Source organism: Tympanuchus pallidicinctus, unplaced genomic scaffold (genome assembly GCF_026119805.1).
Source record: "Tympanuchus pallidicinctus isolate F22 unplaced genomic scaffold, pur_lepc_1.0 scaffold22, whole genome shotgun sequence".
In the NCBI taxonomy this organism is placed as follows: Eukaryota; Metazoa; Chordata; class Aves; order Galliformes; family Phasianidae; genus Tympanuchus; species Tympanuchus pallidicinctus.
The window spans coordinates 3,686,667-3,822,033 of NW_026294739.1; the positions used below are offsets into that span (position 1 = coordinate 3,686,667).

Here is a 135,367-nt window from a genome sequence, read left to right on the forward strand (position 1 = left end):
GTCCAATCCCAACCCATCCCACCATGCCCACAAACCGTGTCTCTCAGAGCCACATCTCCACCATTCTTCAGTGTTCTTCAAGGCTCTGTTTTTATTTAAAATTCCTATTTTAACAAAAACTTTGAGGTAGGAGTCCTATTAGACCAACAGATACTCTGTTTTCACCTACCAACCTCACTACTGTAAGTATAAAGTCACCATTAGTGTATTCCACTTCTACAGTGAGCAGTAAGTTTATTTCCATCTCGCAGGCCTTCAGATAAGACTTGTGTCCTTTTAGCTCCATTCAAGTTCTGCTGAAAGCTGGACAACGTTCTCAGTCAAATTTTCACAATCTCTAAATTTTACTTGAATTCTGCCTCAGAACCAACTCCACGTTTGTAAATCTTACACAGAAAAAAAAAACGTTCTAAATGTTTTTTCCTCAGGTATTAAAACCAATGTTTCATTTTGCCCTTAAGCCTTGAAACTCTGCTCATGGTTTTCATGCAATGTAATTGAAAAGTGCTAACACAGTAACAATTTTTCCATCACCAGAAATCTCAGTGGTCTTCCTTCTTGAATTAGCTCCCAGCTCCAGAGCAGCCCATGCAATCACGCCTGCTTGCCAAAGACTCTTCATTTCAAGGGTCATCATGCATTTTAGTCTAGGAGTTCATCTCCTTGACACACAATGGGCCAGCTCGCACGTTTTGCTCATTCAGAAAGAAAGAATTCAGCAATTCAGGTTATGAAAAGAGCCGTTTTCCCAAAAGAATACCCCATATGACATCATGCTCTGTTGTGACCATCTCATCAACTGTAAGATAAAATATTTAAATTCCAAATCCAGGGCTTTCTTGATGTGATAATTCCTGATGTGATTTCAGCACTATACTTACACTCACAGTGCCTACAATAAGAACTGATGGTCTGAACTCATCTGGCTAAGCACCTGGGGGTGCCCAGTTCCCCATCAATGTCCCAACCTGAACAAGTATTTACATTTGTTCAAAGATTTAGGCAGAATTGTACTCATTAGTTGCCCTTCCTGAGTGCTTGGAGGACCACTGGGCAGTGACACAGTGCCCACCATCCTGCACCAGGCCTCCTGGCAGGACGTGGAGATCACCACCACCACTATAGATGGGCACTGGGGAGATGAGGGAAGCTCCTGGGGACACCTGTATGGAGGAAGGAGTAACTGGAGAGAGGTGCTTTTGAGATAAAGCTACCTTCTTTCTTGCTACCATCGGGCTACCATTTACCTCATCCTCAAGCCATCACAAACCAAGACCAAATGCAGCTTCTGGGACATATCTACAGTATAAATATTAAGCAGTGATCAAGGAATCATAAAACACATTGAGTTGGAGCGGACGTGTAAGGATTGTTGAGTCCATCTCCTGGCTCCACACAGCACCACCCAAAAATCGGACCCTGTTTCTGAAAGCAGTGTCCAGATGTTTCCTGAAAATGATAACAAATCCCACCCAACTTTAATAAATCCTGCCAAAATGCAAATCCTTGCTACCCTCAGAGCTAACGTTATTACCGGGAGGGCTGGCGTGCAGCAAGTTTCAGTAGAAATAAATAAAAGCAGCAGGACACTACTGGTCTGCCAGACTTTTCCTTTCTTTTCAATTTCTGCTGAAAGCAGCCGTCACGCTTCTAATTCTTATGACTTTTTTCCTGAATTTTCTGAACCTTAAACCTTTAAAAAAGTCACAAATGGCTTATACTTGGGGATGCCTCCAAGAATATCTCAACTCAGGAGATGCTTTGGTCTTCCACAAACCCCCCACTTCTGCCCAAACGCTATTAGGATTTGGTGCCTCTCATAACTCTCCTGGAGTTCTCTTCTTCACCTGTCATTTCTTCTCAGTCTGAAGCACAAACCTCAAAGCCCTCCAGCTTAGCTTTCTCATTTTCTAGTCTGCAAGACTATGGGAACAGTTACTCAAGACTTAACGCTGCTCCCAATTGGGATGTTCATGGTACGGCTGGAATACTTTATTTCTCAAATACATCTATCTGCTCTGACTTCCTTTGGCCATCATTGAAAACAAACGTGGACTCTCTAACTTGTCCAACAAAGTTTAAAAGACCTTCCAGAAACGTTATTTTCTTTTCAGTCAGCGCGACACAAAGATCATACAGACAGAAAGAAAAATGCTGCCAAATATGTTCAGGATATGCAGACATAGAATGAGAATTTGCCTTAAAATCAGCGGGATAACACACCCAAACATGCAGGAAGCACACAGTGCATTTCAGATACTTAAACAGGAGCCAAACAGCTGTAGGAATTGAGTAATATTGCAAGCAAAGAGTCGTTTGGGGATTACGCATTAGGAGCATGTGCTGCTCCTGAACCAAGGCAGGAATGCAGCTATTCAAGGAATGTTGAAGAGACTTGAGAACACTGGATTATAAGCACTTTTTTTTTTCTTCAACATACTTTCAGGCATGCTTAATTAGATCATGTATAAAAGTCAGCCAAGCCTTGAAGTTACATCCTGCAACAAAGGTTGGGGTTTTGCAAGTGTTTTGCAAATGAGTGTATACAGTGTTCCTTGGATCCCACCACAAAGGATTACTTTGGTTTTAATACTGTTGTTGTCAACTGAGAATCTGTCATTTGCTGGCTGTGTCCTTTCACCATCTATAGAACACGATGCATACAATAAACCCAGGTATACAGGTGGCCATTCAAATGCAAAAGTAATTAGTACTGACAACCTCAATAGCTCATTTCAAGGAAGGTGGTGACTGAGGATGGAGGAATAAGCACAAAGCTTCCCAAGAGGTGACCCGGGAGCCAGCATTTCCATTGGTAAGGATGAGGAAGATAGGATAAGCTATCTGGAAGATAGCTTAATAAGAGAGTCATGTAAGCTCACTGCACAGAGAGGCTGGAGACAGGCAGCCAGGCTCAGCAAGAGGAAGAAAAATGAAGAATCACTGCTGTTGGCTTTCACATCGCAAATGTGAGCTGTAAACTTGGAGCAAGGCAGATGATTGCAGAATCATAGAATCATCCAGGTTGGAAAAGACCACTAAGGTCATCATGTCCAACCCCAGCCCACCCCATAATGCCCATTGACCACGTCCTTCAGTGCCACATCTCCACACTTCCTGACACAGTGACTCCACCACCTCCTTGGGCAGCCTGTTCTTTCAACCAGCTCTTCCCTGTTACAGCCAAAACTCAATGTGAGAGGTGAACCATTTGGTGAGGTTAAGCAGGAGTGAGCTGAATGTTGCTAGTAAAACACACTGCTGTCCTACCTGCTCCTAACAGCCCTTTCTGAAGAGGTTCAAAACAGGTTGGATATGCGCTGCTTGGAGGTTGGATCTGCCCAAAGAAGTCACAGCATGCATCCATGCCTAATTTTGCCGATATGGCCCCAATGCCTATATGTGTCACACCACTATTCAGCTGTCCCATCAAATAATTTGCTTGCATCTTTTTTGCAAAGCAAACACCGCTGACAAAACCACACTGCCTACAGCTCATGGCTATAAGATTCACCAGCCATGCCTTTGACCCTTGCACTCCAGGCGTTCTCTATCTGCCCTACAAGGGACACCTAATATTTTGGGAAGGTGCCCAAGCTGACAATTGCACTTCGAATAACAGCATCAGCTTGGCATTTCTAGGAGCGGTTTAATTTCTCAGAGGCTTTCCTGGAAGTCTGCCTCTGAGAAAACAAGTTTTTTTCAATACCTTTCTAGATATGCTTGCCACAATCCTCACTTTTCCCCTCTCTGAGGACACCAGGGCCTTACAGACTCTCGTAGCCCATGCTGAAGCCAACTGGTTCTTTGCTCTACTTGCCATTACCCTTCTTGATGCAACTCCTTTCCAATTTCTTTTACTGTCTTCTTCCATATGGAAGGATTTTGGACATGGAGGCCTGCCAAGCTCTGAGCAGGGCAACAGTGTAGAAACCTCCAGAAGATCCTTCAGACATGAATTATAGAATCGTTTGAGTTGGAAGGGACCTTCAAAGGTCATTGGGTGCAAATCTCATGCAATGAATAGGGACATCTACAGACGGTCGTTATAAAACATCACTCTCAATCACCAACTTGCACCATCCAGTGAGGAAAAACTAGAGAAGGCCCCTCTGTGAAGCCTCTGTTGTCTCTTCCAGATTGTTCCAGCTGCACGCTGGGAGCACTGAAGGCACAGGGAAAGCATCCCCTAATGAGAATACACTTGGCAAGGATTCCCCACATCTGAGCTAGCTGCAAGCCAGCACCACAGCTTAGCCCTGTCCAGGGTTTTATGCAGAGCCTTTGTGTTGCATACAGCCTGCTCTGAGCCTCCAGAGGTCTTCAGAGCAAACACTCAGAGCACACCCAGGCTGGGCTGGGCTTTCACGCACTACCAGCTTTCACCCCCCATGAAAGAGTTAATTGAGATCACCGGGATACAGCATGCATGCAAACACACACAAAAACTCACTGCAAGGATAGTGTGGCATCTTCTCCTTATTTTTCTCCCTCCGTTTCTGTTGCCTCCATCTTCCTCCACCTCTAAAACATTCATTTTCTTTCCTCGTTGACGGAACAACCAGCTCAAGCAGAGAAAGGGATAAAATAAACTCAAGTAAAAAAAAAAAAAATAAAAGAAAATAAAAATAAATCCATAACAAACCCCTTTCAAATACTCACCCTTCAAAAGGATAAAATGATTTCAATTTTGGTCTGTCTCATTCTCTTCCTTCCCCCCTCCCTTCCTGAGGTGTATATACATATCTGTATATTTGGAGAGTGGGGTTTTTTTTAGCATTATTTAGTTAATATGAATTACAGGCCTCAAGCTGCCTCCCCTCTAAACCCAAAATGAAGCAGCTCTCTTTTTTTCTCTCTTTTTTTTTTTTCCCCTCTTCTTTCCCCCTCACCAACACGATTTACATTCTCAATGTAATGTATTAAAAAGTTGACAGGGCCGAAAGGATTCACATGATGTCGGCTAAGAAACCCAATTTCCATGATGAATTGCCCGGAGCCCCTGAATCACAAACCATTTTTTCCGCTGCTCAGAAGTTGATTTTTTTTTTTTTTAAATCTTCTTAAAGCTTCTCTCCTAATCTTCGGCTAGAAGAGATGGGTGAAAGGATTTTTTTTTCTAAACTAAGGAAAGTATTAGCATCTTGGTTGTTGTGCATCAAATTTGAAAATGCAAGGTTAGTAATATTTCAAATCGGCTACGGTCCAAGCCACTTGATAAGTATGCTTGCTGTCTCCCTCTCCCCCCTCTCTCCAAGTTTCTGCTGGCAGGAGCACAGTGCTATTGCAGTGGCTGTGTGTGCACACATGTGTGCAGGTGGGGTGGTGGGAAGGGACCTTCAGGAGCCCCCACTGCTGCTCTTCCTCCCCTCTTTCCATAGTGTGCTCCATTTCCAGTGGAGCACACCCAGCTGTCCCCATTCATGATGGGAGCTGGGCATCACGTTGGATGTCACAGCATGCGATATGAGCTTGGGCAAATGAAGCAACACCCAAATGCAAACGAATGTTTCCCATCTAAGTGCTGGGATAGGAGCTCTCTAGGCTCAGAGACGTGTACATTAGCTTATAAATGAACTCTGTTCCTTCACAGAGTTCTTGGACAAAGACATTTTGCCTTCTCTAAGGTGACACCCAACCATGAGAAGGTCTTTCACAAGATTCCCTCCCTGCTGCCCTCCTTTCCCAGTGCATGAAGACCAGAAGGTGATCAGGAGCTCTGTACATTGAGGAACAGCGGCTGGATTGAGGAAGGGCTGTTTCTTCCCCTCAGAGATGCCACTTCCAAGCTGTCGCATTCCCATCTCCATCATGTGTCGATTGCTCCTACCACCTACCCATAAAGGAGGAGTATGCTAGCAGCTGTGTGCTAATGAGCTGCCCCAAACACCTGAGGCTTTCAGGAAATGCCTCATGCCATGTGTGCCAGATGCAAATAGCAGGAAGATGAAGGAACACAGATGTGAAGGACTCAGGTTGGATATTAGGAGACATTCTCAGAAAGAGCAGGGAGGCACTGCACAACTGCACAGGGAGGTGGTTGGGTCACTGTGCCTGGAGGTGCTCAGAGCTGTGGGGATGTGGCACTGGGCAGTGGGCACTGTGGGGTGGGCTGGGGTTGGACCTGGGGATCTGAGGGGTCTTTTCCAATCTAAATGATTCATGATTCCCAACAGCAAGTTCTGCATACAAATAGTAGGCTCTGAGACAGGGTTAGGATAGCAAGGCATTTCCAGGCAATGCACTGCATTTTTCCCTCTTTACTCAAGATAACAGATCTAGAGCAGACACATGGTTAGGCACAGCACCATCAACCCATGCCATGGCTGTTTATCACTAGGATTGACTAAGGATAAGAGCTTCCAGTGGTAGCCCCCCTGTGATCGCTCATTGAAGAAGGGAAGCAACCCAGCAACCCACAAATGCCACAGAGAATGACAATCCTCAGGGCTGGTAAGAAATCACCAGGACAGACGCAGCAACAGCATATCCAGGACAGTCACCCAGCACCGAAATATACACTGTGCAAAGAAACACATCCCTTTCTCCATTTTAAACATCTCCTTACCAGTGTCATCTCTTGTCCTTACTTCTCATACAGGCGGAGACACAAGACTTCTGGGAATGCAAAGTTGTTGTAAATCAGTGATGTGTCTCGCTCTAGCCAACAACAGATCTCCACGTTTGCCTTCCTTAGTGTTCTCCATCTCTTTCAGCTATTTCCTAGATTCCTAAAGGCAGGGTGACAATTGTATTCATCATACTGCATTCAAATTTCTCCTACTGATGGGGAAAAAAGCTCTGCTTTGTAGCCAGGAGAAGTTGCCACAAAAGCCAGTTTTTTCTTACTGGGAGTGGTTCTGCCCTGGGATACTGCCTGAGATGCTGGAAGGAGTGAGTTTCTCATGACCTTGGCAGAGCTCCTGCATGAGTCTCTGCTACCTTCCCACATCCTGACCACTCTTTCTCAGTCTCTCTCTGGTTGCCTCCAAGTCAGGCAGCATTTCAACTCTTCTCTCCCATACCCTAAAAAATCGCTTTTTGGAGGTTTTTCCTGAAGCATGCCGTCAAACTGTGGCATAACACATCCAAACATCGTGTCAAAGCCCCATTTGGTTTGCTGGAGACATGTCTGTTAGCCCCATCTCATGGAAAGCTGTAGGATCAGTCTGTTGTCTAAACCACCTTCCTTAATACTAACATTACTTCAGTGCAGGGGCAACGCTGGTAATTACAGCCCACAGCTAAGCTTGATGCTGTCTTTCAGTACAAGTTTTAACATACAACTAACTGCCCAGGTGATGCGTCTTAAATTCAGGACCACCTTGAGCAATTCCAGCCCTTGCAAGTTGAGGAAAAACACAGTACTCCAGCTTAGGAGCTGATCAAGCTGAGCTCTGCTCCTGCAGTCACATCGCCAGCCTTCCCTTCCCTGGATTTAGCACCAGGAAAGTGTGCATGAAGCAGCAGCAGGAGGGGATGACCCAGTAAGCACTGCCAGGAGCTAATCCATTCTCCTCAGGCTGATGAAGGCCCCCTCCTGTGTCCTGAGCCCTCAATCCCTGCGTGGTGCTGCCTTGCAGAGGGGCTGGGGGAGCTCCAAAGATCTCACTGCCTCCCTCCTCCTTCCCTGCTGCTGTTGGTCAAGAGAGATGTGGCAGTGAGGGACATGGTCAGTGGGTATGGTGGGATGGGTTGGGGTCGGACAGGGGGATCTTAGAGGTCTTTTCCAACCTTAATGATTCTAGAAGGTAAGAAATATTGTCTGCGGCTGTTGAAACCTTCTCAGATCCCATCCCGTGAAGACATTTGGATGCAAGACATGGACTTTGTGTAATTTAAGGGGTTTTCCCATGTATCCCCAGGGCTTGATCAAGTTATAACAAACAAAAGCCCAGGGAACCCAAGTTATAACTCTTGGAGAATTACAGAAGTGCTTTCCTTAGACTTAGCATGCACTGGTATCTTTCAGTGGGATTGTCCATTCTGGCCCAGTTGGAAAAGCATTAGCTCTACAGTCAAACAGAGAAGAGCAAGTTATCAGCACCTTTACAAGCTATATATTCTTTCCATGCTCTTTTGTGTCCCTGTGTCTGAAACAGTTGTTAGCTGGTATTTATGATTTTCCTGCTCTGCACTCACTGCATCCATTGAAACTCTTGAAAACCCACACATCATTCCCTTCTTACTTCTCCAGACAGCAGCAGGGAACTCAGATGACTTGCATTTCCCATGGGCACATTTTTCCAATTACGGTGGAATGACAGCCACCAAGCCTCACTACATCTTTGGTCATTGTCAAGCTTTTAGGAAAACACTTTACAGAGCAGTCTGATCTCCCAAACAAGGCAGGTTTAAGGCAGGAGGCCAGGGAGGTGCCACCAGAACCATCGGCTCTTCCATGAGGCATGCACAGAAAGCAGCTGGAACACAGAAGCATGAATGAACTTATTTCCTTTGCTGTAGGGTAACCAGCACTCTCCCTGTTGGACGTCAAACTTGGAGCTCACTTCACACCTAAGTTTTAAATCAAGTGTGGTATTCAGAGTAGACCTTATCTAGATTATGTTCCTTGCCAAGGAACATCAAAGTGATGAGAAGAACAAGTAGAGGGAGTTGAGGATGAGGGAAGACGGATGTTGGCTCATCACCAAGATCCTCAGCAACTTGTGTTGCTGCAGCCAGGCTGTGTTTAGTGCTGCACATCGGGCAGCAAGATGCTTTACAAGGCAGGGTGAGCCAGGAGCCAAGGCAGTGCTTTCACCTGTCAAGGCATGATCCCACAGCTCCTGAACAGAGCACCCAGCAGCGCCCACCAAACAGTGAGGATGAACCAAATCCAAAATCCACCTATGAGATCCCGTCAGGAAACGGGGCCAGAAATAAGCTACAAAATCCTAAACTCGCCCAAGAGAGAGACCAGAAGAAAGACCAAAGACAAGCATGCATACAGCCTGATCCAAGCCTAAGGGCTTAAATGGAGCTCCTGGACCTGTGGGAAGCCATTGGTGGATGGGAGCCCCCAGTGAACCTGCTCTGAGCCTGGTAGTGCTCTGACTCTGACATCACATCAGGGATGTCTCTAATCCTATGACCAGGAGCTTTTTTATGATCTTCTATCCAGCAAGGAGGATGCTTCCTGCCCCATGAGCTGCTGGAAGAGGCCCAAGCAGCCTCCATTGCCCTCGTGTCTGCACCAGACAGAACTCAAGGTAGGTGCTCAGGGCCTGCAGGCAGCTTCCAGTGACTGCAAAGACAGCAGCAGCCTCCAGCGGCCAGCTGGCAAACGACAGCAGTGTAGTTATGCATCTTGTGCACCACGGTGAACGACGGTGTGGCCACACGCCCAACATCCCATGGTGAAGACCAGCATGGTCTCACATCCAACATCTCATGGTGAACTGTGGTGCAGCCTTGTGTCCAATGTTCACTGATGGCATGAAGCATGGCTTCACATTCATGTGGCTTCACATGACACAGTGAAGACCAGTCTGGTCTTACGTCCAGTGTCACACAGTGAAGATCAGCGTGGCCTCATGACAAGCATCACACAGTGAACACAGGTGTGGACTCAGCTCTGATATCACACAGCAAACACCAGCCTGGCTTTATGTCCACGTTCCATAGCAAACACAAGTATGACTTTGTACCCAGCATCCTCACACGGCATGGCAAAACTACCTTCTCTATCAGATGGGGTGTCACAGAGGGCCTGTAGCCAGCGTGGCTCTAGTTAGGGCTGTAGGACCTTGAGGTGTCCTTGGTGAATGCTTCATCCCATGCATTTCCTGCATGCCTTCCATGAGCTGTTGTTCCCCAGAGAACACCCTGTGGAGGAAAAGCCCACCCAGGTGCCTGTAAAAGCTGCAAAATAGGAGTGGGTGAGCCTGTTTTCCTGTTGTCTCCTTTTTTTCAGCCCTTTGAAATAATCACAGTCATAGCAATTATTGCAAAGATAAAATAGCAAGGATTATGAAATCCTCACAGGCAAAGCTCTCCATCAATTAGCTAAATCAATCCTTGCTTCAAAATATAATCCACAACAAGAAGCCACAGCAAGAGACAATTAAAAAAAAAACCAAAAACAAGCACAAGAACAACAAATAAATATCTTTGTGGAAGAGAAGGGCGGGGAGGGGAGAGATTTTTATCAGAAAGCAGAATTATTTCAGGCAGTTGCCTGAATATCTCAGCACACTAAGGTCGTAGCTGAGCGTAGCTGAGAGACTCCAGGGATGTCATGATTTGGAGCACACACCAAACAAATGCTTGGGTTGACATTTTGTAAAGCACTACGTAAAACTGTGTTCCTATGCCCACATTTAGAGACATGCAACTAGAAGAGCTCTGCAGGACCTCAAAGCCCATCCCTCCCAGCACAGACGGTGCTGGTGTCATCACTCACCGACATCAGCATGCCACCAGCACTCCAGGCAGGGTGCTGGCTCCTTGCTCTGCCGTGGGAAGATGGTGGGTTTTTCTCCTCTCAGCCCAATTTCTTCCTGCAGCAATGTCCCCTACTGACTGAACTAGCTGCCTTCTGCTCTGTTTTGAGAGCAGAGCAAGCAGTTTGCTTCTTGGAGCCCTGAGTCTCCTGTAGTAACCACAGAGGAGGCTGAGTGCTTGATGGATGTATTACTATTTAAATTAAAGTAATACCCAGCGACTGCACGTTGGGATCAAACCTCACCATCACACATAGCTTTGGTGATCCTGGTCCCCTGCCCTGAATGCCCACTGCCCACACTGTCCCAAACTCTCCAGCAACACAGAGATCAGGGCTTGAATTCCAGAATTGCCCCTGTGAATCCCACAGCACCCCACACAAGGTGGGCAACCTCCTCCCATGGCAGTATGCCCAACAGATGGGAATGAAGCCCATGTGAAGTCACTGGTCCCACTGGGCCACCCCAAACCACCGTGAGCAGGAAGGGCATGGCTCCATAAGCACCATACAAGGCCATGGAGATGCATCCCCCGGAAGCTGTAGGTTCCCCATGACACTCAGTTTTGACACTGTGAGATGGAAGCAACTTGATGACAACTTGCTGTAGAGCTTTAGCACTGGGCTGGTGCCTTGAATAAGGATCTACACCCAATGTTCGACCAAGCAGAGTTGCATTTATGGCCCAAATTTCCTTTTATTCACCACTTCTCTGCCACATGAGACATGCGTGCTCCCTCTGCATGCCCACATCCAGCACCTGGCACAGAATCCACCGTGCTGAAGGAGCAGGGAGAGCCCTTGGCTTGCAAGGCAGCCGGAGCCGCATCCACAGCCTCTCCCTCCAGCAGCTTTGTCTTCCCTCTGGAACTCAGAGCTCTTCTGCCGTGACAGAGAGAAACCATAAGGGACAATCAGAGAGGTTAATAAAAAGTTGAACACGTTCTTTAATGACAGCTCGAGCTGGAAATGTGAGTCTTCTGTTTGTGTTTCTTTGTCGCTCGGCTTGAATATCCCTGCTAATTTTTTGAATATTGCTGTAGTGTACAGAAGAATTGCTGATGACACATTTTCCTAACGCGCGCATTACACAAAAGGAGATTATATTTTAGCCTCTTTTAGAGACTATAAAATCAGATTCATCCTAATGAAACAGCAAATAAAAAGGGTTTTCCCTTTTCTTTCTCAATCTCTTGGCATTTTTTCCTCCTGTGGTTTTATTCTTCTCCACCCTCCTCCTCTTTCTTACATTATCTGTGTTTCCTGCTCATTTCAACTTGATGACATGTTGCTGGGACAACTAAGTCTCGTAACCTTCTTAACTTTGCCATTGTCACTGCCTGGAGTGTATTTAGGAGGAGTGTTTTAATTTCTTTTCCAACGCACAGCGCCTGCCCCGTAGAAAGATATTAGAAATGGAGGGGGGTGGGGGGAAGAAGGCTTTTCTTCTATAAATGTATGCTATTCAAATCATCTCTTTTTTTATTTCCTTTAAACCCATCATTTGTATGCTGTAGGTCGCTACTTTAAAACCCGGCTCGCTGTCGCTGAAAGGATCACCCGTATAATGATGTCATCCATATTCAGCTGAAAGCTCAGCTCCACTGGAGCCCGGCGCTTCCCCCGCATCCCCAGCCCCATCCTCACCCCTATTGCCATCCCCAGCCCAGCCTCAGGCTCCCAAGTGGTCCCTGCTCACCCAAAATCTCCCTCTGGGAAGAGCAGCCGAGGCTGATGGATAAAGGGGCGGACAGGCATCAGGGGTGTTTGTATGGGGAGCATCACTTGCATCGCCCACCACACATCAAGATGAGTTTGGAAGAAGGGACTGGCTCCTTCCCACGGGTTATCCCACGGAAGAGAAGTGATGATTCACACTGAGCCCCAAGGATTCACCATGCCAAGACTCACTGAATCCAACTGTCCCAGCACCCTTATAGCATGGGGAGCCTGGGTTCTGCAGAAGGGGTTGTAGGGCTCAGCACAAAGTGCCCCAACAACACCAGATACCCAACTGTACCCCTGCTGTTCACGCGATCTCCTCGACACCAGTTAGTTGTCGCCCTGACACAATTATTGTACCTGGATCAATGCTCTTTTAACAACTAATTGATCTTTTATTAGCATATAATAACTTACTTATTAAATCTAAATTAAAGACTTAATTGAGACACTTAATCTAGAGTGGCTCAGTGTATCACTCTCATAAGCATAATGTGTAATTTAATTAATTGACGGCGCTGATAATGGCGTGTCATCTGTCACATATTCCTCCTGACCTGGGAGCCAGAGGGGTGTGCAGCAGCAACAGGAGCACAACACCAGGCTCAATCCACTGCCAAACCAATTCACCTCCCCACTGAAACACTCCCAGATAGGCTGCCTGGGATGAGAGATCGATACTAACATGTTATCTGTGCAGAAGGAGAGAGCGGGTGGACGCGTGCCATGAGCTGACAGCAACAGCAAGGGCACCGTGCTCTGCCTCAACCTCCCTCCCGGTGGGGATTAGGGTTAGGATTTCAGTTCCAATTCCCACTGTTGCACCCAGAGCAGCAGAAGGGTTTCCAGCAATGCCTTTGAGCTCTTCACCCCATGCATCTGCTTTGAAAATAGGGCTGGGGAGAAGAAAAACACGGCAGGGGCCGCGGGTCCCTTCCTTCTGCTGCAGCTCAAATCTGGGTCTGCACATCGTTTTCCACTTCTTCCTCCTTCGCCCCACCGCCGTTCTCCCCGTGATGGAGAATTTCATCTTTCAAAACTCTATGAGATTTAATTTAAAAAAAAAAAAATAAAGTAAAATAAAAAAAATACACAAAATGGCAAAGGGAGGGTTTCTGAAATAAAAAAATAAAGGTAAAGAGATGATGGTTGGAACAAAATGTTCCGGAAGAAAGCTGTTCCCTTGGGGTTTCTTTTCTTTAAGCTTTGCATATTACAATTTGAAATTTTTGTAAAGAGATCCCCATTTTATATTCACACTGGTAGCCTGAATTTAAATATCTCTCTCACCTGAGATTAATACAGGCTTCACCCTGAATTACTTCCCAGCTCTGAAGTACAGCTCTAGAGAGCTCAACTCTCCACAAATTCACTTCTCTTTTAGAGGCATAAAAGCTTAGGAAATATATGAAATATTAAAAGAGCGTGTGTGCCGGGGCAGAGAGGGGGAGAGGGAAGGCTTGGTCATGGGGGGGCCCCTTTGATATGAAAACCCACTTTCCCTCAAATGAAAGCACAGATGTGCTGGCACAGGACTCTAAAGACAAAGATTTGAGCCCAAAGACGACGCCTCCTTGTTGTATTTTGTGATTGTGAAGCCCTGCACAAGGAGCAGGATGCAAGCTATGTCACGCACAAAAGACATCAGCATTTCCATCGGCAATAGAAAATATCAAGTTTCTCCAGAGCAAAACAACAAATGAGGTTATAAACAAACTTGAAAGCACAGCTCCCTATAGCGCCAACTCGGTATTAACCAAATGCACGTGATGGGGGGAAAGCACCTTGCACGTGCTCAGGGCCCATTAGCTAATTGCTGTAGAAATCTGACATTCTATATCATGATTTAACCCTCAGGCCCCTGGGTCATTGCTCCACCTGGGCTCTCTGCATTTCTTCTGCTATCACAGCCATGGTTTCTCCACCCAAGGAGATTGGTGCAAACTGAAACCTTCCATTCTCCGCATCTATGAAGCAAAGGGATGTAAAGTTTTCCCTTGGAAGACAATCCCAGAATGGCTGGGGTCAGAAATGACAGCAGCAGGTCCGTCTGGTCCACCCAAGGACTACACAGAGCATGGTGCTGTGAGCCATCAGCAGAAGATACAGCACACAGCCTAGGAGCTGCAGCCACCAGCACCACCTCCGGGCACTCTGCATGCCCAGCTGTGATGGCTCCTCCAAGCACTGCTGGTTCCTGACCCACACCATAGCTCTTGCCTCCATCCCTCCTGTCCCAGACTATAATTCCTGCTCCAATGGTCAGGTTTTCGTTTCATCCACCTCCTTTTAGATTCTACCTGAGCTTTGCTTGTGGGCACTTAATGCCATGGGCACAGCATGCACTGTGATGCTTCACAGCCATCAGAGAGTTTGGGCTGCACTCATGACCACCACAGCAACCTTCCCTTGAACATATGGTGCTCAAGAGACATCAGTGCAAGGAATACCACCTCTTCTTGCTCCCTGCAGTCTCCAAGGTGTGCAGGACACCCTGCACCATGATTACCCCAAAAACCACTAGGTTCACAAGCCAAACTCAAAGACAAAACCAAACCCAACAGGGATGCAGTGAGTATGAACACCAACACTAACCAAGCCCAGCTCCACTTTGGGATGTCCCAGCTGGATGTTCTCCATGCAATTATCACCACCAGCTCTACAGCCCAATGCCTCACAAGCAGCAGCTTGCCATGGCTGCCAGACTCAAGCTGTGATGTGTCAGCGATGGCACAAGGCTTGGCTTTGCTGCTTTGCCCCCTGAAGCTGCATTCCCTGTGCACGTGGGTGTGCATGCATGCATGGTTCTGTTTGAGAGGGGCCGGCTGCTGCAGCAGAAGGACTTCTGTGCAGCTCTCCCTTCTGTCAGCTGCAATAAATTTCTTCGCTAGTGCTTCTCCTCTGAATCGAATATAGTTTATTTCATTTTAAAAGTCCTTTTTTTTTCTTTTTTTTTTTTTTTCATTTCAGGAAAATGAATGTTAGAGCCAGATAAGAAACTATAGTCTGCTTTCAAGAAGGTTACAAGAAAACTGCATCTTGCATTACTAATCCTTTATCTTTCATGTTAACAAAAAGATTACTGACATATTTTTGAATGAAAGAAAATAAAATAGCAAATGCATCTAAAGAACTGTGTAACTTTCATGCAACACACAAATCGGTTGTTAAACGTGGAGAAAAAAAAGGAGGGGAATGAAGGGAAGATTCATAATACATTTCCCTTTGTAAAGTGAGCAAACCAACTTTCTATAATAAGGGAAACTACTGGAGGATTGGAGGAGGCTCCTTTCATACACGGAGAACAATGTTGCTTTTAACTGGAGGCTGGATTTGGGGGGTGGAGGGGGAAACCTCCCCTGCTGGGGTCTCCAGAGGGGGTTTGGGAGGTGCTATGGGATGGGCTGCATGGACCCAAGTCCCCCAGCCCCATCCATAAGTTTTGGCCTGGAGGAGCCATTGGTATGGCAAAAATCAGGTATGGGATGAGAAATATCAGGTATGGGGTGACGAAAATCAGCTATGGGGTCACACCACGTGGAACACCTCCAGCTGCCCTGGGGACGTGTGCAGTGGCCCCACAGAAGGAGCAGTGCCCTGATCTCAGCCCTGATCTCCCCTGCCTTGGCACACTGCGCTTCATTAGAAAACCCGTAACTGAATTACCTGACCATTCAGTTCTAAAACCCTTTTGATTGAGAATTAGTTAATTACATTGAGCCCAGTATATTCCTTGTTAGAAATTTTGCCCATGTTCCCGAGATATGCAACGGTGGGCTCCGCTTGCACTGTGTCCTTTGAAATGCATTTAGGACCTCTGAATCTCTCTCCTCTTAACGACGCATTGTTCGTTAATAAGTGGCCATAACACCTCCCCATTAGGAAATAGCTGTCTGCCATTTGCTTAGGCTGGAACAGGTAATAATCCCAATGAACTGGATCATGTTGTAGAATGAAAGGGGATATTTACGAGATGGGCACATTGGTGTCATTCTAATGAGATGATTTCCTAACCCCAAAAATGCCAGGTCTGGGAACCCAGGCAGGAACACTGCCCTCATTATCTTCTCCTCTCAAAGATCTCCTTCTCCCTCCAAACCTAAAGCAATCGTTTGCACTCAGATTTCAGTCCTACCAATGGAGAACCAATGGGACGTGGTTAGTGGGGATGGTGGGAATGGGTTTGTGGTAGGACCTGATCATCTTAGAACTCTTTTCCAACCTTAAAGATTCTATGATTCTATGAAAATACTCCTCAATTGCTCTGTTTTGCTTTGATTGCTTTCTCAAGCCCCACCTCCCCAAGCATTGCTTCACTTGCACATCTCGTTTGCATTGTTCCCCCTGTGCATTGCTCCATTTGCACCTTGCCCTCACTCGTACATTGCTTCCATTGCATTGAGAACTATTGGTGATCAGAGGATGGTTGGACCGAGTGATCCTGTAGGTCTTTCCTAGCCTTGGTGATTTTATGATTCTATAACTCATTAGCCTCATTTGCACACGGCTCTGTTTGCATAAACCTGTGCTTGCACCTACCCCTACTTGCACATCATTCCACTTGCACGTGGTTGGGCTTGCACATCACACTGCTTGCACATTATTCTACTTGCACATGGCTCTGCTTGCACATCATCCTGCCTGCATGTCCCTGGCTTGCAAACTACTCCTCTTGCACATCACTTGCAAAGTCTTGCCTCTTGCATTTGCTTCTATTGCCCTCTGCTGGGGACTGTCAAAGGGACAGCTGATCCCTCAAGCGCTGTGCCTTTCCGTCTCCATCTCCCTCTGCGATTGTAGGGGAACTCCAAGCTGGGGTGTTTAACACAGGGCATGGAGCAGCTTGGCTCTGCCTCTGAATCTACTTTGCATGGCTTGAAAGCACGCTGTCAAGCCTGCCTAGCTATGGTCCCAGGACAGTAACGTAGGGGATGGTACATAGCAGCAGGACAGACAGACAGGGGACAGACAGACAGGACAGAGGAGGGGACAGATGCCCACCCTGCAGCTTCTGCTGTGAGAAGTCCTGGCGTGCCTGCTGGATTAGGGATGATAGAGGAGAGGAGCGCCTTATAGAAATTAATTCCCAAAGTGTAATTAACATCTGGGCCAGCTCGGCGCGCTCCCCAGCTGCTAATGAACCATGGCACCGCTTTAATTCCAGCGCCACCACACCATCTTCTTATTAAATCCAGGAGCAGGTTCCAGCACATTTCCCTTCGAGGGAAAAAGGAGAAAGAAACGGAGCAGGATTTGTCTCAATGAAATATGATAGATTAGAGTTGGCCGGATAAAGAAAGTGGGGGGGGGGGAAGGGGGAGAAATTTCCCATCTTGTGCACGCATATCACTGTATTCTCTTTCGCAATGACCTCCTTCTGCCCCATCCATCAGCCTGGGGTTGGCTTATTCTAACGAGCGGAGCCTTTTCTCATACGGAACAGGCCCATCAGACTCAATCTGCATGCCAATTACCGGAGCAGACCCCCTGATACTGAAAAATGGAAATTAGCCGTCAAGCGGGCTGGGCTGGATGGCCTGCGCTCCCGCTGCTCCCAGACACCCGCAACGAGGGAGCCCCCAGTGGAAAAAGTAATCAGGAATAATAATAAAATAAAATAAAACCCACACAACTAGCATATTTTACTGTTGTTTGCCTTGCTTGCCAGCATTCGGGGTACAATGTGGAATTTACCAGAGGGCAGGAGGATGGGGAGGGGAAGAGCTGGGATAATTGCGTTTAGGTGATGCACAGGAAGGATGCAGGGAGGTAATGTGACTGCAGGGGCGAAGCAGAGCTTGGTGCCCCAACGTGGGGGGGCAGCAGGAATCGCAGTGCCCAAACTCACCAGCTGCTATCCCACCTGCAGGGATCTTCCATGTAGAAATGGGAAAGGCAACAAAACCCAACATGCATGCCACGCTCAAGCTGGTGCCCTTTAGATCTCCCAGGGAGGGTCCCAGAGAGCTTTGCTGGAAGCTGATCAAGGTGCTGGGGGATGGCTCGTGCACCGACCCCAATTGCTAAGAGCTGGGTAATGCTGGAGTGTCTGAGGAGACAGAATTAAACCTCAGAGGAAAGGAGAGACGTGGCAGAGAGCAAAGGGGGGACTGGGGGAGGATGGGGACACACATCGCCCTTTGCAGGGAGCTGTGCTCCCGGGGGCTGCAGGTTGACAAACATCACTTTGCCTGCCTCCCTGCTCTGTAATAACCTCATACATCAACCAAGGAGACTGGGGAGCGTGGCTGCAAGGGCTCTGCTTCCACTGCCATCATTAGCCTGGGGTCCCTCTGCTCCACATGCAAACAGGCTGGAGTCCCCACGAGGAGGGACTTGCATCACTGCTTCCTGCATGGGCACAACCAGCCTGACATCTAGTGGCACAGGGCAAAGCAGATGTTCCAAACTGTGGGACGACTGGGAGCCCGGTGGCCCCTTCTGCTCAGTGCATGTCTCCAGGGCCTGGGGACTCACTGCTTCCTATCCTCTGCTGCTCTTTGGGAACATCCAAGCAGCAATCTCAGAACTCAGTTTTGAGAGGTGTTCATTATCTCTGTCCACGTCCAACCTCTTTATCCTCTTCTAACTTCCCTATTTTAGTGGTCCTAATACAGTCAGGATGCCCAGCAACCCCCATTCTCCAGAGTCTCTGCCCATTGCAGAGCTGGAGACCAGAGTTGGAGGCAGTGGGAGCTGGTGGAGACTGTTCTGCCCAAAGAAAGCACCTGGCTAACAGGTTCACACATGGGGTAAAAGCAGGACAGAGCTTCTGAGTGACTCAAGTGCTTTATTGGGGGCCCAGCTCCCCACCATTCACTCAGCAATGCTGCGGAAGGACTGGACGGCAGGGGTCACTGCTCCCCATTCCACTGGCTGCCGGTACTCGCCCTTGGGCAGCAGGTACTGCCTGCCCCGGTAGTTGGGGTGCTCATAAAACACCCAGATGCCCTCCAGCACCCGGCAGGCGTGGACCTCACGAAAGTGGCACTCCTCCAGGATGGAAGGGCAGTCTTCAGTGGCTTCAAACATCTGCCCACCGAAATCCCCCTTCTCAAACACCTGGATGTGGCCCTGGGCTCCACTTGGCTGGAAGGAAGAAGGGAGAGAATTGCAGGGGGTTTGGGATGCGTCTGGGGTAGAAGCAGAGGCAAGGCACAGCCAAGCTCAGGTCAAGCACCAACACACCAACACACCAGCATGGTTCTGAATAGCTCACATCAGCCCCTAAACACAGTGTGGGGTAATTCTTGACCAAGCATCATATGCAAAGAGCACTTTCAGCCTAAACCCCCACCACAGCCCAAGTTCCAGATGGGTGTGGAGAGAGATGAGCACGTGCTGGGCTCTATCCTATGCAGGCAGCCTGCTCAAAGCCTGTAGCCACTCAGTGCGAGCATCAGGAGGGATGCACCCCTCTGCTCCCCGCTCCTCTGGGCAATGAGGAGTTTAATGAGCTGCTGACCCCAGCTGGGTTGTATTACAGGCGAACGCAGCACGGGTATTTTCCACTGTGATTTCAAGCGCTGTGTTGCCTGAAGGCACCGTGGTGGTTTTAATCTGTGGCTGTCTGGACACAGTCTCCCCCCACCTCCCCTCCGCCTGTTCTCACTACCAGCCCCAGCCAAACTCTGCAGGGTCTCACAGCTCTGTGTCACTGCTCCAGGGGCTCTGAACCAACATCTACGATCAGTCGGTCCCCATGCCACCTCCCCAAGTATGGGAGGGGAAGCCAAGCACAGGGGACATGCAGCATCACCTCTGCTCTTCACGGTGGCGGAGGACGCTTTGCTGCTCTTACACCTCCCACGTGCTCTTGCTCCATCCCTTGTAGTAGTTCAGAGCTCTGAAGTGGCTGACAACTATTCCTAGGCTAAGGGGTTTACTCACACCTCAAACCCACAACAGACGAAAGCAAAAACCTCTTGCAGCTTTAAGACCTGCTCCATTCAATGGCAAATCATGGTAGTGCTACCCATGTCAGTAATGCACAGATCAGAATCATTAAGGTTGGAAAAGACCATTAAGATCAGCTAGTCCAATTATTGACCCATCAACACTGTGCCCACCAGGCATCAGCTATGCTGCTGGTACTGACACCAGGGCAGTAACACTCAGCTCTAACACCATACTCCCACCCTGCCAGATTGGAGGCTGCTTCCCCCTAAAGTCATTACCCCAGCTGTGGCACTTGGTGCCACACACCTATTGCTGTCCTCTTCATAGGGACCCCAGGAAGATGGGGGCTACCAGCAAGCACCATCCCTAGAGGTGCTCAAAGCCAGGATGAATGGGATGCTTTGGGCAACTTAATCTGAGGGGAGGTAACCCCACACGTGATGGGGGCTGAAAGCGGATGGTCTTTGAGGTTTCTTCCAACCCAAGCCCATCTATGACACGACAAAGCAACTGAAGTGGCAGGTTGGTGAACTAAGACACCCCTAGGGAAGCATCACACTTACTATGTGGACAGCTTTGCAGGAGCCGAGGCGGTCATTGAGGCCCATCCAGTGGTGGTAGTCAGGATACTCCCCCCGCCTCAGCACATACATGTTCCCCGAATAGTTGGGCCTCTCATAGGCCACCCAGGTGCCTCCCTCCACCCGGATGGAGTTGCAGCGGTTCAGGTAGGTGTGGAAATCAGGGCAGTCGGCGTTGCACTCGTAGCGACGACCCAGGAAATTCTTGTCTTCATAGAAGGTGACCTGAAAGACCAGCAGGAGAGAGAAGCAGGGGGTTCCGCCTCCCTCCAGGAGCAGCATTGGTGTTGCCACTGGAAGGGCATCGCTTCAAAGCACACAGCCATAACCTGAGCCCATCTGTAAGCCCTGCTGCCTCCAACATGGAGAGAGATAGGAAAAAAAAAAAAGGCAAAAAAATGAATTCCCGAACTCAACTGTTCCAGAGAAAGGACAACTGATGTGCAAGTCAGTTGATTCGACATCGTGCAGACTCAGGCAGCATTTGCCCTTTTCAAGCTTCCTTAGAAGGGCATCAGCCCCATGCATGCTGCCTGGGTCGTTTGGCAACATTGGAAATTGCCTCAGCCAATTCCCACAGCTACTCTGGACAGAATTTTCCCTGCCCCGGTGATTTAAACATCTAACACACAGGACTGTAATCCATTTTTCCATGCACACCAGCCTGACTTCTTCACCCTCTGTCCCCAAAGGAGACTTAGCTAGTGCTAGGGCAAAGCAAAACACCAGCAGTCTCAGTATCCCCTGGTCATAGCTTTCCCAGTCATAGCAAACATCAACCAGCTGATTCCTTGTTTATTCCATAGTGCATTAAGATACACAATCACCTCTTGATCCCAGCTAGCTGTACTTCACCTACAGCACCTTGGCTTCTTGTATTGATTTAATATCACTGTGATAAATACAGTCCAAGGCTGCCATCTCAGCCTTGGAACTAGACTCAAATCTAGAACCTCACTATATTTTTTTATACATTCACTTTCTGTAAAAAATAAGTTAGCCACTGTTACTGCTGGTCAATCAGTGTGCCTACCAGCACACTGACCAGGGTTCACGTGCCCTATCACAGCAACATATTTGCCTATTAAGTTGGCCAAGGTGGCCTACTGTTTTGTAATAGAGAGCTCAACTGAGGTCCCCTTCCCACCCTGAGGAGCACAAGTATCTTTCAATTCAACACTACTTTCTGTTCCTTGGGAGATATTCTCCCTGTATTTATAAAGCCACAGAAAAGTATGCTATAGCCACTAAGCAGTGACCAACTGGAGGTGTGGTTTGCTGCTTTCTTTCTAAAGCACATAGAGGCTGAAGGAGACGGCTCCTGCCCGCCTGTGTTGCCCTTCACACACCCCCAGTTCACTCCAGTCCCTCACTCAGCACTTCTCAACTTCCCTGTGATGCTACAGACACAGAGGAGGCAGACGGTTTCCACCCACAGGACGATGACAGGTGAACTGCAGATTTCAATTCCAGATCCGTCAGTTCCTTTCAGTCACACGTTACTCCGATGCAAATCGCCTCCCGTCAGTAAAGCCATTCAGTTGCTCTGCTCACAGTGATATCCCCTTAGCTGCTCACTGTCCAAACTTTTCTTTGGGGCTTACCTGGCAGATAACAGATTTGCCCCAGCAGATCTTCCTTACATGACTGCAAAACTCATACTGCATCGGCCACCTAACAGCAATTACCACATTTCTTCCTACAGCAGCTGTGTTAGAAGGAAACTCATAAGCAGCAACTGTAAGCAATACTTAGCAGTACCTAATAAAGCAGCACAGGGGCAGTGACCTCTTTCTAGGGCACATCACTTGCTTAGGTTGTGGGAAATACCGTTTCATGGGCTCCTTTGCCTTTTCTTTCCCTCTCTGCAACATGAGCGTGGCACAGAGAAAAGATGAGATTTGCACTCATTCACTGATTTAACTGATCCCAGACATTTTGCTGCACATAGTGAATCAGGCTCGTGTATATATTGTGTATAGGCTGCAAACAAGCTTACCTTTGGTCCAGCCCTGGACATTTTCTGTTCCAGCCAAACTTCCCAGTGCTGGAGGCGAGTCAGGACCTGTTATAAAACAGGCAGGACCCAGGCACCCTTTTTATAATGGGCTTGTTTGAAACCAGACAGCCGCTTTGTCATGAGAATAGGATCCAAAAATTGAGTCAGTGATTCTGAGGCTATAGCCCGTTTCCAGAAAAGCAAACAGGATTATGGAATAAAGGAACGCTTCGCCGTCCTCCCTTTGTCATCATCTGCTGAGTCAGAACACCAAAACTCTGCCAAACGCACTCAAAACACACAGCCCCCTGCCAAGTCCTGGAAAACAGGGGTGTAGGGGGCTATTTTGGCTGCTCTCCTCCTTGTAAGCATGTCAAACAAGAATTGTTCCCAGTCAGCTCTAAAGAGGCCTATCCCCATCTGTAAGGAAGAAACTCAAGTACTTATTGGAGAACTGTTCCCTCACAATGAAGGGAGGGAGCCAGGAAAGGGTGGACAAATGCACAGGGAAGAGCACAGGGTTGCAAGGAACAGATTCTGCTTAAAGGGCCTACTTCAAAAGCACACAATGGAAACATCTGCACAGCAGAGATGCTGTGCATTTTTATAGTATATCCTCAGCTGAGTTGACAAAATTTACCAGTGATAAATTCCACTCAAAAAATCTTACCCCACTGCTTGCAATTCAAGCAAGGGATCATTTCTTCTGCCCTCCTCTGGCCCACTGAGCAGGGAGGGAGAGGAATACTGGCTTCTGTCTATCCACACCTCTCCCCAAGCCACTGCATTATAACAAACACCTCTGCAGCTATTCACTGCAGCATCCCAAAGGCTTAGCAAGACAAAGGGGCACGAAGCTGGCACAGCCGTGCCTGAAACACACAGACCTTATTTCTCTGCTGTCCCACACACACTGCTGCAGCTTTGCTGCACCTTGTAGGAAGTTACACTCGCATGTAACCGTCAGTGACAGAGGCACAGCACTACCTCATCCTCTCCCTATTTTAGGTGTTCTGATTCATCTAGCACTGCTGTTCAGAGCTCTCAGTGCTAGCAAGCAGTGGAGACATCCACAGATGTTTCAGAGTCCAACCAGAACCGAGTTCCTACTAGAAGGCAATCCAGCAAGTTCAGCAGGACATCTCCAAGCTCCACTGCACTGATGCTGACTAAATATGAAAAACTCCCCTCGTATTGCCTAATGCCTTAGAATTAAATCTTACAGTTTTACTAAGTACTAAAAACAGAAGTGGAACTAGAGCTGCCATCAGTGCCAAAGAACAAAAGCTGCAGATGAATATAACTCTGCTTTCATTAAGAACTGACCCAGAGCTCAGGTGTTGACAGAAAGCAAGGTCTGGTCCTCAAGTGACACTGAGCAGCCAAGGTGACAGAGGACAGGTGCTGAAGGTTTGGAGGAAGACTCACCCTCAGATACTGAAAAGCTCAGCTTTACAAATGCTTTCCTATGGCACAACTTCTGAAGATGCCAAATCTTCAGCTGGTAACGATGAGCACACGTTTACCAGACCCCAAATCAGTACCTGATGCCAGCTCCAATTCCTGATTCAAATGGACTGCCTCCCCAGGAATCCAGAGAGACCTTCTGTAACTAGCAGCCTGACTGCCATGAGCCCCAGGGCACTGAATTCCATTGCCTCCATCCACCCTCAGTGTGGATAACTCCTAACAAATCACACAGCTGCTGCATTCAGCCATCCATGCAATCAGTGCCTCTGCATACTCTGCCTAGCTCACTCAGGGGCTCAGCTATGAGCACACCTCCCCAAGAGAGGGTCCACCAACACAGCGTGAGAGTGGGACTCACTCAAGTTGATAGTCTGCTAAGAAATAACAAATGTAGGAGATTGTGTTTGTGTCAAAATACTGCACTAAGACAGCCTGCAAAGACTTCGGCTCCACTGCTATTAAGAAATCAGTGCTTTTCTCTCAGCTGACCAGTATACAGTTCATTGAAGCAGTGAAGATGCTGTGTTCCCCTAACAATAATTGTATAGGTAAAACTCATTCCCTAGAGCTTGTGTCAGGCTTACCTTGAGTTTTATTGACATCTGTCAAACACGTCAAATATACAAGAAAGGTAATTCCACCCAAATCACACTGCTTAAGTGCTGTCTTCATATTAAAAAAAAAAAACTATAGCATTTCATTCATAAACGATCAAACATTTGTTTTTCACATTTATAAAAGCAGGGCAGCTGGCCTGTACAATAAAGACACGTGTGACAGCCAGCTGTACATCAGGAAAGGCTCCTTTGCTGGACACACACACAGACACCACAGATGGTAACCATGACACCAGCCTCCTTGCAGCAAGGGGCACATGTACTTCCTCATCATCCTCCAGCAGCACGCACCTTCCTTCTCATTTACCAACACAACAGTTACAGTACATTCCTGGGAAAGCAGCAGCTATTCCAAATCCTAAACCAGAGAGATGTCCAAATCCTAAACCAGAGAGATGTCCAAATCCACACACAGGCTGGCCATCAGATCCACATCGAGCGCGTGCAGTCAGAACAGCCGCAAAGTCTTTATGGGAAACGTTTTCAGGACAGCGCTGTCTGTTCCCACAACTCTACAACAAAGCAGAGGTGCAGATTTTATGCCCAACACTTATCGAAGACAAAGAAAAATGGGAAAAAATAAAGGAAATAAAAACATTTCCTATGGTTTGAAACATGCAATAGAAGAGAGTCATGAGAGCTTGCCTCCAGCTCCTAAACCACTTCTGCTTGGGAAAAGAAAGACTGCAAAGTAACAATTATCTGAAGCCTCACCCAATTCTCTTAAACAAAAGGTGAGACAGGTAAGCACAGATATTAATACACATCTTTCAAAAGATGGCTGCTCAAGTCTTTATTTCAAGTCACATAGAACATGCCTATCTGCCTTTACAGATCCCAACAAAGCACCTGCAGAGAACAAAGGAGGTGCCGAGCACACACATAACAAACTCAACTAATAAGAGGTTCTGACTGCAAAATAAATAAAACCAAACACAAGGCTCTTGGGAGAATCTCCACTGAACAGCTCCCAGCCTCTTCCACCTAGGCTGTGCACACCAACATGGGACAATTCCTCTAGGAATAGAAGAATCAAGAGACGCCTTCCACTCACCCTTCCTTTCCTTCTGGTGCAGAGGAACATGATGCTATCCTGCAGCCTGCTTGGAGCCCACAGCAGGAGGGACGAGGCTATCCAGCTGCTGACGGTTCCCTGTCTGAATCAGCCATTCGTAGAACTTGCTTTCCACCAGCATCTGGAACTGCTTCCTTTGATCCCTGCAACAAAAAGATGATCAGAAAAGAAGCATGCGGAAGTAACACTTTTCTGTGCTTATGAACTTCACTTCCAAAACAAGCCTCTACAAATCCCAGCTAAGAGCTGCGCTTGGTTCAAGAACCGTGCCCAGAAAAGAAAGCTTCTACCAAGTGAATATAACTAAAATTAACCCCAAAGGCAGAACTCAGTTAGGCATGCAAGCTTCCCCACTTCACTAGCAGCCACTCTGCTCCATAAGGCCTCCTCTGCTTTACTCTCAGTGCACAGATCAGCAGCGAGTGCTCAAGCACCGAAGACATAAAATTTTGTACTGACAGCATTTGAAGAGAGAGGATGGAGATCAGGAAAACTGTGTGTATATAAACAGCACTCCTCAAATAATTTCCATTGCAGGGAAATAACTGCTGTGTTTTTGCTAAGAGCAGCAACAACAGGGTGCATCACTTAGTTCAGGCACTCTATCAGCAGTCACATGTCCAAGAGCAGCACAGGCTCATGGCAGTATTCCTCCAGAGTAGCATCCCAGCCATCTGAGATCAGCTCAGCTCCTGAATTTCTACTCTTGAATAGCTCCTGACAGATATTCTTTTTTTTTCCCCCCTGTGAGCTTACACAATTCATTTCTGAACCTACATAAAACACGAATGTTTCCAATATCCTGTGGAGATTGCATGGTTTTGTTTTGACCCCGTTCCTAATTTGTTTTGATGCTTCTATCATGCACTGGGAAAAAACAGCAAACCATTCCCATACATTTCTGTGTCACTCAGCTTCAGAGGGGCCTCGTATACCCTTTTTTCAAGTTAAAGATTCTTCTTTGCACTGTCACTTCCATTGGAAACGTTCACTGACAGATCCCCCAGAAAGCAGGTTTCTAAGCTGGAAACTAACCTAAATTCCTCCCCAGTGAATATGAACACAAAGGCAGTCACTTCTTTCTTCTCTTAGAGTTTATCTTCTCCAAGTGCTTATTATATACCTCCATCTGCTACAGACCCTTAAAGGCTTTCTCTCTGATGTGCTCAGAAAATGAGCAAGCAGGATTTTACGCTTTTACAAGTTGTTCTTCAAGCTCTCTTTCAGGTCCTGTCTTACGGGGCTTTTACCTTTAGCCTGGCAGGATTTACATTCTTTTTTTCCCCCACTCTCCTTCTTCAGACAGCTTCAACTTCTCGAAAGACATCTTCTTACTCTTTCACCTCCCTGTTCAAACACCAGCAGCTTTTCTTCTTTCTACAAGTCTGACAATCTGCTTGCTCTGGGTTGTCTCTCTAGCTGTCTCCTTGCCCACAGAGCACAGAGGCACTTTACACTGCCAGCTGCCCAGCTTCTTTCCAGCAAGGTTCTAATTCTGGCACATTTTTCCCCCTTTCATGAAATAAGCCACTCCAGTACCAAGCTGTCACCTCCTCTGACTGCTGCAGAGGCTGCTAAATCTTAGTGCATCGTCTATATAATTTAATATTTCTTTAATTGTTAGATTTTGGTAGGTAAAACACATTCATAAAAACAGGGTGAGAAGCAGCAGCCTTGGTTTCTATTGCATGTTTCCAATGGGTGAAGTAGGAGGAGCACTGTAGATGAGACCAACAGACACAATGCTCCAGCACAAAAGCTGAAGTTAAAACTTTCTGCTGCTCTTCAAGATACAATGCTGAGGTTTGAAGGTTTTTACATCTCTGTCACCACTACTGGATCACTACTGCTCAGCCATCCTCTGCTTGTAGCAAAATCCTCCCTAAGGATCCTTTCTCCTTCCCACTGCGGAGCTCTTTCAAATGCAGGCTCCTCTGCACAAAGGCAGCTGGTGTTCAGAAAGGAGCAGGGAAAGCTCAGGAGGCTGCTCTAAAAACAACCAAACAGACTACAGCTCTGCAGCTTGGTGTGACAGGAAGTGCTGACTGTTTGACTCAACAGGTTTTCATGTTCTGTGCATCCCACAAACTAAACTTCTCTAAGATCACTGCTTCTCTGCACCCAGTTACGTGTCCACTGTAACTCATGGACTGAGCACACGGAACAAGAAGAAAATGGAGAGCTCAAATACGGCTTTTTGAGGGATCAAAAGTTGTTTTCACCTCTTCAAGACTTTTAAACCAAGTATCTGGATTTCTACCTCCATTCTGTATTTGCAAAGGAAGATCCTCAGATTGCTGCATCAAAGTAGTTCACAAAAGATAAAGCAGCAAAACTGAAGCTGACAGATTTTTACACCTGACAGCCCAACAAAGCACGCTGACAAAGAAAACAAGGTGGACTCTTTCAGAGCTCAGCAACAGGCGTTGAGAGAACAAACAGATGCATATCAGCACAGGAGACCAGTGAGGAGAGGCCCAGCTAGTACAGTAGAAGCTGGGCAGAGGATTTTAAAGGGAACTTTAAAAGCTACTGTCCGTGAGGTGATGTATTCTAAAATCCACATGCACATGCTTAGCTCACCTCAACAACAGGTGGGACAGTAATTTAAAGCTTCACTGTAAAGGTTGGGTTTAAGAATGATCACCAATCAGCTGCAGGCCAACAATTGGTGGAGCTGTTGTTCAGGGTACTGGCCCAGATCTCACCCATGTCAGCATGCAGCACTGGAAGCAGAACAGAGACAGCAAGGAGACAATACCCTCATGAGGGAAGCCATAAGCTCATGCCACCAGGACACCTCAACTTGGCCCTCAGCAGCATCTAGGCATGTTTTCCTTCAGCTTTGCAGGTTAGGAAAATGCAGTCACAACAAAGCATTTTTTCAGTTGTAAACATGATTCCCCTCACTATAATGCCAAAGACCAGGATCTCAAGATTGCCGACTTGCTTTAGAAGTGGCAAGATGTAGCCCACACAAACCAACCCAGTACTAAAGCATTTTTCTGAACCACACTGAATGATGTACAACTGTGCTGAGCTTCAGATGCCTTTCAGGATACAGCACTCACTTGGTCAGGCACGCCTCCTTCACCATTTTCTGCCAGATCTGCACCTTCTGCTCTCGCTGATTCAGTGCCTTCTGATAGGCATGGGGAAGCCCCCCTGGTGTCTCTGTGGTGTCTCCTTCCATCTCAAAAGGAATCACAAAGGTGTAGAAGTCCAAGGGCGGCAGGAGGCGGAAGACGCTGGCATCACTGCCCTCCTTGCACACCAGCATGGGGCTGTCCCAGTAGTTGGGCACAGTGGCCAGCCCCACTTGAGCCATGTGGTCTTCCAGCATGGGGTAATGGGTGTGGAAAGGGGCAAAGCTGATTGCTTGGTTTCCCGCAAGGATAAGGGGCTGGGTAGGAGTCAGAATGTGAAAAGTACAGCCAGTGGTGGAGGAAAGAGACAAGCAATGGCAAACGGTGATGACTTTGATATTGTCACAGCTGTGGACGTGAACAGATGCCTCCACAGGGCCGAGCACAAACGTGCTATTCTGGCACTTCTCAATGGTCACAGAGCTGCAAAACAACAAAGATACAGTGAGCAGGGAAGACTGCAACTAGAGCTTAACAAGAGCTTAGCACTTGAGCAAGTGCTGAAAGGACATTTGGCTGTGCCTCAAGAGAACAAAACCTCACCAAAGAGGAGAGAGGAGATAAATGAAGGACTCGTTGCAGCGATGAATTCTGACATGAGCACCCACCAAGGTGTCCGAGCTCTTGGCCAGTGTCTGTTTGTAAACCTGGCTCATTATCACCATAGGGGACACCTCAGGCACCACACGAGTGTTACAGGCAATCTTTGCTCTCCTGGTTGTTCCTTCAACTGCAAAACAGAGTTAATCAACGCATTTAAATTAAAAAAGAAAAAAAAAAGAAAAAAATAAATAAAGGATATACATGTCTGCCAGAGAGAAACAGACATGATGGTTCACTGTCCACATCACTCAGCAATCTCTCAAGGAAATAATCAGCCCCAAACTTCACAGCAGTGCAGTGACACTGTGTCACCACACACAAGTCCTGCTATCCATCCTTTTAAGGGGTAGGGTGCCCTTGCAGGTGAAGAGCTGTGATTCAAGGCATGAGAACCTTGATCAGTTCTCAGCTTTGCCACAAACACATCACATTATCTCTTTTCCATGTCTGGCTGTTCCTAAACAATGACCAATGATGGTAGTGATAAATGACCTCACTCAGAGGGGCCTTTGAAAGCAAAGTCATTCATGTTTGCTCACAAAGTAACCCGAGGACCAGAAACTACACACAGGCATCACACAGCACCCTCTACTCTCCCAGGCTCACCCCTAAGCTATCACTTTCCCTATATTTACTAACAGCAGAAGGAAACAGGCAGTCACAATGCCACTGCCAGATGCCTGGTCACCAAGAAGAACTGAGACTGGAAGTTTGCCTCTAAGAATAAAGGTAAGACCTGCAGATACCTTGCTGTGCCCACGCAAGCTTCTTCCCAGACCGTAGGCAGGCAGTCATTCCAAAAGGATTTATTATCAGGCAGGAGCGCAGCCAGTTCTCTAGTTTGGGGAAGGAGAAGGTTTTGGAGATCTTAGAGTAGCCGTTCTGCCCATGGCAGGGCTGCCAGAGGGCAAGCTCATGCAGAGGATGGATGGTCCTCGAGTTGTTCACAGTGCCTTCGATGAGGAAGCTGAGGGCACAGACGGCTTCGTAGGACACCAAGCTGTTGTGGGTGGCGTGCGAGGAGGCACCGAGCTGCTCTGGCTCCAGCAGCAGCTCCAGCATGTCTGAGAGGTGTGTGAGCACAAAGGCAAGGTGGTCCTGGTCATTCCAGTTCTTAGGGGCAGAAAAATAAGAACAAGGTGAATTCTCACATAGCTGACAAGCTCCACCAACTCTGTACAACACGTCTTTGCTTATACTTGTAAAAGAAGGAAAGCAAGCCAAACTCGGTCCTGCTGCTCTACTTTTTCCACACATAGAAAGGAAGTTGGATTCACCATCAAGCACACCAAAAAAAGAAACATGGTGTCATTCTAACTCTAAGTATCAAATATTTCATTTTAGAAAGCAGAAGCAGATTCTCCTACAATCCTTCCCGCACAAATTCAGCCATCTGCTGCTAGTATTGAAGGGAGGAAACAAATCAGTAACTGACAGCCAAGGTCTTGCTATGTGTCTGTTGGAAAGATCGCTGCATCTGCTCCAGACCTTCAGCTGAGATTGAGTGCTTCTGATGCGGAGCCAGAGATAATAAAAAAAGCAGAGGGTCATTCCTTCACAAGCAAGCAGACCAATAAACCAACCAGGCTCTGAAAGAAGCATTAGTTCAAATTTTAAAGGGCTCCATTCGAAGAAAAGTGGGAGATTGGAGCTGTGGCTGGCACCAATAAAGACAAGCTTTGCTGGCCGCCAAGGTGCAGAATTAATACTCAGCTATGATCACACCTTGTCCTCACTGTGCTGGGGGCAGGAATAACACACCTACAACAGCAGCTGGAGATCGTAGCACTGTGACAAAGATCCTCTGGAACACAGGAACAGCTCTTGTTCCTGTTCAGAATTACATTCTATAGCTGCCCCTGAAGCACAGCTGGAAGAAAACATCGACTTTTCAATTCCATTGGATGCTCCAGTGCTACCTCACCCACAGCCATTTATCAGTTTCTCTCATTTTTCTCTTTGTTTTTTAAATCCTCTAGTATAAGATCACGCAGCCCATTTTTAATGGTTTCAGCTTGTTCCAATCTACATTCCCAGGCCTGTGCAGCTCATAACAGCCCCAACAGAAATCAGCTGAGGCATGCAGACAGCCTTTATGACAATGCTGTCAATTTCACTGACAAATACAGACCTTCCCACAACCTGCACCCAATACATCCACCTTACTTTGCTTCTTTCAGAATGCTTTACAGGATGCATTCACAATTTCACGCTCTTGATCCATAGGTGACCAAATGTACTCAGCCCCTCAGAAACACAACTTCGTGTAGCTTTGCTAAGGGGCATCTTGGAACCTCTTTATTCTACAACAAACCATAGGGCAGCAGTTTCCAGTACAGGATAAGCTTCCTGTTTGGCTATAAAGAACTGCAACGGCTGCAGCTTCTTAAAAGGAGAACACAAAGGCTAAGAGAGCAGCTTCACAACAACCGAGCCCACCCCACCATGCCCACAGTGCCATATTTCCACAGCTCTGAACACCTTCAGGCACGGTGACCACCCTACCTCCCTGTGCAGCTGTGCTCTTTCTGAGAAGAAACACCCACATCTAACCCTCCCTAGTGAAACTTGAGGCCATCACCTGTCACCTGTGAGAATAAACCTAAAGTTGCTATGCTCTCCTTTCTGTGAGTTACAGAGAGCAATGAGGCCTCCCCCTGAGGCTCCTTCTCCAGGCTACACATGGGTATATACGGCTACATGGATATAACCACTGACACCTTATTAGCAACAATTACAGGGAACGCATCAAATCTGCTTGCTATGAAGGGCGGCAGCTCGCCCTGCCCAGGAAGGCCCAACAAGGCAGCCTCCCCTCCCCACAGCCTCACTACCTTGCTGTGCCCCGCGGCCCTGCCCGGCAGCCCGGCAGCCCTGGCCCTGGGGCTGGGCCACTCCTCGCCGATGAGGGACGTTCGCAGGGAGGCTTTGTTCAGCTGCTGCACGTAGAGGAAGAGCAGGAAGCGCAGCGTGTCCACGGAGAGCTGCCGAGAGGGGAGAGGCCGTTAGGTGTCGCCGGCCGCCCCGCGCCCGCCCCGGCCCCGCGCCCTGCCTTGCCGCGCTCCCGCTCCAGCTCCTCGGCGCTGCCACACGCCGCCTCAGCCTCGGCGCGCTGCAGTCGGCGGGGCGGATCGGGCGGCGGGAGGAGGTCGTGGAAGCGCTCGAAGTAGAGCCAGGCCAGGTCTCGGCCCAGCTGCAGCTTGCCGCAGGCGATGTGCCGCCATCGCGGCCAGCTCAACCGCGGGTAACAGCCCTCGGCCGCCCGCGCCCGCGCGTACGCCGCCATCTTGCGCAGGTAGTGGGGGCCCAAGCGGGCTGGCGGCGGCACGGGCAGCGCGCCCAACAGCAGCGGCTCCGTTCGCGGCCACAGCGCCGCGGCCGCCGCCATGACGGCCGCGCGAACCAACGAGAGGACGCTTCCCGCCCGCCCCTCGGGAGCCGCTCGCCATTGGCTACGGGAGCCGGCGCGGAGGCGGGAAGAAGCGACGCGCCTCGCGGTTGGTCGGCGTCCTCTCCTTCCGACTCTCTGCGACGCGATTGGGCCGCGCCCGCGAGGCGGTGGTGAAGTGTGCGCGGGCGATTGGCCGTCAGCTCGAGCCGCGCGGGGCCGGGCCGCTCCCCAATGGCCGATGACTACGGCTGGGTCGCTCTCTCATTGGCTGGCGACGGCGGCCGGGCGCCGGCTTCGTGTGTGAGGGACGGGGTGCGGGCGGCGGCCTCCTCTCGGCCCGGCTATGGCCCTCGGCTGGCTCGGCCGCGTCTGTCTCCTCCTGCTCTGCCTCTGCGGGGAGGCCGCCGCCGGGTGAGCGCTCCCCTGGGGGCTGCCCTTCCCTCATCCCCTTCCCTTCGTCCCCTCCCTTCATCCCGTAGGCCCGCGGCTCTCCGGCGCCCGGCCCGCTGACGGGGCCTTCCCGCTCTCTCTCTCTCCCCCCTCAGGAGGGATTTCTATAAGATCCTAGGGGTGTCCCGCGGCGCTTCCGTGAAGGACATCAAGAAGGCGTACCGCAAACTGGCGCTGCAGCTGCATCCCGACAGGAACCCCGACGACCCGCGGGCCCAGGAGAAGTTCCAGGACTTAGGAGCTGCCTACGAGGTGGGGGAGGAGGGCTGGGGGTGGCACTGAGGGCAGCGTGGTACAGTGCTGTGAGTGAGGCTGGGCCTGGCTGGGAGGCACCCAGCCTGTGACTGTCAGGGCAATGCTCAGCTCCAGAACGGCTGGGATGAGTTCTAGCAAACAGAAATGACTCTCTGTAGGGCACTGTTGTCATCCTTCCTCACCTGTTGAATCTGTATTGAATTTGAGGTGTGGTAGCTAGTAACGAAGCAAAGAGAGGCTGCCAAGCTGACCTGGGATATCTCTTTGTTTGAGAGCAATAAAGGGCAGCAGTTCACCTACCTGAGGGAGCATGGAGTTTGAGCTGTTTGATCTTATTAATAGCTCTTTGAGTGTGAAACGGGCATGCATCAGCTGGAGTGTTGGCACAGGAACCTGTCTGTGTGTATGTGTAGAGAGTGGCTGTAAGTTCTGGCTGGTAGGAAATGAAAGGCTGTTGGCTTGCCTTCTAGTAAATGTGGTAAGGGATGAAAAATCGTTGCTGGAGTCCTGTATGCATAAAGAATGAGGTGCTGGAACAGCTGCCCAGAGAGGCTGTGGATGCCCCATCCCTGGAGGTGTTCAAGGCCAGGTTGGATGGGGCCCTTGGCAGCCTGGTCCAGTATTAAATGGGAAGGTTGGTGGCCCTGCATGTGGCAGGGGGGCTGGAGATTCATGTTGCTTGAGGTCCCTTCCAACCCTGGCCATTATGAATTCTGTTATATCTTTGCTGAGGCATAGCATCTAAGTAATAACTTATACTTCTAGCATTATATGCTACGTAAATCACATATAAATTACCCAACACTTAAATCAGAGTCTGTTTTTCCTCTTCTGTGGATGGTGGGCTGTGTTTCCTTCATGTTCTCTGTCCTTTTGCCTTCCATCTCAGAATCAAAGGGGTTGGAAGCGACCTCTGGATGCCATTTAGTCCAACACACATACTAAAGCAGGTTCCCTACAGTAGGTTGCACAGGAAGGCATCCAGGTGGGTTTTGTACATCTCCAGAGGAGGAAGGGGACTCCACAACCAATCTGAGCAGCTTGTTCCAGTGCTCTGTCACCCTCAACAGTATAGGGATTATTCCTTGTGATTGTATGGAACTTCCTGTGTTCCAGTTTTTGCTCGATGCCCCTTGTCCAGTCACTGCACACCACAGAAAAGAGCCTGGCCCCTTCTGTTGCTGCTGCTTTCTTTCTGCTTCCCCTCATGGAGCAGAGGAAGGCTCCAGAGGAAGAGAGTTTTGACCCAACAGAAATGCACAGGAGCAGCTCCACCAGGACCCTGCCCAGGCTGGCCCTTTAGGTAGGAGGTTTGTGCTGGCTTTGAGGAGCCAGGCCATAGGACAATCTGGATCCCAGTGTTATCTTCAGGAGGAAAGGAGGTTTCTTCCTGCCCAGTCTGATGCTGTGGTTGAATCTGTGGCTCTGGCAGGGCTCCTGCTGTCCCTGATGCTGCTTTCTGATATGTAAATCTAAAATGAATGAGGAAGTGAGGTGAGAAGCAGCTTGAATGTATTCCTCCTTGCTCAGAAGAACATTTTTTGTGTGTGTGTCTTATAGCTAGAACTCCTTTTAGTTCTGACTTCTAGTCTTAAAAAGTTGGCTTAGCTCTCACAGCAAAGTTGGTGAGTGTAAAGAATTCTTTGGTGGGAGATCTAGCATTTACCATCTCTGACTTGAAGGCTGATGCATTCTGCGTGCTTCAGCTGTGGGCTGAGTAGTTTATGTGAGCTGGGGGCTTGTCACACTTGGCAGTGCTTAATGCACGGGGAACATTTCTCTGTGTGTCCAGAGTCCCAGTTTATGTCTTAGCCACAGTAGCAGTTGAAAGGATCTTTCCTACAGAGAAATGCTGGGGAAGAAACAGCTGTAGAATCACAAAGCAGTAGAGGACGCAGTGGCACGGGCAGCAAAAGCTCTTTTGAGTGGTGACAGTCTACCTTCCTTTCCCTTACCAAAGTGCTACTGAAATACAGAGCCCGACTTGTTCAGCATAAAATGTGGAGTTCTGTTGCTAACACAGACAAAACAAATACAACATGCCTTCCCCTGAACTACTGTTGTTTTTACCATAAAGTCTCAGGCTCCATGCTGCTACTCAAGATTAGTCTTGCTGACTGTCTAGAGAAAAGTCTTTGGGGGAGGGTGAGGGGGGGTAAAACAAGTGAGGGGGAGAGTAAATTAAACTACTCAGTGTCCTTCACTTAAACAGCCTGATTTGAACCCCTCAGCTTAACAGATGTTTCAGTTTCAGAGGCTCCTTTATATAGCAGCAGTTAATCTCAGGGTGATTTTCACCTTCCAGGGGCTGGAATCTTGTTTTTGGTTTTCAGTTTATCTGCTGAATTGCATTGCTTTTGAAGCAACCTAAAATAAACAAGAACTCTCTTTACAGAATTTAGAGTGCTGTGTTCTTAAACCTCCTGAAGCCTGCTAAGGAAGCAAAGTGAATGGAAAAGCAAATATTTTGTACTCTTTATTCCTTTCTTTCTTGTAATATTGTTAGTAGTCTACTAATGGATTGTGGAACTTATCCCAGTTTTCTCAGATGGGTGTTGTATTGCAAATCCCAGGTGGCAAAGGGAGAACTGAGCTCTTACATTTAGTCCTGGGAAGGTGAAGCTGGTAGTTAGAGTCACTGTTGTGTTTTTCTTCTACCTTTCTTGCTGCTGCCATTTATCATTACCTACAATTTGAGGCTGGCTTTCATCATTAAGCCATCCTCTCCAGCTCTTTCCACTCCTCTCTGAAAGCTAACATGGCATCTTGAGCCTTCCAAAAAATAACCAACAGCAAAGGGAAGGAAGGCAAAATCTGACTGGAAATCTGTGGAGTGGTGACCAAAAGCAAAAATAATACCTAGGAATTAAAACTGAAGCTTTATGATCTTGTATGCTGTCTAGTGGGATGTGTTGCTCTGCCTCAGTACTGAGATTGCTCCTGAATTTTGCTGCCCTTAGGAACTGAGTCAGTGATGAAGTTGCTGTGGAATTATTGTACCCAGCAGGTTCATCCTGGGAGGCAAACTTGCCATCATAGCTAATAGTTGTGAAGTATTTGTCAGATAAATGCTTTCCACATGCTTTAAGAGCAGAGGAACCAGGGCCCTGTTTTGTGTTATGTGCTTTTTGTCTTCTCATGGAGGAGCAGTTCCTGCTTTGTAAGAAATGATTTTGAGTTGTTATTCCTTTCTGAGTCTCTCTCAACTCACTCAGAGTAAACTCAATATTTTTTATATCCTCTGTGTTGCATCTGTTGTTTTAATAAATTAATTCTATCTTTTATGAACTTAACCAACGCGTGTTTAACTTCCCAGCACAGCAGGCGAGTTCCAGCCAATGCTTTTGCACTGTAAAGCACTGCTACTTGTCCCCCAGCTAAGAGCTCTGGCAAAGCTTCTCTTGGAGCTTTGTGTAAGTATCCAGGTGCCCCTTGGGTGAACACCCTGTTCTTTTGTGTCCCTTTGCCAGGTGCTGTCAGATGAGGAGAAGAGGAAACAGTATGATGCGTATGGTGAGGAGGGGTTGAAGGATGGGCACCAGAGTTCCCATGGAGACATCTTCTCACAGTAAGGAGGTTTTGCCACTTTGAGTTATTCCACAGAGCTTTAATTCTGTGATCCTTGGGCATGCATTTGATGTGGGATATTCCACGTGTTGTTCCAGCAGTTTGTCTGGTGTCTGTTGGTCCTTTCTCCAAGAGCAGCAAATGGAAACCAGTGTTGTCTTCTCATATAGCTTGATTTTCTTAAGCAAAGAAATCTCTTCCAGGCACCCATTGCTCCTGCCTTGGGTAGCTGTCTTCTTGGTCAGAATTCCCTTCCTGAACTAACTGTGTGCTTCTCTCCAGCTTTTTTGGGGACTTTGGGTTCATGTTTGGAGGTAACCCTCGCCAACAGGACAGGAACATCCCTCGGGGCAGCGACATCATCGTGGACCTGGAGGTTACACTGGAGGAGGTGTATTCAGGAAACTTTGTAGAAGTACGTTTGCTGGCCTATTGGTCTCTGCAGTGCTACCAAGTTTCAGATAACTGGCCTTGCTGCTGCTTGTTTGAATCTTCAAAAGAATAGAACTAGAATAGATGCTTGTTTACATGGTATCTGGTAGCTGAGGATGTCATGAAGCTATTTGTTAGTAGTTAACTGAAGGAACAATGTGTTTATTTCTTTGCTATCTGGCAAATTGCCTTAACAATGTTTCTTGTGATATTAACTTACTGGCTGTCAGTGCCTAGCTAAGAAAATTCTGTTTCCTTTAGCTCTCGGTGGTGTTTGAGGCCCATTCATAGACTGAAACACACAGCTTAATTTTCCTATTTTCAGCCATTCTTGGAACACCACGCTGTGCATTTTTCACTGCTTCTTTATGGCCAAACGAGTCACTGAATCTCTGGATTACATGCTTAAACATATGGTGGCCTTTTAATTTTCTTTAAGCAAGCTGTGTTTCTGGTGCTGACAATCTTTGCTAACTCCAATACTATGCATTAGAGTTTATGTTGCTTGAGTCTGCGTTACACATGTCTGGATAAATGAGGAACTCAATGTGTATATAACAGTATGTATGTGGTACAGAGAAGTTATCATAAAAGGTGTCAGTTAAAGAGATGTACATGGATAGAGAAGGTGGCAAAAGGGATTTTCTGGTAACTGGGCATTTCTTGTGTGATTAGCAAGAGGTGTAAGGTGAAAACAGTGCAGAGTGTGTTTTGTTTTGGTTTTTTGTGCACGTGATCTTGAAAGAAAAAAACAAATTGCATTCAGATTGAGTGATCAAGAGCTGGGGTGCTGGCCTGTGTGCTGGTGTCAGCTTCTTCCTCTTTGCTGCAGGTTGTCAGAAACAAGCCAGTGGCAAGACAGGCACCTGGCAAACGGAAATGCAATTGCCGGCAGGAGATGAGGACCACACAGCTGGGCCCCGGGCGTTTCCAGATGACTCAAGAAGTTGTTTGTGATGAATGTCCCAATGTCAAGTGAGTTGTGCTCTTCAGTGCTATATGCTGTTAGTTCAAAAACCTGCCACCAGAGGGAGAAGAGCGTCTGTACGAGTGGGAAGATGGGGGGAATTTCAGAGCGCTTAACGCAGGCTTCTCATTTCTGAGGAGACAGACTTAATAATTAAAGTGGAAATGGGCAGATCTGTTAGATGAGGAACTTACTCAATTTGTAAATGAGTGAGAAAGGCAGCACTTGGCCTGCAGCTCTAGGTGTAAGCAAGGAGTGTGTGATTTGTGGGGGTGTTCTCATTCTCCAGTAGCAAAGCAGGTGCTACCACCTAATGCTGAAAACTGTGCTTGCGTATTCCCCTTTGCAGGCTTGTGAATGAAGAGCGAACACTAGAAGTGGAGATAGAGCCAGGTGTGAGGGATGGTATGGAATATCCCTTCATTGGTGAGGGTATGTATATGGGCAGTGCCCAGCTTGTGGCTTGCTTCTTTGCTTTAATACAAGGCTGGTCTTCATGGCAGTGTGAAAGGGGCTCTGCTCTGCTCTAGGTAAATGATCAGGACACGTTATGTGAAGTTGGTTTTTTTTTTTTCCAGAGTGTGCTGCTCAAATCCAGTACCACAGTCTTTGCAAGTCTGGGTAACACTCCTGAGATCCTTTCCCTTTCTTGCTACAGAATACACAAAAAAAAAAAAAAAGAAAAGAAATGAAAAAGCCCTAAATCTTATATTTCAGATGATAACTTGAACAAGAACATTTGTTTCAGACTTCAGTATGTGAAAGAATCCCTCCTGTAGAAGGAGTTTATGTCCTTTAATAAGTAATGGATGGTTATCATTGCTGTATGGGCAGGTCTTCAGAACAGCAGAGAGGGGTGAATTGGAGGGAATGCTGGAAATCCTAAACTGTTTAGCAAAAGAAATACGTGTAAGCAGGGTTTTAGTCACATGAGAAACAAGCAGTTGTTTTTCTCCCTTTGACACATGAGCTGCAAATCCCTATTGTGTTTAATATGCTGCTTGCTTCTTTAGCTGTTTCTGACTGGATAAACAGCTCTTCTTCCTCCACAGGGGAGCCCCACGTGGATGGGGAGCCGGGTGATTTGCGTTTCCGAATAAAAGTTCTCAAGTAAGTGCCTGGCCTTGTTGGACCACTCTTTCAGGTTACTATCAAGGAAGCCTGCAAACAGCTTTCTGGCTAGTGTTGCTTGGCTTGTGTCTAGTTTATTCTTCAGTGCTGGTACAGCCAGGGCTCGGGTATTCAGGGCAGTTCAGGATGCTCAACCCTGAGGATGCTAGAGAATTCCCTGCTGTTAGGATGATGCAATGATATTCCACTTGTGTTTCCCTTGAATTCTGGCATAGGTTAGCTGCTGCCTGAATCACAGGGGATATCTCCTTTTTCCGTAAACATACTATCTCCCTATTGTCAGAAAATGTGCTGGTAAGAAAGGCTGGGTGAGTCACAACTTGACACTCCTTGCCACTCACTGCTCTAGAAATAGAAAGGCTATTAGTAGCACTCTTGCACACAGGAAAACAAAGCTAAATTTCATTCGTTCTTGACTTCCTGTCTGATTTCTGTGAAGTTCTCCCAACTCTTTTCACAAATGGATGGGAGAAAGCTGGAGGAAAACTACAATCTCATTTCTGCAGGCACCCAGTCTTTGAAAGAAGAGGAGATGACTTGTATACAAACGTGACAATCTCGCTGGTCGAGGCACTTACAGGCTTTGAAATGGATATAACCCACTTGGATGGGCACAAGGTGAGGAAAAGATTTGCTTTCCTGCTCTATGTAAATAAAATTTAGCTGCTGGCCTTTTGTGGCTGCCTTTGTTAGAGGCCTCCAGAGCAATTTATTCAGAATCAAAGCAGGCCTTGCACAAGAGGTGCAAGGTGAGGATCAAGGTTCCAGCCCTTCAGAGTAGCATGTCTTGTCTTCAGTATCCTGGCAGTAATGCTGCCTGGTTCCTTTGGATATCATTGACTTTGGTGGGGAATCAATATCAGCTGGAGCTTTCCAGTGGGCTGCAGAGGACATCTGAGGGACTGAGATGCATGCACAGAACAAAAGCAGCATTCTCAAATTTCTTTTGTCTCTAGGTTCATGTTGCTCGGGATAAAATTACTAAGCCTGGGGCCAAACTGTGGAAGAAAGGAGAAGGTCTTCCAAACTTTGATAACAATAATATCAAAGGCTCACTAATAATAACGTTTGATGTGGAGTTCCCCAAAGAGCAGTTGACAAGCGAACAGCGAGAAGGTGGGTGTTCTAAAGCTCTGTTATGGCTTAGGGCTGCACAGATATCTCACAGGAGCTGCTAAGAAGTTGGTGTAACTGTAGTGACCAGGAAAGACTTTCATTCCCATTTACCCCTTAAACAGCATAAGATGGTCGACCAAGTGCCCTGTGAATAACTTCCATTTTCTTTTGAAGCCTGCAAGCTTGGCTGCTGCATTTGTAGGGAATAGGATTAGGTTAGGATGTGCCACTACTGGGATGTTGCACTTGACACTACTAGCAGTGCTGTGTTCTGTAGCTGGCCATCTGCCTGAACAAAGGGACTAACTGGGCTGAGCCCCTGTCTGATTGACCTTTCCTGGAATAAGACCACAGGCTGTTTCCTACTTTCTTGGAGTCTGTGAAAACTCTTCTACAGTCAAGGGTGAGCAGTGCTGTACAGCACTGGGTAGGGTTTGTGCATCCCTGCATCTCCCTCTACCATACATGCTTTGTGCATGTGTAGGAAAGAAGTGTGCAGTGAAGACACATACACCTGTTTTGTAGTAGAGATCAGCATCAGTGCCAAAATGGAAGCTCTTGAGTGAAGTGTGTGGAAATCCTAATGCTGTCAGGAGGATAAATACTATGCTCCTAGCTGGAAATTGATCTCTGCTTTGTCAGCTTTTGCAGTGGGTTCTGCTTCTCTGCTCAAGGCATCAGAGTAGGTCAAGGAGCCCCATCCTCTGCTGTGGGGCAAAGAAGTTCCTGCACATAGCAGTGCAGCTCTCCTTCAGAAAATCCTGCTTCCCAGCTTCTTTCTGCTGGTCAGAAGAAGGTACGATCACCCTGAATGTGCTGTCTTAGTTGATTCTGGCAGCTGTCCTGCTAGAGGGAAGCAAACATGTAGCTTTCCTGAGCTCCTCAAATGTAGAGGGCAGCCAAGCCTTGGGTGGTCTCTTCTCAGCACTTCCTGCTGTGTTGCCGCTGCTGTGTGAGCTACTAATTGGAGATAGAGCTCCAGGGTGACCAGTCATCTGCAAGCTTATTCTCTTGCAGCCTTTCTACAGCTATCCAGGCTGGAATGTCTTTGTATTAGTTCAAGGTCTTTTGCTTCCGCACTGCGCTGCTCTTCTCAAAGCTGCATATGGCAGTAGCACCTCTCAGATGGAACTGAGATTTTCCAATCTGCTGCTCTCGGCAGTTTGAGAAAAAATTGTGGGCTAGAAGCAATGGCAGAGTCCTGTGTGATTGTCAGAACTGCTGGCTAGCCTGCCCAGGAGGGTGGTACACACATGAGCATGTTCAAGCACAGGGCCTTTGGGTGTTTTTAGCTTCTGCAGAAGCAATGCCATCCTTCCTGGGGAAAGGTGACTGGGTAAGCAGTCAGATGCATTCTTGTGTGCTAGAATATCTCCAAACACGTAGGGATTTAAGGAGTTTTATGAGGGAATAGCTCTGTTCGTGCTGTGTGGCTGCACAGTGCGTGCACAAGAGGAAGACTGCAGGCCTTGGCATTCAAAACATCCCTTTCTCTTATTGTTGGCACTGTTCCTAATTTCTTATCTCATAGCCATATGGATGGCTCCTGGTACAGTTGGAAGACACTGAGAACACAACCCTGATGCTCTAGAGTCAGAGAAACATCAGGCTCTTCTCTATCTGGGTGGTATCAGGGAATTTATTGCTTGGTGATCAGTAGTGACCTCTCTTGTCTGTAATCCATCGCTGCTGGGGTTTGTTTGTTCTCCATGTTTTAGTGCTCAGCAAGCAGGAGCAGGCAGTAAAGTGCCCAGGTTGTGTTGTGACCTGTCACCAGCTCGTGGTGTCAGGAGGAACTTCAAGCTGGCTCCAGTAAATGCCTGAGAGCACATTAGAACCAAATACCAGGATTCCTGGCTGTGAATACCAAGCCCCCAACGCTGGGCATAAATGCTAAAATTTCCTGTGAGCTAATGAGGTTATCCTTCAGGCCAGCACGCAGCTGCTTAAGGGCTAGCCAGCAGGAAACAAGGTACAACAGTGGTAGTAATGCCATGCTGTTCAGGGTTATTGGAGCTCACCTTTCTTCAGTGACGTCCTTCCTTTTGAAAGGCTGCATTGCCAAAAGACACATCTACTGACACAACAGCCAGGAAGTGGCTGTGAACTGGAAGTAGGAGGCTCTTTCCAGGACTGTTTTCCAGTATTTTGGTGGGGCTAAAGGCACAGTAGTTCCTGTAGACAGAACTGTGTAAGAGTAGACATGCAGGGCAAAGGTTGCAGGGAGGCACATCATCTCTTAGGCTAGTTTTTGTGAATGACTTGCATGTTAGGGGTTCTCTTCTATATGAGTGAGTTGATTTTAATAACTGGTTGTGCTTCTCCCTGCGTACGTGCCTTGCTTAAAGCTGATAACCACTGAGGTGTTTTTCTAGGCAGCCTAATCTGATCTGTTGTACAAATGTCAGCATCCAGCCCAGGACTTTTCACCAGGACTCTGGCCTCAATCCAGCAGGCTGATCTGAGGCAGGACAAATCCTGTCTTCTGTCATGTTGAGCTGCAAGCCAGCTGCCGGTTCTTGCTGTTGTGAAGCTGATACTGTTTTGGGGATATCCACTGGCAGAATTTGGTTGGGTTTAAAGCAACTTAGTGGGGTTCTATTGTTGCTGGGTTGTTTTGTGGTTTGTTTGTTTGTTTTTGCTGTTCTTTAAATTTGGAAGTTACCCATGATGTGAGGAGTTTAACCTCACAATCTCAGGTCCTGCCAGCCCCTGCCCAGCACGATCCTTTCAGGTGCTGATCAGAGCAGGGCTGTGCCATGACCAGGGCTGGGAGTCCTGGCTGATGTCAAAGAGGGAGTTCCCTCTGATTTTACCTCTGGAAAAAGTGCACAGCATACATTCTTGGCAACTTGCTTCCTCTGTGCAGACTTGACCCTTAAGTAGCAGTAAAGACCTGCTAGTCTTCCTCTGGCCATGCTAAGCCCAATAGAACAGATTAGCTATTATGGTTACAGTGCTGACTCACCTTCCTGTTCTCTTATCCGGCTCTGGTAAAACTTGAGTGCTGATAGGACATCAGGTCAATTCTTTAAAATGTTTTTTATGAATGGCTTTTCAGGAGCGGTGAGGATGGCACTTTGTTCCAGGCTGAATCCAACCCAGTGATGCTCCTTTAGACCCCTTTGTAACACAGTGGCTTTCAAACCTATAAATGCAGGCTTTCAGCAGGGCGCTATCAAGTCTGTAGATGCAAGTAAGAGAAACAAGCTTACTCTCTGGGGGCTACTTCTAGCAGTCAGCAGTATTCCCAGGCACTACTTATGAGTGTGAAAACCTCTCTTGTGTAGTTATTCATGTGAGATTCTGTAGCTGACAAGTTCAGGAGGAACCAAACATAGCCTTCCCAAACTCAGTGCTAGAGGATTTTTGTAGGGCTTTAAAGGGAGCAGAGTAGATGAGCTAAGCTACTGGAATTCAACTCTGGAAATGCTCATAAAGCTGTTTCTTGATGCAGTTGTACTTAAGATGACAAATGTGTTCTCAACTTCAATAGCAAAGCAGCTCTAGGAGTCAGCTGTGCAGATAGTTACAGCTGTGAGGATCTCGAGCTGGTGTGCTGGTCTCTGAGCTTGTAGTGAAAGAGATTTTTCTCCCTGGAGGAATTGGCTTATGGTTTGGTCCTATTTGGTCTTATTTCTGCTGGTGGGAATGCTGAAGAAGCAGGAGCGAAGCTGCTGTGCCTCTGAGCCTGGGGGAGATTCTCTTTGTTGTTTAAATGATGCTCGTGGTGTCAGTGTGTTTCTGTCATTCAGAAATGTGTGCTCGAGCTCAAGGCTGGTGCCACAGCGCCTGTGTGTCCGACCTGTAAATGCAATAAGCAGCACCTGCAGAGTCCTCCTTCTGTTTGTGCTGCATGGTAATGCTTTTGTTTCTCTTGCAGGTCTCAAACAGCTGTTGAAACAAGGCTCTGTGCAGAAGGTGTACAACGGATTGCAGGGATATTGATGTTGGTGGGGGTGAAAAAGGACTTTAATCACGAGTCAGCTCTGTTTGCAGTTCTTCCTCCTGCCCACTGTAGAATGGAAAACAGGGAGGGTGGGGTGATTGTTAAGGTATATATAATTTCTTTTTTTTTTTTTTTTTTTGTAAATGGTGGAATAGTTCAGATGAGTTGAGGGAGGGGGGGGAAGTCTCATCTTTCAGGACACAATGGGTGCTGCTTATCGTGTTCCGTGTCCTGGAACAACAAAAATTCCTTGTGCAGACAGAAAGGGGGGAAAAGAAGTTTTAAATTCCACACAGATTGGAATTCCTGGTTTTTAAATATATTTTGATGTGACTTTTCTCGACCATCTCAGCATATTTTCGTAGCTTCTCCTCTTTTGTCCTCCATGTTGATCTCTGGGTTTTTTGTTTTTTAAGTTTGATTTAAATTCCAGATCTTCTTCCCCTTCACCTCTGAGTCCAGAGTGTGGCACTGCTTCAGAGTGAGTGCTGCTTGGGCAGGCATGCAGGTGCTGTTGGGGGTGGGCTGGCAGGAGGGCCTGTGCAGGACATGTTAGGCCCATGTGTGGCTGGGAAAGCAGGGGAAGGAGTTCCTGAAAGCTCCTGTGCGCTCTCCTAGCTACAAAGTAAGTCTTTTGTCCCAAAAGTCAATGCTCAGTTTGAATTCAGAGTTACAGCAGCTCAGCAGGGACTCCTTGGACTTTCAGCATGAAATTTTGGGGAAAATAATGGGAGTGGCTCCTCGTGGTCTTCATTCTTTCTAACCCCTGAGTGTAACCAACAGCTTGTCTGCTCAAGTTTATTTCCCTCCTGCACTCTGTCCTCTGTGAGGACAGGGAAAGTAACAGTGCAGAAATAAAGGTGTTTGAGTTGGAATGGCAAAACCTCCCTGCTCGTGTATTTCAGCAGCCCTTACTCTGCTACAGCTGCAAGTCGTTGGGCTCGTGATCATCTTGCTGCAAGCTGCCACGAAGGGTGAAACTACTGCTAACACCAGCAAAAGCTCTGCAGCTGCTTTAATTGAACCGAGGGCCCAGCAGCTCATCAGGGAGGGACCTGTGCTGCTCTGGTGTCTGCCGTGAAGGCGCTGCTCCTTTAAGCATCCTTGTCAGAAATGCTCATCTCTGCATGTTATTTGCAAGAACTTTGGGAGTGGTAACTAAGAAAGTTCCCAGAGGTGCCTGCGTCACTCAGCCTCGTGCTGCTTTGCTGTGGCAGGGATGCAGGCAGCGAGAGAGATGAGTCAGTTGTTGGTGTAGGATGCTGCTCTGCATCTTCATCCCGTGCTCCTGAGGGCTGTGAAATGGGGTGGCTGCTGCTGCTGCTTGATTCCTCGTTCTCTGAGCTGGGAAATAGATGAGATCTGCTTCTGAACAGGGAAATGCTTTCTGGGGAGCAGCAGCAGGAGACTGGAAGTCGCTCTTTGGCTTTTGTTGCTAAGGATTTTCCTTTGTTTTCAAGTTAAAGCAGCACGGGTCTGAACTGGGTGAGGTGGAGAGCTGTGGCATTGTGCTGCCATGGTCCAGCTGTGTCCCACCCAGCAGCAGCAGGAGCTGACGCAGTGAAAGCAGCAGCACTGGGGAGGTTTCCTGCTGGATCCTTTGTATATTTGCTTTGGCAGAACAAAGTGGGGAATTAGGGAAGCCAGGGTGCAAAACCCTCAGTCTCAACTCTAGTCTTCCTCTAAGTCCTCATTAATGCTTGGTGTTAATCCTGGCTGAGACTGCTACCTAGAGCATCAGCCTGTTTGACCTGCTGTTTCCAGGTCCCTGTAGGCAGCTCTGCACCCCGCCTCTCCCCTTGGCTCTGATTAAGAAACCTTAGATTCCAAAGGCAGGCACACCTGTTAGGGCTGCACTGGTTCTTGTCTCAGTGTGTGCTACGAGGGTCTATTTGCTGACAGCTGCACGGCCTGCCTTCCTTCCTACCCCAACCAACATGGCCTGTGCTGCTGGTACAAAGATAAAGCTAAAAACTAGAGCCAGGTCTCAACTTCTGTGCAGGAGATTTTGGCTGTGGTGAAACCCTTCCTACCCCCACCCCCAGCAGCAGGCAGTGCATTTATTCTGAGCGCAGCTCCTTCTTCCCACCGCTGCTTTTTCTTTTCATGCTAATTCTTTTCCTTCCTGTAGGATGTTTTTCCCTTTCCATTGTGGATCAGTGTTGCTCTGAGAGGCCGGTGCTGTGCCGAGCGGCAACGATAGCTGCCAAGCCACAATATTTGCCAGTGTGAGAGCAAAGCACAAGTCAGCAGAGAACGGCTGCATTGTTTGTGGTGCAGGTAATTCACTGAGACGTGATCCAAGAAGAGAAAGAGAAAAAACCTCAAATCCTACCAGGCTTCCTTCCACCTTCTTTTCCCTGCTGCGTAGTGTGCAGTTGGGATTTGCTGCTGTCCCTGCCTTCAGACGAGCTCCAGGGTTTCCGTGCTGTCTTTCCAGGAAGCTGTGTGCTTTAGTGCTTGCTAGGCTATTGTTCAAATGTTCCACTTTGGGTTTTGCTCTGTTGGCAGCAGGAAAGTCCAGCACCTTCAAGGATCACAGAAGTTGTATCTGCCCCCTGTGATCCCCGGGTTCTGTGGCAATTGGTGGCTGTGAGTTACTGCCTTCTCTCCCTCAGTAAGGCTTAACCAGTGTGAGTGAGTCATAGCACACGTGGACTGCTTGATCTCACACAGCCTTGTGCAAGGCAAGGACCAGCCGTTCAGATGCAGGGATGTTCAGTTCTTTTATCGAGATGCTTGTCCTCACAATGTGCTTTTTAGAGAAGCTCTTGCCGCTTTGAGAAGGGTGTATTTTAAAAAGCAAACGGTTATTGCCTGCCCAAAACAGGATCCTGATTTACAAAGTGAATACTTCTGATCACCTCCAAGTTGTATGTTCTTCCAGGGTCTAACCACAGGCTCCCTCAGCTCTAGTTGAAGATCCCACTGCTACCATCAGTGCTTTGTTACTACCCCCTGGCTGCATCCTGCTGGCTCTGGTTAGGCTGAGGACTCCACATCCACATCAATTCTCAGCTGTCCTGCAGGCTGTCCTGCTCCCTGTTCCAGCAGGGAGGCCAGGAGCAGGTAACTGCAGCTCTTCTTGCCAGGCAAGCGAGTACGTTCCTCTGGCTTACTGCTTTTGAAGAGGTAACTGGGCAAATAGTCCCTTCAGTTCTTGTGGGAGAAATATCTCTTGTAAAGCATTTGTGTAGGGAGGGAAAGGACTTCTCACTGTAAATGGTTACGCAGTAAAGTCTAAGGAAGCACTAAGCAACACGGTGGGAATGTATTCTGCTTGGAGATGTGCAACCTCAACTGAGCAGAGGTGGATACCTGTTCTTGCTCAGCCAGCCTAGGTACTACTGCTGGTTATTTGGGCGGCTTCCCTGTCCTGCAGTGCTCATCAAAAGTAGATGATGGTGAAATCATAGTGTAGGATGGCTTTTCCAGAAAGCGTTGTGACAGCCTGCGTGCTCTGAGGAGAGGGAAGCAACAGCTGCTGACCCAGCAGCCTTGCCCAGTTCTCTTGTCTCTCCGAGACAGGTTTGATGCTTGCAAAGCCTTGCTGCCCACCCTAGACCAGATGCTACGCTTTTGAGACCGTACACAGGAGATTTTGTGCTTGGTACGTGGGTCCTTAGCAACCATGTGGCCCCACAGGGCGTTTGTTCCTGATGCTCTTGGCCAGGAGAGAGCAGCTGCTGCCTTATTTCTCACTACAGCCAGTTAAACTGCTTGCACAGTGTCCCCTCCTCACCAAGTAAAGGCAAGGGTGAAAGTGTTCCCAAACAGCAGCTTCTCCTCCATGGAAACTTCTCTGGAAAGGTTGTGTGGGCTGGCTTTTTTTTTCCCTCCACGAAGAGTTTGTTATTCTAAAATACTTATCTGTATCTAAACATATTTTTGAGAGACAGGCAGTAGAGGGGAGAGGGAACTGCCGTCCTAAAGGTGCCCAGGTTTGCAGCGTTCCTGGAATCCAGCTGTGTGAACTTATCTGGGGACCTCTGGTGTGGGGCTGGACAGGAAAGGAAGGTGAAGTGGCAGTTCCTTACTGTTGTTCTTTTCAGTGATGTTTTTAGGTGGTGTTTGGATAGCAGCCGCTCTGCTCCAATGCCACAGAGCTGAGCTGCTCACTCAGTCTTGCAAGGCTTACTCAGACCAAAGCTTGTCCCACCCAGGGACGGCCCAGCTGTGGCTGGCAGGGAGGTGCAGTAACTGCCCAACAGCTTCTGTTTGCCCAGCTGCCACATTGCTGAGCTCCATGTTGACTGTGGCCAGAGCCCAGCTTTTGCCTCTTATTTCCTCCAGCTGTGCCAGGCACACTGACCTGGGAGGCGTTAGGAAAGAGAAGAGGGCAGTGATAGGAGCTGGGCATCCTCTCTGTGGGAGGGATGTGTCAGCTCTGCCTCTTCTGCCTAAGTATTTCCAAGGATCTGCCTGCTCACCCCTGGCAGCAGGAGGCTGACAGGCAGAGGAGCCTCCTACAGAAGGCAAATGCAGAAGTAAAAGGCATAATCATGGCAGGGTGGTGGATGAAGATCTGCTTCCGAAGATTCCCCAACTCACCAGGAGTCAAAAACACAACCAAAAAAGAAGTCCCTGCCTCTAGGAGGACTGTGCCTTATTTCTCTGAATGCAGCAAGCGTGCTCAGCCTGCTGCAGCAGCAGGGTTAAAATGGATGTCTGGAAACTGGGAATTCCACAGAGGAAAGCATCTGGGGCTGTCACAACGTGTGTGTGGCCTTTGAGGACAGTTCAGAGGAACGGGGCTGTTTAGTCCTGAGCAGCACTGATGATTGCAGCGTGGGCACTGAGTGCATAGAGTGTTTATTGTAAGGATAAACTCTTCTCGTCCTGGTGATGAGCAAAAAAAATGTGGCAGTTTGAGCTGAGGGAGACCTCAATCTGGTACCAGAAGGATGGAGGAACACCCTGTGTGTGGGGAGCAGGAGCGATGCTGTGGTGTGACCCCCAGAGGTGCTGTACAGCTCTCGCTCCCACCCAGCACCTCCACCCTCAGGGTGAGTGCTGATACTATGATCCCCAGTTCCTGGGGCAGCTCCTGGTGGCAGGCAGCCCCTTGTCCGCAGGGTGGGGGACAGACAGGACACAGAGCCACCAGCTGGGATGTGGGGCTGATGCCAAAATGCCGTTCCTCCCCAAAGGATGAGTGTGTCTTTGCAAGGCTATGTGTGCACACCCATGGGATGCATGTGTAGGTGAAGGGGAAACCCAGTCCCAGCCCGAGGGCATCACCTTACCCACTGCAACAACACAGCTTAGAGGCTGGGCTTATCTCAGCTGGCAGCAATAGCAGTATGAGTGATGGAAAGTATTTGGCAGGCGGAGAGAAAGGCCTGGTTTGCTCTTGAGATGCTGTGGGGGGGGGGGGGGTTGGTGAAAGCCTCCAGGGGATTGCAGGGTGGATAAAGTCAGGAAGAAAGGGAAAGAGCCCTGTGGTTGACGGGATATAGCTGAGGATTGGCACTTGTTCTGAGGGCGAGCACAGGGCTTGAAGGACTGGCCGTGGCCGTGGCTACCGGCTGCTGGATGATGGTCAACACTTAAGCAACAACTGGGGCCTCCCTATGTGTGAGCTGGGCTGCTGGCTGGGCCCTGCGTGCCGCTGGTGATGGTGACCCTATGATGAAGCAGTTTGAGGGTGGGCAGAAGAACTTGAGGCTGGGAGGGGTGCAGTTGTACTCCATAGCCCTTCCCTTTGTGTCATGCGTTGTTTGATATTGGTCACCATCAGGGAAATGACCCAGGGTGGCTTTGGGTGCGGTGCCCAGGGAAGGCTGTAGGGCCTGGGGACTCGAGGGCACCAGCTGTTGCCCTTTTCTCTGAGCTGGCAGAGCAGCCATATCCTGGAGCACTGCCAGAGCCTACAGACAGGGAAAAAGGCTTTTCCAGAGCTGTTATGAGCAAAGACGGCCCCAGCTGTCTAAAAGCTGATGCATTGCAGAAGCAAAACAAGCCCTGTCTTTCCAGACCCCCGCAGTTTCCCAAGTCCTTGGGCTGCCACCCACCAGAGCCACCAGCTCGCTTTCTGATGTCCTGCGAGTTGCAAAACCTCTTGGAACCACGATGTGAAATCTGCCCTGCAACTCTGCGTGCGCGTGATGGAGACGCAGTGCTGCTGCCCTGTGCCACAAACAAACCCCTCTGCTTTCTCCCCTCCTTTCCCCCCCCCCCCCCCCCCCCCAATACATACAGCACATCTGGCCTCCCATCAGCTGAGTGCTGATGTTTGCCTCAATTGATGCTCTGGATCCCGGGACGCTTGGCTGCTGCTTCACTCTGCTGTTGCAGCCCCCTGAAGGGTGGGAGGCTGCGTGATGGAGGGCAGCCAGGGCTGCCTGGCAGCTCCAGCAGATGAGCTGTAGCCTCTTGAGAGACCTTTGTCCCCTGTTGTGGACATTGCTATGTCATCTCCCATCCCGCTTCTGTTCCTGCCTTCCCCTCCTTGCTGCCAAAGGGTAAGAATTTTGTGTTTGTGACCCCGTCTGTGCTTTCTGCTGGCCTGCCTTGCACTGGTGTCAGCATCCACTCTTTTTTTCCCCATTCCTTCACCCAGCTTTTGGGGAGCCCACGCCCATACGTGACGGCGATGAGCCCTTTAATCTGCCCAGGAGGAACCGTCTATAGTCAGCCTCAGTGTGCCATAGGGAGGTGAAGGAGAAAATAAATGGCACCAATTGACCTCAGGAAGAAAATTGCAGCCAAACTGAGCACAAGCAAAGCGGCATGCGGTTGGGGTGAGATCAGGCAGCACGAGCCCTGCAGCCTCTCCCAAGGCTGTGCAAGTTCACTGTATGCTGTGTAACCCCCCTGCTATGCAAGAAAGTGTGACACAAGTCTGGGGGCAGAAGGGCTTTATTGCACCAGGCCCTGAAGCAGGGCTGTTCAACACGGAGATGGACGGCCACCGACGGGTCCTTTCCCAGATGTGACATCTGTCCTCCAGGCATCCATCCCCTTTCACCCCAGAGTGGCGATGAATCACGGTCTGAATACCAACTTTCTTCACCCTTTTTGGCTTTCTTCTGACTTTCACCCCTCTCTGCATTTCATGCATCCAGGCCAAGCGCGGTTCCGCGCCTCGGTGCGCTGTGAGCCCCATCCCTGGGGCAGGGGAACCGTCCCAGCTGGGATCCCCATGGGGTGATGCAGGGTTGGTCCCCTGTGCCCGCAGAGTGACCCAGGACAGCCATGGCTTTGCTAGCAGCTCCCTCCTGTGCACAAGAAGATGCCCACAGCCATACCCACCACTGCGGAGACCCCCAGGATCAGACCCAGCACCAGCGGGGCGTGCGAGCGGCCTCTCTGCTTCCCTGCAAGGAGCAACAGTGGTAAGTCACCCCAATTCCCAAGGGATGAGAGCCAGGAGCAGGGGGACCCCCAGCACCCCGCCGTGCCTGGCGCACACCTGTGTGAGGGCTCTGAGCCCGCAGGATGTCCACGCAGGTGGTGTTGAGGAAGTGCTGTAGGTTATGCGTGGTCTCAGAGTATTTCATCAGCTCCTGCCGGGCAAAAGTGGCCACCGGGTCCCTGCGTGGCCAGCGGAGCTCCCAGGTGGCGGTGGGGACGTGGAAGGTGAGGAAGGCTGTTCCATTGAGGGACACCTCGTAGAAGCTGTGGGCCGTGCCGTTGGGGAAGAGGCAGCAGCCCAGGCGGCAGTGCAGGATCTGGGTGTCTGTGGGATGGAGGGCATCAGGTTCCAGCAGTCCTTTGCTGCTGTAGAGCTATAGTGTGTGCACGGCCCTGGCTTGTGGGCTTGCACTCGTGAGCTCCCTGCAGCTTCTCATTTGGAAATCGCCCTGTGCACAGTGAGCTCCTGGTGGCTCTCGCAGGGGATGTGCTATAGGGCACGGACGTGGGGACGTGGATAGCACTGGAGATCCAGGTGCAGGAACGAATGGGGGCAAAATGGGCTCTAGGAACACAGGTACAGGGGCTGTAGGGAGAGAGATGTCAAAGCACAGCCACAGCATCCCTGTGCATGGATACAACCTCCTCCTCCTCACCATCCCGCTTCCAAGCAGTGACCCCAGGGCAAGCCCTCTGCCCAAGGACTGCCAGCAGCTCCGGGGCTGCGTCCCCGTCCCCGAGCAGCCATCCCCAGCAGCACAGCACCACGTGCCCCCTCGCCCCGGCAGCACTCACAGTTGAGGGGCCTCTCCTTGCTGAACACCTGCACTATGCCGCTGAAGTAGCTCAGGTAGTTGGTCACCATGTCCCGCTGCTGTGCCCAGGCTGCGGGCGGCTCCAGGGGCAGCACCTGAGTGACGTTGTGATCCTCCAGGATGTGGCTGAGCCGCCCGTCCAGCGTGGCGTTGCCCCAAAAGACGGAGCTGCCCTTGGACACCTGCGTCCACTGCAGCATGGTGAAGGCGAGCGGGGCTGCTGGGAGGCACGGATGTCACGCCAGTCCTGACCCTCACCCTCCAGCCCCGCAGTGGCCCGAGCATCCCACGGCCCCGCACGTCCCCGCAGCCCCTTACCGTCGCTCCCGGCCCCGCAGCCCAGAGCCCCGCAGAGCAGCAGCAGCCTCAGCATGGCGGGACGGGGACGGATGGGCTGCGGTGGCCCCGCGGCCGCAGTTAAGCGGTGCCGGGGAGGTGGGGCCGGGAAGGAGGAGGAGGAGGAGGACGCCGGGAGTCCGGCCAGGTCTCTCCCATTTCCTTCACCCACGACGCCCGCACCCTTTCGCTGCCGGACGTGGCCGTGTCAGAGTAAAGGGGACACGGTGGGCCCCGTGGCACGCAGCAGTGTGACAGCCCAGCGCATGGGAAGCGATAGCGCTTCGTTAATTAGTTTAGAGGCAATTATCGTGTGTGAGCATCGCAAAAGCATCGCACGCGGCTCCGGCTGTCCGTCCCCGCCAGGCAGAGCGGCGCGGCACAGCGCGGGGGGGCGGAGCCTCTGCTGGGCGCGGCACCACCTGGTGGGCGTGGCCACAGATAGGGGGCGTGGCCTCGGGAGGGGCGTGGCCAGCGGGCGCGCGGGGCGGGACGCCGGTGCCGGGCAGCGCAGCGATGGCGGCGGCGGAGCTGGAGCGGCTGCGGATGGCGGGGGCCGGCATGGCCATCGCCGTGCTCACCAGCGGCGGCGACGCGCAAGGTGAGGCCCCGCGGAGCGGCAGAAGGCGGCGGGCGTCACCACCCGGCTCTCCTGCCGGGCGGCGAGGGTGCGGCGGGTCCGGAGTCCTCGCTGCCGCGGGGGCCTGTGGGGACGTGCTGCAGGGACGCGGGGACGTCTGGACGCGGGGCGTAGGGCGCGGGAAAATAACGGGAGTGGGGGGACGCGGGGCATCGGGATGGGCGCCCGGTGGGAGCGGTGGGTCCCCTCCTGGTGCGGCGATATCCCCGCGGTGCCACGTGTCCCCTCCGCAGGCATGAACGCCGCTGTGCGCGCCGTCACCCGCATGGGCATCTACGTGGGAGCCAAGGTCTTCCTCATCTACGAGGTCTGCCCGCCCCGCGCCCCCGCCAGCCGCCCTACCCCCGCGCGTGGCACGCAGGGATGTCACCTCCGTGTCCCCGCAGGGCTACGAGGGGCTGGTGGAAGGCGGTGACAACATCAAGCAGGCCACCTGGCTGAGCGTCTCCAACATCATCCAGCTGGTGAGCATCGCCAGGCCCCACCTGGGACCCCCCGCGTGCCAAAGCGCCGTGCCACGTCCCCCCGGTTGTCCCCTGTGCAGGGCGGTACGGTCATCGGCAGCGCCCGCTGCAAAGCCTTCACCACGAGGCAGGGCCGCCTGCGCGCCGCCCGCAACCTGGTGGAGCACGGCATCACCAACCTCTGCGTCATCGGCGGCGACGGCAGCCTGACGGGTGCTGACATCTTCCGCGCCGAGTGGGCCGGGCTGCTGGATGAGCTGCTGCGCGACGGTGAGTGATGTGGGACGCGATGGGTAGCAATGAGCCAAAGCCGGAGCTCAACCCAAAGCGTGGGGCGTCGGGCGCAGGGCTGATCAGCGAGGAGGTGGCGAAGGCCAACGGGCGGCTCAACGTGGTGGGCTTGGTGGGCTCCATCGACAACGACTTCTGCGGCACCGACATGACCATCGGCACCGACTCGGCGCTGCATCGCATCATGGAGGTGATCGACGCCATCACCACCACGGCGCAGAGGTGAGACTGCTGGCCTCAGCGCCTGCACAGCTCCCACCCTCCTCATCATCCTTCTTCTAATCCTCCTCACCTTCATCCCTTGGTTATCATGGAATCATTAAGGCTGGAAATGGCCTCTAAGTTCATCAAGTCCAACTTCCGTCCCACCCACCCCACCGTGCCCACTCATGGGCCCATTAAGGTTGTAAATGACCTCTAAGGTTACCCAACCGTGCCCACTCACCGTGTCCCTAAACCGTGTTCTTGCAGCCACCAGAGGACGTTCGTGCTGGAGGTGATGGGCCGCCACTGCGGGTGAGGACACCAGGTGGAGTGGGGGCTTTCTGAGGCATTTCAGGCCCTGGGGGACACTGGGGTGCCACCATCGCTCCCTGCAGGTACCTGGCGCTGGTGTCTGGGCTGGCCTCGGGGGCCGACTGGCTCTTCATCCCCGAGTCCCCCCCAGAGGACGGCTGGGAGGACATGATGTGCGAGCGGCTCGGGGAGGTGAGGGGCCCGTCCCTACCATGGGGACACAAGGAGGATGCTTGTGGCCGGGATGCGCTCAGCTGGCACAAATTTTGGCTAAGCTGCCGTGCCCTTTGCTCCCCCAGACCCGCAGCCGAGGGTCACGGCTCAACATCATCATCATCGCGGAGGGGGCCATCGACCGCAACGGCAAGCCCATCTCCTCCAACTACGTCAAAGACGTAAGGCTCACCCCACTGCCAGCTCCCATAGCCAGGCCCTGCCTGCTCTGACAGCCTCTCCGCCCTACAGCTGGTGGTGCAGCGCCTGGGCTTTGACACGCGTGTCACCGTGCTGGGCCACGTGCAGCGCGGCGGGACGCCCTCCGCCTTCGACCGTGTGCTGGTGGGTGCCCGGGGCTGCGGGATGAGAACAGAAGGTAAGAGAAGGACTTTGTCATCACCCAAGGGGTGCCTCTGACTCGCTACAGAGCAGCAAGATGGGGATGGAGGCGGTGATGGCGCTGCTGGAGGCCACCCCGGACACCCCCGCCTGTGTGGTCAGCCTGTCAGGGAACCAGTCGGTGCGGCTGCCGCTGATGGAGTGCGTCCAGGTGGTGAGTGCATGGTGGCACTGGGGGGTGCAGAGCTGGTGGTGGCATCTCTGTGGGGCTGGTGGCAGCTCCATGGGGCTGGTGGCGCCTCTGCTGAGTGGGCGTTAGGGCATCCCACTGCTGTCACCCCACGTGTGGGTGTCGCAGTGCTGCATCTCTCCCCCAAGACGAAGGACGTGCAGAAGGCCATGGATGAGAAGAGGTTTGATGAGGCAATCCAGCTCCGTGGGAGGTGAGCCACCATGGGGTGACTGGGGAGGCCTGCTGGAACAGAGGTTCTCTTCTAGAGCTGCTGCTGTCCTTGCAGGAGCTTTGAGAACAACTGGAACATCTATAAACTGTTGGCACACCAGAAGCCAGCGCAGGAGAAGGTAAGTCAGGGTGCCACGCTGTCCTTTCCATCATCCCCTCGATTCTAAGGAGGATGGTGCTGTTCCCCTCCTGGCGGCCGTGCCACCATCCCAACCACACGGCTGCTGTCCCTGCAGAGCCCCTTCAGCCTGGCCATCCTGAACGTGGGGGCCCCTGCTGCCGGCATGAACGCGGCCGTGCGCTCAGCTGTGCGCATCAGCATCTGCCGTGGCCACACCGTCTATGCGGTGAGCGATGGCTTCGAAGGCTTGGCCAAGGGACAGGTGAGCGTGCGGGCACCAAAAGCCCCACGGGGCTCTGATTGGGGTGGGCAGGTTGTCCCCTGCTCCAGAATTAAGCGCTGCTTCCTGCAGATCCGCGAGGTGGGCTGGCACGACGTGGCAGGCTGGCTGGGACGCGGCGGGTCCATGCTAGGCACCAAGCGGTGAGTGGCCCGTGGCTGTGCCACAAGGGACACTGCTGTACGTGGGCTTCTCAGGGGCCTCAGCGCAGGGTCTTTCCCCCTTGCAGGACTCTGCCCAAGACTTGCATGGAAAAGATCGTGGAGAACGTGCGGAAATTCAACATCCAAGCTCTGCTGGTCATCGGTGGCTTTGAGGTACGGGGAAACACTGAATGTAGAAGCGCCCTTTGGCATCACCGCATCTCCCACACCTGATGGGCCCATCCTGGCCCCGGGTGGCGGGGTGAGGTGGGAGCCTGCTGACGGCCATGCCCACGGCAGGCATACGAGGGGGTGCTGCAGCTGGTTGAAGCCCGTGGGCAGTATGAGGAGCTCTGCATCATCATGTGTGTCATCCCCGCCACCATCAGCAACAACGTGCCCGGCACCGACTTCAGCCTGGGCTCGGACACAGCCGTCAACGCAGCCATGGAGGTGAGGGGCAGGCGGTGAGGTGGGAGCGCCGCGCTGTATGAATGCGGCCCTGTGACCAGCGTTGTCCCTTTACAGAGCTGTGACCGCATCAAGCAGTCGGCGTCGGGCACCAAGCGCCGCGTCTTCATCGTGGAGACCATGGGAGGTTACTGTGGGTATCTGTCCACCGTCACCGGCATCGCCGTGGGTGCCGATGCTGCCTATGTGTATGAAGACCCTTTCACCATCCATGACCTGAAGGTGAGCGGCTCTCGGTATCCCAGCAGCACCGTTTTGGTGGGAAAAAAAGGTGGGCAATGGAATTGGGAAGAGCTGCGGATGAGATGTGGTGGGGTTGGAGGAACATGGGGTGGATGCGGAAGGCAGGGGACGTGCTGGGGTTCGTCCTGCAGGCCAACGTGGAGCACCTGACGGACAAAATGAAGACAGACATCCAGAGAGGGCTGGTGCTGCGGTGAGTCCTAACTCAGAGAATCACTGAGGTTGGAAAAGACCTCCGAGATCCCCAGGGCCAACCCCAGCCCACCATGCCCACTGACCACGTCCTTCAGTGCCGCATCTCCGTGGCTCTGGAACACCTGCAGGGACGGTGACCCCCACCTCCCTGCGCAGCTGTGCAGTGCCTCGCTGCTCACCCCATCCCTTCTCTCTGCTCCCCCAGCAACGAGAAGTGCCACGAGCACTACACCACCGAGTTCCTCTACAACCTCTACTCCTCTGAGGGCAAGGGCATCTTTGACTGCAGGATCAATGTCCTGGGCCACCTCCAGCAGGTACAGGGTTGGGAAGGCCACCAGCACCGGGCCTTGGCCCACAGGGACATGACCTCAGCTTTTCTCTGTCCCTAGGGTGGAGCCCCGACCCCCTTTGATCGCAACTACGGGACCAAGCTGGGCGTGAAGGCCGTGCTGTGGATGTCAGAGAAGCTGCAGGAGGCGTACCGCAAGGGTGGGCCCGGGGCTGGGGGCGCTGGTCGCAGCACGGCCGCTGTGCCTGCTGCCAGCTGATGACAGTGTGTCCCCTGCAGGGCGTGTGTTTGCCAACTCGGCTGATTCCGCCTGTGTCATCGGGCTGAGGAAGAAGGTGGTGGCCTTCAGCCCTGTGACGGAGCTCAAGAAAGTCACTGATTTTGAGTAAGTGCCCATCTGCTGTCCACGGCTCCCCCAGGCTTTCCAAAACTCAGGGGCGAGGGCCGCTGTGCCCAGGGCCGCTGGAGAGCCGTGTCCCACTTTGCAGGCACCGGCTGCCCCAGGAGCAGTGGTGGCTGAACCTGCGACTGATGCTGAAGATGCTGGCCAACTACCAGATCAGCCTGACCGAGTACATCTCGGGGAAGATGGAGCACGTCACCCGGCGCACGCTCAGCATCGAGAAGGGCTTCTAGTGGCCATCCCTGATGCGTCCTCCCCAGACCCTGCCTGAAATTGCTGCTCCTCGGGGCCGGTCACTGTGCAGATGTGGGGATGGGGGGCTTCCCTGTGCTTGGCTGCGCAGCCCGGCCCCGAAATCATCCTCTTCTAGTTTATTATTTAATGATGGGGTACTCGTGATTCCTTATGTCATGGCTTGATAGCCCAAACCAATCGCTGCTTTTAGCCGACGACCCTGCGCGGGAGGGGAGCGGAGGAAGATGGGGTGCAGTGCCACAATAGGCACAGGGCACCGGTCCTGGCAGTCCCCCTGTCCCCGGCCACCCTGCATGATGCTTGGCTGTCGCGACCACCGCCACGTGGCCCTTGGTGCCACCAGCAGGGCCGTGCCCGTCGTCTCACCGCTGCTCCATGACCCCACCGTGTCTCACCATCGCGGCGTCGCTTGTGTCTTAGAGATAAAACCTGCTGGAGCCAACGCTGCGTCAGCGCGTGCTCATTGCGGTGCCACGGGGAGGACTGGAGGCCGTGTCCCCACGGGGTGTGCACTGAGATGGGGGGACCGTCCTGTGCTGTTCCAGGGAGGGGGTGTGAGAAAGCTGAGCAGCAGGCAGCTTGCCAGAGCCCAGCTCATAGCTGGGACGTTTCCTTCTCTGTGCAGCCCCAAGCTGGGGTCCTGGGAGAAAAGGACCACAGGCAGCCTCCCATGCGTGACTCCTTCCAGAATGCACAAAGTCCGTGTCCCTCTGCGAGGAGACCTCTCAACCCTGGAGGAAAACTGCATCTCCTAGGGTTTGGTTCCCACCTTCAAGGGAAGTTCAAAGCGGATGGGTCATGGTGATGCACGTGGTTTTCACGCAGTTTCTCAGGGCAGCTGCCAAGCTCCTTGGCCCTGGCTCACGGTTCTGGGACTTGGCTGTGCTCAGATGATGCCAGACAATTCATTTCCCAGGACTACTTCCTCCCAGAGCCAGACTGACGAACATCAGCATCATGGGGACGTGTCACAGTCGTAGGGTTTGGACAGAGCTGGGTTTTTTTTCCATTGAGTTGTCCCCAGTGTGGAGGCCCCTTTGATTTTAAGGGCAACAGAGCTATTCCCCTACTGGCTGCAGCACTTATTTTAGGCTCTGGACAGAGATAGCGACCACATAATCCCTGCCAGAGCTGAGTGCAGAGAAACAGCAGAACTTGATGAAGGAAACATAGCAGCTTTTCCCTGGTGATGCCTGCCCTGGGGACCCCAGGCACAGGTCACACCACTCCTGGCAATGGGAGGGTGGGAAGCGGGTTCCTCCGCTGCCCCATGCTGATTTTGGGGAGCCCATCCCACTCCTCAACAGGACCCCAGAAACTCGGTGCCCAGCCACAGACACCATGTCCACATGGACACCGAGCATCACACAGGGGAAGGAAGGCCACTGACAAAGATGCTGCGAGGTGGCAGAGGGGGCACTTGGCACCAGCAGCAGCAGCAGCAGCAGCAGCCAAGAATGACAAGCACGGCACGTAGGCGGAGAGCTCTGGCGGGGATTAACAGCCTGACTGCTGTGAGCTGAGAAAAAAGGAGCTGCGCCAGAGCGGCCCCAGGCCACACTCAGCACTCCGGCAGCCACCGCCAGCCCTGTGAGGAGCCACGATGCTTGCTCCAGACACTCCCCTCCCAGCAAAATGGGGGGCTCCGGGCCGTGGGGTGCCTGCCAACACTCTCCAGCAGCTGTTCCCACGATCCCCAGTGCAGAAAGGTGCAAATTCTGCCACCAAGCAGCTGTTGAGGCAGCCTTAACCTCTGCACAAGGGCAGGATGCAAACAAGATGCCGAGTAAGTCCCTGGGGCCTCGGCTGCCAGGGCAAGACCAGTATATTATAAATCACACTGACCAGTTCAGCGCAGCTGGGCTTAACACAGGAGGCAAGAACTAGGTCATCTGAACTGCAGTCCTCACCCAGAGGGACACGCTGTGCCCCCTCATCCCAAGGCCACATTGCTGTGCTTGTGTGCAGAGGGCTGCCCACGCCCCCAAGGACCATTCCCATCAGCACAACCCACTGCAGGGCCTTGGGTGCCCACACACACGCAGGGAGCAGAGCCACAACCACCCCGGGCCCTGCAGAGAATCACACCGAGGGCTGTGCCCCCCTTTGCAGGCTTTGCATCTCTGCACCAAGCCCTGCTCACAGTGCCTTTGCTCCCTGCAGCTCAGCTGCAGACAGGCTGCTGCAGAGAGCTGCCCCAGTAACAAAGCACCTTTGCAAAGCAGGGAGGTGCAGCAGTTCTGGTCATGAGCAGCACAGCAGTCAGATGAAGCATTTCACAGTCAGTGAAGCGGGATGGAGCAGGGGCCAACAGCTGCCCTCCGGCTTCACAAGGCTCACAATGGGAGCTGTGACCCAGAAGTAACACAGCAATGCCCAGAGTCAGTTGTTCTCACCATGGTTGCTGAGCCCCAGGCACAACGCATAGGTCCTACAGCGAAAATGGCTTTTATTTGCTATGACACAACGTTTCAAATGGTATTTAACAGCTTGGTAAAATTTTTCTGAATTCAGCTTTTTCACTTAAGCACCACCCTTGATTCCTGTGCATTTGAACAGTAATGCTTGGCTCATTTTCTCCCCAAATGCACAGGGATATTTTGCTCCAAGGTTAAAATTTCCTTAGGCTGCTCTAATGCCTGCGAGGGCATGCAGGGGCGAAACTACAGCTGAGCATTCAGGATTTGCTGTTTCACCCAGGCTGAATCAAGGTCTTCTTTGGGCCACCTGACCACCAAGTCAGATGCTGCTTGTACTAACAAGGCCAAAAGAAACCAGGAGTTCAAGATAAATTAAGAATTTGACATTGACCTTCACCATCTGTACCGGAGATCTTGAAAATCCTTTAGGCAGCGTCTTTCCAAGATTCAAACAAACCTTTGTGAGAGAAGCTGCCTTCAGAGCCTGCTCTACGCAGACCCAGAATGACAACTGGCCAAGCGCTCGGCCAACAGGGAGCAGTGGGACTTCTGGCTGCTGTCAGGCTTTGCCAACCCCTTCATTTGCAGAGCACAGCAGCACCTCTGCCTGCAGCCCTGCTAGCTTTTTCTTGTTGATCCCGCTGTGGCTCCCATCGAATGACCCCAGTGACAGGACACGCACACAGCAGCAGAGCCTGCCACGCCAGCAGGAAAGCTCCCGAGAGGCAGATCCCACCAACGTGATGCACGCAGCCAGGGGCAATGTCAGGAGAGCTAAAGGGGCACTTTCACTCAGCCAGCATCGCCCCATCCGCAGGGGAAGTGTGGCGGAACGTGCTGAGCCAGGCATGTATGGGCAGAGCGGCGCTGCTGGGCTGGGGCCGAGCTGCCCGCCTCACCGAATGCCCCAGGGAGGACACGGCACACACCCTCACTCCTCCTGCAGCTCCCTCTTCCGAAAGGCCTGCAGTCTCCTCCCCACTGTCTCCTGGACGACCTCCAGACCCTCTGCGTCCAGTTCCTTCGTGAGTAGCAGGATGGCACTCAGCACGTTGTTCTGCCAGGATGAGACAGACGCTGCTTTACACAAGCACGTTAACGCCGGCCCAGAGAAGGGGAGCACTCGGTTTTCGAGTTGCTGCTCCTTCTAGGGACTTCATCACCTGCACCTACAGGGACAAACCAACCCCCCTGAGGCCCTGAGGGGCAGAGGCTGCCTTGGAGGAGACTAACTGGAATGCAGGACAAACTCGTCCACCCAGTCCTGCATAGAGTGCCCGCACACCTCTGGCTCCTGCAGGGAAAAGGGCGCTCAACTGAGCAGCTGTCCTTCCCTCGTGTGACTGCATGAAGGGTGAGGAAAGGACCTGCCCCCACTCTGATCTGAGCAACAGCAAGATAACAGTGAAAACAGGAGCTGGACAGAACCTTTGAAGGTCCCCAGCTCAGCCTCCCACCAAAGCAGGACTGCTGCCAACACCAGAACGTGGCTCTGTCAAACCATGCCATGAAAAACTCCAGAGGGAGATTCCACAACCTCTCTAGACACCTTTTAGGGGAAGACCTTTTTTCCTAATGTCCAACTTAAAGCTCCATAGCTGCAGTCTGTGGCCACATCCCCTTAATTTTTATTTTGCCAGAAAAAAAATAAAAAGAGGAAAAAAGCCAGGGCCTGCGGTAGTGCTCTTGGTACTGTAAAGGAAGCTTAAAGCATGAATGAACAAGAAAATGCAGACAACAAATTTTGGAATGAGGCAGAACATGGCCTAGATCCTCACTCTGGCCTTCCTATGCCAATTGCAGCCATGGCACTGAGCCCAGAATACAGCAGCTCCCAGCTGCACAGCCAAGATCCACGAGGTTCATCTGGGGCGACATCACCGAGGGGGCTGAAGAAGCACCTAAGCTCTCAATTCAGCATCCTCCCGCTCACCAGCTGCATTTCAGCTGCTGCCCACCTCTGACGTGCTCTCAGCACAGTGCAGGGACACACGTGCCCGTGGGCAGACAGATGGAGAGCACAAACCTCATCAGGCATTCTCTGCACGCAGGGGAAAATAAAAACACTGCACGGCATCTTGAAGATGAAAAGCAATTTGGTGTTGAAAGATACTCACTCTTGTATTTTGGCTACAGTCCGTCTCTTGAGGTGAGAAGGAGGAAAATTTATCCCTAGGAACAGGCTTCATACCAAGCTGCTCTCGGATTTTGCTGAAAAAAGGGAGAAGAGCAAACATTACAATAACCAGATGGCAAAACCTTACTCTGCCAGGCCAAACTTCTAGTCACCAGCAGCCACCCAACAAGTATCTAGCTGGGATTCAAAGCACATCTCCACAACACCTCAGCTGCCTACAAATACAGAAACCTGAGCAAAACCATAGTGAGAACCTCACAGAGACAGGACGTAAGCAGGCAATGCACCACGAGGAGGCTGCTCCCAGCCGTGGGACTGGGAACTGGCTGCATCACAGTGCACTCTAACACGTGCACGGCGCTGACGAGCACCAAAGCATGCTGCAGGGGAGCTAAGGAGGAGCGGGCCAGAGCTCACCCACCTCTGTCTGCACGTGCAGCTGCCAGCAAGCACCCCGCTACAGCACAGCCTGTTTGGCAGATAGAGAATCAGACCTGGCACAGCTAACTGGAACGACAGAATCTGCACCCGCTGCAGGGCTGGCCCACAGAGGATGGGGCTTGGCTGGCAGGGTCCTATCATGCTACCCACAAATCCAGCTCAGGAGCCCTAACATCTCACTTGGTCTCCTCCAAACCGAAGCTCAGCAGCTCGCTCTCAGTCTCCATTGTGGATTCGGCAGCACTGGACTCTGTGGATGCAGAGCAGCCGTTCTCCATGCTCCTCTTGGCTGGTGGAGCCGTGATTTCCTCCCCATCAACCATGGCCTGGGACAGCTCTTCCTCTGTCACGGCTGTGAAAGCAAAAACAACAGCCTGGAGCCATTTGTTTGCAACGAACTCCAGCAGCCCACAAAGACACCGCCTTTGATCAGGAATGTGCTGCTGCTGCAGAGCTACGCGGGCAGAATTTCACCCAACAATCCTGCTTTGTAGAGGCCTTTTGCTTCCATTCCCCTGCGCAAGAGAAGAGTGGCTGTCTCTTAAAAGGAGAAAGATATCAAGCGGGGATGCAAAAATGCTCTGCAGGCTCCAAAAGCCACCAAATTACTGCTAGCAGGTAGAAAAGCTCTTTCTATAACCGCAGATTCAATTACAGAATCCTTTTCTTTGCCAGAGCAAAGGAGAAAGCTCTGAAAAACCGCTAATGAACAGTACAGTCTCAGCTCTAATGAGCTTCTTTCAGCCCAGCTAGCACTAACCCTGGCACTGCAGGGCATTGGGAGCAATGGTATACAGAGGGGACCCTCAACCTCCAATAGATCCTGCCTGCCTGCACACCTACACCACGTCTCCCCATCACAAAGAACCAAGGACACCTGAACAAGAGGCACCAGCACATCAGTGGTTTCCAGTTCACCTTGCCCAGGGCTCATTTCCCTGCCAGCACCCACCTTGATTATCCAGCTTCTGCAGGCTGGGGAGGTTGCGCAGCACCGTCATCCTGTAGCGGTGGGGGTCCGAGCCACAGCAGGGGTTTTCAGACAGCCACAGGACCCTCAGCCGGGGCAGGTTTTTGAGGTAGAAGAGCTCATTCAGGCTTGCTATGTTGTTCTTCCTCAGGTAGAGCTCGCTCAGATTCTGGCACTGGTTCAGCGGCTCGAGGTCTGAGATGCCATTCAGGCTGCAGAGAGAGCACAGGCTCAGCCCACCCCTCCTCATTGTGCCCTAAGTGGTGAGCAGGGTCCCTGAAGCACTCAGCTTTTCAGCCCCTTTTTCTGCATCAGCTTCACTGAGAAGCCTCACACCGACACAGCGAGGGCGGTGTTCAGGAGCCTACGGCTTTGCACAGAACAAAAAGATGGCATTTCATCTTTGTAAACAGAGGGAGGAATTAAAAAAGCAGGCGCTGCTCTCTGCTGAAGATGACAAACAGCTTTTGCTTCCCCCAACCATGCATCACACTGACACCCTTTTCTCTAGCAGCTCAAGCTGAAGGAGAACCCACAGAAGATTCCCAAGCTGAAGGAGAACCCACAGAAGACTCCTAAGCTGAAAAGCTCAATTTCAAAGATAGCAGAAACTCCACATGAGATGGCAGAAATGTGGAGCTTGGAGAGATCCAAGCATTTCAACCAGCCTTCTGCAACCTGGCTTCATGTGGAGGCCCAGAAAATCCCATTTAAATCATGGAATATCACAGAAGGAGCAAAAATCCTACAATATTTTAGCCCCTCTCAGAATAAATAGCAAGGGGACAGGTGCAGAGGAGCATGCTGAAGGATAAGCATTTCCACATCTCTGCTGCTTGAGAAAAGAGGCGAGGAGAGGCTGGCAGCTTGGAGACACACTCAAAGAGGCAGCACCAAACCAAATGCCAGGACACAGCTGTGTGGAACACGTGATCTCCACTCTTTCCAAGGCCAGCAGGTTGGGATTCACCTGAATGTGATCACCTCAACGTTGGGCAGATCCCGGCATATCGATATCTATGCAGGAAGAGATAGAAACATTAAACTGCACTCCCGAGAGGAAAAAAACAAAAACAAAGCAAAACATAATAACAAAAACCAAGGCAGTTTAAGCCATGCACAAATAAGATAAAAGTAAGAGCAGGAATCCGGGTTGCTTCAATCTAACCCAAGCTTCGCACTGCCTGAGGGATTTGCTGCCAGAGCCAGCACAGAATCAGCAGAGCCTCCACCCTTTGCACCCTGCCAGCATCTCGCTGCTCTTCTTTCCAGTAGCTCTGCCATCCTTACGCTGCTTTCCAGGAAGGATCCATCCCTCTCACCCAGGCATCCCTTTCCTGCAGTGCAGATATGCCTATGAGCCTAAATCCTGTACCGCCAGGGGAGCACAAGGCCCCAGTACCCTCCCAGTGCCAGTTCTCTCCAGGTACAGGGGATTGATGAGATGAGCAGATGGCAGCACAGTGGTACTTACATCGGTGAGGCGGCTGCCCCTGTGGGAGAAAAGGGTTGTCACTGCATTGGCCTTGGCCACAACCTCCCATATGCTATGCCCTCCCCCCAGCAGCAGGCCTGGGCCTATCCCACACAGCTCTGCCTCATCTCCACTGTCCCCTCCAGAGCTGCTGTGCACAGGCCTGTCTGGGACCTCAAGGCTGCTCAGCACTCACCAGCCTTGCCTGTCTCCAAACCCTAGGCCTGCTTATCCCTTCCCAATGCCCTGCTTGTCCCTATCCCTAGGCCTGTCCTTGCCATTGCAAACCCTAGCTCTGTCCCCAAACCCTAGCCCTGTCCCCAATGCCCTACCTGTCCCCATCCCCAGGCCTGTCCTTTCCACCTCAAGGCCCTGCCTGTCCCCACCCTTAGGCCTGTCCCTTCCATTGCAAGCCTCTGCCTGTTCCCAAACCCCAGCCCTGTCCCCAATGCCCTGCCAGTCCCCAACCCCTAACCCTGCCTACCCCTCCCCAATGCCCTGCCTGTCCCCATCCCTAAGTCTGTCCCTTCCATTGCAAGCCTCTGTCTGTCCCCAAACCCTAGCCCTGTCCCCAATGCCCTGCCTGTCCCCATCCCTAGCCCTGTCCCCTGCCCCTAGCCCTGCCTACCTCTCCCCAATGCCCTGCCTGTCCTCATCCCCAAGCCCGTCCTTTCCATTACAAGGCCCTGCCTGTCCCTTGCCCTAGTCCTGCCTATCCCTCCCCAACTCCCAGCTGGTCCCCATCCCTAGGCCTGTCCTGTCTACTGCAAGCCTCTGCCTGTCCCCAAACCCTAGCCCCGCCCCTAGCCCTGCCTACCCCTCCCCAATGCCCTGCCTGCCCCATGCCTAGGCCTGTCCCTTCCATTGCAAGGCCTTGCCTGTCCCCTGCCCTAGCCCTGCCTACTCCTCCGCAATGCCCTGCCTGCCTCCAGCCCTGTGCCCGTCCCTCCCACTTCAAGGCCCTGCCTGCCCCCATCCCCGCGTACACCCATCCCACGGCAAGGCCCCTCTTGTCCCTATCCCCACACCCCCCAACCCAGGCCCCCACCAGCAGTTCAGCCGCCGGACCCCATCGAGCGCGACGGCCTTGGCCCGGGCCAGCACGGCCGCCCGGCTCAGCCTCATGGCCAGGCCCGCGGTCGCTAAGGGCGGGGCGGCCGCCAGCATTGGCTCCTCCCGGCCGGGGCGGAGCAGGGCAGGCCGCAGAGCTTAGGAAATGTAAAAACCGCCGAATCTGTGGAAAAATCCAGTCCCCTGAGTAACGCAGGGCGAGGGAAATGATTGCTTTGACCACAGTGCCACTGACCGCGCTGTACCGTTACAAAGCCCTGAGGCAGAGCCCGGGAAAAGCAGCGCTGCTGTGAGGGAACCGTTCGGCGGTGCTGTGCTGCCCTCGCGCGGCTACTTTGGAAGTAGACCCATTTCCACCACTGAAGCAGGGCTCTTGGCCTGATTGTTTCCCCGGAGAGCGCAGTGATTTTTACAGCTGTTTCCACACCACTTGGAAACGTTCACTTAAAGCGGCTGAGGTGAACTGGGGAACCCTAAGGCAGTGCCATCTCGGGGCTCTGGCAGCACTGCGGGTGGCGAGCAGCGCTTGTCACGGTGCGGAAACAGAAGAGCAGCGCTGGAGGCTGCGGGGGCACCGCGCACTAAGCATGGGAAGGGATGAGATGGCCGCCATGACTCGGGGGCGGGGCTTCTCATCAGGCGGGAGGATGAGGGGCGGGGCTTCTTCGCAAGGCGGGAAGAGTGAGGGTGGGGCTTCTCCTCATGGCCTCGGCGCAGGGCGGGTCTTTTCGCGGCCGTTGGGCGGGGCTCACGCTGAAGGCGGGCGGCGGGACGGACGGGGTCCGCGGCGAGCGGCACACGTCACTTCCTCTGCGGAGAGCGCTGGCGCCGGGGACGGTCGGGTCGGGTCGGCGCGGCGGTGGCGGGGAGTGGCGCGGCGGGACGATGAGCGACAGCGGGGAGCAGAACTACGGCGAGCGGGTAATACTCGGAGCCTGAGCGCGCGGCCCGGCCGCCCCTCCCCTCACACGCACACTTCCTCCGGCTCCGGGCGGGTGGAGCGGCCGCCCCCGCGTCGCCGTCGGGGCGGAGCGGGAGGGGCGGCGGCGGCGAGGAGGCCGCTGAGGAGGGCCGGGGCCGGGCTCGACGCGGGAAGATGGCGGCGGGAAAGGAGGTGGGGGCGCGCGGCGGGGCGGTGAGGCGGCCTGGCGCCATCTTGGGCTGGTGACCGGGAGCGCCGAGAGGGACAAAATGGCCGAGGGCGGGCGGCGCGGGCCGGGCCCGGCGCTGCGGGGCGGCCTTCCCCGTGCTGCGGCTGTCCGCGGGCTGCCGCTCCGGTGGAAGGCGGCCCCTCGGGGCACGGGGCGGCTGTGGGGGCTCGGGGGCTTGGGGTGGGGAAGGGGAGCGGCGGAGCTGAGGAGGAACCCAGCCGCCTCTTTGTCCTTTGTTATCCTCCCCCAAAACTGCATCGCCATCCGCTTCTGGGGGGAGGTTTTCTACTGCAGTCGTTTCTCCTTTAATCTCCGAGGTCTGTAGCCCTTACTGCCGTGTTTTGCTTGTCTCAGCGTCAGTTTTTAACTTGCAGAGCGAGGAATTGTGGGGCTGGTAGGGAGCTCGGAGTTTAAACCTTCACTGCAGGGGTCAAAAGAATTGAAACGTAATAAAACTGAGGGGGGAGGGAAACTACAATGTCTTGTTGTATCTTTCTTTGAAAATGGCCTTTTTGCTACAGCAAAGCTTGGTAGGATGTGAGTGTTACTATTTCAGGGTAGGATAGGTCAGAAAGTTGTCATCCTTGGAGGCTAGAAAACGCTGGATGGAATTGGATACTGAAAACTGGTGTTAAGGAATAGACTTGTTCTGCCCCCAGTGCTCTTTTCTTCACAGTTCATGTCATTCTTATCCCAGGTGTGTTTCCCATTAGGGAGCATTGCATCTCGTGTACCCAGGGATTTCTGCATGTTAGTTTAAGTAGATTTAATTGCAGTTGTGCAAGTCAGGCTCAAAACCAGTTTAAGACAGTAGTTTAACTTTAGAGACACTTGTCAGGCTAACCTGCATAGAGCTTTATTTCTTTTTTTAGAATGGTAGGAAACATTAAGACCTTATTGTAGAGCCTTCTTGAAACATAATTTTGTAGAGTATGTCTGTTTTTGTATTTGTGTACTTTTATTTAAAAAAAAAAAGTAATGGACAGACCATCTTCATCGTGAACAAGGTTTAAAGTAAGTTGCAACTGACTAGAGCATGTTTAGAAGAATGTTATTCCTCTGTAACTGAGCTTTGACTCATAGGTAAGTTGTATGCAGTTGTTTGTAAAACTAAAAGGTGCAAAGCTGACAGATGCAGCCATTTAGTTAGAAGCTTGCTATTCTAGAGTAGGTGAGGGAGTGGCTTTTTGAGTGTTACTACCAATGTTGGTTAGTGTGTTTGTTTGAATAACCAAAACTTCTGTTTTAGTTGGTGGCCTTCTGTTTCCTTATGCTGCAAGCACCAAAATTTACTTGCAGAGTAGGAACTCTGCTTGGATGCATAACCGAGGTTATGACTTTACAGCTGTCTGTTAAGCTGTTGCAAGTCTGTGCTGCCGACAAGAGGTGTGTTCCTGCTTTCTCCCTTGTAGCAGTGTTTGTACAGTCAGATCTGGGAAACCGGATCAGCTGAATTTGTCTGATTCCATTTCCAGCTGTATGAGGTAGCCGTGAATACTCTGTCAGTTCTGGGGATGAAGAAGCAGTACTGGGTGCTTCCACAAGTAATGGCACTTGCTGTTTTGGAGGCAGCAGGAACTTAAACTGTCTTATGCCATAGTTTTTGTTTGTTTTCTGAATGTTTGCAGTCAAACTCTTTCTCAGCTTATGCTTCGTGATGAAATTAAACTCTAGAAACTTTAAAGCTAAAGAAATGATAACTTATTCAGTGATACATGGCTTCAAGCACCAGAATATTGGCAGCACACCATAACCAACTATGGCTGTTTCTGAAGACACTTTTGTTTTCATTCACTGTGCTCAGTACAGTGTGTAGCTAAGTAGGGCTGGAGAAAAGGCTGGTTGCCAGAAAGTCTTGCTTCCTCTGCCCCCTGCATGTTTGCAGCCTGCAGATAGCTATTCACCTTGTGAATTAATTGATGGTCTGGGAAGGTTAGAAGCAGTGTGGTCACACGATGCCACCAAGGTAGGTCGTGCTTTGTGCCTCCTCCCCCAGCTTCAGGCCACACCTCCTGGTAGGCAGTGCAGTATCCTGAGCTGTCAGAAAGTAATTTGGTTTTTTTTTTTTGCTGAGGGGCTTTTTTCAGTACTGAGTGATCAGTTGATCCTGTGCCTCAAAAGGACAAACAGAAGCTTTTTTCTTGTTTTTTTTTTTTTTTCTTTTTCTTGTTTTTTTTTTTTTTTTCTGTTTGACCCATTGGTAAATTTGGGAATAGCATGGCTGAGCGTGTGTGAAACTGGCACCCTGACACCTTGGATCAGTCTGCAGTCAGATTTGGTAATGCACAGTGGTAGGTTGTATGCCTTCCTTCAGGAGAACGAGTGGAAACACCTGAGTTGGTGAGGCTTTAGTATAAATAGTACCAGTAATACTGACTATTTAAGTTGTAAGACAAATCTACAGTTCTACAGTGTGAGGAAAAATTGGATTGGGAAGTAGAGATCTAACACAGTTCTGGTGCATACCATGCAGCTGCTTCTGCCTGTGGTGATTTTGTCTATGCTTCAGCTTTTCATGTTTAGAAACAGTAGCTTTTCAGTAAGGAGCATCAGCTTTGATTTGCTTACCAGAAGTACTTGAATATGGCAGGAACAATAGTGCCTGCTATATTTTCTTTTTCCCCATGGTGTGAGCCTGATGCATCTTTTTCTTTTTTTTTTTTTTTTTTTACGCTTGAAATTCACAAAGGAGCAAAAAGGAAAAGCAGGCAATGTGTTAAGACTAAAAGTAGTGGATATCCCAATATCTGTGAACAGTGGGGCAAGCTTATGTGGACCTTCAGCGGGTCACACAATGGGGCATAAAGTTTGGGGCTTGCAGATGAAGACATCAGCCATTAGCTTATGCTAATAGCACTTTCCTACTGTATTTCTTCAAAGCTTAATGACTTCCAAAAATCCTCAGAAGGGTGTGGGGGTGCTGCTGTGCGTGGTGCTCCTTGTTGCCTTCCTCCCACAGCAGTGAGCATTTCTTGTCCTGTCAGTCTGAGCCCTTCTGTCTCTGTGCATTGCTCCTTCTGCCTAGCTGAAGTCTGTCGAGAGGGTTATGTTCAGCCAGTAGTAGATTCCCTCAAAGGAAGAACGGCCTTAATTGTTGTTTCTTTGTGTGTAATCCCTTCTTCAAATCTTTTTCCAACTCTCTTCTTTTACATTTGCTCAGAACTCATCTACATGGGCTTTTTCTTTTGAAGGAAATAGCAGGTTTAGGGTAAACTAATTTGTAATTCAGGCCTCAGTATTTCCACTGCCTTTCACAGACTTGCTGAGTATGGTGGCAATGGCTTAAAACACCTTAATTGTTTTGGCAAAGAAGAACATGGCTTTGACTAACTTTGCTTTCTTCCTATTGCTCTTAGTATTAATTAATTAAAACTCTGCTTCACGCTGCAAGTTCCTTCTCTCTGAACTGTTATTTTACAGTAGGCAATTGTGAATAGCAAATCTCTGTTGTAAGTCACATGGAAGCAGCTTAAGTGCACTTAAACATTGGTTTAGCGAATGATTTTGTGAATGATACAGAATGCCCTCTAAGTTGAGTGTTGAGATTTAAGAGATGTTAGAGATAGATCGAATGTTTTTGAACAAATCCTGTCTGATTTGGAAAGAAACAACATGTCTGAAAGCCCTAATTAGCTCAGATTGTTACCAAAGCAGAGTGCATGTAAATAATAGAGCAGGTGGGATATTCTTGCAGGGCAGCATGTGAGTGTGTTGCTTTTTTGCACAGAAGTCTGTTTTCACTCTGGAAAACTCCCATTTGGAGGCGTGAGGCCTGCGTGTGTAACCGGTGCAGGCAGAGCAGCACGGCGAGCTGGGAGCACTCCCACAGGCTTACGGCCTGTAAGCACCTCCCAGAAAGCAACAGGGTTGTGGAAGGAAGTGGCTGACAGAGGAACTGCACTGCTTTCTGCATTCTTCTACTTTGAGGCATCTCTGGCTGCAGCAGGGGCTTAACTTGACTTCAGGCTCTTTTTTAAGTACGTGGTTCATAAAGTACCAAGTGTGGAAGTTTGCTCATGCTGGCATTGATCAGTAGGTCGCTAGTTGATCTGTGGTGCATTTGCTGTTAAATATAGGCATAAATAGCAAATTTAGTTACGTAGCGCTAAGCTTAAACTGAAATTGTCTATAAAATAACAGGGAAGTGGTAGATATGATTCTGCATATGTAGTAAAAGTCCAGAACATTTTTTTTTCTAGTTTCAGTTTTGGCACTAGATTTTATCCTGGAGTTTTTAAATATTCTTCATCCTGTTCTTTTTCTATTAAGGTTAATGTTGAAGAAGGAAAATGCGGAAGTCGCCATTTGACAAGTTTTATAAATGAGAATTATTTGAAGCTCAGGAATAAGTGAAGCTGAAATTTGAAAAAAAAGAAAGTGAATGCATGCTAATTATCAGACCAGAAGTCCCACTTGTAGAATATTGAGCAATTTGTGTGAAGTGGGGAAGATGAAAGAAGTCAGAATTTGAAACGGAAGAATGAAGAAAAGGAATAAAAATGAAGTTAAGATAAGAAGTAATCTGGAATCTGAAAGCACTACGCTAAGTAATTACTAGTCTGTTTATGTGTCCCTGTATATTTTGCTAAACATGCATGCATTATCTGTTTAATAGCAAAAGTACATGCAGGGTAAAGAAGTGTCTACCAGGGAAGAACTTCTTAAAAATCTAGGCAGTTCTAATGCCAACTGCCCGGACACATAGATATGAATTTTTACCATTTATTTCACTGGAGCTTGTTTACAGACCGTAGGTAAACCAGAACTCGTGTACAAATTAGGCTTTCAATATCTGCGTGCAGGAATCCCGTTCTGCTTCCAGAAGCGGAAGTGCTCATGGGTCTGGCAAGTCGGGGAGGCACACTCCTGCAAGATCTCGATCTAAGGAGGATTCAAGGCGTTCCAGGTCAAAGTCTAGATCCAGGTCTGAATCCAGGTGAGTTCCTTTTTACCTCTTCCTCCTCTTGGCGAGTCAGATGTCTTTGGATTATTATGGATTACTATGTCAGAGGTGAACTGAAGTGCACTGCAGCCCAGTTCTGTTACCGAGGGTCATTGGTGATGGTGCATACGCAAAGAGGCTTGTGTGGTTTCAGAATTTGAAAGCCGGATGATCAAGTTAGATCTTGTTGCAGCCCTTTTTGAGAAGCATTCTGCTTTGTAGGCCTGTATCTCTGCTGGTCTGGTTTGTAGTTGGCCTGCCTCTGAAGTTACTCTGCGAACAATGGCTAGCTTCTGAGCCTGATGCTCCAGGACCTCTGGGTTGTTTTATTTTCCTCTTCACTGGAAGAAACTGACATGTCACCACATCTTATGTGTTAGGTGACACTGTTCTTTTCTTCACTGGAAGCACTGATGTTTTAGAATAATTGCTGATTCGTTCTCTGAGAAAGAAGCACATAAGTATAATAAAAAACAGAACTGACCTGTCAGCATATAAACATGTTCTAATCGAACTTGAAATTGTCTGAAGAGCTCTAAAGATTGGGCAGCTTCCTAAGCTTCCAAAAAAGTTGTGGAGAAAGTAACTTTGTTATTTGTTCCGGAATTGAATGCATGAAAATGCTTCTAGGACTGCATTACCAGTCCTTTGACTTATCTGCTAAGCAGGCTGCAGGCAGTGACAGCATCCCCCTTGAAACCACTAACAGACTTCTTACTGAGACACAAAATATGCCCATGGTCCAAAAACAAGGCAGTAAACGTCAGGACTGCCCACTTGGCATTGGGCTTACCATGGGTGTTGTGCAGAGGGTACATAATTAAAAAGTAAGGATGAAGAGGCTACAAAGCCTGCAGAAGGGTGAATGGCATTATTTTCTGAAGAGTCTAGAGAATTCAGTGCCGAGTGCAGGATGAATGTATTGATGGTACCTTCAGTCATTTGTAAGCATTCAGAGGAGAAAAACAAACAAAAGCTTGGGTTTCAGTGGTAGCGTTTCCAGCTGAGCTGTTCACAATATGTTTTTGTGTGTAAGCTCTGAATTAGGTTTACCAGAGCCTCAGGGTCAGGGTGTGGGAGGGATAACATTTCTGGAAGACATCACGCAGTCACCCCCGATGGAAAATGATGATGTATACTGTGCTTAGGCTGGATTGTAAGGTTAGAATGAACAATCTGAAAGACTTTAATGGCAAGGTAAATACCTTCTCAAGAATGTTGACAGCAGAGGAACGAGGTTGTTCTTGCTGTATATTTCAGTCAGACACAACTGTCAAATCATACACTTAACCTGTAGTGCAAGAACAGAAATGTGAAGCTGAAGGAATGAATACTTGGTGTTGCCAGTAGTGATGGGATTGTAGGATGGCTCAGGAGAGGTCCTGTCCAAACTTCTGTTTCAGACAGACTACTCTGGGTTTGGATGGTGTTCTTGGAACTTCATACAGTTGGGCTTTTAAAGGCTCTGTGGGTAGAGACCACACATCTTCCTTGAGGAACCTTTTAGAGTGGCAAGCAAGTCAAGACCCAGCCCAGCATGTTCTTCTGCACCATAGTAACCCCTTGGGCTTCCTTAGTCTTTGAAGCGCTGCTTTTTGCTTGCAGAATAACCTCAATGCCATGTAGGAATGCAGCCTCACATAGTTTGAAATGCTGCTAGAGGCAAACACAAGAACTAGGCCTTCCAAGTCTTGCTGCTGTGATACAGTTTTTAAAGTAACCATGCAAATATTTCCATTTGCAAGGAACCTTTCAAATTGTACCATAGCATCTGACTTCTTTTTGATGAACAGCAGTAGGTGCTTATGACTGCCACAGCTTCCTGAGCATTTAACAGCTGTCCTGAAAATACCTACAGCTGGAAAAAACAAAAGGATCTTGTAAGCCTAAGATGGTTCGTTAGCAGAATTGTGAATTGTATGCAGAACCAGTATCCTCAAATCTTGATTTGAAGTGCCATCACTGTCATGAGCTCTGGCTCTCACCAGAGAGAGCACTGTGAAGTCTTTCATAGTGTGTGCTTCTTTCTGTTGCAAATATATTTTTGAGCTGCTAGCTTTATAAATGTGAACTTCTCTTAGGACCAAATCTGTGTCTTTGCATGTTTGTCCTTTGGGCTGTGGATGCTTTTGATTTGAAAAATCCAGAGCTGTTTTTCTTGAAGTTTTCATCAGCAAAACAACAGGTATTCTGCCCAGGCTTGTTGTCTTTGCCTGGTTCTTTGTAATGTCTAAGCAATCCTTGATGAAGGAACATGACTTTCAGCTGTGATGGTTTTGCAGCAGAGGAGAAAAATGGCAGTAGTGTTTAGCATTTAAGACAGCAATATGACCAGTGCCTATTTAAAGTAAGCCTTGTTCTCTCAGTGGTTTATCTAGCTTAGAAGGGTCTAGCTTTTGTTCATTGTAGTGGGTGCTTTCTGGAATGTGGAACATCGATTCTGTGTTTGTCTTCAGGCTTCCTGTACCAGAGGCTGAGATGTCGCTGTGTGCACATGCTGAGTTTCTCATTTTATTATTTCATTGTCTTTTTATACAATCTTCCCTGCCTCCGGGAGGTTCCCTCTTCTGTTTCTTTCAATATTTTGTTCTTATACCCCACCCACCTTCCCAATTACTTGTTCTCTGTGCATACCTAAGTGTTGTAATGGGACATGCTGAAGTCGTTTCTTCTGGAAGTGTATGTATTCTTCAAGCTGGGGAAGGCAAGACTTGCTGGGCTCACTTCTGAACAGGTCAAAGACAGATGCTTAGCTGGTGACAAAACCTGATAGTGGATGAAGCTGTTAAATGCTCAGGAGGGAGTAAAAAGTGGCTTGGATCAAGAGCATCGTTTGTCCCAGGGCAGTGTTTGGGCTACTGTGTGACACCTAGTCCTGCAGCAGTGGCTTCTGAGCTCAGTCGGCTTCCACAAAAGGGGAAGAGCGTTCAGGCCCAAATAAGAGCATGAAGATGAGTAACTTATGGCTAAGGACCTTTGGATATTAAACTGTTCAGTGCACTTCTTAGTCTTGCAGCCATTTTCTTTGTAGCTGCATGGAATGCAGGTCATTCAGTGACTGCAAACAGCACACCACACTTGGGTGTAGCTGCTCCAGCGCCTGCCTAGCTGTTCAGGCAGGGCTGTCTGCACTGGGAGAGCTGAGGGCTTAGTTGAAGGAATTGGAGTGTTCATTGGCCTCACGGAGCTGGTGCTGTCACTAAACACTTCTAAGTAGAAGCAGGCTGAAATTTGTGAGCAGTTGCACCTCTGCCTAAATACACTTGAATGGTGAACATGTAAACGTGTACGAACAGCTAATGTTAAATAACTGTTAAAACAGTAAAAGGTAAATAAGTGTACTACCACTTAACTTCTTCAGTCCTGTTAAGCTCTGTTTTGGGGGCGTGTTGCAGATTCCTGTGTTTGTCATTATGAACTCTTTAAAAGAAATATTTGTCTATCTGTGTCATTGAAGGCAGTGCTATTCTGAGTGCTAGAGTGAACAGAAGTGTGCACCTCTCCAGTTGTGCATGTGACAGCCACCTTTGCTGTTAATTCCTGTTCCTTCTTTCTACTAAGTCTTTGGGAGAGAATTTTCAGCTATTTTATTGTTACTTAAATACTGCTGTAAGTGCTGTGAATGTTCTGGGCAAAGCAAGTTCGAAGTTTTTTGAGGAATCAAAAGCCAACCAAAATGTTGAAGCCCCTCTTTTTCAGTAATACGTTAAGACCGAGAGATCGGTCCTTGAGATTAATGACTCAATTGATCGTAGCTTAATCACGTGCCACCACAGGTTCTTAAAATACATTTATTCAGACTTCTGCTTATGACTATCTGAGGTACTTTTGCAGGGTTCTGGAAGAAAAACACTGTCCCTCTTCTTTTTTCCTCAGATCTAGATCCCGGAGGAGTTCCCGCAGGCACTACACCAGGTCACGCTCTCGTTCCCGCTCTCACAGGAGGTCCAGAAGTAGGTCGTACAGTCGCGATTACCGGCGGCGGCACAGTCACAGCCATTCCCCCATGTCTACTCGCAGGCGCCACATTGGGAACAGGGTACGTGTGCTCTACCTGTAGATGACTGCTGCGTATCTTCAAATCCGTGCATTCGTTCGTCTTCCTTTTCCGTGGAATGCAGCCTGCTGAGGTGTGTTGGAAAGATGAGTGCTGGCAGTGCAGGCTGGTGTTGGTGTGCCTGCTGTAGTAAACGAGCAGATGGATGCAGTGAGGGCAGAGGTAGGATTAGGAGGGAGAGGCATTTGTCTTCCCTAGATCTAGAAAGTCTGGAAAACTAAAACATTTAATTTAAAGCTGGCTTAGTGGCTCATTAAGTAAGAGCTTGTAAAGCAACTAGAAAGCTGTTGAATCTCGGGTGACTGAGAGCAGTGGGATTCCAGCTAAAGCTGGCGAGGAAGCAATGGCTAAAATGTATGACGTGATCCATGCCTCTCTGTATCCACATTCAGTAGTCACCAGCATGTCTTTGGAGCAAAGACAGTATTTTTTTGTGTGTGCTGCCTCTATGGTTGGTACAGGGCTTCTGGAAATACAAAGTATTTCTATGAGAGAAGGATTTATGTCTGTAGGATTGATTAGAAGTGTCTCCTTCAATTTAACCCGGCTGTGGTCTCAGCAGTGTGTTTTTGTTGAAGCTCTGACAAATACAAACTTGTGCTATTCCTGGTGTAGCAAACACGGGTGTTTATTCTGATGCTTCTCTCTTCCTTTAGGCAAATCCTGATCCAAATTGTTGTCTTGGTGTGTTTGGGTTGAGCTTGTACACCACAGAACGAGATCTGAGGGAAGTCTTCTCCAAGTATGGTCCAATTGCTGATGTTTCCATTGTGTACGATCAGCAGTCTCGACGTTCAAGGGGATTTGCATTTGTGTACTTTGAAAACGTTGAGGATGCTAAGGAGGTAAGTTGCTGTGGCATGGACTGTGTGGGATGTTTGCTGTGTTTTTGGTTGCTGGGATGTATGTTTTATACCAGGATGTAGCCTGGGTAACTCACTGCTTGACCTTAAAATGTGACACAGGAACCTCTTGTGTTAATTGCTTTCACTAGATGAAATAAGCATAACGCAAGCTAATTCAACGGTATCTTCCCTGCATTCTCAGAGCCTAAAATGTACTTCAGACCTCATGATAAAATGTCAGTGTTTGCTCAAAAGAGGCATCCTTTGTATTAGAGGAAATAGTGCAAGGCTATGATTCTGGTGTCTGTGTGGACTGGCTTGTATAATTCACAGAAGCAAACATCAACCTACTGTAGTGTGAACTGCCAACAAGAAAAGGAAAATAGAAACACGTGCTCTCTTTTCTCTTAATTGTGTTCTTCCAAAATTCCATATGTGATCTTCTGTTTAATGTTAAGAGTACCCCAGACTGGTATTTCAGTGTTCTCAAATGCTCAGGTGCCCTAGGGAAGCATTAACATGCATTCTGCTTGCTTCTAGTGCTTCAGTTGTAAAGGGGGGAGAAAATTTCACCTAACAGTAAAAGGCCAGACAGGCTTTGTATTGAAATGATGTCTCTGCTGAACAACAAATTACTGAATATATGCTTAACAATTGCTACAGAATGATCAGAGAAAGGAGCTTGTTAAGTGTATAAGTCTGCCCTCAGACCTGCCCTGGATAGTGCTTTGATTAGGCTTATCTTGTGCATAAATTCCACTTTGTACCATCTGAGTGGCTATTTTTTTTCCCCCTGAAATTTGGCATAAGACTTCCATGGTAAACTGAAGCTTTGAATGTCAGCTGTCCTACATGGCAGGAAAAACAAAAACTATTTCAAATATTTTGTTGAGTATTTGCTTGTGATTCAGTTATTACTGTAGTCAAGGTTAGGGCAGGGTTTGAGGATGTCTTTTGGAGCAGTGGGGGGCTTCTGTGCTGTGTGTGAAGTTCCGTGTTGGAGCAGCTAAGATTCCTCGTAGAAGCATTTTCAAAGGCTCTTCTTGATCATACCAGAAACAGTGAAACAAGTGGTAAATTATGTTCCTCACAGACACTTGACACAATATAAGTCGTGTTTAAGTAATTACTGAAGCTTATAGCCACGTAGCCTAGGATGTCTTAGCTTTTAGGCTCAGATAAATGTGAGGCATAAGCGAAATTTAGAACTGCCTTAACTGAGATTTTTTAGGGCTTTTCTTAATATTCCAAGCAGTGGTTAGGAATTTGTGTAGGTAGTAAAGTTCATACCTCCAGCTAACTGTATTTTATCTGTGCCTAGGCTAAGGAACGTGCCAATGGAATGGAGTTGGATGGAAGAAGAATCCGGGTAGACTTTTCCATAACAAAAAGACCTCACACACCTACCCCTGGAATCTACATGGGAAGACCCACTTAGTAAGTTACTACTGTGGCTTTTTTTTCCCCTGGAAGTGTAAGGGTCAGGATACATCGTATCCTGTATTCTAAAAAACAAAATAACAGCAGCAAAACAATTTGTCAGTGGCTGATCTGAGGTCAGTCTAGGTTACAGTAAGCAGAAACTTGTGTCCATTAGTTAAGCAGTCCAAATGTAAGTTGTCTACACATTTAAGCCTGCAGTAAGAATTTTGGAGGATTTCTAAATTATTTCATGTTGTTTCTGAATGGTGGATGTTTCCCTGTGTGCTCTCAAATACCAGTGGCTTCGCAAGCTCTAGTTTTCCAAGTGTCCCTCAACAAATACTACTGTGCAGCTCTGCTGCAGTTTGCCCTATCCATAGTGTACACATTTGACAAAGTTACCAGCAATGTGAGTTGTTTTCCCAAGTAATCTTTCAGTTGTTTTCCCGAGATTTTCTGCTTACAGTGCTGTTGGCTGTGTATTGGTGTTGTATTGAGGCTCTAAGTTTATCTTTTTTAATAGAGAAATTCTTCCAAAAGCTTCCTGGGAGTTAGAAGTGAATGAGGAGTTGGTGCAGGCACATAGAATTCCTTGTGTGCCTGCCTTAAAACGTTGAGGGGTTTCAGAACAAAGAGGACAGTAGCTGCTTTAAAGATGCAGCATTTTAAACAGCGCTGTTACGTAGTTCTGTTTCCATCCACAGCACTGGGAAGCACTCACACCATCACTTCAACTGTGAGAATGGGGGCCAGTGACTTAAGTCAGTTAAAATGACACATGCTTGACTGACTGCATTGCAAACAGAATTGATTGATTTGTTATTAAGTGAAATTGTCTGTTGTCACTTGCAGTGGCAGCTCCCGGCGGCGGGATTACTATGACAGGGGATATGACAGAGGGTACGACGATCGTGACTATTACAGCAGGTCATACAGGTGAGGCAACGGCTGCAGTGCTGAACTGCTTCGCCTCCATTCTGCCACTGTGTGCCACGATATTTCTGTGCTCATTCTAATTGTGGGATCTCGGTACGAAAATGGCTGGTCAGTACAAATGAGGTTGTTCAGATATGAGAAATGCTTTGTGCTGTTTAACTTGAGCGTGGTTTGTTCTGCATTGCTTTTTTTAATTTATGGAAAACAAAGTACCGTTCTCTGCACTCACATTTTTTTTTAAATGCTCTTTTTTTTTTTCCTTTTCCATTGTTAAAATGATGGGAATACAGGTGCTGATCTGATACTTGAGTTTGCATTTTAATGCCAAATTTAAATTAGTTTTTGAATGTAATAGACAATGGGTAGGATGCTTCAGTACTCACCATTATCCCCTATGAACAATTATGACATCTCAAATGTTGCCAAGGCAAAGAACCAGGTCTTACAGGATTGCTTGTTCTGTACTGGAAGTTTGTTTGGCAAGGCTTTTTTTAGCATACCGTTATCAGCTCAGATGAAGATGTTCTACTGCAGGCACTTGGGCTTCTTATTTCTGTCTGCAGTCTTGGGTTTTCAATAGTACAGTAGTTAACTTCTCTGAAAGTGCTGAATTTCCAGGTGGCAACATAGATTGCTGGGGGGCTAGTAAAGTTGGTAGAAAATCTGTTGAAAACTTGGTTGGCACTTAATTGGTTTTGGTGACACAGCTGGCTTTATATTCTGTGTTCTCTATTACGGAACACAGGAGGAGTTGTGTCATGTGAAATTCCTAGAATTTGACTCAGACACGTCAAATTGGACACGAAGATGACACTTCATTTTTTTTTATCTAATTGCCCAATGTACCTTTGGTTGCAGAATCATAGAGCCGTTCTGAGTTGTTTGCTGTGCTTTAATGCATCAGCACTGGGTACATCTGTGACGGTTGCTTGATGACAGTGTTTGGAGAAGCACGAGTTTGAATTACGTTCTCTTATAGCTCACAGACAATGAACAATCTAAATCCTTGCAGTGTGCTCTTCTGGATGTAGAAGAAAATGTTCTGTGTTTACATTTGTATGGTCCTGAGGACATTCGTATGTCACTGAGGACAGCCGTCTCCTCTTTCCTCTCCTACTGCTCGCAAACACTTGTTTTTCCCAGCCTGTCATTGTGGATTTGGTCTGTTTCTCTCTTCCCTGCCTAGCTGTGCTTCTGCACTGCAGGGGCCAGGGGGAGGATCAAGGTGCCTCTGCATCATGACAGTGAATGCTGGAGACATGAGTGCTTTGCTCATAGTTCTGGGAAAGAGTATTTTCTGCCTTTAACAATCCATTTCCGTGCTACGTCAGTGGCTTTGAACATCCTGGAGAAATGCATGCCTGTTATCAAGGTTAAGCTGCTACAAGGACAAGATGTATTGGTTTTCATCTTGCCAGCAATTGTACATAAGCTTCCACATGAAGTAGATGAGACCCAAAAGTAGCTCTTTGACCAAGCATTCTGCACAAGGTACAAAAAATTGACAATTATCCTCATCTTGCTTAATGTCCTGAAGATAATGAAATGAAAGCTAGCAGGCAAAACAACTGAAGCAGCTCCCAGAAATGTTGGGGAACAGAGAAGTCTGTTTCTCCCATTTTTTTCATTCTTCCTTCTGGGGGGAATTGTGATAAACTTATAAAAATGGCAAAAGCATACAGAGACCAGCAAAAAACAGGGCTATAGAATGTTTGGTAATAGTTTTATGTTGTCAGTTTCTTGAACTTGCTCGTGGTACAGATCTCCTTTTACAAAGGATTTATCAAGGTTTTCTGGCTGTACTTTTTTTTAAGTTGTAACTTACTCCTCCTTTAGATTCCTCACTTTAGATTATGGTATAACATGTCTTCTTGTGGTTCCTGATGGTGAACTGTGGCTCAGATCTTTTTGTAAAACATTATCAGAAGTTTGAATTTTTTCCCTTCCGAGAGCATTCTACTGAGAATAGATGCAGAGACTGAGATTGACTGTGTACAAAGAAGAGTATGTGAATTAGGGGAGGAAAAGCAGGCCTGCAAGAAGTGAACTGCTTCAGTTGGTGCTGATTTTAGTGCTAGCAGGATTCATAGCCACGCGTTGGTTCAGCTCTTGCAGGCAGTTGTGCTCCTGGCGATGTTCTGACCTTCCTGTGTGCTCTCCCATTCTGTGTCTGTCATGTGATATTCAGGGCTTTGGGGTGGAAATACTCAGAGTATTGACAGTTCTGCAAGAGTGATTTCCGTTCCCTAAAATAACAAATCTTTGTGAAGCTCAATGCAGAACCTTTCTAATATCTTCTCAGATACTGATACAGCAGGTAAAGCAGATATGAAAAGATTGAAAGTAAGCCACAGATGTTTGCACGTGTCTGCTTTACAAATACCATGGTCTTTTCTAGTTAAATACTTAGTAATTATCCTGCAGGTATTGCTTGTTTGAAGGAGAGAGCAGAGTAGTGTTGCATAAGCTGTGGGTTTTCCCTTGAATAAGGGAAATGGGGTAAATAAATTGTAAATCCTGAGTTGCAAGTGTTACACAGTAGTGCTTAACCCTAGAAAGTCAATGAGCAATAATTACTTTACGTTTTCTTCCTTATTTGCTTTCTGTGCAGTGAAACTTGAAGGGAAATACAATGCAGGATGGAGTTATCATGCTAAAGTTTTTCTCATGTTGCTGTGGAATACTCAGCCTGCAAAATAGGGATGCAAAATAATGCACACTGCCTAATCTTCCAAATGGAGAAACTTTGCTTTGGGGGGAAAAAGTAAAATAGGAGACCTGTTGGTTGGAAATGTAGTGGATTTTTCTTGACTATCGTATGATTGCTGCCTTTTTGAGCTGTGATAGTCACACCTGCTCCATAATCCAAACTTGATTCAGTAATGCTTTGCTATATCTAAATCTGTGGAAGTAGCAGATCAGCCACTGAATATTGTGTAAGTATTATAACCTGTTGTTCAGTTCCAGGTGACTTCTGTACAAGAAGTTGTTCTGGAGATGCCCTGTTTAAGCGTGATGAAGTGTTAAGGGTGTCTACCTCAGCTGTGGTGTCACCTTGGTCATCTTTCCTTAGCAATCTGATTTTCAAGGCTTAAATAAATAAAATTGCATGCTTTGAATGGATAAGCATCTGAGAATGGAAATGCTTTTAAAAGCAGAGGCTTCATACTGCTCTGAAATCACTATTTGTTGAAGAGTATGATGTAAAACGCAGTATTGGCCAGCGGAGTGCAAGACCTCTGCAGCTGCACCTTGCCACCTTCAGTATTTGGTGTTCAGCTAACACCTGGGAGTCAAAAATGAAGGTAGTAGGGAAGTAACAAAGTATTTATCTAGTTAAGCTACCAAATGTTTTCTTCTCTTCACTTTATCATATGATTGAGCGTGTTTTTTACTTGCATGGTGAGCTTCTTTGTTAAATTTTCAAAACTGTTCTGCTTCTGTCTTCACAGAGGAGGAGGTGGAGGAGGAGGAGGAGGATGGAGAGCTGTTCAGGACAGAGATCAGTTTTACAGGTATGCCAGGAAAGCTTTTGGTGTCCAGTAAAAAATGGAAACGTTCTTCTGCGCAGCATCTTTGGGATGTTTGAATTGAGTTTGAGGATATCTTCAAATGCAGTAAGAGCAACTGGGCTACTGTTGAATGCTTGAGAATCTTGGATGAGCAGTGGAATTTATTTCAAAGGCTTCCTCATTATGTGAAGGGGTGAGGTTAGTATGGGGGCAGGTTAGTGCAGCTTTACACAAGAAAAACTTGTGATCTGTGCCAAGAAGTTAATGTCCTGAATAGTTTTTGTGAATGACTATTAAAGGGATTGGAGAAACTAGGTAAGGAACTGAGAAACTTGTGGTTGGATTGAAAAGGTATCCCAGAATTGTTCATCCAGACGAGTATTTCAAACTCAAAGTGTGATTGGGCTTTTAATTTGGGTGTTTGGGATGCTTTTGGCTTGAAACAGAAAACTCATATGTGTAAAATGTGAATGTGAATTCTCCTAGTGAATGTAGGAGAGCTTATTTCCTTTACTAGTCCATTGTAATATCAATCTGGCCCTTTATTCACAAAAAGACTATTTGAGTTTTAATAAAGGTTTGCTTTTTCTCCAGTAGAAGCATTGATCAGGTCTTCATACTCTCGTTAGCTTTCCTCAGTACGCTATTGATTGAGATAACAGTATCTGCATAGAGCTGCTGCCACTCATCAGCACGGGGTTTAACAGAGGGGCTGTTTCTGTGGCCTTGTTTTGCAGGAGGAGATCACCATCCCCATATTACAGCCGAGGGGGCTACAGATCTCGATCCAGATCTCGGTCCTATTCACCTCGTAAGTAATTCTAGAGTTCTCGTGTCAAAAGCTCATTTCCACTTCTCAGCTTCTTCCTTTGAGCTTTCCCATCCCTAATGGCTTTAGTGTGGTTGTATTTATGTTGTTATGAATCACAGTTCCCTTTAAAGTTACATTGAGCAAGTGGCAACCTTGAGGGTAGAGCAAATATTTAGTTTGCAACAAAATAAACTAGGTAATGCTGCTTTTTTTTTTTCTTTCTTGGTAGTGCTTCTTTCTTGGGAACTCAGATTGGGCAGCAGTTTGTAGCATGTTGAGAGTTTGGTGAAGTGTAGAACAACAAAGCTGAACTCACAGGTTTGGATATTGGGACTAAATTTGCTGATGCAACATGGAAAAGAGGAGGCTAACTTAAGCCAGCATCTAAATGGTGCTTTTGTCAAAGCAGCTTATTTGCATGACAGATAAAGCTGTATTTTGGCAGAAAGTTAAAGATGCAATAGCATTCCTAGCATATTCCCCTCGTAATGGATACACTTAGGATGAATGTGCTGTGTTCTCAGCATTCTCGTATTTACCGTCTGTGTCCAAAGGAAGACAGGTGGGACCGTGCTTTTACTGATACTGACTTTGGGGTGGGAATACTCAGAGTATTGACAGTTCCAGCAAGAGTGATTTCCGTTCCCTAAAATAACAAATGTTTGTGAAGCTCGCTGCAGAACCTTTCTAGTATCTTGTAAGAAGTATCTCTGATATGACTGTGCTTTTACTGATAGATGGGGAAACTGGCTTCAGCCCCAGTTACAGTGCACATACCTGCTGTGTGCTGAAATGTCAGCCCTGCGTGTGTCTGACATGATTGGGCTTACAGAACAGTGCTGATGTTAAGCGTTGACAGGCAGATCATTGGGCACTTAGGAAATTGATGCAGACTGGAGGTGTGCAAATGAAATCAGAACTTTGAAGATCTGCTAGTGTTTGGAAGTCTAATCCTGTGTATTTTTTTTCTTTCAGGTCGCTATTAAAGCATGACATGTAGAGGAATTTCTAGCTACAGCCTTTGAGTTGAAATTGCGAGTTTGTGGACAATATTTTTATTGTCTCTTCTGTTTAAACAAGTGAACAGTGCCTAGTGAATAGGTGACTTTTACACCTTTTATGAAGAATACTTCTGTGATGCTGTTTCATTCTGCATATTTGTGTAGTTTGGTGCTTTGTTCCAAGTTGTGTTTTGAAAGGAGTATGTTTTGCATGTATTTTTTTAGTCTCAATTTTGACTCCTGAAAGGTTTCTATTGTAAAAACAAACTGTTCAGTTAGTTTTTTTCTACTGATTCCAAGGTATTCTAAAGATCAAAACCTGTGTAAAGTGCTTTCAAAAAGTGAAAAATAAAATAAAAAAGTTTGATTTTTTTTTTTCCCTGTGCTTTTGACAAGTATAAGTTATGGGTTGAAAAGAGGCTCCCACACGTACACGATATTCCATAACCTATGACACAAAGTTCATTAGTGAAGTTCACACAAAGGTTGTGTTGTTGGGTAATTGTTTTCTAATTGTGATACCTTCAGGTATGTAAACCCAGTGCGTAGAGATGTCCATGTGTAACGTGCACAGTAGCAGGAGGAAGGAACAGCACTCAGTGATGGTGTGCACATGGAGCAGCACAACTTAGCAACCTACGGTAATGCTGCTGAGCTTTGGGTGGGGGGGGTGAGCTGCTAGCAGATGCTTTATCCCACGTAAGATGTAATCCTCTAAGGAGAGCTCAAAAGGGGGAGAGGGTTTCCTGGGAAGTAAATAGCTGCACGCTTACGAAAGGCACACAGACCGTGTTGATTTTTTTCCTTTTGAAAGTCCATCTTTACCTGCATATGTGGGTAAAATGATGGAGGCGGTATGACTCAGTGCTTTCCTTTCCATTTTCTACTCAAAACAGTCAGAAGTGCCATTTGTGCCTACTAGGATTCATGAATATCATACACATAGAGGGAGACTACTTGCAAGATTTGGGAACAATGTGGAACTACATCTAACTAGAGCAGCCCCCATCCCAGTAGCATAGGTGCCTGTATCTTGTAGTAGGCCTGGAGTAAGAGCAGTTTAGTGCTAGCAAGTCAGAGGTTTCTGTGGAGTTTCCTCCATGAGGTTGCACCAGAGGAAAAGGATCGATGATTGGGAACCTGTTAGTGCATTCTTGCTTAGAAAATACAAATCATGGTTGTATGATCTGCTGCGCTGGCTGTCAGCAATAGAGAGTGCCACCAAGGCCATCACCAGTTGGGATTTGAGTGGTAAGGCATTGGTGTGAGCTTGCTTCCATCCCCTTTCCAAATGCTTTAATTTAATAAGTGCTTACGTACCTATGTAGGATCTGAGCTACACCCCAGTTCTTTTCAGGGGCAGTCATTTGTCCCTGAATGTTAGATTTTTAGAGGACTGGCCATATACCATCTTACTTGCTTTTCCCTTTTGCTCTCTGAAGCAAACTTCAGCACATTCGGTGCCACTGCGTGAGGGAGAGATGGTATTCTAGGGCCTGAAGAAATGAGCCCTACCTGTGGCATCTTTGCAGAGGCCAGGAATGCTGACATCAGTGTGCCAAATCATCTCACAAAGGGAAGTTTCTACAGCTACTGAGGTATTCTGTTCTTTATTTCAGTTTTTATTGTATCTATAAGAATTATCTTTAGCACTGATTATTTTTAATTTTTAGTAACAATCTCCCCAACCCAGCCTACATCTCTATTCAAACCTGTAGCAGCATTCCATGCTGGAAGATGGCGTGCAGCCATTTACCCATTGCAGCTTGAATCCCTGTGCGTTGTTCCTGATCAGTGCAATCTCTAGGGTTGTGGTTAAGGACACAAGAATGGGCTTTTCCCCTCAAGGTGGAGTTGCTGCGTGGTGTGACTTTTCTGCTTTGCAGAGCAGGGAAGCTGTTTGTTCTTTGGACCACGTTTTATTAGTCACTACCTTGTACATCCTTTGACTCATGGAACTGGGATTGACAAATGCAGTCAGGAATAGGTGTTCTCTGGTAAGCTTTTTCATGTTTTAGTAAAATGAGGATTGCACTATCTGCAGCGTGCTTCTTGGCAACTGAATTTGTCTGATGGCCTGTTGCTGCCAGAAGGGCATCTTCCCACTCCTACCCCACGTTCTTACACCTGGTAGTTCTCAGAAGTCCTAAATCCATGTTAGTAGGGTCAATGCATCCAGAGCTGGTCAAGATACATCTGCACTGCTATCAGAAGAGCTGCTTATCTGGGTGTTTCCTGCTGCTGAATCACTTGAGCTGCTTGTCAAGCCCAGAAACAGCCCCTGGTGAGCTGCTCCCCAGTGTGTGCAATGCTGCCCTGTTGGGCAGGAGTGACAGATTGCTGTGGTATGCGATGCACTTCTGAAACACGCCTGAATCACTGCGGGATGTCCGCATGCTCTGCCAGCATTGGGCACAGAAATTGACCAAGCAGGGAGAAGCCTATCCTGAACTGCAGAAGCTGGATTGTGGTAGTGCATTTGTGCACCAGGGACTGCAGGAAAGGATGGAAACGCGGCGTGGAATGATAGCCCTGACCTCCACCATAGTGGGGGCTGCAAAATGCAGACTCTGCTCTGTGCAGTCTGCTGAGAAGAAGCCTTCAAGCCCTGCTCGGGACGTGCTGCTAGTGACATTTTAGTCAGACTGCTGTAGCACAATCAAAGCAACATCTGTTGGGTGGATGCAAAGTGTCCTGCATTGACCTTCTTTCCTGCAGACACTGCAGCAAACAAAGTCTTAAGTGCGTGGAAAACAAAACAATGTGAAGGTTACGGGAAAAGCTGATAGGTAGCTGTGATTATGTGGACCAAGGTTTGCACTGGGGGTGGATGGAAGAGCTGCAGAGCCAAGGTGAGCTCAGCTGGGTGAGGAGCTGTGAGGATTTTGGGTTCTAAGGAAACCAGGTGATGTTTGTAACCCTGTGAAGATGAGGCAGAGTCACAGTATGGTTCCAGGTGGAAGGAACTTTCAGAGATTCAACCCTCTGCTGTGAGCAGGGGTATCAGTGCTAAGGGGAGTTACAACGTATTGCTCTCCTTGGGTGTGAGGAGGGGCTCGGATCCCTGTGCTGGCCTGGCTGTTCAAGCCACACCTCCACACACAGGGTGTTACATCACAGCTCCCTCATTTGGCTTTGGGTAATTCTGTCGTTTGTGTATTGGTTCCAGTAACTCCAGCATAAAAACTGGAGGTCTGTGTGGCTGTGCATCTTTGGGACATGGTTTTTGCTTCAGAGACTTGGTCCTCGATGCTCATACCTTTAAGGTCACGTTAGGACAGCCGCTGAAACCCTTTGGCCCGTTGTGAAAGAACTGTTAGTTCATCCCTACTGAATCTCTGCTATGTCTTGGTCTGCGCAGCCCTGGAGAAGATGTAATTCCTTGGAGACCCTCATGGTCCACCTCTAGGATTTCTCCCTGCTGTTTTGTTACAGCCAGGGAAGCAACTTGGTAAATCTTCACTCGTGTCCTTGCAAACTGTGGGTGAAATTATTACATGTATTTTCCAACCAAATTGTTCACTATCTTCTCAAAACAGGGCTAATAACACTCTCTTCATGCTGTAGTGCTTGGTGCTGGTGACTGCAGCTCTTCCCCCTCCCCCTTTCCTCAGTAGCTGCTCGTTTCCTTGCTAGGAGATTTCTAAAAGCCCAAAGGTTGGTTTCAGGGAAGTTCACTGATGCGATCCGAGAGTTTGCAGACTGCTCCCTTTGCAGCAGAGTGCCAACATTACCATCACCATCCATCCTCATCCTTGGCACTGTGTAACTCGACTAGGAGTGGATACACAGAGATTTGGGAAAAGGAGGTGTTTGCATCACGGTTCCTGAAAATCCATCCCTTGTCAGGAGCTCTGGCAGGACCAGCAACGTTTTGTTCTGTGAAATTGAGGCTGTGTTTCTCAGACTCTCTGTGGCTGTGCTGGATTTGCTCTACCTTGAGCCTGTGGGTCCTTGACGCATGTCTCGAGCTCTTTCTGGGAATAAATACCTGTAAGACCTGATGTACTTTTGTGGCTTCTTGAGAGGGCTGCAGCTCCCTGCAGCGTATTGTGGCACCCGCGGTCACTGCTGCTGCTTGACCAGAATGAGAAAATAAGTCAGTGTGCAAAGGAACCGAGTTGGTCTGGGGGATGCAAGGATTATTTGGGGGCTATTTGAAGCCTTCTGTTTGGTCCTGCTCCTCTGGAAGATGTTTGTCTGCCCGCTCCCAGCATCTCCAGCCAAGGAATGTCCCCAGCTCCTCCTCTCCTGTATCCGATCAACCACGAGTTCCCTTCTCCCCCAGATTTTCCCTGGTTTTTCAGAGCAGCCCTTCACACACAACACGAGCCTGCTATCTTCTCCTCCTCCAGACTAAACAATCCCTCCTTCGACCTTCCCTTGCTCTCACCTTTTTTTTCCTCCTTTTTACCTCTCTGCTGCCTCCCAGACACATTACGCAACTTACGTCTCCTTCGAGAGCCACGATCTCATCGCATCCCCACCTGCACTGCTCTTAGAACAAAACCTGGGCCCCGCACCTCCTCATAAGGTCACAGAATCACAGAATCACCCGGGTTGGAAGGGACCTCAAGGATCATGTAGTTCCAACCCCCATCACAACACTGGGAAGGCATCAGGAGGAAGGCAGCGAGCTCCTTCTGCAAAGCCCAACATCGTGGGCAGAGGGATGAGCTCGTGTGGGAGCTCTGCATGAAGTGCTTGGGCAGGAAGAGCTGAATTTAGGCATGCAGCATCGTCGTTTTTCAGTTCAATGAAGGCACGAAGCCGGCAGCTGCCACGTGCCCACGGGATGGGAAGCACCAGCTCCTACCACCCTCCCTCCCCACGAGGCTCCTCGTAGCCCTGCGAGCACCCCCAAAAACGCTGCTCCCGATGCCGAGCCCGGCAGGAGCTGCGCCGGGAGCGAAGAAGAAGAAATCGGAGGAGAAAGGATTCTTCTGGCTTTGCATCATCGCAGTCTGACCACATCTATTTTTGCTGTACGCATGGCATCAAGCACCCGTCACCGCTATTCCTACCGTCGCGCCGCCGCATGACACGGCCACGAGCAGGGAAGGGGCTTTGCTCTCCTCCGCCCCGCTGCACGCCCAGGCAATCCGCTCGCCGGCCACTGGCAGAGGACAGCTGGCAGCAGGCACGGCGCTGCCCTCCAAGCACACTTGTTCCCTCCCGCCACGCTGGGCTCCACCGCCTTTATTTAGGCTCCGCTCACAGCCTCTTTCATAGAGATACGGCCTTGTGGTCGCAGGAGCAGTGGGAGTTCGCTGAGCACAAGGCAGCAGGACCTGCTGGTTCCTCGGGGTGCCCACGGCCTCGGGCTGGGGACAGGCACTGCTTGTTGCAGGGGTGGCCGGCCTGGGGGCTTTGCCAGCAGCCAGCGGGGATGTGCTGGGCTGCTGGAGCCCCTCGGCCAGAGATGTGCATTGGCAGCAGTATCCACAGCTTCCTTGGGTGTCCTTCCTTTATTTACTTCCTCCCTTTCATTTCTTTCTTTTCTATTCCTTTTACCCCTTTTCATTTGTTCCGTTCTTCTTTTTTCCCCCATTCTTTTCGTTTTGTTTTTCTTCCCTTTTCATCATTCTTTTTTTCCTTTTCTTGTATGTTTTTTACCTTTCCCTTCACTTTTCTTTAATTTCCCTTTTCCTTGTTATTTACCTTTTTCCTTTTCCTTCTTTTCATTTTCTTTTTTCCTTTTAGATTCATTTTTTTCCATCCCTTTTTCTGTCCCCTTTTTTCTATCCCTTTTCAACCTCCCTTCCTTCCTTCTCCTTCCTTTGTATTTTTCCTTTTCCTCTTCCCTCCCTTTTCCTTTCTTTCCACTCCCTTCCCTTTTCAATTTGGCTTTTTCCTTTCCTTTTCCATCTTTTTTCTTTTTTAACCTTTTCTTCTTTTCCTTTCCTTTTTTCATCTCCCTTTCCTTTCCTCCTTCTGACTTTCAATTTCCCTTTTCCTTCTTCCATCCCTTCTCCCCTTCCTTTCCCTCTTTTCATTTCTTATACTTTTTCCCCTTTTCCTCTTTCCCTTCCCTCTTCCTTTCTTTCTTTTCCCCTTTTCAATGTATCTTTCCCTTCTTTCTTTTTACCTTTTCATCTTTCGTTCTGTTCTTTTTTCCACCTTTCCCTTTCCTCTTCTTTTATTCTGCCAATTTTTCCCCTTTTCTCCTCATTTCCCATTTTTCTGTCCCTCTTCCTTTTCTTTCCCTTTTCAATTTATTTTCCTTCCCTCTTTACTTTCACCTTTTCCTTTCCCTTTTTTCCCTCTCCTTCCCTTTTCCTTTTTGTCGTCCCTTTCCCTTTATTTCTTCCTGATTTTTCTTTTCCTATTTTTCCCCTTTCCTCCCTTTTTTCTCCCTCTTTCACCTTTCTTCCCCCTGCCTTTCCTTCCACTTTCTTCCCTCTCTCCCACCTCCCCACTTTCCCTCCATCTCCCCCGCTCCCATCCCCGCACTCACCCCCTGCCCGCTCCCTCCCCGAGGCGGGGACGGCACAGCCCATCCCCGCCGGGGGGGCCGCGGCTCCACGTGCGGCGGTGGGCCGGGGGGCGGCGGGGCAGCGCCGGGGGTTCGGCGCGCTGCTGGGGAGGCGGCTCGGGCCGGGCTCGGCTCGGCGCGGCTCGGCGCGGCTCCGCCCGCTGCCCGGCGGCGGGGCGCTGTTGCAGGGCTGCCGCGGGCTCGGCCGGGCGGGTGGCGCAGCGCCGTGCCGTGCCCGACGCTCATCTCCGGCCGCCGGGGCGGGAGGAGCCGCGGGGCTCCCCATGAAGCGCCGGAGGATGAACAAGCTCTACATCGGTAACCTCAGCCCCGCCGCCACCGCCGACGACCTCCGGCAGCTCTTCGGCGACAGGAAGCTGCCCCTGGCCGGCCAGGTCCTGCTCAAGTCCGGCTACGCCTTCGTGGATTACCCGGACCAGAACTGGGCCATCCGCGCCATCGAGACCCTCTCGGGTGAGCGGCCCCGCGCGGCCCCCCCCGCGCCCCCCGTTCCCCGTTAGAGCTCCGGGTCCCCCCCCGGGCCGCCCCTCTCTTTCCCGCTCCCCCCCTCCCGGTTTCTCCGGCCCCTACGAATTTTTCGCTGATTTTTTTCTCCGATTTTATTGAGGGGCGACCGAACGGCGGAGCCCGGAGCCGGCCGCCCCCCCGGCACCCCCCCGGCCCCGGGCACCATTTTACGAGGTGCGCTGCCCCAACTCGCCGGGGGCGCGGAGCGGGAGGCGGCCGAAGGGGCGGCAGGGGGGGGCGGCGCGGCGCGGCGGCCGCGGGCGGAGGAGGGGGGGGAGCAGCGCCGCGGGGCCGCGTTCTGCGGAGTGGGGGTGATGAAGTGGGGATGGGGGGTATGCAGCGGGGGGTGCCCAGGGAAAGGCTTCGCCTGGGGGCGGCCCGGGGAGTGGGGGGGGGGGGGGGTTGGCGAGGTGCTGAGCGCGTTTTCCCCGCAGGTAAAGCGGAGCTGCACGGCAAAGTGTTGGAGGTGGATTACTCCGTGCCCAAAAAGCTCAGGTGAGCGGGGAGCGGCGAGGAGAGGGGGCACGGGGCCGTGCATCTGCACACACGCGCACACGCGTGGGGGGGAGGGGGGGGGGCGCGGGAGCGGCGCCCGCTTTTACTTTCGCTCCGCGAAGCGCCGCGCGGGGAGGAGAGAGCGGTGGGGGGGGTCGGGCAGCAGCAGCAGCAGCAGCACGGGCGCGGGGAGGGGGTGTCCCCGTCACTCTCCCCACGTTCCACACCTCTCCTGCCCCGGGTGGGCCGCAGCGCTCCGTTTCCCAACAAGCTCGGAGCGAGCGCCGTGTGTCCCGGAGCGCGGCGCGGCCGGGGGCAGCGCGGCATCGCGGTTCCGACCCACGTTTTCCCCACCCGACGTGTGAAGCGACGGCTGCGGGCTGAGCCTCGCTTGTGCCTGCGTGGTTTATGCCGTGCTTTCGGGGGCAGCGGCGCTCCGGGGGCGAGCCGCAGCGACGGGTGCTCGCTGCCGCATCCGCACCTCGTTATACCTCGATTTCGTGGTTTGCGAGTTGAAAATCGGTGACTGCGCCTTCGGGATGGGTTTGTGTGCGTCTGTGTTGAGTGTCGGCGGTTAAATAATGTGTTACGAAAGTTTTTTTGTTTTTCGTTTTGGGGGAGTTTTTGGGAACGCGGGTTGCCGTTTGGTTGCAGCAGGGAAAGGGAGCTCTGCTTAGGGGCGCCGGGGGGGTGCGCTGTTGGTGTGCCCCTAAGGACGGGCTGAGCATCCCGGTGGTGGGGGCAGATGGGAAATGACAGCAATATAGCGACAGCCATAAGAATCATGATATTAATAGTAGTAATAGCAATGATGATAACGTTGGCAGTAGTGGAACACCCGAAGCCCAGCCTGGGCACCACAGCACAGCTCGTGTCCCAGTGCTCTGGGTGGGGGAACAGCCCCACTGCAGCTCCCACTCCTTGAGGGGGAGCTGGGGGAGCCTTTTCTGCCTCCACCAACACAGAATCGTTTTCAAAGGGTTCTTTCAGGAAAGAATCGATTCCAAACGAGTTTGTGGCTTCCAGCAGGAATTACTCCTCCGGCTGTTAAACCCCAGAGGCTGTGGGGGCTCCGTGCTGGGCACCCCTTGGTGCCCTCGATCTTTCATTCCATTTTATTTTGCTTTATTTTTCCATCCTTTCTGCGCTGCAGCACCTTCTGGAGGGTGGATTATTTTTCCCACTGGTGCAGGACACAACTCGGGCTTCATGCCCCCGGCCCCGTATTGCCACTGTCACAGCTTGGCAGTGGCTGCAGTGCTCCTTTGGGGCAGAGCTTTGCGGGCAGAGCCTCGAGCAGCACTACACACGTGCTGAGGGCAGGCCAGTGTGCTGCCAGCCATACAACCAGGGCAGAAAAAACTGGATTTTCGGTTCATTTGGACACGAATAGCTTTGCTCCGGGTTCAAAATGGAATTCAGAGCAAATCAGAGGGAGGTGATGCTGCAGGAGGGCTCACACACTGACCCTGGTGTGTTGTTTTCATGTGATATTCCATGTTTTTGGTGGTGCAGGACTTAGACTGCAGAGCCCCGTGCTGTGCCGGTGGGTTCTGCTCCCAGTGCCACTGTCCCTCCCCAGGGTACAGCATGTGGCCACGGCCACCTCTGGGGTTGGGCTTGGAAAAAAATGCCGTGGAGGAAGGGGATAACATGGAGGGTGTGTTTGTTTTCTTTTTCCTTCTCCCCCCTTCATCCCCCCCTTAATCTGGAAAAACCTTGGCAGATGGACACCGCAGCGCTCAGCCCCGCGCTTATGCGTCCCCACGGCTGTGCTGTCACGTGTGTGGGGGGACCTTAATGCCTTCAGAGCATCAGGAGCAGCCCTGGGTGCCGTGCTGGTAGATGTGGGGCAGTGCAGAGATGCTCCTCCCCACGCAAACCCCATATCCAAATGGGAGACCCCAAGCGGGGGGGGGGGGGGGGAACCAGCAGAGCTCGGTATTTGGGGGCAGTGCAGGTGGGTGTCTCCCTGACTGCCTGTGGCTTTAGCTCTTGATGCCTGCACTTGGTTGGTTGTTTTTTATTTCTCCTCATGTGTTTGTGATTTGTGTGAGCAAAGCCGTGGGAAACAAGCAGGCTTTGCTCGTGTGCCCATGCAAAGGATTTACCCATTCCCCCAAGCTGAGGGTAGCTTGCTGCCGTGGGGCTGGCAGTGCTGGTCAGGTGCTTGTCCGTAAACCATCATTAGTGATCATAGAGTGATGATCATGATGATGGGTGTTACTCTGTTTGATTCCTCCCAGCCTGCTGCAGAGCAGGAGGGGTGCAGGTGTACTCATCGTGGGGTCTGCTTTTGGAGTTTGAGGGGGCTTAAATTAGCCTGAGGTGCTCCCAGAGATGGGAATTAATAAAAATAATGATGACCATTAATTAATTAACCCTCAGATCTGTATCGTGATCCAGCACTGCTTCAAGCAGGGGTCTGAAGTACAAACTCTCAGTGGCAGTAATAGTAGGATGGGATGGGGTGTAACTTACCGTAGGGATCCTGTTTCAGCAGGGGGTTGCACTGTATGTTCTCCAGAGGTCCCTTCCAACCTCTACAAGTCTGTGATTCTGTAGGTGGGATAAATGAGGATGAGGTGTGATGGGGTGGGTGGATGCCGTGGGAAAGGATGAGTGCAGTGGGATGGGATGCAGAAGGATGGGTGGTTTGAGACAGGATGGGTGGGGTGAGATGGAACGTGGGGTAAAATGGGATGGGTGGGATGCTGTGGGACAAGATGAGTGTGATGAGATGAGGTAGAGTGGGATGGGAGTAGGGATGGGTGGGTTGGGAAGGATAGGATGGGTGGGATACAGTAAAGTTGATGGAATGGGATAGGATGGGATGTGGGATGGGATGAAGAGGATAGGATGGGGTAGGATGAATCTTTATCCTCGCCATGCAGGGATCTTGCAGCTGTGCAACCAGCCCTGAAATCCCCCTGGTGACAGCAGGGACAGGAGTCTGTGGCCACTGGAGGGATCAGGGTTTGGTAGTGCCGCAGCAGACGGCGTGTTCTTTGGCTCTGGCTTCCCCATGTCTTTTAGTGCTCCATTTCTCTTATTGGCAGAGCCCCCTTTGGAGAGATCTGCAGCGTAGAGAGGGTCACAGAGAGGGGCTGTGTATTAGTGGTGTTTTGCAAAAGTATTTTGGGAACAGTGACCCGAAGCATCACATCCCTAGCATGCTTCCACCTGGAGTTTGCTCCCAAGCAAGGGCAAAGCTTTGCAAAACCTCTGGCCACTGGTGGGTCCCCAAAGCAGGCTGCAGATTCCCTGCACCGGGCTGAGCGCTCATGCAGCCGTAGGGAAAGGAGGCTCTGTGAGATGCTCTGGGCTGAAAACGGCAGCAAAAAGGGGAAAAATAACGTCTGTTAAAACACAGCGGGGAGGTGCAGGAGACCCAGAGGGAGAAGCGCAGGGATGCAGAGCTGTGTGGCAGCGGCACCTGGGCTGCAGGGCAGGTGTGTGCCTGCATCTTGCACTGCTGTGGTGCGTGGAGGCTGTGCCGAGAGGTTTCCTTGGAAACACATCAGCTCTATGGGGATGGAGCTTTCCTGAGATGGCTTCAGGCTCTGCAGGAGGTGGCCGGGGCTGGACTTGGGGCTGTCCCCTGGGGCTCTCTGGGCAGCGGGGTGCTTTGGTGGGGTCTTGCTGTCTCCTTCCCAGAAAGCCCCTGCTATGGCTGCCCGCCCGCCACCGCAACTCGGGGCTTTCTCTTTGCAGGAGCAGAAAGATCCAGATCCGAAACATCCCCCCGCACCTGCAGTGGGAGGTGAGAAGCACCACGCTTGCTCTGTGCCCCCTCAAAGCACCCATGTGGTCCTCTGTTTACCTTCCAGTAATCCCAGCTGGGAGGTGGGGAGGGCTGGGCTCCTTCCTGTTGCTCTCCTCTGGTCTCTCTGGAGTGATGGGGTGTGGGTGGGTGAAGGTGATAGAGCTTTTGGGTAGAGGTGGCTTGGAAATGGCCCTGAGGAGCAGAGAAGTCCTCCTAGAAATGGCTCATCCCAAAACTGACTTTGGAAGGAGGTCAGGGGTGGAGCAGGTTCTGAGCCCAGATGGCTCCTGCCCCGCACTTCCCACTTTTTGCTCTCTCCCCAGGTGCTGGATGGTCTCTTGGCTCAGTATGGGACAGTGGAGAATGTAGAGCAAGGTAAGGTGATTCGCTGTTTCTGTCCTCAGGCTTAGGGTTTGGATTTTGGGTGGTCCTGTGTGGAGCCAGGAGCTGGGCTCATTGACCCCTTGGTTCCCTTCCCACTCAGGGTACTCCATGATTCCATGGTTTTCTTCTCAGCGTCCCCCCATCAGCAAAAGCCCCATTGCTGATCCCAATTGCATCCCCCACAGCCGATGCTGGAAGGGCCAATCCTACCAAATGTAAATGTGGTTTTCAGAGTGATTAGGAAATGGTTTGCCCTCTGCTGCAAACATGGAGTACCACAGGATGGAGTGGTAGTGCTGGTCATCTCCTGCTGTGCACTGACACTCACTGTCTTTCTTTTCCCCCAGTTAACACAGACACAGAAACTGCAGTTGTCAACGTTACATATGCAACAAAAGAAGAAGCAAAAGTGTAAGTGGCTTCTTTTTTTTCTTTTTTTTTTTTCTTTTCTCTTGTCTGTGTTTTCTTTTTGTTCTGGGAACTTGGTGAAGCACCGTGCATGGGCAGTGGCAGCCACATTTACATCTTTCCATGAGCCAAAGAGCTGGTGCATCTCCGTGTCATGAGGATAGCTTTTGTCCACATTGCTATGGCACTTCCCATGGAGAGCGGTAGCCCTGCAGCATCTAAGCAAGAGGAGACCTGAGATAGTACCAGCCCCATTGCCCTCATTGTGGATCCTCCAGGCAAGGCAGATCTCCAGCCAACCACATGAATTCTCACAGCAAAGCGCAGTTGCAATTTCCCAAGCCCTCGGCTTCCTTGGGTTGTTTTTAATCTTCAAATACCTCCAGGGCTGTCTCATGGCCCTGTGCTTGTTCCCTTTGTGCCTTCTCTTGTCCCCAGGCAGCACTCAGCTGTGTCCACTTGCTGTGCCCTCCACACCCCATCTTTCCTACCAGCCTGCAGGTCCCTGTGGGTATCAGGTCCTATGAGCAGCCCATCCAGGAGTTGTCTTCTAGACTTGAACTGGGAATGTGCTGTATTACCACCAGTACAACCAGCCTCAGCTGCTGGGAAGGAGGAATACAGAGAGGAAGGTGGGAGCGGTGCTGAGGAGCCACTGCGGTGGTGGGAGTCCTGCGTGTACCTCTTGGCATCTGGGGACAAGCCAAGTTGGAGGCCCAGATTGGCAAAAACTCCATTTCTGCTCCCTGGAGCCACGAGAAGCATCTGACTGACTTCTAGAAGGCACCCCTTCACCATGCCCTTCTCTCCCTGCCTTACAGAGCAATCGAGAAGCTCAGCGGCCATCAGCTTGAGAGCTATTCCTTCAAGGTTTCCTACATCCCGGATGAAGAGGTGAGCTCCCCTCCGCCCCCCCAGCGATCCCGCCGCGGGGGCCACGCTTCCAGGGAGCAGGGCTCCTCCCCGGGGGGCTCCTCACAGCCCAAACAGCTCGATTTCCCACTGCGGATGCTGGTGCCCACGCAGTTTGTTGGTGCGATCATAGGAAAGGAGGGCTTGACCATAAAGAACCTAACTAAGCAAACCCAGTCCAAGTAAGTACCTCGAATGGTTTTCTTTCCTTCCGCAGGACTCTGTAGGTTCCCTTGCTTTTGAACTGTTGGCAAACGTTGTATTTTTGGGGTGTAGCTTCCTCAGAGGGCAGTGAACCTGACCCGTTGTCATGGGGTCCCATGGGGTCGGCCAGATCAACCCCACATCCCAGATACATCCTTGCTGGCCTGGGGGGAGTTTGCTTCCAGCAGGGCTCTCAGGGGGAAACTTGTACTATAAATAGACAGAAATGGAGATTTCGAAGCTTGGTGCTTTACAAAGCAGGAGAGCACTGCCAGCTCCAGTGCAGCCCCAATATGGATGCGCTCACTGCAGTCAGCCAGCCAGCATCACTTGGGTCACAGAACTCTCACCCTGAGAACATGGCTTGGGCTGAGCACTGGGAGAAAACAGGCAAATTTGGGGACAGAATGGGAATCCGAGAGATGGTGACTAACCTTGCCCATGGGATTTGCCCCTTGTTGGTGCTCTACAATGATTAGAGATGTCAGATAGGGATAAATGGGTTGCCGCGCAAGTGTTGCGTGAAGGTTGGGCTTTTTGGAGCAATTTGAAGCCTTTTTTTTTTCACAATCCGATGTTTTTACTTTTGAAGAAAAAGGAAAAGCAAGAGAAGGACTGTCTTGTTGAAGTTTCCCATGTTTCTCATGTCGATGTTTACATTGATTGCATGGTTTTCCTGCACGCTTTGTTTCTGCCCAGATTTGTTTGTGTGTAACCCAAAGCTGTCTTCTCCCATGTTCATCATCCTGAACCCGCTGATCCCACAGGACATGAGCCTCCTGTACCAGAACATCCTCCAGGGCGTCCTGTTTCTCAGAGGAGCTTTTAGAGGAAATTATTTGAACCTTAATAGTGCATCCGCTTGAGCCGAATTCCTTCCAGCCCCAGCTGATGCTCAGCTGTCTCTGAAGCACGCTGACCACTGCAGATCTCTGTATTATGGTCTCCCGTGTTTGTGCCCCATGATCTGCAGAGCAGAGTGGTGTAGTGCTTGGCATAGCTCAGGAGGATGCTCTCTTTGCTGATGCTTGCTCCTGCCAGCAGTTAGCAAAGACTGGTGCCCATCCTGCCCGTTCTTGTATGAAAAGTTAACCTCCAGCCTGGGTAAGAGAAATGTTTGAAGATTTACATGCATGCGTCCCTTGGGCTGAACTTGGAGCTCAAGCTCTGCTCATCTTCTTTGCCACCATCCCCTGCTCCCAGAGCTCATGGGCGATGGGTTTTAGAGGTGTCCTGGTTGACAAAAAGAGGTTTGTATGGAGAGGGGGCAGCACCCTAAGGAGGGGAGCGTGGCCACCTCGTAGCTGCGAAGGCACCTGCTGCCCTCCCAGCTGCAATGTGTGCTAGGTTTTGGCTCATGGCAGCCCTGCTTCTCCAGGTGAGTCCCTGAGTGTACTTGGCAGTGGGTGTGCCCTCACCCTTGCCACCTGAGACTGGAAAGTTTTCCTCTGCAAGCTCTGATTTCTGCCCTAAAACGTTTGCTGCTGTGTGGGCAGTTTCTGCTGCAGAGGTGTAGGCTTCCCATGCCTGCTACCATGCTCAGCAGTGGCCAGAGATGCTTCCTGAGCTCTGGGGACAAAACCAACCCTAGGCTGACCCATCCTATTCCATGGCAATCCCCTTCTCCATCCTCCCACTTAACTGGACCCGTGCACTATCAGCACTGGGATGCCTGGAGCCCTCTGGTTCTGTGGGGAGGACGTACCTGGATACAGCAGCCTGCTCCTGGTGTCCTGTGTCCTCTTGGCAGACTGAACTCATCCTTGCACATCCACATTTGGGATGGATTGTAGGCCAGCAGGAAACCTGGCCTATCTTTCTCTTGGATCCTCATTGTCTTGGAGTCTCCATCCAGCTCATTCATGGCTCTCAGCTCCACTTTGATACCAGGGCACAGCCACGTGCCCCATCTCCACCAACCTCAGCTGCCTGTGGGGTCAAGAAGGTGCCCAGCTCCATTCTCTTTGCAGTGGCCACAGGTTCCTCCGTGTACCTCCCAACAGTCACATCAAGCTGGTGTTAACATGTCACCACCACGCTGAAGCACGGACCTGTTGTCCCCTCTGCTGGCACTTTGTGATCCTTTTGCCAGCCCATCTGTACCTCGGGGTGGCAGGGGATGTCCCCATGCTTGCTGAGCATTGCCTCTGAAGGAACAAGTCCTCCAAGTCAACCTGATGGAGCTCCGCAGCCTGGAGCAGCTTGGAAGGTGTCTCGTGTGAGTGACAGCAAGCAGCTTGGTCACTGTGTGCCATAGACACAACTGAAGCAGAGATGAAATCAACCAGTGCTTCTTTGTACAGTCCAAGGAGGACCCGTGTCCTACCTGAGCAGTTCTAGCCAGAGCTGTAGGACATCTGCTGGAGTGACACAGCCCTCCAAGCTACCAGACTCTGCTCTTGCTCTTCAGTGCTTGGCTCAGACCACCCCCAAGTTCGTTTCAAAGCTGCTGTAGTAGACATTTAGCTCAGGGAAGGCTTGCCCAGCTGCTCCCCTTCCCTGTAGATGAAGCCTTCGTAGTCCTGTGTGCTGGCTGGTGGGCTCCTGGAGGAGATGACCCACATGAACCTGCTGTGACCCCTCATCACCCAGGCATCGTGCTGGGGGACACCCTTCACACTACAACACTTGGCCTTGCTTGCCCTGCAGCACCCACAAACAGTCCTGGCTGGGACGTGGACCTCATAGGAAAGCAAGAACTTGGCTGTTGCCAGCCAGTGCCACGATGGAGCTGAACCTGTGACGCTGGTGACATTTGCTTAACAGCGAGTATGGCACCTTCCAAGGAGGTCGAGGCTGGCTGCAAGATGGTGGCCACACAGCCAACAAGATGGCTGCACCGAGTTGCCCTCTGGGGGGTCAACGATGCGGTGGAAAAGGAGGAAAGCTGTTCTTCAAGATGTGTGGTTCGTGCCCGGGAATCTCCTACCCTGCTTTCCTCTCTCCTCTCTCTCAGGGCCCTTGCCAGGCACGGTGAGGCCCGTGCCTCCTTCCTGCCACCTGCCGAGGGAGGAGCGAGGAGATAGAGCACGGGCTCGGCCAGTGCGCAGGGGAAAGCTTTCTGGTCTCACATGGAAGGGCGTGAGTACAAGAGCTGTTGTTAACGTGCACGTGTGACTCCAGGCTGTGGAAACCACGGGTAAGTCGTCCCTCTGTCCTGGAGGACGTGGCGGTACTGCGCAGCCTCAGGTATTGTGCAGAGAGATTGAAGTTGGCCAGAAGGCTCTGAGCCGATCCCTGCTCCAGCAGGATGAGCCACAGGGACAGAGCTGGCTGCTGAGGGTTCTGTCCAGCAGAGATCTGTTCGACCCCATCTCGGCGTGTTGTTGGATGGGGGTTGACATCCCGCTGTTCCCAGGCAGATGGCAGAGGCACATGCAGGCCAGATGCGATCTAATCAGCGGAAGCAAAACACTGCTTCCAAGGGGCAGTAGATGTTACATCAGCTTTGCCCAAAGACGGATCAGATGTTGAAATGAGCCTGTTTGTGTTTAGCAAGCTGAAAGCTATACGCTCAGATACCTTCTTGCAACACCAGCCTCGTCTCAGGGCCTTCTCTCTGCTGGTTGTTTCGCCATAGGGTCGACATCCATCGGAAGGAGAATGCTGGCGCTGCCGAGAAGCCCATCACCATCCATGCCACACCAGAGGGCTGCTCCGAGGCGTGCCGTATGATTCTTGACATCATGCAGAAGGAAGCTGATGAAACCAAATCGTAAGTGCCCCTGGCTGAGGCATGTCATGTCAGCGGGTTTGCTGGGCGGTGCCGTGGGGTCCAGAAGCTCAGGTTGCTCTAGGGGTGTGAACTTGGAGAGTTCCCTTCCAGTTGAAACGATTCTGTCATTCTAAACCACGTGAAACACAGGAGTGCCATCAGGTTTGAGAAGTCCCCAAGCTCCTCTTCCCCAGAAGCTGGGAAAAGCAGTGGGATGCAGTGGTGTTCTGTTCCTTCCGCAAGTTGCTGCTGCCATTTGCTGGAGAACACTCTCTGGGCCAACTGGTCCTTGAGATTTTGGGTTTTTTTTCATATTTCAGAGCAGAAGAGATCCCCTTGAAAATCCTAGCACATAACAGCCTGGTGGGGAGGCTGATAGGCAAGGAGGGCCGCAACCTGAAGAAGATCGAGCAGGACACCGGCACGAAGATCACCATCTCACCGTAAGTGCTGGGTAGTGCTGGCAGCTCCCCACCATCCAGCACACCACTGAACCATGCAGCCACGTCCTCCTTTGTATGTTCCTCATCAAGGATGGGTGGTGGCACTGGGGAAGAGCATCACATCTTAGCCCTGTGCTGTCCCGAGGGCGATGCCTATTCTCTGCTTTGATAGTTCTCCTTTCTTTTTGGCGTGCAATATAACAGCATCTCCTGTTCTGTCTGAATGTGGGCTAGTTTGCAGGATTTAACTATTTATAACCCTGAGAGGACCATCACGGTGAAGGGCAGCACAGAGGCATGTTCCAATGCTGAAGTGGAGATCATGAAGAAGCTGCGAGAGGCCTATGAGAACGACATCGTGGCTGTCAATGTAAGTTCCCAACCCACCCCTCTGACATACCACTGCTTCAGAGCCACTGCTGAGGCAACCAGAAGAAAATGGAGCTGTGGGGGACAGCCTGTTGTGGACAGGGCCGTGCTATTTGGTAAAAAGCCTCAAAAGCCCACTCAACCATCTCTGTGTGTCTTTACATTTCTAGCAACAGGCCAACCTGATCCCAGGACTGAACCTTAGCGCTCTGGGGATCTTCTCGACAGGGCTGTCCATGCTCCCATCCTCAGTGGGGGCTCGAGGCGCTGCCGCAGCCGCCCCTTACCACCCTTTTGCAGTAAGTGCATGAGAATTTGGGGGGTGGGTGTTAATTTGTGGGAGTCTTTGTAGCTCTTGGAGTTGGGTTGATGCTGTAGCTGTGGGAGGAGTGGCATGGGGAACCTTGAGCAAGAGCTCCAGCTCTTGGCTAGTTTGGGAAGATGCTCACTCCTAGGAGGAGAGGAGGTGAATGCCTTTGGCTTGTCCCACTTTGGGTTTTGCTCCCTGGGTAGACGAGCTGCATGCTGGTGTTGCGCTGAGTCTCACCTCTGCCTAGGACTTGCCGTGCCTTGATGGTGGTTCTCTGCTTTTCACCCACACTATCTGCATCCCGTGCGTCATGGCCAGGTGGTGCCCTGCAGATGTGGGTGCACCACCTCCTCAGAGAGGCTGAACTGCGGCAGGACCTGCAGGCATTGCTGCCAGCAAGCTGAGCATGGCTGGGATGGGGAGAAGCAGCAGCACCCCCTGCTTGTTGACACTCAGAGGGTTGTGATTACTGAGGGCATATCTTCAGAGAGAAACACCACTAGAAACTCTTCTTGTTGACATGAAACAGGTCCTTCTGATTTTTCCAGAAGTCTTGTAACTAGTAAATGTAGGTACAGCCTTAGGAAGGAGATGTATGTGAATGTGTTCGGGTATCTGGGCTGTGTTGCCTACAGTAGTGGAAATGCTAAATCATGGCCTGAAGCAGTGATTGAGCACCTGGTGGGAAGGCAGGGCCAACCCAGGTGCATGCATTGTACCTGAGTGATTGGAAGGGTGGAGCCAGGATCTACCACTTCCCAGACCTCATTTAAGGGTTGGCAGTGGAGGCAAGGGTATCTCGCTGGAGATCCCTGCCTACCTGAGGAGTTCCAAAGGTAAACAGTTTCTTCCTTTCATTTCTGCATCCGTGGCTTCTGTGTTTGGGCTTATCCTCATCTGCTGCAGCCAAAGATTTTGACACGCTGCTATTATGGCTGTGCTTTCCATCCCATTATAGTGTTATGCCTACATGTGTCCGTGTTGAGCTGCACAGACACACACCAGGACACATGGAAGCCAAAAACCCATGAGGATGGTGGGCAGGGAGGACACCAGGCCCCTGTAGTGGTGGTGAACAACCTCTTGTGCCCTAGCATCTGTAGGGCACCCTTAGTGTGACCAAGAGATAGAGTGCAAACCTGCGAAGCCAGTCCAGCTCCCTATCCGTATCTCAATCTGTGTGTTTGCTCAGATGCTTTAAATGCAGGGAGGATGCCTCACTGCATGTTAATTTACTTTTGTACTGTTTTCTTTTTCTGGCAACGCCAACAGCAGAGTGGCAGGAGGAGAACGGTGAGTGCTGAGCCCATGTGCATGGGCTTGTGGTGCAGAGAGGAGGCTGGGTGTGACCTTGGGGCTTGTGGCCATGTGTGGTGATACCCAAATGAGTCCCTGTCCCCTGGGCATTGCTAAATTCAGGGCAAAAGAGCGTTGCAGCAAGTTGAAAGCAAAGGGAGCCCCTTCATTCCTTTCCTGCTTTCAGCCTGTGGAGCAGCAGGGCAGTGTCTCAGCATACTTCATGTCTACGGGGTGCTTAGTCAGTCTGTCTGTCCGTATGTCTCTGAGAGAGGATGGGAAGTACAGGTTGGTGCCTTTGGGAAATGCAGATTGGAACATCTAATTTGGCAGCAGCATTTCTTGCTTCACGGACTGGAGCAGCTTTCAGTTCTTCCAGGCAGACTCCTGGGCTCCTTTACCCAAAACTGTGTATTTCCCAGAGCAAAACAAGGAGCAAGCCAATGCTAAACAGGGAATTGGCTCCCAGGCAGTTCCTTGCCCCCAAGGAACTGGGGCTTGTTTTTCACATGAAGTCCTAGAAGTCATTACAGTTGAAAAAGACATCCAAGATCTCTACATCCAACCCCAGCTCGCCCCACTGTGCCTACTGACCGCATCCCTCACTGCCACATCTCCACAGCTCTGGAACACCTTCAGGGATGGTGAGTCCCCCACCAACCTCGGCAGCTGTGCTGGTGCCTCACCACTCTTTCTAAGAAGAAATTGTTCCTAATATTACATCCATGTCACTGTCAGAGTGGTGATCGTGGTGGCTGGAGCTCAAATCCTGAGTTTTGGAGAAGTGTGTGGAGCATGAGGAAGGATGCTCGTGGTGTGAGGAGGAGTAGGGAAGTACTGAGCTCCCCGTGTCCCTGGGGCTGGGCAGGGTGCTGTGGTGCAGGAGATGATGCCTGTGGCTGGAGCACAAGCTTGGTGCAACCTTTACTTTATCTCCTCTGGCACTGAGAATCATGTCACGAATCCATGACATAAAATAGTCACGGATTCAGTTGTAACCGTACCACTGTTGGTCACAGCATTGTTTTGGTGTTGGTTTGCAGACTGAGGGACATCCCCATGTCCCTGTCACGGGTTTTGGGGACGTCCCTGACTCTGCTCCCTGTCCCCCTGCAGAGCTCCTCGGCGTACCTCTCAGGGCTGTATGGAGCCTCCCCCGTTGGTGCCTTTCCACATCAGCACCCAGTAAGTGCCCCTGTTTCCCCATGGGTCCCCCTCTGCTGTCCCCAGGGCAGGGATGCAGCTTGGGGTAGCACTTGTCCCCACACAGTGCCATGCTCCTGCTTGGCAGGCTCTGGTTGGGATGGTTTTGGAGGTCATGTGCCAACCACCTTCAAAATCAGGAATGGCAAATGGAAAAAAGCAGGAGTTAAGGATAAACCTTTGCTCTCCCTGGCAGCTCCCTGAGCAGGAGGTTGTGAACTTGTTCATCCCAACGCAGGCAGTGGGGGCCATCATTGGGAAGAAGGGGCAGCACATCAAGCAGCTGGCACGCTTCGCAGGGGCCTCCATCAAGGTGAGCAGCAGCCTCACATCTGGCTTTCTCCTCCTAGGGGGTGGGAAGGGGCTCCTCCAGAGAGCTGATGCCCACCATGGGGTGGTGGTCCTATCCCTGCAGCTCTCTGTGTGGATCCCTCTGTCTTGGGGGATGCTGCAGCACCCTGATGTTCTCCAGGCACGTGGGTGGCAATGGCTGAGTGCGCACCAGAAGTGCCAAGGAGCTGGATCAGCCTCTCCTTGGAAGGGAAGGGAGGTTTAGGTAGTGTCTATGAGGCCAGGTGTCCCCATGGAGCACTGGGGACAGCACCTCCCAGGTGGGTCTTGCCAAAGCAGAGCCTGCTCACACACTCCTGCCCCCCTCCTATTTTGCAGATTGCCCCAGCAGAAGGTCCTGATGCTACTGAGCGGATGGTCATCATCACGGGGCCACCTGAGGCACAGTTCAAGGTGGGCTCAGTGCTGGGAATGGGAGCACAACTCGGGTATCCCTTGGGTCCCTGGTGGGTGATGGGGCTGGGGGACACTGCTTGTTGGTGCTGGGGTGCAGGCTGCTGTTTTCCTACGTTTCACATCACCCTCCCGCAGGCCCAGGGGCGAATATTTGGGAAGCTGAAAGAAGAGAACTTCTTCAACCCGAAAGAAGAGGTGAAGCTTGAAGCCCACATCAAGGTGCCTTCCTTTGCAGCTGGCCGTGTGATAGGCAAAGGTGGCAAAACGGTACGGCAGGCGCAGCAGCGGGGCTGGGTCCTCCTGGGTATGGCTACCCCAGCAACACAGGCTCTGCCTTCTGCTGCAGGTGAACGAGCTGCAAAACTTAACGAGCGCAGAGGTCATCGTGCCCCGAGACCAAACCCCGGATGAGAATGAGGAGGTCATCGTTAAGATCATCGGGCATTTCTTTGCCAGCCAGGTGAGGCTTTCGCTGCGTCTTCTCTCACCGCTCCACGTTCTGCCTTCCAGATGCCCGCCCTACACGAGCATCCTTTTGCTGGCGGCTCTGGGAGGCACTATTGGCGTCTCAGCAGCTCTCCCCAGTGGCGGTAGTGCAGAAATTAAAGATAGGCTCCGTCCGGGTAAAGCACACGTTTGGGCACCGCGGGCTCCCCTGACCGCCGCCTCTCGCTTTCTCTCCAGACTGCACAGCGCAAGATCAGGGAAATCGTCCAGCAGGTGAAGCAGCAGGAGCAGAAACACGCTCAGGGAGCCCCTGCCTCGCAGCACAGCAAGTGAGGCTCCCTCCCAGCGCGCCGATGAATGTACCCCTGCCAGCACGGGCAGGGAGCAACCAAAGAGCACCCCGGGGCACAGGGCTGGCGCGGGGACGGCCCCCTGCAGCCCGCAGCGCCCGGCCTCTCCGTCCCACAGCCTCCGCCTGACTCGGTTCCTGACGCTATCCCTTTAGTTGGACTAACATAGGCAGAGGGCTTTGGGATTTTGTTGTTTTGTTTGTTTGTTTTTCTAATCGTTTCTATTATTTCCCCCCCAAATGCCCCGTTTTGCAGCCATTCCCTGGCCAGGTGTGGCTGGAGGATCCCATCCGGCACCCGGTGTCCGTGCCGGTCCTATATTTTAGAATTAATATATCAATAACAAAACTAATGCTGGTTTTTAATTTTTATAATTTTTTTATAATTTTTTTTTCTTTTTTTTTTCTTTTTTTCTTTTTTTTTTTTTTTAATGTCACAGGGGTGGGATGTTTGTTTTAGTCAAAGCAGGCTTTTCTAGGCTTAAGAGCTAGTCCAGTGGTTCTCTAATGCACAGTAGCACAGATTGTAGGATTGCCAGCAGGAACAACAATTAAAGAAGTGTTAACGAGCAGTTTCTTAAGGGCTGTGAAAGCAGTGCCATGGGGACTGCCTGTATGAGCCAACAGAAGGGATACCGTCTCCTACCAGAGAAAACTCTCCCCTTCACACGCCCTTTCCTCTTTGCTTCACAACTGGGTTTTGCATCTGTTCTGCCCCACGCCCTGTCCATCTGTCCATCTCTTTGTCTCCATCACTGCCAGACAAAGCTGTGCTCAACGTTAGCACCCCAAAACCAGCCCTGCCCCGCGGTCAGCCCGCAGAGAACAACCCCCCGCCCCCCCCAGGGCTCTTTTGGAGGATAAATTGCTTTTTGGGAGCTTTTTTTTTTCATATTGAAGGGAGAAATAAGAGGGAAAAAAGATATTTTCAAAACGTTGTTGGCCCAGGGCTTGGAGAAAGAAAAGACCTTGCAAAAGTTTTTACAAGAACACAACACGCATACACACACACACAAAGAACTACCTCAGGTTTTCGTACCTCAGCACCTTGCGCTTGTGTTTCCCTTTTAGAGATTTTTTGTATGCCTTGTAAAACTGATAGTTGGAGCAATTTTTTTTATTTTTGTAATAAAAACAAAAGTTGGAAAACTATCTCGACCAAATCAGCTGCGAGGCGGGAGGAGGAAAACCAGCGTCCGAGAGCTCTTCTGTAATCTCCAGCTTGCCCAGAGCCAGTGGCCGTTCCTTTGGAGAAACGTTCAAAAGAGGAGAGGAAAATTTAAAAAAAAAAAGAAAAAGAAAAAAAAAGCACAAAAATAATAATAAAAAAAAGGTAAAAAGGAAAAAAATAAAATAGCAAAAGGTGATGAAAGCCAAGCGGCAAAAGAAAGGACCAGGGCTGACCGCCCGGCGAGGTGCTGAAGGCTGAGCCCGTGCCAGCGATGTACCGACAGACTGCAATGCCAGTTTTTGTCTGCTGCAAAGTGTTCTGTGAAAAAAGCCAACGACAACAAAAAACAAAATATATCCAGCTAACAAGAGCCTGAGCTTGCTCTGCGTTGCTTTCTTTCCTGTGCCCTGTGGTGGCCGTGGCCAGGCTGAGCGCAGGGTGGGCGCACAGGCCCAGGGGGGGAAAAGGGTGGGTGGACTGTAGGGCTGCTGTTGGGGGTTTTGTTGTAAATCCAGCAGCGTGGAGGCCCTGATGGCCAAAGGAAGAGCTGTGCTGTCCCTGTCAGCCTCCAGCGTGCCGCGTCTTCGCTGCTGACCTTGGGGCTGGATGTTGACCCGATGGACGCAGGTTGAAGCCCAACCTCCCACATCCCACCCCCTCAGGCTGCAGCAGCCTCACCGCAGCCAAATTTCACCTCCCACGTGAGCTCTTTATCTAGTTTTTTGAGGAGGGGTTGCAGGCATGGACAGCAGTTGCATGAACTTCCAGAGATGTCACCATCATCAAAGCCACCTCTCTGCACTGAGATCACCACTGTGCCTCTCCAGTTGGCAAAGCCAAAACAAGGCCACCTCATGTTTTCTGACGGACCACCAGTTGTGCTTATGCAGCCCTAGAGCTCAAGCATCCCTGCTGGCTCCCGTGGCCATGTCTCTTGCTAAGTATCAGCTCCCAAGTGCAGGCAGACCAGCTGTGGGCTGGGCATTGGTATGCAGCCAATGGGGAATGGCCTAAATGGGGCTCAAACTGCCCCTGTATGAAAACGGGGAGCTCCCTGCACCTGTGATTTACTGCAACTGGGAGATGTGTGCATGGGCAGCAAGGCTGGTGCCAAAAAGAGAAAACCCAACTCACAGCCTTGGAGCGGGCTCCTTCCCTCTGGTGCACCCATCACCAGTAGCTCCAAACAGCAAAGCAGGCTGCTTGTGGCCACGTGCTTTGTAGAAGCAGCCTCCGGTCTCGTGTTGCAGCAGCAATTCCCAAGTCTGTCCCCTCACCCCCAGCCAGCCTGCAATCAGCAATGACTTCTCCCACCCCGATGGATGACCCACACGAACCTCGGTGATGGATTTGATGGTGACACAAGGGCTGAGCCCCCCCCCAAGGTCCTCCCTGCCAGTAATGACTGCGTCACCACGCAGCTGACGGCATCAGCAGAGCTCATGGCAGCATGAGAGCAGCCCCCCCTCCCTCGCCCTCCCCACCCAGGGAGCACTGTGTGACTCACACTGCATCACAGGCCCCAGGCGCTCTCTCAAGGCGTCACAGAAGATGTAAGAGATGATTCCCCACCACAGGATGTTCTTAGAGCATCTTACGGTGACCTAAGGGTAACAATCCACAGGCAAACTGGAAAAGGACACTTCAAGCAGTTCAGCTACCAGGTCCTAACTAATCAACAGCTGAAATCCCTCACGTCCTCAGGGAATCCACAGAAGATTAAGCATCTCACGTCAGGACAAACCACAGCAGATTGCCTTTGTAATAGTTCCCTCTTTGGGGCACCTCCTCTGATTTGTGATGGATTAAGCTAATCAGTTTGGAAGCAAAGACTGATCCAGCTCCTGGCCACAGCACAGATAAACCCACTCAGCAGCTCCCCTAGGAAAGCAGCCCCTCTGGCGAGGAGCAGCCTGAAAGCAGATCGTTCACACGAGCACAGAGGGCACATCTCCAAAAATCAGCATCTTTACCTCAGAGCTGGGGGAACGGAACCACCTCACAGAAACAGTGTGATGTGGTTCTTAACACCACCATTCCAACACAGCCTGCATGCCAAGCATGCAACAGCCTCCCCTCTGCAACAGTACACAGGGAACTCAGAGACCCCAAACTGACTCCAGTTAAAGAGCATGAGCTCAGCAGGATACAAAAACAGACCGAATACAACTGGACTCAATAAAACATTCTCATTGCCCCTTCAGGATTTCACAAACATTGCTGGGAGGCTTCTGTGCTCCGATACTCACCCTAGCTAGAGTCTTCCTCCTCACATAAGCAAGCAAAAACCACTCTGATACCTCTTTCTTTTTTTTTCTTCATTTAGAAAAAACACTCTCTTTCATCACCAGGTAGAATTTCTTTCCAGTAAAGCTCTTTGTATAAATTACATATTTACTTTAAAAAAGAAACAAAATAAATACTTCTCTTTTCACATCAGATAATTCCCTGCAGACAAAACAAAACCACCCCAACTAAAGGGGCTTCACTACAGATTTGTTACAAATCAAGAAAACCGTCAATACTTTTTTTTTTCCCCCCCCCTTTCATCACAAATCCAGTTTTAGGAATCAAGTAGATCGTAGGTATTCCAGAAACAGAAGAAAACTCTCCTTGAAGAAACAGCAGCTAAGCACATTGTCCTCGGGGAGCTCAGTTTGGCTCCCACGACTGTTACCACCAGGCAGGAGAGTCCCATTTGTCCATAAATGTGGCCACGTGTGCAGTGAGGTGGCAGCCCTCCGTCCCACCGACACAAGTTCACACCATTTCTTCTCCACCACTCCCCAGGTGAAGTCACAGCCAACTTTCAGACTCTCACTCAAGGCGCATCAGCTCATTTCAAAGAGAGGCACCGTCTCCGAAATGGAGGAAAAAAATTAACCGTTACTTTATAGCCTAAAAGAGAAACATGTGAGTGCCTGCTTCCTGTTCAGTAAGGCACTGCAAACATAATGAAATAGGAGTTAGTGACTGCGAGGTGATCCACCGTGTTGCTCTGCCGGTTCATGCCTCACAGCAGCTGCTGATGGATTATTTCCCACACCATTCTCTTGCGGAAGTAAGGCATGTCTTCCTGTACAGAAAAGGAAAGAAAAACCCATGCAGTGCACAGCAGGAAGGGACAGAAAACACGTGTGGTGTTCTCTCACATCAAGCTCATTTTAAGCACTGTCAACGCAGCCCCCGTGAGTACAACACGGTCTGCTGTGTCTCACACCCACTGCGGTGCTGCATGGATGAAACCCAACGAAGCCAGATTTATCTGACCATTAACAACAGCTTAAAACAAGCTCTAATTAAAGGCCGCTACATCAGAAGATAACTCCTATTTTAATCAGTCTAAGGGTTAAGCCTATTTCTCCAAAAGATACAAAAACCATACCTTGCCCGAGGGGAAGCTCAAGGTTTGCCTGAGACCTAAGGATGGTGAACACAGCTCTACTCTGCTGAGGCCACTTTGAGTTCCAGCCCTGGCGCCACGCACCACAAATGGAAGTACAAAACTTCCACCCCAGGCAGAGCAAACAGCTGCACAACCTCCCCAGCCCCTGCACGTGTGCACTCATCTGAAACCATTAGGAGCTTTGGCTCACCTCAGTGAAGGTAATGGGTTTGTCTCTGCAGACATAATCTGCATATTTGCACATAAAAACTCCGCAGTCACTTCCATTCGATTGCTGAGGAATTTCCTAATGAAAGGGAAGAAGGTGGAGAATGTTTTCTATCTTAAAAGAAAAGCAGCTTGGGGGCAGCACCACCCACCACCCCCAATACTCTGACTTGCAAACCTGCGTGCACAACCCATCCCACACACGAGGAGTAAACCCACGAACCACATCTTCACAGCCCTCTGTCTCCTTTCCTTGGACCTCATAATCCAAATTCTTGCAGGGGTAGCAGCAATCCACCCTGCAAGGTGTCTTGAAGTTTGCATTGCGAGCAGCACAGTGGTGTCATGTCTCCTGAGTCTGCAGATGCTGCTTATTGCTATTAATTTGTTGAAAGACATCAGCTCAACCCTTTTCTTCATCACCTGCCAGAATTCACGCACGAAGAAGAATCACCTCAAAGCCCTGCCTGCTTTTGGAAGCCTTCTCTCTCAGACAACAGCTGAACAGATTCTTAAATTCAACTTGTGTAAAAGGTGCAAAGCCAGATTCACCCTAACATGGCAGACTCATAGAAAAATAAAGTACTTGGCCAGCAAGGAAAGGCACTGCCTCGCATCCCAGCACAGCTTCCTAATCCACTTGCAGCCCGAGATGGTTTATGTTTATGGATGCTCTTTAAAGCTTAGACTTGTTAAGAAAGCATTAAGGCCTTTGTGACGAGGAGCTGCGGGTTTCAGGTCCCAGCAGTGCTCACATACATGGGACTCCATGCTGTGAAGGGTCCACTCCGAAAGTGACAGCTTCACTTTTCGTTTCTCCCAGCTCTCCTCTTGCAGGTATTGGCTGTTTAAAACAAAACAAAACAACTCTTCATCTCCGTATTTTAGGCCAACGAAAAAGAGATCCCTGAAATTCCACAGGAAGCCAAATGGCAGGACAGTAAGATGTCAGTGGATCTTTACTGCCATAAGGCATTTGGAGGAACAACTCAAATGTTTAGTTTGCACGCATTTCATGGTGATGCTCTGTACATCCTGGAGACATGTATCACTCTCCTGGATGGAAGGAGTGATGTGAGAATGGTTTTATTCCCCAGCTACAAAAAAACCAAACGCTTCCAGTTGTGTCTCAGGTACAAATAGCTAAAAACCTTCTCAGAGTTCACAACAAACAGCACTGACTGAGCAGTTACTCACAATACAGCTTCACAAATCTTGTCTCCTCTTTTTCCAAGTGAGTCAAAGTATGTGATGGTCTTCATTCTGATATCTACGACCTGTTATTGAAAAGTAACCATCAGACACTGCACGAGCCTATGCAGCAAACTGAACAAAAACTGATCAACCTTTCTTGCTTGCTTGCTTTCTCCCCACTTAATTCTTCAATTGAAAAAAAAAAAAGAAATCCAGCATGACTCACCACCAAGGTCCAGTGTGATCTCAAGTGAATAGGAACTAAAATGATGTGATGTTTGAACAGATTCACATTTCTAGTCCATCTTTTTACTGCTGTGTAGCCTTCGGAAAGAAGTTTGTGACAGAAGAAAGTACTAAAAGCGTACACTGATGGATAGTTTTCTTTTTTGCCTCTTTCCATCAGAAGATTCATATAGAAATTAATGACCTGTATGGTAAAAAGCAAATATAAAATACAAAATAAGACACTGCTCACCAAATTAAAAAAGTAAAAAAAAACCCAAAACCAGAGAAGCAATACTTTCAGAAGATTAACTTCTACAAACTGCATGACCCAACAATTAGAGTTTCTACAACTCTAGACCTTTATTTACCTACAGTAAGACTCAACAGGTGTTTATAAGTTCTGCAGTGAGGGTCTGCAAATATCTGAAATCAGACACCTGTGCCCAGCGAGGACATTTGAAGAGACATCCAGAACAGAAACATCCCTGTGCTGCAGCAAGCTTTACCTCGTCATTGAGCCACGAAAAGTTGTTCAGTGTCTGGATGTCCTCACGGCTGAGCCTGAGTTTGAAGGCACTGCTCACAACCTCCTCTGGTTTACCCTCGCTCAATGCAGCCTTGATCTCTCTCTCCATGGCCTGAAGCAAGAAATTGAATGGGAAATGGTGAGCACACCAACCTGTGGGCAGCTTTCAGCTGTAACAAGGTCTGCTATATGAAGGCTCGAGTGATAAGACCAGCACCACAGTGGGCATTTTTCATACCAAGGCTTGTGAGTCAGGGACCTAAAAGAAGTTAAAAGTGGGGAACTCCAAAGGGAACTGAGGTGTCGACACTGGACTCATGCATTCAGGAGGCTCAGCTGTGTGTGTAACTGTTCTTGTATGGATGTTTCCATCGAAGCCTGCTTAAGGGGTGCAAAGCACACTTCCTTTTGGTTAAATCTGGGCCAGTGAAGTGAGAAAAACAACTTTTTTGTCTTGTATGGAGCTTCACTGTCCAGAGTTTGTAAACCCTCAATTTGCTTGCCCTTCCCAAACCAGTCGTCACTGGGCCAGAAAGAAGGTGTTCAATTACATCAGCAGGACTTCAAGGAATCAGAGCAGCCAAATAGTGCTCTGCAAAAGCACCTGTTAAACGTGGACCAGTTTTGGTCCTGCTCACACAATTCCCACAAACCCTTACGTGAGCACAACCAAAGGACTGTGTGGACTGTATTAAACCCTTTAAGATCAGCTTTACTGCTGACCCTTGCTCTGTAGACATCTACAAGTGGTGAATGCAAGCTCCTAACACTGCAAAACAGGCTCAAGAACCATCTGCAAAAAAATAAGAGCTATGTGGATGTTTTACAGCTTTCTAATTTGAACAAGGGACCGACAGCTATGGTACCTCTGTGAGTGGAGGAAAGCGTTCTTGGGATTTGGGGAGTTTCTTTTCTTCCTCATCATGGATAGATGGTCTTCCGGACACAACGGGTGGCAGATGCAATCCAGAGGAGGCATTCCTTGGGACTTCATCTCCATGCTGTCTCAGACAAAAAGAGGTCAAGTTAGAAAGCAAATTTGCTAAGGGATAACACAAAGTCTTGCTCGTGTATAAAACTGGAAGTGTATTTTGAGTATGCATCCATACACCCATGTATCCACATACATCTGAATAATAAACTCACCCCTGAGTTGGGTTGTCCCTCTTGTCCTCTCTTGCCTTCCTTTTCTGCTGGCGTACCGTAACTGCAACTGGAAACAGAGAAGCAGGCTGTAGCAATGCATGTAACTCTTACACGTCCACCTTCTGGTTAAGGAATGCATTATCACAGATCAGACTGCCATACAGAAGTCTCTCTCACTGGCTTTGCTTCCTTCAGCAACACGCAGCCATCTGCGCTCGCGCTGCTGCTGCTCAGATGGTTCACAGAGAAGAAATGAGAGACACAACTGGATTGCAAGCAATTCCAGAGCCACAAGCTAGCTGCTCTCATGCCAGAACATTGAGATGAGGATGGTTATTCTCCTTCTGGACACTGCTGGAATACACAGAACAAAACCAAAGAGGAACCAAGATTCTACCTGGGCTGCTCACGTTCTGGAGAGTGGCGTGGGCTCCTGCCATCTGCACAAAAAAGCATACAAGAAGTCAGCATTTAATGAGGATCAGGCAAACATGACTCTCAGATTATGAAGGAAAAGACAAAAAAAAAAATCCCAACAACCTTCCTAACAATGACTACAAGGTCATGAAGTTTTAACTCTGGCAAACAGGCCTCCTGGACATTATGTGAAAGCGTGTGAGCTCTGAAGCCCAGGATCTAAAGTCACTTTCAGTAGTTACATTCTTCAGCTTACCAGAAAAGATGATCTACAAAACAAGCCAACTTGTTATAAAGAGAGGTGCTGTGCTAATCCAGGAAAGAAGCAATCTGCTGGTTTATGGGAACTGTTGAGTCCCAGCCTGAAGCACTGATTGAGCACCTGGGGAAAGGACCTGGGAGCACAGGTGGAGGCAATGGGGGAGGAGCCTGGCTGCACCTCTCTTAGACCCCATTTAAGGGCTGACTGGCTGAGGGGAAGGAGCTCTGCTTGGAGATTGCTCCCTTGTGAGCCTAAATCTTCAGAGACAGGTAAGCACTTTCTCTTTTATAACACCACCCTGTTTCATGCTTGTCCCTTTTGTTGTTTCACTCCTTATTGCCTTTCCACCAGGTTAATGTTTCAGTTTGTAACAGCTGGCTTAGTGTTGAAGCTCTGATATCATGGATATGGTCACATAAAAAAGGATTAAACAGTAATGCATTATCACAGCTGGGTGAGGTAACCTAAAGGGTACACACACATCAGTGTGCCTCCACCAGCACAAAGGGCCAGATGTTACAGACTTCACCTGCACAGCATGCAGTTACTTCTGCAGCTAAGAACACCTCTGGTACAGCACCAGGGTGGAGGAACAGCTTTAAACAAAGCTTGTCACTTACAGAGCCATTTCAGCTAACAACTATCTCTGGTTTTGTTCCTGCTCTCCTTTTTCTTTCCAGAGACAGCTTGTTTTGTTCTAAGAGCCAATGTAAGCCACACCACATCTAGCATAGCATAAAATATACCTTCAAGACTTAAATAAATGCTCTATTTTATAAGCCTAGCTATAAAACAGAGCAACTATAAAGCAGGGCTCACTCACCAGGTTTTGGTGTCAAAAGCTTGGAGGCATCCCCTCCACATCTTTGTTCTTCCAGGAAAGTTACAGCAGACAGTGACTCTTTGTAGTAAATCTCAACACTTTGGTGCAGCAGGAAAAAAACAAAACAGAATCAGAATTTCTATACATGCAGTATCTGTTATCTGTATGCAATCTGTGTTTTATAGGACGAGGCAGCATTCTCTGTCACAATCCCTGGCCAGCCCTTTATTGGAGATAATGCTGGCACTGTGAATACATTGTCCACACAACACACGTTTCTGGAATGTTTAAATTCATCCTTCAGGACTGTTCTGAGATATTGGCCAAACCACAATAACCAGTGGCTGGAAGATCAGATGCCAAAAGCAGCATGTTGATCCAACCTCAAATATTAATGCTGGTGCACCTAAAATTACACACAGTGTCATTTTCTGTATTCACACAGCAGAATGTTTACATGTGATGTGCTATTCTGCTCTGAAGCACTGTGTTTCCATGTCTTCTAGCTGTGAGACAAAGCAGAGACTGGGATTTTAGCTTTGCTAAAGCAATCCATGCTTCACAGCATTCACGTGGCATTTCCTACTATCTGCCTGTGCAGAAAGGCACGCTGCTGTTTCACCATTCTGGCATCAATATTTTCTAATTAGGCTCTTTGTACAAAGCTTTGAGGTGTAGTATCCCACTGAGATAAGAGCTTCTCTTATTTTTGTGTTTTTCCTGGTGTGGTTAGCTTCATGCAATCTCTTACACAGCAACAGAGATATCAAACCCACATCACTGCTACTCATGAATCAGATTTACACGCAAGTTCCCTCTTGTAGGTTGCTCTCAGAACAGCAGTTCTGTACACAAGACTGAGATTTCTTCCTTTTAATCTACTGGGAGAGAAACGTATCCCTACAGAGTGACAAACTTTCATCTGCAGAACACATTCACAAAACATTCCAGCTACACCTGGAGGAAGTGAATGCAGGGAGGGGAAGCATCTCTTGAGCTTTTAAAACTTAGTTTATGCAAAGACCTGCCCTGGGACACTATCAGGAGCCCTGGGACACTATCAGGAGCCCTGAGAGTGCAAAAGCTGCATTTTTTTCCCTCCACTTTCCGTGTCCACCAAATCTTAAGTTAATTTCTTCCTATAATTAATTACTTGGAGCTTGTCGGCTTTGCAGTTTGGCAGTATTTAGCATATTTGTCCTTCAGTAGTTTCAAGAGTTGCTTGTATTTCTCTTTTTCTTCTTTCTGCGCATCCTAGCAGAAGGGAGGGACAAACAAACAGAAGAACAGATTAGAATCGCTGCACATGAAGCAAATACTTGTCATCTGGATTTGGTGCAGCCTGCACAGGTTGCTCTCTAAACACAGCAGCTCATTTAACAGCAATTCCCACACGTCTGTTTTGTGTTAGCCCTGTGGGAAGGATTTGTGCTCACTGTAATTCTCAAGGTTTCTTTTACAACCATTTCCTCAAATGTGGGCCTCTTATCTGCAGCTGCGGTCTGCACCTCTTGCATAATAATTCAGGCTAATATGCATTCCTGTCAGTACACATAATGACTGCTTGCTATGAGTCCCCAGGATATCTTAATCATACTTCACTGCTTGCCACAGCCTGCTCCTCCTCTACTTCAGTCTGAGACTTTTTTCCCATGAAATCTAGGTTTATTACGTGTTTTCCAACAGCTGCTTCAGACATGGGAAGGACAGGGAAGGAACTGGGTGTTTTTGTAGCTGTAATTATTGAATGGTTTAATTTCAAAAAGCCTTTCTCAGCCACGTACCTCAACGCTGCGCAAAGGCTTCCCTGTTTTGTCCATTCCAGAAGTAGAAGGTTTTGGCTCTTCATCCTCAGTGGGTGTTGAAGTGTCATCTCCAGGAGGTTCAGTGTAGTAGTTGCTAAAAAATAACAAAGGCAAAAGAAACAGCATCAAGAAGACGTTCAAATAAACACCTACAATTCAGCCTGCACTGACAACTGTTTCGACATGAGATGTTGATTACTTTCAGATGAAGACCTGCTGTCTTCAACCAATTAATGAGAAAGTACACACAGGTAAAACTAAAAGCAGAACAACTGCCTCGAATACACACTGCTGTTTGATCTGCACAAGTGATGCAGATACTCTCGGGGCCATTTCCAAGGCAGCCCAAGCCCTGAGTCAATACAGAAGCTTCTGGCTAACAAAGCTGCCTCTTCTAACAAATCTCCCATGTCTATGAAGTATCTGGATTCAAAGGGGGGTGAAAAAAGGCAGCTGGATATCTCACTGCAGTACAGCAACTGGATCAGGTCCCAAAATAATTTGGGTAACTATTATTATGTGGACAATGATCCAGGTGTTTGACAACACTCAAGAATGAAAGGGAAAGGTGGAAAGTCTTTTCCAGAAAGAAATGAAAGGATTTTTACCTGAAATCTGGAACTGTCACAGGAGAAAGGGCCAGTGTGACCCTATCAAAGTAAGCATCGCTTTCAAAAGGCATATTATCTGTAACAGGAACACAAGTTACATCAGTCACTACAGAAGGAAACCAAAGTTTTGAGTTTAAAGAGCTTCACCAATCAAAAAGAAACAGAGCTCACATGCAATATCCCTAGATGTTACACACTGTGCCTGCAATCATCTGTATGCAAACCTGAAGTTGGGTCATGTGGTGCACAAGGATGGGTGAAAAAGAAATGAGTTGGTGACCTGGTGTCACCCTTACCAATCTGCAGCCTTTCCAGCACAGGGCTTGATGGTATTTCAAATGAAGGGTCATATGGAGCAGATGGAGGCTGGAATAAAAACAAAATATCACTGTGAATATCACCTGAATGCAAACACAAGCAAACATGATGTTCCTGGAATGTAGGCAGCTCTATGATGACTCAGGGATCGTGATATGCTGGTTTAGACTGCAGCAGAGTGCAAATATTTGCAGAATCTCTGACAAGTACACTTTCTAATTTTTTTTAATACAGGAGCTCATATATGCAGTGATTAAAATGACATGAATCTAACCCTGAGTTCTTATTCAGCTCCTAACCACACTGAAACGTGAGTTTGGCCCCTGAAAAATAAGTTCTGTGAAAGAGAGTAACTCTCTCAAGAACAAATGGATCATGGCAGCTTCTTATTCTTCTCTTCTACCAGTGGGGCAGTGAGAAAAATAACACTGCAGCTTTGAACCAAGCTACAGAGATGAGCAACAGTTCACCGGTTAAGACTCAAAGTCTTAAAGGCATCCTCTGGTGTATAATGTAGCAAAGAGACCTTTACCCACAGCAATTATGCAGTTTTTCTTGCCAGGTGATGCATACTGATCCCTTAACTACTAGCTTTAGAAACAACTTGTAAACATCCTAAGACTACGGCTATGAATGACTACAGAGTATCTGAAAGACAGCAAACATTGAGCTCCTTAGTTACAAGAGCTAGAGCACAGTGTGCAAACCTGAATGAGGCAAACCCAGCCAACAGAGCTGCCTGCTACAAATAGCAAAGAAAACCCTACTGCTGTACAGGCTTTGTTATGCAGAGAAGCTCCTTCCTTTTGTCTCCCACAGATTCAACAATTACAACTGCCTACTTTCAAAACCTGTGCTGACCTCTTCTCCCAAGGTTGTGGTTGAAGTTACGTTGTCATCTGAAATTGTCCAGTGTTCATCTGCTGCCCTGGGTGGCAAGTTCACCTCAGCAGAAGTGCTTGCTTCTCCTGGAGGCTCAGAGCCTTAAAAAGAACAAGACAGGTCATATAAGAACATGACTGAAAAGGGATCAAGTGATACCAGAGCAGCACACTGTAACAGTTCAGCATTAAATTAGGGGAAGCCAAGCAGTAGCTACAGAGCTCCATGTTTCCCCATAAAATTTGTGCTAGGAAATATCCTACAGCATAAAAAGCTTCTCCCTCTTCATCTGACTGAAAAAGGGAAACTCTGATCTCAAACCATGATCTGTGCAGTGAATACCGAGGTAGCAGCATAGCTGCATCACTCCTAAATGCCATTTTTTTTCTCTGCCTGCTGTCACTTTGAAGGTGCTTTCCTTTGTACCCCAGATTTTAGGTGGTTTCTCAGAAGAAACAGCTCTTTTCAGCTGGCAGATGTGAAACACTACAAATACAGACCATGAATACAGGAGGGAGCACTCAGCTTTGATGCACAGTGCTCACTGTGCTGATGTGGATGGGCTCATGGCCAGAGAGACGTGGGGCATCTCCTGCTGGCAGTAAAAGTACCCCTTCCTGCCACAGCCAGTACATGAGACACAATTCTGCCTCAGGCCATTGGCTACACATAGGGTCACAATTTAGAGAATGGCTCAAAACTTCAGCCTTTATGCTGAAGAACAGAAGCCAGTTTACTAAAGTACCCAAAACCTAAACAAAACAAAAAAATCAGGCGTATTAATTACTTCTGCAATGTGCAGTACCTGATGTTTTCCTCTTTGGTTGAGGCTCGTCAGGATCTTCTTGCAGAGGCGGCTGAACACTGTGGAAAATACGTGCAGATCAGCATTTGGGGACTGCAGATGAGCTTCTAAGAGACTCGTTTCCCTTCACAGGACCCAAACTTCCCAAATCAATCCTCCTATCCCAGAGGTCTCCCCTGCAAGCACCTCTAGGATCGGTCCAGACAGAAACATGTGGCAGCATCTCCCATTGATGTCTCCCACCAAGCAGAGCGCACACAGAAAATTAATTCACCCATTCAAAACACTTCAGGCCCCTTTCTCCAACATTCAATATATACTTTCTATCTGTTACAAGCAACCAAAAATTCTTAATTAATATACAGCTTTGCCTCTTTCCTCGAGGAAAGAAATACGCCGATGATTACTAAGCCATCTGAGTTCACTACAATGAGCTGCAGAGGGAAAAAAAAGCCTAAGTAGGACAGGAAATATAAGATGGGAAAGCAATGCACGTACACCCACATAAATAACTCACTGCTAAATCAGTGCTGGCCAACCCCTCATTGCAATCGCTCTCAGCTGCACCCCTCCTTGCTGAGCAGCAGCTGAGGTACTGCATCAGTCATCACAAAGATAAAGTCTAGAAATGTAGTTATTAATGGTGGGAATACACAGCTCATTTCTATATATATAGATATATTATTTTTTTCCTATTTGCTTCCAAAAACACAAAGTGGTGTTTCTGTCCTTCCCCCCCTACACAGCGAGGACTCTTTGGTCCTTCTTTGATCAAAACAATTCCAACTGTTACACATCCAAGCCCTGCTCATCTCACCCCCTCTGGACTGTCCCCCTTTCGCATCAGAAACACAAAACAGCTCTACATTTCATGTCAAACAGAGGATATTTGTCATTACTGCGCTGCTAACTTCAGGCAGAAGATACCAAGGAATAGGTGGTAAACACAAATTATTCCCAAAAAACCACGTTCCTGCTCGGCGTATTTAATATTTCAGCAGTCTAAATTAAGAAGAAAACAACACCACGTGTGTCTTCCCATCCAGCTTTTAGCAACAGCTAACTTTCACTCCCAGGCCCACAGCAGAAGGCTCCCAGCTCGAACCTCGTGCAGAGACACAGCACCACAGGCCTCCCCAGGGCTGCACTCAGCGATAAACACGGCTTTAACACCCAGCTACGTTACCACCAGCAGTTTTTACAGAGAAGGGCCTCCTCCCCCAGCTTCAGCACTGCACCCCGTACCTGTTGCAATGTCGTTTTTTCCGTTTACACTTAGCCGGGCGCTTGGGCTCTTTAGGTTTTTCTGAGGACATGGCAGGATTTGTTTTCTCTCAACGACTCAAAAAAAGACTAAAAAACCTCTGATGTTCTCCGAGTTTTCTCACTCCAGGTAAGAGCGAGTGGTAAAGAAACTCAGCTATGCAGCAGAACGCATAACTCACGAGGAGCTCAAGCTGTGCCCCTGTAGCATGTGCTCCTCTAAGGCTCTCTTAAGGTGAAGTAAAAGCAGAGGGTGTTGAGCAGCAGTCACAAAAAAGGTGGAAAAAGCACTGCAGGAGGCAGACGTGTGTCTCCCCTCCACACCAAGATGGGCTCAACTCCCCCTGCGACGCCGTGGCAACAGCCTAACATTCTATTCCACCCCACCAGTGAGGGGGGGGCGAAAACAAGATGTCACAAACCCCCTTATTTCTGCATGCACACACCCACGTGCAGGCCTCTCTCCTCTCCCAAATCTCCTCCTGTGTCACTGCTGTGGGCACTTTGTGATAGTTTACCATGTAAAGCTGTTTGAAGTTTGACTTTTCCTCTGAAATTCACACGATGCTGCAATGCAGCATTGAAGAGAAGCTCATTTTTACCCATTACTTTCACCACTGATATCCGTAATTTTTCATCTTTTTTTGCTGTGGGAAAACCCCAAGTGGCAGACGTAACAAAAAAGGCAACTTCTGTATAACTTCACCCATGTGCTCCACCGCTTTGATTGGGAATGGTGCTTGCTAAGGACATCTCTGCATCCAAAATTTCAGCCAAACCATTCACCTGCCTGTCCCATTCACGTACATTTTGAGAAACAGCACTTATGGAGAACTGAAGTTGTGGATGCCCAATCCCTGGAGGCATTCAAGGCTGGATGTGGCCGTGGGCAGCCTGGTCTGCTGGTTGGTGACCCTGCACATAGCAAGGGGTTGGAGCGAGATGAGCACTGTGGTCCTTTTCAACCCAGGCCATTCTATGATTTTCTCGCAGCCTCACACAGGGAGCTGAGAATACCTTTGTCATTTTAGAGACAAGCAGCATTTCAGACCTTATTTCCAACTGCACAGCTGATGAAAACACCTCTGCCATTGGAACATAGCAGTTCCACCCTACTTGCTTCCCTCATTTGCAGTGATCTCCTAGCAAAGCTGAGTGCCCAAAGCGTGGCAGGCAGCCCGTGTTGCTCTCCCTTTGGGAAGAGGGATGTGGCAGGGATGGCTCTGCTGCACACCGCCAGCTCCTGCCTGCAAAAGCACTGCCCCTCCTTTCACTTTGCACACAGAATCACAGAGTTGCAGATGTTGGGAGACCTTTCTGGAGGTCCAGTCCAGACCCCCTGTTAAAGCAGGTTCCCTATAGGAGAAAAGTGCCCAGGGTTTGAGTATCTTCAGAGGAAACCACACCGCCTCCATATGCAGCCCACTCCACAGCTCCGACACCCTCACAGGAGCTTTTATTCCTCATTTTTGTATGAAACTCCCCACATCCCAGTTCATGTCCATTACATCTCGCTCAGTCACACACACAGCCCCGCGCCTGGGGAAGGTACAGCTGCACACATCAGTGCAGACGGGCTGGAAAGGAGCAATTTGCAAAAGGACCCGTGTGCGTCCTGGTGGCCAAGAAAGCCTACGGGACGCCGGGCCGCACAGCACAGAGCACAGCACCCAGCGGGCTGAGGGAGGTCATGTCGGGGCCGAGGAGCGGAACCCTCGGGCAGACCGGCACCCCGTCACGCCCGGGGGCCGGACGCAGCGCGGAGGAACACGCGGCGGAGCGCTGACCTGCGGAAGGGCCGCTTGCGCGGGACCGGGAGTGGCGCGGAGCGGCGCGCGGCGGCGAAGAGACTGCCGACAGCCGCCAGCAGCCATTGGTACATAGGCCCCGGCCGCCGCCGGCGGAAGTGCGTACATCTCGCGCGACTACCGCGACGAAGTGCCGCCGGCGCGCAGGCGCAGAAACACGGGAGGAGGTGCCTCCGTGCGCGCTCCCGGCTGGGAGGAGAGATGCGCATGCGCATGGTGGACAGGCCGCCGTTGGGGATGCGCATGCGCATTCCAATGGCGGCCTATCCACCATGCGCATGCGCATCCCCAATGGCGGCCTGTTCACCATGCGCATGCGCAGTGTTGCTTTCGGGCGTCGTGAGGGAGGCAACTGGGAGAGGTGCTGCATCGTGCGTGGCTCAATGCCTTTCTTTTTTTCTGGCGTGTCTCCCGCCCGGTTAGCGCCTATCTGCTCCTATCTGTCCGGTTGGCCGGACGGGGCGTCGCCCCGCAGGGTTACCTCAGTTTGGGCGGGAAGCGCGGCCTCTGGAGCGCCTCACAGCGCTGTGGGCGGGAAGCAGCGGTCTGAGGGTGATGCTGGGTCCGCCGGGACCCTCGCACCATCCCAAAGCTGTGTTTGGGACAAGCGAGCCCTCAGCTCACTGAGTCCTGCCCTGCTGAGGCACCCCGGGCCCAGTGCTGCTCTGTGTGGGTGTGTTGGGCTGTGTGCAGGCAGCCTGTCCTGCTGGGTTATCTGTGTGCCAGGAAACTCACATCACCCACCTCACGTTTGTGCTTTGTGGCTAGCTCTGGAGCTGGCCAACGAACTCCTGACGTGGGTTTTTGCTTTTAGATCCAACTCGTGTCCCACACACAGCATGGTGGCTGTTACCTGTGTGGAGGCAGTGGCTGCTCTGCAGGCTGTTCCTTGTGTGCTCAGCCTGTGGTGGGAGTGGGGCAGGGCTTTCAGTTCGTTGGAACATTGCTCAGTGCCTCAGAGCAACCCAGTTTCAGGTTAATGCAAGTCTTACCTAATACTCAGCCTACTCATGGGGCCGTTGGGTTTACTTCCAGCTTTTGCCAGATGATATGTGCAGAAACAGGTCTCTTGCCCCTCTAGTTCACAGAGGCTGTGCTTGGTCTTGGAAGGCGTCAGCTAGTTACAGAGTTTCACTCCAAGGGCTGGTGCACTGCTGCCTGTTTATTATCAAACGTCTTTTGCCAAAATGCCCAGTGGTTGTCCAGGGGTCAGTATTGCTGTAAGGCGAGCAAGGAAGCTGCAGAACAAACTGGGTTGATTCAAGAGCCCAGAGCAGAGCTGGCATTTTCATGGGATGCATTTGTCACAGGAGGTCCCGCGGACTTTCTGTTCCCTCAGGGTGTTGTGATTTAATTGAGCGACCTTCCTCCCTTCTTAATTGCTGCTCCTTTTCTGTTTCAGAGCTTTGGCCAGTGGAGATGGCAGGCACCTCAGACCAAGCTGGATGTGGCAGCCAAGCTGTGAGGAAGCAGGCAGGTGTGCGAGGAGAGCGGTGAGGGCACAGGCATTGTGCAGGCATGCATGGGAAGGGTGGTCTGACAGGCAGACCGGGGCCCGGCAGAGGGCATGGCAGCACTGCACAGAGCCTGCAGCTGAGAAATGCTGCTGTGATTGCTTTCCCTTCCTCCCAGTGCTCACAGTTTAGCCAAATCCTGCAGGAGAGAGCTGGAGGGGGCGCAGGGAGTTTGTTTGCATTCCTCAGGGTTTTTGTCAGCTTAGTCCTGCAGAGCCAGGTCTCATCTGTAATACTCCTGCTGCTTTTGTGTGCTGTCAGATTTGCCGGTAGAAGGCAAGGGCTCAGAGGCCACGAGACAGTGTAGTGTGAACTAGGAATTGAGGGAAGGAGGAAGGATGGCCTGCCCCCCTTCCCTGCCCCCAGCAGACATAAGGCTCACACGGCTGTCCTGCACCCCTTGCAGGTACTGGATAGGGAGCAACGATGGCACCCAGGTTTCTTGCCTGCTTTGGGACCCCACCATGTGTAGGTGTGAGGTCCTGTCACATGGGAATGTGAGCAGGGAGCTGGGTCCATCTTAGGGCTGCAAGATTCCTCCAGCAGGCATGGTTATCCCTGCTGCCATTTCCTCCTCCCATTGCAGAAAAACATGGGAAATCTGAATTCTGTTTGCTATTTTAAGCAAGTTTCTCTGTCCCTCCTGATATCACTGCTTCCTTGTTCTCACCAGAATATTACAAGGATAATAATTTTAATCCTTCATGAAATGTTGGCATTAAAGGCTTTGAGATGCTGGAAAAGTGTCTGTCCATAACAATGGGGTTAGTGTGACTGTGAGACTCATCCAGCCTCCAAATAAACCTGCACGCATTCGTGCCACATATAGCTGAGACTGCCCTGAGCCCTGGAGTGCAGTCCCTGTCCTCACCAGGACGAGGCAGGCTGTTATTCTGTGTGTTTGATTGAAGCATGTGCCCTCTTGCAAAGTTTAATACGAGGAAAATGTAATAATAGTCATACTGCAGGAGGTTATATATCGTAACGCATCCAGTGTCTTTACAGGTCAGTTTTACAACAGTTGCATTTCTCAATCCCTGTAATTTAATCTGATGGTTAGCTTCATGACTTAATCCTTTACTATGTCTCTGAGCTTCTTCCTCAGAACGCTGATGTGTAGTGACTCAAAATGATGGCATTTGGTGCACGTTCATCCAGAATCCTGTTACTGGGCATTTAAGTAGGCAGGGGTTGCTCGTGTCCCATCTCTGATGCTGGTAGTGAATGCAGTGATTCCAGAATCTGGGGTCACTGATGGTGTGTAACCCAAAGTCCCTGCCTTTATATATGTGTCACTGTGGAAACAATGTAATTCACTGATCTGGATGCTAAAGAGCGATGAGTACTTTTAGGTATGTAAAGAATCAGTAATCAGTGATTAAAATCTCTTTATTTCACATGTGTTGGGGATGTCCGGGTGGCACAGCACCTCACACCCCTGGTCTAAAGCCAACAGGGCTCCACTGAGCTCAACAGCCACAATCTACGTCGTCGCTGTCCTTTGGCTGTGGGCCTTGTGCCCTACAAAAACAACCTGGATAAAACCCCAGCTATCCAGCTGCCGGTGCCCGTGCTTTCACTTCACTTTGTGCAAATATTGGTTCCAAAGCACAAAGAGGAGGGGCTTGGCACGTGGCCTTGCAGCGCTCCCAAACCAGCAGTACGAGTCTCAGCAACATGAGCTTGGCAGCGCTTTCACATTGCTCAGTCGCTAATCTTCCAAATTCTTTGCCTTGGGTATAATCCCACAAAATATGATTCAATTTGTCAACATAGCTACCTTATGACTAGTGTGTGTTTAGCTGGTCAGCCCATTTTGTACATTCCCTATCAAGTGGAATAGTGTGCGACAGCAGAAGCGGTTGGAAAAATATTTTTCACCCCAGATAGCTCAGAGGCTGAAACTTGCTTGCTGTTTTCCACTGCCCCAGCTTGCAAGATTACACTGTACAATATAGTGCCTGTAGTTAAGGTGCATTTATAAGACTGTTTCACATTGACTGCATTTTTCATTCCCTATAATTTACATAGCTGAAGGTTAACTTCACGGCTTAATTCTGTATTATCCCTTCTAGTTTCCTGCTTGGGACAGGAATAAATCTAAGCCCATTTCTGTTTAGCAGAGTGTGTTTATAGTTCATTGTAGCAAGCTGGGGGTATTTCACCAAGTGTCCCCATCTCCAGCATGACTGGCTGGGCAATCAGTCTCATGTGCATGTGGACACTGTGTGTGGCAGCATGTTGCTGGGGCAGAGGTGGCTTTCCTTTGAGGACCTCATAGTTCGGCCCTGTGTCCGCCCCTGGAAGAGACAATTTGGCAGGCAGGAACAGTCTCGTGTCTTGTACCCAAGTGTAAACTGGGCAGAGTACAAAGAAGCCATTCCTGAATAATGGATGCTTTTAAAGCACCTATTTCTGTTCCTCAGGATATAGAGTTGTGGGACATGGACTCAACTCCTAACTCGGGTAAGCAGGGCAAGTGAATTCAGGCCTGTCTTTCAGGCTGCCCACTAACACCTCCCAGACATTCCTCCTTCCCTGTGGGCTCCGTGTCCTTTATCACTCAGCTCAGAAGGGACAGCACTGTCCCCACAGCCTCATGGACCAAGAAAGACTGGGCACAAGGGCTTGTGTTGTCTTGCCTAGCTGTGTGCCAGTAAGGTGTCTGGCCCAATTCCAATCTTGGCAAGGCAGCTCCTCTGAAGGGCAAGGCTCGTGCTGCAGGCGCCATGTTCCTGGCCAAGGCCAGAGAGCCAGAACTCAGGCAGCAGCCCCTGGGCCATGCGTTGGAAAGCTATCGATGTGCCATCCTCTGTGCCCGCTCTGAATGCAGCCAGTGGTGGAGTGGCCTTAGGATCTTTTCTGCCTATCCATCCCAATTTGCCTTCAGGGAAGGCTGTCTAAGGGTAGGGCAAGGCAAGGCAAGGCAAAAAGTGCCCAGAGCATCCCAGTCAGCTCTCCTTTTAGGGAGTCTCATCATCCTTAATATCCCCACCAGCACCACCTGCACTCGCCACATCCCCAGTGAGGACGCAGGCCCTTGGGAGCAGCGGCACCAAGATGGCCAGGCAGCTTGATGGTCCTGAGGAAGAGGCTCTGCGGGGCTTCTGCCAACCCAACACCACCTTCTGAGCAGTGGGAGTCGTGGCTGTCGGGCTGCAAGGAGTTGGTTTTGTTTACTGTTCCTAATAAGCCAGGTCTCGTTATCATGGGGTGAGCTGGATGTGTCATATTGTGACGGTCAGGGGCAAACAAAAATACTGCGGCGCGGATCTGCGCTGAGAATATCTGTGAAAACAAGGCTGGTGATGATGACTCACATCTCTGCAATGCCACGTTAGATTTGCTAAAGGCAGCTGGCTCGTGGTGTAGCACGGGAAAGGCTCCGCCCCAGCCCTGCTGTGGTGGCCTGGCCTCAGCTGGCAGCAAGAATTTACAGAACCAGAAATCACAGTTGATCTCAGGAAGATGTGCAGGGGTGATCACATCTACACCAGGAGCCATTTGTGGAAAGTGCAGATTTTATGGTAATTTTTCATGCCTGTAGGCACAGAAGTCAGTCCTGCACTGCGCAGCCTGCAGTGAGTTGAAGCATGTGCTGCACTGTGTGGATGTGAATTACCAATTGCTGTCAGGAGAGAATCCTGCTAGGAAAACCATCAAGAAGCACAGTTAAAACCAAGCAAGGAGAGGGGTGCAGACACAATGAAGCCAGTCGCGGTTACTGGGACAAAACCCATTCTGTGAGGATGGCTTTGTATTCAAACAGTGCATCGGCACCGAAAGGTCTCCTGAACTCCTTGGCTGGTGATGAACAGAGGCAGGAAAGACAGGAGACAACGAATATAAGAGTTCAGATGATACACTGAGATGCAAGCTCTTGATAAATCACCCAGATCTTGGAGAGCATCCTTGCTGTGGCTGCAGGAGGGGAGCTGCGGCCAGCTGTGGGGACAGGTGGCCCTGCTTGTGCCTATGGGTGGGTTGTGATTTGGGCTAAGCACAGAGGGCAGTTCATGTCTGCTTTGTGCATGGAGGGTGCCTCGTTCACTGGGTAAACGAGCATTTTTCTCTAGGATGTTCTCAAGCACGTGCTTGTCTTTAACCCTCCCTTTCAGCAGATGACTTATTTCCTTACCGGCCCCCTCCACAGCTCTTCCAGAAGCTTCCAGGATATTTCCAGCTCATGAAGATCTCTGACCCTTTTTACTTTACTGTTTTTCAGTGCTTCTTCCTCTTCTTCACTCAGAGAGATGCAGAGCCCATCAGGAAGTCCAGGCTATTGCCCAACATGTCATCAGGACTAAGGGCATCATTGTGAATATGCTGCACGAATCTTTTGACAAGGGAATTACAAAAGAGAAAGGGGAAGCACGTAATTCAGGCTGATTTTTTTTCCTATAAGCAAACTTAACAACTTCAGGAGCTCTTTACCTTCTGCATTTCTTACGTTTCTTTGCAAACCCAAACCCATGCATGCAAAAATGTTGCTGTTGTTCACTTCATCATGTGGCAGCACTTGGGAACCACTTGACAGTGAGGCTGGGCAAGCAACCCAGGAGACAGATTGTCCTGTGGAAGCCACTGGTGAGACCAAATTCTGCTGTCATCCAACCTGGACAGTGTTTGAGGAATGTGTCCTTAAGCTGAGATCACCTCCACAGGACTTTGGAGGAGGTAATATGTGTTGACCTGGAGCAACAACTGCTGCACTCCAGCTTGTGGTCCGGGCAGGCAGAGCTGGAGCAGCATCCACCTCTTTTCCATTGGCTGGGACCAGGTGTTGCACTGCTTCAGTAACCCTTGCTTGGATGGCGAAGGAGAGAAGCTGAAAGTTTCCTAAGGCAAACTCCTGCTGCAAGGCTCTGGTGCCCCCATGGAGCTGGGCGTGGGGTCAGCCCTGACTTCATTGTAGCAAGGGCTGCCCCCCTCTACAGGGGCTTCTCCCATGCAGTTCAGGTTGTTCCACGCAGAGCTTAGGGGCTGCCTGCTAAATCACACCATTAAATCCCCGAGTCCGGGTTTGAGTGTTTCCATGTGCCTGGAGTGTCTTAATCTGGGCTGCTTGGGGAATTTTTATCCCGCGGATCCTTCGGTATGCCTGGAATGTTTGCTTTTCCTACTGCGTGCGTGTGTTTGAGGCACTCCTGTAAAAATAAGAACTTCCTGGCCGCCTTGTAAATCTTCCCTTGACCAGCACAGTCGCCTTGGGTGATTAATAAACGGGCGAGCTGAACCCAGCACCCGCGGGGAGCTCAACAAAGGGCCCTCGAGGCTGGCCTCCCTCCAGAGCCCGCCCAAGGGACGCGCATGGTGACACCATTTTTCGGTAAGAGCCTGGGAGAGGAAGAACGAAACGGAAATTCCAGCGAGCAAAGGAAATGCACCAGTGGGCCAGGGCTTGGGAGGCGTTTTCTATTGTATCATCGAGCAGCTAAAACATACAGCTCTGCTGGAAGGTTGTTCTGCCAGCATTGGGACTCTCACTGAGCTGGTTGTAGGACTGCTCAAAACTCGAGGGGCTGAGTTTCTTCTGGGGCCTGGTCTGCTTGAGGTCGACTGGAGTTGAGCTCAGTATTGCTCGCACTGTTTTTCTTCTTATTTCCCCTCTTCTCTTCTTGGGTCCTCTTCTGCCCACCCTTCTCCCAGCAGCCAGTCACAGGGCTTCCGTTTCAGCGCCGTTATGGAATGTATGGAGAGAAAAAGCATTTCTAGAGCCTACCTTCAGCACCTACTCTTATCTCAGTGCACTGCCTCTAGGCTCAAGTATCGCTGTGTTTCTCCTGCAGGTTTCTCACTGTTGCATCTCTCCCTGTTAGTCCCAGCCTTATAGGAGCTCCTTTTCTCCTCCCTGCTTCGCCGTGAGTGTTTCCTCCAGACATTTGCTGGACCAGAGGAAACTTTATGGAGGCAGATGCTCTTCACCTTCCCCTCTGCATGCCTGCCCAGATGTTGCTCTCACAACCATCAGCACACACCACAGGAGGTCAAAGATTTGTGACAAGGGCATCAAGGGACATTTCACACTCTTTGTGCCCATGTGAGGTTTGCCTGGAGGTGCGTCTCAGTAATGAGCCTGCTGGCAACCCACTGCTTTTGAGCAGTGACAGCCTGGTGTCACCCTCCCTGTCAAGGTGAAGAGTTCCTGCTGTGTTTGGGACCCTGCAGTGAAGAACAAGCCCTGCCTAATGCTCACCCCCACATTTCTTATTTCACCAAGCCAGTGCACGGGTTGGAGATGGCTGTTTGAGTCTCCTTCAAGTGTTGCTATCAGGCATCAGAGTCAACACCCCTTTTCTTTCCCTGCTATCTGCCCCTCGGCCAGCCCTGATCCTCCACACCGATTAGTTCTCACTTAAACATCCAGGAGCATAACACCAAGAGGATTTTGCCATGGCAGGTTATCCCCATGGCAGGGAAGATGCAAAGCTTCCTTAGCAGTCTGGATGTGTGCAGTGACTTCCATCACAGAAGAGCAATAAGGAGGAGCAACCCCCACTCCTTTTGCAGGCTGCAGATTGGGGTTCTTGCACAGAACTGCCTGTGAGGAGGTGTTCTGCCTCGGGACCACCCTGGGGTTGAGAGGTAAGGGAGGGACCACACCATCCCAGGGATGCTCTGATACTGCCAGTGGCTTTTATTTAGGAGTTGTGTTGGCTTCTCACAATTTTCTCCTAGGCAAAAGGATCATTTTAAACTTTCAGAGAACCGTAACCAAAGAACATTTGGGGTTTTCTGGTTCCCCAGAATAAAACAATTTCCCCCCCACTCACTTCTCCCCAAAAGGCTCAGCCTTTTCAGTCCCCTCCCACCCCCAGCCCTCCATAAAAAGGCTGTGAAGCCAACCTTCACACAGGAGGTGCCCCATAGTCCACAGGGCTGCAAATGTGACATGAGTTGCTCTTGTGTCACCCCACAGCCCTCCTCTGTCCTGGAACCTCCTCCCCGCCCGCCCTCCTGCGGGCAGGAAATCACACCCAGAGATCTGCATTTCTCAGGAAAGAGCGAAAATGCCACAAAGGTGAGAATGTGGCCAAATTATTGCTGGCAGGAGCAGAAAAGGACAAGTTAACATCCAGGAGTGGAAATTACTCATTTCAAGAATGGGCGGGGGGAGGGGGGTGCAGGGGGATGGGGTTAAAATGCAGAGAAGAGAAGGACACCAGCCCATTTCTGACATAATGCAGTCAGAAATCTGCACTTCACACTTTGTCTTTGATGTTGGGACAGAAGGTGCCTATTTGTGCTTCAGCGTGGTAGGAGCTGTGCCTTGGGGGATGGCTGCTCATGGGGACCAGCCCAACAACCCACTGCCACCATCACCAGCCCTGGTCCTGCATCGCTCCAGTTGAGCCCCCACTGAGATGCAGAGGTAGAAAGATTTTGGGAAGATGATGGCCGAGAAGGAAGAATGGATGACGGGGCAGCAGTGATGGGTGTCACTGCCAAGGCTGCAGCACCCATCCTGCACCCCAGCAGGACATGGCATCACCCTGCATGTCCCTGGACATGGTGCCAGTCAAGGCGACATGGGCTGGACACATCCCCAGGGACATTCCTGAGGTGTCACTGTCGGGCTGTTCGCAGGGCTGTGGGGTTGGCAGCCCCGATGGTTCAGGCCACAGGGATCCTGGCATGAGTAAACAGTGCGGGAATGGGGAACAGGTGCTTGCGTGGCGACTTGAGCCCTGTTTTTAATTCTTGCTTTGAAGCAGGGATTTGTGAGAGGGACAGGAGGAGGCTTTTGGCATCCTGGGGCTCAGTGGACACGGCACCAGGCTGCCCATGTGCTGTCAGCATCCCTCCACAAGCATCTTGCTGGCCACAAACCTCTCCATCACACGCATCCTCCCCAGCTTCGGGGCTCGGGAGTGGCAGTTGGGAGCCACGAAGAAAGCCAAGGTGATCTCATCCCACAAGTATTTTCTTGGCTCATTCAGCCCGCTCCAACGCCTCACCGATAAGGCTGGACGATGAGGTCAGCAGCAGGGTTTGGCATCGCCGAGCTGTGTGTCACCGAGGAGCCCGGAGCTCCAACACCTGCACTTAGCCCCGCGTTTTGGGGTTGGGGCTGCAGGGAGCTGCTTCTCCCCACGGCGAAACCCCTTCTGTATCTTCTGCTCCATAAGCCTGTTTGTTCATCCTTCCTCTAAAAATTCCACCGGTTCTGCTGGCCCATTCCTAAAAGTAGAGATAGCAACACATCTGATGTCTAATCTCACAGCTAAGAGGATCTGAAGCTCTGGGACGGCAATCGGCAATCGCAAGCATCCCAAGCATCTTGCCTTCGAGCAAGGACATGGCACACCATGCATCTCCATCTCCAACAGCAGCCCTGCATCCCTTCCCTGCAAAACTGCCAAGTCTGGGCTTTGGGAGCTGCTTCGACCTTTCCACGTGCTTCATCCTCTGATGAGAGGCAGAGGGTCTGCATGGGTCTGTGGATGGGAAAGGTCTGTGTGAAGTAACCAGCAGCTGGTTAGGCTCCTCCAGGGGGACGTGGAAAGGTGGAAGCTTCCCGTATCTGCCGTGTTAGAAAGAAAAAGAGGAGCAGAGGGCTTTTCCTCTTCAGATCACTTTCCAAAGCACTGTTATCAGCCCAGGAGGGGTTTCCTGCTGCCAAAAATAGAGCGGTGTTGAGATAGGAAGGGAAGCGGGATGACGCAGGCACAGATAAAGCTGCTGGATGAGCCAGGGGGGCAGCTGGGTGCCCCCATCCCACTGAGAGACCCCCGGTGGGCTTTGAGATCTCACCCACACCTGCACACCCAGGGCTCTTGTTTCTCGGCCCGTTATCAATGAGCGGCCGGGTGCTGAACGTAAGCCCAGTGCCTCCATCGCTGGGGCTGGCAGGGGAAGCTGGGGGTTTGCAGCTCTGCAGCGTGCATCTGTGCCTCTCTGAAGGATGCTGCAGGCGTGCGGCGGGGTTTGGCCGAGCAGACAGCATTCCCCGCATCCTGTCCCCTTCCTTCCCCCAGACAAAGCCCCTCAAGGATGGCAAAAGGAAGAGCCCGACGGCCCGCTCCGGGCTTTGTTCGGCCTTTGGAAGGTGCCAAATTCCCTCTCTCAAGAATGAGAGCTTAATGT

The 135,367-nt window shown here is 50.0% G+C and overlaps 9 protein-coding genes and 1 long non-coding RNA gene across 17 annotated transcripts; 5 read left to right on the forward strand and 5 right to left on the reverse strand.

Annotated features, from left to right (window-relative positions):
• Positions 1-13,087: 13,087 nt before the first annotated feature.
• Positions 13,088-24,529, reverse strand: CRYGS (crystallin gamma S). The gene is made up of 2 exons (XM_052686200.1): positions 20,629-24,529; positions 13,088-19,255 (listed from the first exon to the last, which is right to left on the reverse strand). The coding sequence occupies exons 1-2, from the start codon at positions 20,926-20,928 to the stop codon at positions 18,983-18,985; spliced, it is 573 nt and encodes a 190-aa protein (XP_052542160.1). The 5' UTR covers positions 20,929-24,529; the 3' UTR covers positions 13,088-18,982.
• A 155-nt stretch (positions 24,530-24,684) lies between these two features.
• On the reverse strand, positions 24,685-32,977 carry TBCCD1 (TBCC domain containing 1). Its single transcript, XM_052686199.1, has 7 exons — positions 32,609-32,977; positions 32,391-32,540; positions 30,303-30,669; positions 29,497-29,683; positions 28,879-29,376; positions 25,787-25,950; positions 24,685-25,244 (listed from the first exon to the last, which is right to left on the reverse strand). Exons 1-6 carry the CDS (start codon positions 32,942-32,944, stop codon positions 25,821-25,823), a joined length of 1,668 nt encoding a protein of 555 aa, XP_052542159.1. The 5' UTR covers positions 32,945-32,977; the 3' UTR covers positions 24,685-25,244; positions 25,787-25,820.
• Positions 32,978-33,213: 236 nt separating this feature from the next.
• Positions 33,214-45,168, forward strand: DNAJB11 (DnaJ heat shock protein family (Hsp40) member B11). Its single transcript, XM_052685339.1, has 10 exons — positions 33,214-33,358; positions 33,493-33,649; positions 37,123-37,220; positions 37,502-37,634; positions 38,484-38,626; positions 38,968-39,050; positions 39,671-39,728; positions 40,256-40,367; positions 40,706-40,865; positions 44,749-45,168. Exons 1-10 carry the CDS (start codon positions 33,291-33,293, stop codon positions 44,811-44,813), a joined length of 1,077 nt encoding a protein of 358 aa, XP_052541299.1. The 5' UTR covers positions 33,214-33,290; the 3' UTR covers positions 44,814-45,168.
• A 6,489-nt stretch (positions 45,169-51,657) lies between these two features.
• On the reverse strand, positions 51,658-53,695 carry PROCR (protein C receptor). The gene is made up of 4 exons (XM_052685347.1): positions 53,304-53,695; positions 52,966-53,202; positions 52,229-52,495; positions 51,658-52,133 (listed from the first exon to the last, which is right to left on the reverse strand). Exons 1-4 carry the CDS (start codon positions 53,356-53,358, stop codon positions 52,021-52,023), a joined length of 672 nt encoding a protein of 223 aa, XP_052541307.1. The 5' UTR covers positions 53,359-53,695; the 3' UTR covers positions 51,658-52,020.
• Positions 53,696-53,784: 89 nt separating this feature from the next.
• PFKL (phosphofructokinase, liver type) lies at positions 53,785-59,095 on the forward strand. Its single transcript, XM_052685338.1, has 22 exons — positions 53,785-53,922; positions 54,195-54,268; positions 54,348-54,425; positions 54,506-54,695; positions 54,773-54,938; positions 55,188-55,232; positions 55,316-55,424; positions 55,532-55,627; positions 55,698-55,790; positions 55,876-56,001; positions 56,166-56,230; positions 56,306-56,369; positions 56,487-56,633; positions 56,724-56,794; positions 56,881-56,968; positions 57,095-57,247; positions 57,323-57,487; positions 57,640-57,701; positions 57,909-58,020; positions 58,096-58,195; positions 58,275-58,380; positions 58,484-59,095. Exons 1-22 carry the CDS (start codon positions 53,838-53,840, stop codon positions 58,629-58,631), a joined length of 2,343 nt encoding a protein of 780 aa, XP_052541298.1. The 5' UTR covers positions 53,785-53,837; the 3' UTR covers positions 58,632-59,095.
• A 1,990-nt stretch (positions 59,096-61,085) lies between these two features.
• On the reverse strand, positions 61,086-67,260 carry CFAP410 (cilia and flagella associated protein 410). Its single transcript, XM_052685346.1, has 7 exons — positions 67,144-67,260; positions 66,096-66,114; positions 65,592-65,638; positions 64,604-64,833; positions 63,832-64,003; positions 63,191-63,284; positions 61,086-62,130 (listed from the first exon to the last, which is right to left on the reverse strand). Exons 1-7 carry the CDS (start codon positions 67,218-67,220, stop codon positions 62,005-62,007), a joined length of 765 nt encoding a protein of 254 aa, XP_052541306.1. The 5' UTR covers positions 67,221-67,260; the 3' UTR covers positions 61,086-62,004.
• A 687-nt stretch (positions 67,261-67,947) lies between these two features.
• TRA2B (transformer 2 beta homolog) lies at positions 67,948-86,217 on the forward strand. 5 transcript variants are annotated; one of them, XM_052685340.1, is made up of 9 exons: positions 67,948-68,087; positions 73,120-73,253; positions 77,136-77,298; positions 77,973-78,161; positions 79,483-79,598; positions 80,436-80,519; positions 83,972-84,034; positions 84,769-84,842; positions 85,818-86,217. In XM_052685340.1, exons 1-9 carry the CDS (start codon positions 68,052-68,054, stop codon positions 85,826-85,828), a joined length of 870 nt encoding a protein of 289 aa, XP_052541300.1. In that variant the 5' UTR covers positions 67,948-68,051; the 3' UTR covers positions 85,829-86,217. The 5 variants fall into 5 exon arrangements, with proteins under 5 accessions (XP_052541300.1, XP_052541301.1, XP_052541303.1 ...); XM_052685344.1 differs by lacking the exon at positions 67,948-68,087 and adding an exon at positions 68,262-68,280; XM_052685341.1 differs by lacking the exon at positions 85,818-86,217 and having other exon boundaries at positions 84,769-84,850.
• A 6,284-nt stretch (positions 86,218-92,501) lies between these two features.
• IGF2BP2 (insulin like growth factor 2 mRNA binding protein 2) lies at positions 92,502-109,441 on the forward strand. Of its 4 annotated transcripts, XM_052685991.1 has the most exons (18): positions 92,502-92,792; positions 93,281-93,341; positions 97,056-97,104; positions 97,431-97,482; positions 97,839-97,902; positions 98,721-98,793; positions 98,926-98,993; positions 102,596-102,730; positions 103,051-103,173; positions 103,408-103,543; positions 103,713-103,841; positions 105,125-105,145; positions 106,265-106,333; positions 106,548-106,664; positions 107,021-107,095; positions 107,234-107,365; positions 107,445-107,558; positions 107,783-109,441. In XM_052685991.1, the coding sequence occupies exons 1-18, from the start codon at positions 92,603-92,605 to the stop codon at positions 107,876-107,878; spliced, it is 1,704 nt and encodes a 567-aa protein (XP_052541951.1). In that variant the 5' UTR covers positions 92,502-92,602; the 3' UTR covers positions 107,879-109,441. The 4 variants fall into 4 exon arrangements, with proteins under 4 accessions (XP_052541951.1, XP_052541948.1, XP_052541950.1 ...); XM_052685988.1 differs by having other exon boundaries at positions 98,721-98,993; XM_052685989.1 differs by lacking the exon at positions 105,125-105,145 and having other exon boundaries at positions 92,503-92,792; positions 98,721-98,993.
• A 1,927-nt stretch (positions 109,442-111,368) lies between these two features.
• Positions 111,369-124,873, reverse strand: SENP2 (SUMO specific peptidase 2). The gene is made up of 17 exons (XM_052685992.1): positions 124,746-124,873; positions 121,696-121,754; positions 120,870-120,991; positions 119,987-120,056; positions 119,688-119,766; positions 119,059-119,173; positions 118,428-118,528; positions 117,275-117,372; positions 116,170-116,212; positions 115,773-115,839; positions 115,493-115,627; positions 114,607-114,738; positions 114,099-114,302; positions 113,876-113,955; positions 113,438-113,522; positions 112,662-112,757; positions 111,369-112,141 (listed from the first exon to the last, which is right to left on the reverse strand). The coding sequence occupies exons 1-17, from the start codon at positions 124,838-124,840 to the stop codon at positions 112,079-112,081; spliced, it is 1,644 nt and encodes a 547-aa protein (XP_052541952.1). The 5' UTR covers positions 124,841-124,873; the 3' UTR covers positions 111,369-112,078.
• Positions 124,874-125,088: 215 nt separating this feature from the next.
• On the forward strand, positions 125,089-131,275 carry LOC128082143 (uncharacterized). The gene is made up of 3 exons (XR_008207562.1): positions 125,089-125,184; positions 126,169-126,243; positions 130,506-131,275. It is a non-coding gene; the product is annotated as an uncharacterized LOC128082143 (long non-coding RNA).
• Positions 131,276-135,367: the final 4,092 nt, after the last annotated feature.

Excerpts from the sequence above, each read along its gene's own strand:
- CRYGS (XM_052686200.1), bottom strand. The coding sequence starts at position 20,928 with ATGCTGCTCCTGGAGGGAGGCGGAACCCCCTGCTTCTCTCTCCTGCTG. Across the intron at positions 19,256-20,628 it reads CCTGCAAAGCTGTCCACATA|CCAAGTGGAGCCCAGGGCCA; the intron begins GTAAGTGTGATG and ends TCTTCCTTCCAG.
- TBCCD1 (XM_052686199.1), bottom strand. The coding sequence starts at position 32,944 with ATGGCGGCGGCCGCGGCGCTGTGGCCGCGAACGGAGCCGCTGCTGTTG. Across the intron at positions 32,541-32,608 it reads TGGAGCGGGAGCGCGGCAAG|CTCTCCGTGGACACGCTGCG; the intron begins GCAGGGCGCGGG and ends CCCTCTCGGCAG. Across the intron at positions 30,670-32,390 it reads GGGCCGCGGGGCACAGCAAG|AACTGGAATGACCAGGACCA; the intron begins GTAGTGAGGCTG and ends TCTGCCCCTAAG.
- DNAJB11 (XM_052685339.1), top strand. The coding sequence starts at position 33,291 with ATGGCCCTCGGCTGGCTCGGCCGCGTCTGTCTCCTCCTGCTCTGCCTC. Across the intron at positions 37,635-38,483 it reads ATTCAGGAAACTTTGTAGAA|GTTGTCAGAAACAAGCCAGT; the intron begins GTACGTTTGCTG and ends TCTTTGCTGCAG. Across the intron at positions 40,368-40,705 it reads CCCACTTGGATGGGCACAAG|GTTCATGTTGCTCGGGATAA; the intron begins GTGAGGAAAAGA and ends TTTTGTCTCTAG.
- PROCR (XM_052685347.1), bottom strand. The coding sequence starts at position 53,358 with ATGCTGAGGCTGCTGCTGCTCTGCGGGGCTCTGGGCTGCGGGGCCGGG. Across the intron at positions 53,203-53,303 it reads CTGCGGGGCCGGGAGCGACG|CCCCGCTCGCCTTCACCATG; the intron begins GTAAGGGGCTGC and ends GCCTCCCAGCAG. Across the intron at positions 52,134-52,228 it reads GGCTCAGAGCCCTCACACAG|GGAAGCAGAGAGGCCGCTCG; the intron begins GTGTGCGCCAGG and ends TGCTCCTTGCAG.
- PFKL (XM_052685338.1), top strand. The coding sequence starts at position 53,838 with ATGGCGGCGGCGGAGCTGGAGCGGCTGCGGATGGCGGGGGCCGGCATG. Across the intron at positions 53,923-54,194 it reads CAGCGGCGGCGACGCGCAAG|GCATGAACGCCGCTGTGCGC; the intron begins GTGAGGCCCCGC and ends TCCCCTCCGCAG. Across the intron at positions 56,634-56,723 it reads AAGGCTTGGCCAAGGGACAG|ATCCGCGAGGTGGGCTGGCA; the intron begins GTGAGCGTGCGG and ends TGCTTCCTGCAG.
- CFAP410 (XM_052685346.1), bottom strand. The coding sequence starts at position 67,220 with ATGAGGCTGAGCCGGGCGGCCGTGCTGGCCCGGGCCAAGGCCGTCGCG. Across the intron at positions 64,834-65,591 it reads GTTGAGGTGATCACATTCAG|CCTGAATGGCATCTCAGACC; the intron begins GTGAATCCCAAC and ends CTCTCTCTGCAG. Across the intron at positions 64,004-64,603 it reads GCAGAAGCTGGATAATCAAG|CCGTGACAGAGGAAGAGCTG; the intron begins GTGGGTGCTGGC and ends TTGCTTTCACAG.
- TRA2B (XM_052685340.1), top strand. The coding sequence starts at position 68,052 with ATGAGCGACAGCGGGGAGCAGAACTACGGCGAGCGG. Across the intron at positions 73,254-77,135 it reads AGATCCAGGTCTGAATCCAG|ATCTAGATCCCGGAGGAGTT; the intron begins GTGAGTTCCTTT and ends TTTTTTCCTCAG. Across the intron at positions 77,299-77,972 it reads GGCGCCACATTGGGAACAGG|GCAAATCCTGATCCAAATTG; the intron begins GTACGTGTGCTC and ends CTCTTCCTTTAG.
- IGF2BP2 (XM_052685988.1), top strand. The coding sequence starts at position 92,603 with ATGAAGCGCCGGAGGATGAACAAGCTCTACATCGGTAACCTCAGCCCC. Across the intron at positions 106,334-106,547 it reads CCTTTCCACATCAGCACCCA|CTCCCTGAGCAGGAGGTTGT; the intron begins GTAAGTGCCCCT and ends TCTCCCTGGCAG. Across the intron at positions 107,096-107,233 it reads CACCTGAGGCACAGTTCAAG|GCCCAGGGGCGAATATTTGG; the intron begins GTGGGCTCAGTG and ends ACCCTCCCGCAG.
- SENP2 (XM_052685992.1), bottom strand. The coding sequence starts at position 124,840 with ATGTACCAATGGCTGCTGGCGGCTGTCGGCAGTCTCTTCGCCGCCGCG. Across the intron at positions 120,057-120,869 it reads CCACAACCTTGGGAGAAGAG|CCTCCATCTGCTCCATATGA; the intron begins GTCAGCACAGGT and ends TTTTTATTCCAG. Across the intron at positions 114,303-114,606 it reads TTTCGTGGCTCAATGACGAG|GTCATTAATTTCTATATGAA; the intron begins GTAAAGCTTGCT and ends TTTACCATACAG.